Source organism: Dasypus novemcinctus, chromosome 1 (assembly GCF_030445035.2).
Source record: "Dasypus novemcinctus isolate mDasNov1 chromosome 1, mDasNov1.1.hap2, whole genome shotgun sequence".
NCBI classification, from domain to species: Eukaryota; Metazoa; Chordata; class Mammalia; order Cingulata; family Dasypodidae; genus Dasypus; species Dasypus novemcinctus.
This window is the reverse complement of record NC_080673.1, coordinates 15,290,102-15,434,280: the sequence shown is the minus strand read 5'-3', so window position 1 is coordinate 15,434,280 and position 144,179 is coordinate 15,290,102. Positions and strand designations below refer to the sequence as shown.

General features: G+C 36.3%; 2 protein-coding genes across 7 annotated transcripts; one reads left to right on the top strand and one right to left on the bottom strand.

Moving 5' to 3' along the window:
* Positions 1–26,548: 26,548 nt before the first annotated feature.
* On the bottom strand, positions 26,549–88,622 carry FBXO8 (F-box protein 8). 3 transcript variants are annotated; one of them, XM_004458666.4, is made up of 7 exons: positions 79,783–79,913; positions 59,955–60,291; positions 56,981–57,107; positions 37,170–37,288; positions 35,056–35,252; positions 32,584–32,654; positions 26,549–32,446 (listed from the first exon to the last, which is right to left on the bottom strand). In XM_004458666.4, exons 2-7 carry the CDS (start codon positions 60,281–60,283, stop codon positions 32,417–32,419), a joined length of 873 nt encoding a protein of 290 aa, XP_004458723.1. In that variant the 5' UTR covers positions 60,284–60,291; positions 79,783–79,913; the 3' UTR covers positions 26,549–32,416. The 3 variants fall into 3 exon arrangements, with proteins under 3 accessions (XP_004458723.1, XP_058163616.1, XP_004458721.1); XM_058307633.1 differs by lacking the exons at positions 32,584–32,654; positions 79,783–79,913 and adding an exon at positions 88,451–88,622; XM_004458664.4 differs by lacking the exon at positions 32,584–32,654.
* On the top strand, positions 80,071–125,352 carry CEP44 (centrosomal protein 44). Of its 4 annotated transcripts, none has more exons than XR_009188051.2 (11): positions 80,071–80,601; positions 100,899–101,037; positions 103,686–103,833; positions 105,021–105,167; positions 105,590–105,709; positions 111,901–112,071; positions 112,982–113,188; positions 113,947–114,022; positions 123,225–123,349; positions 123,545–123,645; positions 124,435–125,352. XR_009188051.2 is itself a non-coding variant. In XM_004458660.5 (11 exons), exons 2-11 carry the CDS (start codon positions 100,949–100,951, stop codon positions 124,475–124,477), a joined length of 1,164 nt encoding a protein of 387 aa, XP_004458717.1. In that variant the 5' UTR covers positions 80,071–80,601; positions 100,899–100,948; the 3' UTR covers positions 124,478–125,352. The 4 variants fall into 4 exon arrangements, 1 of the variants encoding a protein (XP_004458717.1); XM_004458660.5 differs by having other exon boundaries at positions 123,608–123,645; XR_009188057.2 differs by lacking the exon at positions 113,947–114,022 and having other exon boundaries at positions 123,608–123,645.
* The last annotated feature ends 18,827 nt before the right edge of the window (positions 125,353–144,179 follow it).

Here is a 144,179-nt window from a genome sequence, read left to right as displayed (position 1 = left end):
CTCTACCTAAAACCTTGTATTATGATTTTCTAGTGTACATTCCTCAGTATAGTAAGTGACATTATTAGATCCTTGGTTCAAGGAATATATAAAAGTAAACTCTTTCCAGCAATCATTGTTTATAAATATAGTTATGCATCTATGTATATAAGATCTAATAATTCCATACATATTACATATAAATATATCATTAATCTCATTCATGTTGCTTGATAATACTTCTACTTATTCAATTTCTCTCTACCTCCAACTGTTTCTTATGTCTATAATTATATCTGTGACTTCCACACTGACCTCATGAAAAGGAATTTTCGAACTGTACTTCCAAGAGCCCAGGGGGAAGTAGTGGGAAAGATGGAAAGGTTGGGTGCTGCTACCAGGGTGTTTTCAGGGTTATAAGTCCTTTAACCAGGGAAGCTGTCCTTTAAACAGCTTCTGTATTGTACTTCCAAGGAAAATTCCATCTGACGAGGGCTTCATTAATGAGTCGGAAGATAACAGCTCTCTACTAGAGGTGGCCTCAGGCCAGTTCGGTAGGTAGATAGCTTAAAGGTCCTTTATTAGCAACCCACCTCCCCCTCCAAAAAAATAACTACCCCTGTGGCAAAGCTACCTAAAATTTCCACTTTTAGGCTCACCTCTTCTTTCCAAGGCATTGAAAACATCATTCAGCAGTAAGGCAGGTATAATGGGTTCAGAGGGAGAATCCCTTAAGCCGTCTATTACCATCTCTATAGAAATAAATCTATCACCTATTGGGTTCCAATTGGTCCAGGAGAAAACTCTAAGTTTTGTAGGATAAGGGAATAAAGAAATGTTCTCTGGGTGATCAATCTGGTCATAAATTACTCTGGCTGGGGAGTAGAGCAGAAGGGACAGGAAGAGAAGTAATGAAACATTGAATGGTACATGCAGTGATTAAAACAAAACAAAACAAAACAAACAAAAAATTCTAGGCTCCTAGAACTGAGATTTGTGGGCCAATAGAGAGGAGACATGAAGTCCAGTAAAGGATGAGGTATGGGGGGTAGGGGGGACCCTTCATTTGATCCTCCTCTTTATCAGAAGAACTCATGCCATCCTTCTAATCATGTCAACTGTGGATATTGTTGTTTTAACTGAATTTTGCTTCGAAAGTCTTCAGTTGTCACCAATACCAGCAACAATAATACCTAACAAATATTCTAAGTTCTCTCTCATTCATAAAACAATTCCATTCTTCCCCCAAATTCAGGCAAGGAAGTTCTCACAATGACTTTTTGTGCCCTATTTCTGCATAAGAAGTTGCCAATAAAGGATCACCTGGGGTGTTAAGGTAAGATGTAATGTCGTGTTTTCCCTAATTATACTCTCCCTACAGCAAGGTATGGGCAAAGTATTTATCCAACTTCTACAACGTGGGAAGTGAAAAGAAGGAAAGAAACAAAAAGACTACTGGGTCTGATTTTGTCATTTCATTAATGCAATAAGTAATAGCTATGATTCACTAGGTGCAAATTCTTTATTACACACCTCCAGGCCTGCACTAAAGGAGGTTTCCTTTAAGCCTGCCCCTATATGCACAGCAATGTCGTGCTCCTGAAGTGAGGGTGACCCCTGGTTAATTCTACAGCCAAGTTTGCAGGCAGCTTATCCTTCCCAAAGGAAGAGAGCAACAAGACTCTTCTTTTAGGTTTCAGTAAATATCAACTTCAAGTAAGAGTGGGAGCTACAGGAGGAGCAGCAGAGAACCTTCAAAGAACAGAACTGGCATTCTAGCTGGTACTTTTCCGGTCAATTGTTCCTGCATTTATTTGTGGGATTCTCAGATACCCATCATCATACTGCTATCCAATTCTTTCCTGTTAGCAAAGTGCTTTCGCGTGCACGATCTCCTTTCCGCAGGCTGTGATCCCAGAACACACACAGACCTTCCCAGGGCTATCCAGGATGCTACTTGAGGCTGACCCTCCGGGTCCCAGCACTCTGCAGGCACTGCCAGCGTGGGAAGGGGCCCCACCGGCGTGCCCACCGCGCGCGCGTTAGAGCGCAAAGGGGTCTCCCGTCTGTAGCATGGTCAGGTCCACACGGGGAACAGCAGTAGCTACCTCCAGGTAAGCGACTTCCGCACCGTTCAGAAGCCACCCCCGCGTGCAAGCACCTTTCTCAAGTTCGCGGGACGTGGGTGGGCTGCGGACATCAGCTGCTTTGCTGAGTTAGCCATGCCTTCGACGATCACATACAGCGAGGCGCAGCGCCCGCTGTCAGCTGTGGGCGGTGGCGGCGGGGTCACCGCGGCGCAGGCGGTCAGTCACTCGCCGGCCTTCCCCGTTCCTGCGAAGGCACCGCGCTGGTCACCGGGGCCTCGTCCTGCGTGTTCTACGTCTTTTTTTTCTAAAGCCCTATTTATACAACTTACTTTCTTCTTCCTTTTATTAAATAAGCAGGATTTATTTTCTCTTCTCTATCAGCCATGCACGCCCTCAGTGCTGGAGACTCAAAGCTGAGTGTTCTTATTTATTTGTATTTCTGTTGGGGCAGGTTCAAATCAATCACCGAGGTAAGAAAATAATCAAACGGTTCGCAGCGGGCTTTGTTTGTATTCGAACTCGCCTGCGCGAATCGCTTTTCCTTCTCTTCCTCACTGAGGGCGATGAACTCAGTACCGTTCTGCGCGCAACGTCAATGAAAGCCGCAGCCCAGAGGCCGAGGCACTCCAGGCTTCGCCGGCGGGGGGTGTTAACTGGGCAACTTCGGGTCTCACTGAGGAGGGGGCTTTCATTTGAGGAGCTTGCAGCAACGCGAGTCAGTGCCGGGAAGGATTTGGGCAGGGCTGCTAGTTCTGCCCCAGGCAACCTCTTAAGTCTCCAGGAAGACACTGGAGGGGAGGCGAGCTCCGGTAGATAAAGGTTCCAAAGACTGTCTGTAAAGCGAAAAAATCCCCTCTCCGTGAATGCTCTAACCACCTTTTTGCTTTGAAGTTGCCCTGGTGTCACCGAATATCCATAAGGCCAAGATTCCTTACAGGACTCTAAAAATACTGACTGGCGGACGTTAAGGTTGAATAATGACCACCACTAGTTGAGGGTGAGATGGAGTACCCTTGCCCCATCCTGAAGATGAAAATGGACTCTGTGAGAGAAAAAAAAATAGCCAGAGGGTATAAAGTGCAAGTAAGTGCCTAAGGTACCCTGTAGAGAGGCTGCGGAAAGGAAGGCAGTGTGGTTAAAATTACCCATAATGAAGAAATCTAGGTAACAAGTAGAGAGGTGCAACCCTGTGGCTGGGACTGTGTCTTGTGCTTCTATTAAAACCTTTTATGTTCTCAGTGCCCAAAGCGGACCCCACTACTATCCTCGCCCTTCCCTCTAAAGCGGAGGTCCTGTGAGAGGCTTTGTGTTTTTGTTTTGTTTTGAACAGCTTGTCTCCAGTGCCTAGAACAATGGGTACTGAATAAATATTTGGTGACTGAATGTTAGAGCATCAGAAGCTCCCTCCTCATCCCCCCTTAAATAATGGGGTTTACACACCAGGGCAAGTGAAAGGAGACAGAGACTCAAGCATGCTCTCTAACCACAGCTTTAGATGGAGTCGGACACCCAGAGAAACACTGACCTTACTACATCTTCATTATCCTTTTTAATAAAGGCAAGCAAAATCCCACCCGACTGAGGGGAAGAGATGCTTCTCCAGATCCTTCCTTGGGCTTGGAGAGAAGAGATCCTGGGAACTGGAGGCTCATTTGGAAGGTGGCCTACCTATTAGCTTCCTAAAATTAAAAGTATAATGTCAGAATTGAAGAACTTTCCAACTACTGTTGAAACAAAGGAAGTCTATCCATTCAAAACGCAGCTACCTATTGAGTGGATTTTGACAAAGGCTCTAGTAGGAGGTTGGTGTTGGACCTTCGGGTTTAGACGCTTTCTCCGGCCTCTGGGTACTTAAGGAATGCCCCATGGTGAATGCCATCAGACCCTCCGTCTCTCACAGGCTAGGTAGGGCCCTGGTGCAGCACCAGCGCAGGGCCACCCGGTGTTCGGTTCCCGAGGCCCCCGCCCCGGCCCCGGCCCCACCCCTCTGTCACCATCAGCACACCCCCTGGCCCCGGCTACTGAGGAGGCCACGTGCAGCTGCTGTCCTGTGTATAAAAGAATCTCTCCCAGGCGCCGGGGTCTTCTGTTCTTGGAATGTTTTGACAGATCCCCCACGTTTTCCAGGACACTTGGGCGTCTGATCGTAACTTTTCTTTGTTTCATACTAGACTCCAAAGTGCCAGCTAGATCGTGCTCGCCCTTGCCAACGTCGACCTTTCTGGACTTCCTCCTTGAGAACTAGGGGGATCCAAACTGCCCCTGGGGTACGTGCTGGAAGCCTGGGGATGGGTCGCGCAACGTCAGGAGACGCTGCAGGGAACCGTGGGCCAGAGGTGGGAGTCCCGAGCGGCGTGCCCCGGCTCCGGGAGGCGCCGGCGCATCTTGGGCACCAGGGAAGGCGTCTCTGGAACTCACCCCTACAGGCCGTCGGGACAGGAGCGGGTGGGGCGGTGCTGAGGTGACAGTCGGGGGCCGTCGGGAGAGGAGCTGGAAAAGGGGGGCCCGGCGCCCGCTGACCTCGCGGTCCTCAGCCTTGATTTTCAGCGGCGTGGGAGTGGCGCGGCCTCGGCCCCCCGAGTCGCCGGCTCAGATTAATTTTGGAGCTGGTAACGGGTGTTAAACTGGTACGCGGGCGGGACAATTCCTTAAGCAAGAAATAGATGAGTTGTCTATTATCTATAAACATTCCAGCCGCAGCAACCAATCATAAAACCGCGGAAGGGCCTGTAAAGTAAAGCAGCAGCGAAGCCTCCACGGGAGCCGTGAGGTCGCAGCGACTGTCCCCGGGTGCTAAAGGCCCGATTAGAAAACGCGGGTGGGGTGGGGTGGGGGGGCAGTAAGAAAGCTATGTGTCGGGAAATAATTGCCTAGGCAGGGAATCACGCGTTCTCTAAATTGGACAGGATAGAAGAAAAACGGGGGTGAGTTGGAAGGGGGGTCAGAGAAGAGAGGAAATAAGGGGTGGAGGGCAGGAGTTGGGGTCATTATCGAAGCTGATGCCAGCAATAAAAGCTGTTGATTAAATGAGCAGAGCAATTTAGTCTTGGGTTTCTTTGTGAAATACTTAGTAACTAACCGTGAAAGTAGCCTAATAATATTTTATTGGGGAAAAAATGGTTTAAAACAGATATCTTTCTAGTCGTAGAAATTCACTTTTGAGTATGGCTTAGGTGCTTTTTTAAGATTCTCGTCTGTAGTAACACATTTTAAAACAGGCATTAGTCCCAAACAAAGCAATTCTTTAAAATATAAAGAGTGACTTTTTTTAAAAAAAATTGCCACTTTGTTTCTTTTTGTATTTCTTAAACAAGCTTTAAACTCTCATTACCTATTTGACATTTTAATAGAAACAATGATTCAGCATTTATTCTGGTGTCTGAAAAACTGATTCAAGTGAATTGTTTTCAATTTTATTCAGAAACTATTACTCAGAAATCAAGTTATTGGTAAGTTTCCTATATGCCATTTCGATAGATATATAATAAATATATTAGTTTAGAAATGTATTAAGAGTAAGCTTTTTAGAAGATACTGATCTATAGATGATAGATCAGAGCTTTTCTATTTCTCAGATTTAAAAGAAATTTAATTGGAGTGTAACAATACAAAAGGGGCATGAATCATAAGGGAATGCTTGATAAATTATAAAAAATAATACTACTCACCAAACTGCCTAGATAAAGAAAATGAACATTACTAGCATCTCAAAAATCCCCCTCACATGTTAGATTTTTTTTTTACAACACATTTGTTAGATTTTTGTTTGGAGGGTGATGTTATTTAAATAATTGTTCATCAAATGCACAGATTTCTTTTCAGTACCAATATTGTAAGATCTTTTTCCTCCAAGGATCATCTTATTGAAAATAAAACTAAAATGCATTCAGCTTTCCTGAGTTGAGAAGGGAACAAAAACAGCCTCCAAATCCATTTTTTCCCTCCCTCTGGCAACATCGCATCCCTTCCCCCAGCTTTCCTTATGCCATACTGAGAGACATAACAAACAAACGATTACATGTTGGAAAACACATCTGAAAACAGAAAGGTCACATTACTACCGAGTCCTGTGGAACATTAATCTAGTGTTTGGAAAACAGTTGACAGTTGAAGGCTGGGCTCTCTCTTTTCTACTCGTGCACAAAGAGAGAAAGATCATGGAATGAGAGTAAAAGGAAAAAGACCAATTTGTAGCTTTTCTGCTTCAGAAGTAAAATTATCTGGGAGCTACCAAATTACTAACTTCGAACCAAAAAGAAAAGAAAAGAAAGAAAGAAAGGGAGAGAGAAAGGAAGAAAGAAGAAAGAAAGAAAAAGAAAAGAAAAGAAAAGAAAAAGAAAAAGAAAACGACAGGGACTAAATGAAATGGCTGGAATTCACGTTGACCCAAAGCCTGGAAGTGTATGTGCGTGTGTGGTCCTAAAATAATTAATGTGAATAGCGTGAACTAATCACAGTAATGCCGAGCCATGAACGCCTGAGGGGAGAGTTTGCTGGAAGAAAACCAGTTCCTTTCCCAAAAGCATGTGAAGAGGTGAAAGTTGATTGCCTGACCAGTCGCCTCCCTACAACTTTTCTCTAAGCCGGCTTCCCCCACCCCCTCTCTCTCCCAGCTCCCAGGCTCTGCATAGGATTCCCTTCCCAGACTCCAGACTAGGTGAGGTGCCCCGGAACCCACTGCCCAGCAGCTGAAGCAGCTGGAGGTGAGCAGTGTATTTAACATCCAGATATCCCAGGCTTGATCGCCTGGGAGTCCTCTTATCTGAATTTGTGAGGTAGACTGTGCAAGGAAATCTACATTGCATTCCTGTGACGGCAACTGGAAATATGAAATTGAAAAGTACACCGATAAATTGCAATGACAGCAAGTAGTGCAGTTTTGTTTTGTTTTACAGGCATCTCTCATATTCTGATATCTCGAAAGCATGAATTTGCCAGGAGGGACGGCGGGGGAGGGAGCTCGGCAGAGGGAACGAAAATCAAGGGAGTTGGGATCGAGCAGCAGTTTTGCCCTAGCTTTATAGGACCTTGACGTGCGACCTTAGCTTTGACCGGCTTCAGTTTCCCCAAACACAAAATAAGGTCGGGTAAAGCGTTCTTGCATTCTCTGGTGACCCCTAATGAGGCCAAGGCGAGCAGACGCGCTCGGCGGCTAGAGCCCCTCCACCCCACCCCTCCCCGCACCCCAGCACCCCCTGCGTGTCTGCTGAAAGTACAAGCCCAGATTTGGGGCTCTCGAGGAGACTCGGGTGGAAAGGCCCTTGGCCAGCACTCCAGGACGCGCGATTGCACGCCGGGCCCTGGGCTGTTTCACGGCAAGTCGGAGAGCTCGGCACCTCGCCGCTGTCTAGGCTGACAGTGATTTATGCGCTGGTGACAGAAGTCGGCTGTAAACCTGGGTTGTGCCACGCTCTTGGCAGCTGGGGTGGAATTTACGCAAAACGGTTCTGCCCGGCCCGGCCCAGAGGACAGCTCCTCCGACCTAGAGCCTCCCCACTGGGTCCCACAGCTCTGGGGCGCAGGAAGGGCAGCTTTCCCTGCTTCGTTGGATTCATCCTCAAATCCCTCGAACTGAACAGCGTGGCTGCTCTGGTCCCGCCCGCAGGGATTCTGGGCGAGTCGCCTGCCAGTTCTGGCGCCCGCGTGCCCCGCAGAGCTTCGGACCCCAGGGCGCGGGGGATGTGCAGCCCCGGGACCCAGCCTCCCGGAGTTCAACCGGAATTGCCTAATTGGGGATGGGGTTGGGAGGAAAAGTAATTGCCCCGGGGGGTGGGAGGGCAGTATTTAATCTCTTTTCTTTTAAGAAGGGTACTCCTCCCCACCCAGCAGAGCTGGCGGCTGAAACCCCCTGCACCAGGCCAACGGCCAAATTGTGCTAAGAAATAGCCAGACTGCTAAATTTGCAAATACTCTTTTTTTTTTTAAAGCATCAGGTTCTGAAGCGCTTCTCTAGTCGCTCTCCCCAGGTGGCCCGCCTCATCGGACTTGGCGAAGCAGACACCTCCTCCCGGCAGGCTTCCGGTGGCGCTGCGCCAGGGGCGCGGATTCCTGCCTCGGAACCTCTAGTTGGGTGGGTGGAAGCTTGCCTGGAGCCTTTGAGGTTCTCTCCAGGTTCGTTTCTCACTTGAGCGGTTCAAAAATTCATTTGATAGCTCCCTCCAAACAAAAGCATTCGCCTAACAATGTCTGCAAAGAATTCAGCTGAAACCAGGCGTCCGAGCTTTGGAAAGGCTTTTCCCTTGAGACTGGGGATAAGGGACCCTCCTCCTTTCCAAATCACGGTATTTCTTCCACCTTGACTGGTGGTCGAGTATCTCTCCGCCAGCTCCAATTCCTGGTCCAGTTGGTACCAGACAGGGACGCGGCCTTGGCCTTGAAACAAAAGGGGGTGGGCCAGGCGGGCCCTCTCCCTCCCTCTAGGGTTCAATCCCCGATGACCCCCCACTCCCACCCCATTGCCCGAGGGCCGCGGAGGCAGAGGCTCTGCGCACCGGGCGGCGCAGTAGCGCAGCCGTGAGATAAAGGCTGCCCCGGGAAGGCTCTAAGTGCTCCGCGCAGATAAAGCCCGGAATCCCGCAGGAATTCGCCTGGCTGCGCGGCTTCAGCTCCTGCCTCCTGTTTATATCGCCCTGCCCCCACCTCCCCCGCACCCACTCACACATCTGCAGGGAGAGGGAAGCGGGGGGGGGGGGGGGGGAGCTGGAGAAGAGACTACAACCCCCCAACCCCACCCGCCAGCGGCCAGGATACCCCAGGCGCTGGATTTGCAGAGAAGATACACCCACCCCTCGGCGCTACCCAGCTCCGGACAGGGCCGACCCTTCCTTCCTGCTGAGAATTCCCCCGAATGTGTTAATGACTTCCGTGATTTTCCTTCTGTTTGGATTCCAGCACTACACTTAAGATACTAAAGGAAATCAGATAGCGTTTGTACTAGTCACGTGGCAAGACCCTATTACAGTGAAAGGTAAAAAAAAAAAAACTAGAGTTATAAAAAGGACACAAGATGGAAGACAACCGTATTCAAATTTCTCGCATAATTTTTATCAGAGCAGTTACAAGAAGAAATTAAATTGCGAATTTCATGACATTTAGTTCTCTTACTCGTTTGCAGTTTTTCTAAGTTGACGTTTGATTACAAAACCTTACTTAGCAGAAAAATACTGTCCTATCAAATAACATACATGGCAGCAAAAATATGACATCTAAATATACACATTGTTATTTTGAAACAAGATGTTTTTATCTACTTGGCAACACATATGAAAGAGTAAACAACACGGTTATATTTTGAAATTATCATAGAATAATCCCCTCTATGAAACCAGAATTCACTCCACTCAAATCAAACCAAATCACAACAAAAAACAACAAACTGGAGAGTGGATGTAGCTCAGTGGTTGAGTGCCTGCTTCCCATGTAGGAGTCCTGCGTTCTAATCCCCATACCTCCTTAACAAACAAAACAAAAACAACAGAACCCTCAACCCTTTGTGATAAGCATCCTTTTCTTCTTAATTGGCAGAGGTGGATTGAGAAATAAACACATATTTGCAAGAAACCATTAAAAATCGAGATGAAAATGCTGTGTAATCTTCCTGACAAAACATATCCTCCTTACATTCCAGATATACCATATGAAACTGAGTTATATTTCACACTTTTATAAAACAAAATTTACTTATGATATGTAGATTCTGTAGCAAAATGAAAGCCTTGTATTTAGTTTAAGCACATATTGTTATATTACTTACTGTGATTTAGTTTTTCCTTTTAAAAGCCACCAAATGATGGTAGCACAAGATTGTGAATGCAATTAATAGCACTGATATATATATATCTAAGTATGATTACAAGGGGGAAATGTTAGATTGTATATATGTTAACAGAATAAATTTTTTAAAAATCCATGGAACTGCACTACACGGTGAATCCTAAATTAAACCGTGGACGTTAATAGTGTAATTGTGAAAATGAGCTGTCATCCATTGTAACAAATGTTCCACACCAATGCAAGGTGATGTGGTGGGGTGGTACACGGGAATCCTGTTGCTGGAGAAAATGCTCTTACTGGGACATGGAGACTGATTGACCATAAGCAAAGAATGTATTTATTGAGAAACTTTTCCAATAGAGGGGGTCTGAAGAACAGACTTCAGTCCCCCCGCCAGCATGGTGGGGGTCTGAAGAGAGATTTCAGCCCACTCCTGGAAGGGGGGACTTGAATTTATACAGAACTTTCCTGGGGGGGGGGGGGGGGGATGAGAGTGGGAGGGGGGTTGGGGGTCCGAGTGAGGTAGTGGGAGGGGGTTGAGGGAGTTTATGATTTCTTGGAATGCTGCAGGAGCAGATGTTTCTTTTCATCTGTAGGGATTAAAGGATATGCGAATAGTGACGGTTTCCATCTCTGTTTCCCTCTGATATGCAGGTAGAGGTAGTAAAGATCTCCATCTCCCTCTATTCCTGTCTCTATGAGGTTTCTTTGTTTAACCTGTGGGGAAGGGCCATGCCCTCAGACACTGGGAGGGGGTTTGCCTTTTCCCAGTGCATTTCAGGGGAAACTGAGCTACAGCTTGTTAATTACTGCAAACCTCTAACACCGGTATTTTAGGCGGGATTGTTCTGTAAATGCACACCAACTTCTCTAATGAAGAAAAAAAAATGTTTTAAAGCCACCCCCAAAATCAGGAATCTTTCTGTTTAACAGCAAATTATATCTACATGTAAAATATGAAGAAATTAGATATTTGAACATCTTTTTTGGCAATTTTAGTGATTACATTCCTTGTTTTTTTTCCTCTCTCTCATTTCTATTACTTACCTGTGTAAATATTTGGGTGATCTCACTCTCTTTTTCCACACAAGCCAAGCATGTTGGGTAGGACAAAATAATTTTGAAACTTTTATTTAAAATGTTATCTGTCACTACTGTGAGGTGAGTAGACTAAATGTAGATTTTTTAAAAATCACAATGATAAAGCGAGTAAAAGTAGCACTTTATTGTTATTAATAGGCAAAACCTCTTAGCTTGTGAAAATCACCTACCTAGCTTCTCTTAAATTTTTTAATAACATATATGGAAATCTTTGGACAGAACTCTGTATTCTCAATTGTTTCATCGGAACTATTAGCACTGAGATTACAGAGCTAGCTTTATTCCAATTGGAGGAAAGAGAGTTTCTGAAAAACGCAAGCTTAAAAGGGAAAGGACACCTCCCCTACACAGTCCCACCCCCAACTTTTCACCCCCAGTGAGGCAGGAATAATCTTATTCCTTTAGGATGGTCACTAACCTTATTATAATAAAATAACGTTTTACTCTCTTACCTGAAGAAGTCGTGTCGATGTAACAGGACCTGAAATCCTGCCTGTGCCGCAGTGGATCTGTCACAGTACCGGGCTCTGTGCTGCACTGCCTTGGTGAAGGCTGAAGTACCAGCGAAGGACTCCTGCCGTGGGGACCCTTATGAAATCGAGATATGTATCTAGTTCAAATAAATGCTTTAGACCTTGACCTCTGTGGCAGAGTGGAGAAAAATAAATTATTTCACCTGCTGTACAAATGATTTAAGTGTTATTTTTAAATTGATTTCTTGTGTCAATTTGTATAGACATATTACTTGCTTACACAATCACACAAATATCTAAGATATGTATTGTATTTATAAAATTCTTACTTAAACCTCTTTTGGGGGAGGGGCAAAAATCACCCTAGAAAGTAATTGTATTGCAACTTTAACTTTCTAAGACTTTGAAATTTGAATATTTCCATTCATAACTTAGAAATTTTAGGCTCCCAAAAACTGGCATTTTGAATTTTTCTGATGTTTTGTAGGCTATGTAGGTAAGACTGCATTTTCCATTGGCACTGTCCAAATGAAGTCATTGTTCGCTTTGGGTTTAATTTTTGTTTGGATGTGTGTGCATATTTGTTTAAAACTATGAGCTCTGGAGAGAGGTTTAATTCTATGCAACATAAATTTTATATAATGAATATATAGTTTCAACTAATAAAAACAAGATTTGTGTATTATATTATTAAATGTGCTAGGATATTGTCAACATAAGATCAGCTTCAATTGAAAACTAAAAAAGAATAAGTTCCTTTAATAATTACTAGCCCACCCTTGTATTTGTACTCTTTTTTCTTTTTTTTTTTTTTGCTGATTTTAGAATAGAAAATAACATTCATGAAAAAGAAATTTGAGGTGGGTTATCTAATGAACTTTTCCAAACCTACATTTTAAGGTGCTAAAAATAACCGTGTGTATTTTTAAAATATTTTTAAATAGGAAGTGTCAAGAATCAAAAGGACGTTAGAGAAATACTCTATATTTTTAAAATATGATTATTTTACTTTTTTTATATCACCAGTCATTATTCTAGGAGAAACATGTGTGAGTTATTAACACCTTAGTCTCATCGAAGTAGACACATGAAATGTAATTTTGAAAGAGAAAGAAAAAATACTCATATAAATGCATACATTATTTTTAAAAAGAGGCTTAAATTGCTTTCATTTTTTTGGCAGAAAAAAAATAAAAGAAAGAGAGAAAGAGACAATAGCCAGCACCGCAGAAGAAAGCTATAAATTATATTTAGATTAAGAGGAAAGGGCATTTTCCAGGATAGATTTAGCTTTATGTGGGGCAGTGTGGGTACAGGTGGGGCAGGTTCTCAACTAACTAAATTATCTGGATTATCTGTCTTCACCGAACAATGATGATGGTATCTTCTCTTCATAATGAATCTATGTAGATACATCTCTAAGACCCCACCTATCTTTGAGATTCAGAATTTGTCATTTCAGTTAAGCAAACACATTTTGCCAACACCAGGTTGTGACTATATTTTCCATTTACATTCTCTACAACAGCAGCCTTTAAAATTTAAAGCTTAAGTGGAGTATATATACCACCAGTGTCCTTTCCTTGCTCACGTAACAACAATTTATTGGCTGGCTCCTAAGTGCTAGGCACTGTTCTGGGAGAATCAGTGACAAAATGAAAATAATACCTGCCCTAGGAGTAGTTCTGTCCTCAGAGTATGGAATTAATTATTATTAGCAAATTAAGAAGAAAAAAAAATCCTGTAGTTTTCAGGATATCCACAAGATGGCAAAGTGTACAAAATGGAGACCTAATGTGGAGCAAAATTTGGTGCAAAGAATAGCATAGTTCTATGAAATTTCTACCATGTTTTATTACAAATATCTCTTTTTGGATGTTAAGCTGATAGCTAATAGTTAGAATACACCTTGTGTGCAGTTTTACAAAGCATACCTTGCCAAGGACCCATCTCTTCAAGGAAAGAAAGAGAACCAGCTGCATTCCCCAAAAACTTATCTTAGGAAAATCTCTTTTCTTCCCCTTAATTCTGTGTCCCCAATTATGTGGATTATAGAAATCTGCCCAAGGGTCTGAACATTTGGCTTTGCACAAGGCCCCACAAAGTCTTGTGTCAGTTTTATTCAAATTTATCTACATAAGTTTAGGTATCACAGTAAGATTTGTTAATGATTTTGGTTATAGTTAAAAACATTAACATTTTTTTAAAGATTTATTTATTTATTTATCTCCGCTCCCCCTCATTTGTCTGTTCTCTGTGTTTATTTTCTGTCTCTTCTTCGTCCACTTCTGTTGTTGTCAGTGGCACAGGAATCTGTGTTTCTTTTTGTTGGGTCATGCTGCACTTTCTTTCCCCTTGGGGGCTTTCCTTACAGGGCACACTCCTTGTGCGTGGGGCTCCCCTACACGGGGGACACCCCTGCGTGGAACTGCACTCCTTGCGCGCATCAGCACTGCGCATGGGCCAGCTCCACTCTGGTCAAGGAGGCCCGGGGTTTGAACCGCGGACCTCCCATGTGGTAGACGAATGCCCTAACCACTGGGCCAAGCCCACTTCCCAACATTAACATTTTAAAATAACATCTAAGGTGCTGAGTAGTCAAACACAGATGCCAATATATACATACATGCAATCAGGCATATATTTTGTTTTCAGAGAACACTTAAGTGAGACCTGATACTTACATTCATAAATGAAATTACGGGAAACGGACTTGGCCCAGTGGTTAGGGCGTCCGTCTACCATATGGGAGGTCCGCGGTTCAAGCCCCGGGCCTCCTTGACCCGTGTGGAGCTGGCCCATGCGCAGTGCTGATGCGCGCAAGGAGTGCCCTGCCACGCAGGGGTGTCCCCCGCGTAGGGGAGCCCCACGCGCAAGGAGTGCGCCCGTGAGGAAAGCCGCCCAGCGCGAAAGAAAGTGCAGCCTGCCCAGGAATGGCGCTGCCCACACTTCCCGTGCGGCTGACGACAACAGAAGCGGACAAAGAAACAAGACGCAGCAAATAGACACAGAGAACAGACAACCGAGGGAGGGAAGGGAATTAAATAAATAAATAAAATCTTTAAAAAAAGTAAAAATAAATAAATGAAATTACTTCCTTTAACCAGACCTCTTCTTTGGAACTGTATAGAATATTATTCCCAAATGAAATTGGCACTTTATACATCTTTATATCTCCCAAAGAGATTTTAAAAAAGAACTTTCCTTCTTTGAAAAGTGGTTTATATAGGAAGTTGTATTTCTTTTAGACTTTACATGTAGAGTTTGAAATTTGGGGCACTCATCTACCATATGGAATCAGGATTCTTGTTTATAGATGTGAGTTCGTTAAATCTAAAAGTGAGATATTAGAGATAAATATTTCCCTATGCGAAGATGCTATTTTCAACAAGTCTGTGTCCTCCTTTTTTAAAGGCATAATTAATAGAATATTAACATTTTGATAAGTAGAAGTCTAATTGAAAATTTTCTCCATACATTTTCATTTTGGCCATCGTTATTCTCAATACATTTGAATGCATGGGTTACAGCAGAGTTTATCTGTTTGGCCAGGATGTTCAATATCAGTTGTGAAGGAAAGACTGTTTTATACATAAATTGGAAATGGAGTCAGTTTTCTGGTGACTATGGTTGTTTTAGAGTTAACTGAGGCCTAGGGTAAATATTGTTTGATGGAAAAAGAAAACATTTATATGAAGCTCAGTCTCTCTAAAACCCAATCAAGCACCAATTTATATCTGCTCTACCTAGCTTGAACCCTAAACCTAGTTGAATTGCAATAATTTTACTGATTAATAATGATAGTTTGTTTCATGGAGAAATCTTTTCTTTAAAAATTATTTGTAGATCTTAATGTAGTCAAGCCAAGGGTAGGGTAAATTATTAGTAGTGAAAAATCCATTTTAATAAGCTTTTAACTTAACCTTATTTACTTTACTTATACTTTAACTTAAAATTTACTTATACTTTGGCTGGACAAAAGAAGGGACAATTTAAAGGTGTTCAAGTATATAAAGAGCTCCTAAAGTGAAGATGGCAAATGGCTATTAACCATCCCTGAAGGAAAAATAAGAAGAAGCTTCAAAATGAAGCATGGGCAAGAGTTGGGGACTTTATGTTAGAAAAAAGGAAAGAATTTTTAAAGAAATTAAGATTATAAAATAATGGAATGGATTTTCATGGGAGCTCATGGAATATTCTCCTGAGGTCTTAAAAATAGAATTAAATATTAACATTCAGGATTTAACTTATTTATTTGTATTTTTGTTTCCTTTCTCCTTTCTTCCTTCTCTTCCTCTTCCCATTATATTCTGCTTTGGATTTCAGGACTGTATTAGTCAGCCAAAGGGGTGCTGATGCAAAATACCAGAAATCTGTTGACTTTTATAAAGGGTATTTATTTGTGGAAGGAGCTTACAGTTACTAGGCCATAAAGCTTGAGTTACTTCTCTGACCAGTCTACTGCCACGTTTTGGACCAAGATGGCTGCCAACATCTGCAAGGGTTCCGGCTTCCTCTTCCCCTTAATGCTCCATGGTCCCAGCTTCTTCAATATCAGCTGCAGGCTGGGAAAATCTCCTCTCTTTCCCAGGGCTCATTTCTCTCCAGGCTCAGCTGCTCTGGTCTCTCCACAAGGTCAGCTGTAGGCAATCTGGCTCTCCCTCTTTTAACAGGTTCCCTGCTGTGTCTATGGAGCTGTCTCTATTCCTCGTTGTTCTTCTCCTGTGTGTTTACTTCCCTGGCTCCAGGTCAAAACTCCAGCCATTTAGTTTTATCCGTGAGTTCCCACCAAGGGGGCAGGGACTCAACATCCCACTAACCAGGCTTAAACAAAGCTCTAATCACAACTCAATCAAGTGAAAATGAAACCTCTGAATCTAGTATAATCTAATATGCCCAGAGGAGCAGACCAGTTCATAACGTAAGCCAATATCTATTTTTGCAATTCATAAACAATCTCAAACTGCTACAAGGACCTGGGAATATAAATTTTACTAGTTTTAAAATAATTCTTACAAAATAATGTTAATTCTCTAATGAATTTATTATAATAAAATTCTATTCTCAATTGCAGTCATTTTGGGTTTTCCTCAGACATTATATTTTATTAAAATTTTATGTTTTATTTCACAAATAACATAGCAAGCAGAGAATTTTAAATTAGATATGTTTAAAACCATAAAATCCCAAATTCTCAATAAATCAGTTTTCATTTAACCATATTTTCTACTCATCCTTTTCAATATGCAAACATACTTTCATCATTATTGTATGCATCCAACTTAGCTTTTTTTTACTTAATGTTTTATAATAAAACAGCTCCCCTATTCAAAACTAGTTTTTGAATTTATCTTGATCAGTGACTTAACAACCTTGGATTTCTTCCCTACACATATTCCTGTGCAATGTTCCTCATCTCAGTAAATGACATCACCATCTACCCTTCTTTAAAGCCAAACATTAGGAGTAATCAATTCTCTGTATCTCTACTGCCATCACCCCTTTCCCAGTCTCCATAAGCTTTCATTAGAATAGATCCTAAAGCCTGCTAACTTGTTTCCCTCCTTTCTTTCATTCTTTTTTTTTTTTTTTTTTAGGTTCTGGGCTGGGGATTGAACGTAGGACTTTGTAAGTGGGAAGCTGACACTCTACCACAGAGCCACATGGGCTCTCCTGAGTCGGTTTTTTCATTTGTTTTCTTGCTGTTTGTCTTTGCTTTTAGGAGGCACCAAAACCAAAGCTAGGACCTCCCATGAAAGAAGCAGGCACTCAATCCTTGAGCCACATCCACTCCCTTCTTTCATTATTGTCCCAATCTATTGACCATTTTTCACACAGCAGCCAGAATAATTGTTTTTAAAATATAAATCATGTCTTTTTTTTTTTTTTTTAATTTAAGGAGGTATGTGGGATTAAACCCAGGACCTCATACATGGGAAGCAGGACTCAGCCACTGAGCCACATCAGCTCCTAACACTCCTCTTTTTAAAATCCTTCTAGAACTTTCCAGTGCACCTGAAATGGAATCCAAACTCCTTATTACCACATACCAGGCCCTACAAGGGTCTTCCTTTCCAAACCCATCTCTCTGTGGGTTCTTTCAGCCATTCATCTACTCATCAGATGGTTTACAAATTCCCTTGTTTTAGTAACTGTCTTAGGGGCTGAGAGTGGAGAAGTGAATAAAACCATGTCTTCCTTAATGAAGTTTACATTCTATTGTATGTGGGACAACCTTGCTTCTTCCTCATGGCCTTTTCATTTGCTGCTTCCTCTACATTGTAAGACTCTTGCTCAGTTCTTCTCATGGATGGAAGGCTCCTTCATGTTTTAGGACAAATGTCACCTCTTCAGAGAGTTTTTCCATAAGTTTCCTATACTTTCTTCACTCTTTTCCACATTGTTCTTATTTTCTCCACCATTCTATTTCGTATCTATCTATCTATCTATCTATCTATCTATCTATCTATCTATCTATCTATCTATTAGCTATACCTTATATATTAGTCAGCCAAAAGGGGTGTTGATGCAAAGTACCAGAAATGTGTTGGTTTTTATAAAGGGTATTTATTTGGGGGTAGAAATTGATAGTTACAAGTCCCTAAAGAGTCCAACTCAAGGTTACTTCCTTACCAAACTCTTGCCTTATTTGAAGCAAGATGGTGGGCAACATTTGCGAGGGTTCTGGCTTCCTCTCTCCTTTTAATGCTCTGGGGTCCAGATTCTTCTGATCTCAACTGTAGGCTGGCATAAGGCTCATCTCTCTTTCCAGGGCTCATTTTTTGGGGGCTTAGCTGCTCTGTTCTCTTCACAAGGTCAGCTGTAAACCATCAGGTAAATGGCTCCTCTCTCTTCCTGGGGCCTCTGCTGTGTCTATGGAGTTGTCTCTCTTCCTCTGTGTATCTTCTCTGTGAATCTACTTCCATGTTCTTGACTGAGCGTCCATTTATAGAGCCCACTAAGAGGGCGGGACTCAACTCTGAGTCACTCTAATGATCAACTCAAAGCCCTGATCGTGACATAATTTAACCAAAGACATCTCAGCTGAATCTAACAAAATCAAAAGGCATCACACCGGAGGAATAGATTAGTTTACGAACATAATCTGTCTTTTTGGAATTCAAAAATAATATCAAACTAGCCACACCTTATTCATTTATTTGTTTGCTTATTTATTATCCTACACTTAGCTTAATTCCTTGCTGATTCGAAAGTCATATTCACTTAATCTTTCATGAAACACCCTTTAACGTATCCCTAAAATGATCAGGTGCAAGTTACATTGCACTAAGTGAGTTAATCTGAGAGATTTATTTGATTTTTATGCTCTTTATAAGATAAGGAATTTGAATGCCTTTTCAAGAAATATTAATTTGTAAGTTCTGAGAAGATACAATGATGGCATTATTAAGAAAATTCTCATAACAGAAATCAAGACAGTGTTCTTGTTTTTTGAGTCCTAAAATAGAACAGATAATGAGTGGAGAACTTCTGGATTCTTTATATTTTTCTTTCATTTTGGTGCAATAAAATCAAACAAAATTTGTTTTGTTTTAGTAAGAGGTATTAAGAAGCAAAATATTTCTGATGTCACCATATTTTTTCTTGAAGATTTTCTTGAATTCCAAATCTGTATCTCCAAATTGCTTGTACCTTGTCATGACTGTGATAGTTGTCCCTGGAATTCAACCTGTCCAAAAGAATTCTCTGTTCCCATTCTACCACATTAATCTGTCTCCAGTCAGCCAAACATCTTTCTCTTTACTTATTTCCTTCTTCCTCTTTGTATCACTATTCTTTCAGTTAGCCAGGTTTGAATTTTTGAAGCTTAAATATACGTAAATATACTAGAGTCTTTTGGTAGACCTGGATCTGCTGGTTTCAAAAAAAAAAATCTAGCAATCCTATAAAACAAATCTCAATTCAAATGATTGAGATATCCATACTAACATTCTGTTACGGGCTTGGTCTTGGGCTTACTCATTTTTCAAGGTACGATTGATAACCTTTACCTCTTCTTTGCTGGAAGTAAAAGTCATCCCAACCATGAGCACTGGAATAATAGTAGACAATATGAAAGGGGTGGGTTATTCTAGTCTGAGAACATTTAAGATAAGTAATTTCTATTTAAATTACTTTTCTTTTCCCTATTGTTCTCCCTTTCCAAATATAGACACCCACATCTTCATATGTAGAGATAAACATATTTGTCTTAGTTTGCCAGGTCTGTCATGACTGGCTGGCTTAAACGACAGGAATGTCTTATCTCACCGTTTTGCAGGCTAGAAGTCCATTAACGGGGTGTTGTCAGGATCCTGTTCCTCTGAAGTCTGTAGCATTCTGGTGGCAGCTTGCCAGCAATCTATAACTCAGTCTCTGCCTTCATCACATGTTTACCATTCTGCCTATCTGTCTCCTCCTGTGCCCAAATTTCCTCTGCATAAGCATGGACTTCAGTTATATTGGATTAAGGCCCACACTGATTCAGTTTGGTCTCAACTTAACTATTAACATAATCAAAAAGCCTATTTACAAATGGTTTCCCGTTCACAGGACTGGGGCTTTGGACTTGAACACATCTGGGTGGGGGACATGAATCAATCCATAACAATATATATTACTATTGTCAGTATATCCAGGACTCACTAGCCTATGACCTCTAAATAAAGTTATGGGGAAGCGGACGTAGTTCAGGTGACTGGGCTCCCACCTACCACATGGGAGGTTGCTGGTTGGATACCCGTGCCACCCAAAGAAGACAGCGGGCTGGTGTGACAGGTGGGTGTGGCAAGCTGACACAACAAGAGACACAAGAAGAAAAAACATGATGAGAGACACAACAAAGCAGGGAAAGCAGAGAGCACAGGTTCCCAGTGCCTCCTAAAGAAGATAGCAAGCTAACATGACAGGCAGATGTGGTGAGCTAATGCAACAAATGACACAATAAGAGATGCGGGAAGAAAGGCATAATGAGAGTCAACAAAAGCAGGGAGTGGAAGTGGTTCAAGTGATCGGGTGCCTCCCTCCCACATCAGAGGTCCTGGGTTCAGTTCCTGGTGCCTCCTAAAGAAACAAAGAAGACGAACAGACACAGCAAGTGAAAAACTACAGGGGGGTGGGGGGAAATAAATAAAAATTAAATCTTAAAAAAAAAAGTTACGTATTTCTCCTCACAGTGTGGTTGTGAAAATTAAATGAGTTAAGGAATACAAAGCCCTTAGCAGAGTAAGCATAATAGAAGAATAAAACAAATGTAATTTAAAAATTCAATTTTATTATCCTTATCGCCAATTAAATATCTCCAAATCTTTCCAGAGATTTTTGAGACTCAGTTCCTTAAGTTGTTGACCAAAGTCTAAAGTGATCCCCTCGACAGGCATCCTGAGTTACAAAATGCATTTCCAAGATGACTAAAGATTATTTCCTTCTGGAGCTAGAACTCTGCTGTATAGCATGGAACAAATATCCTTAGCCTGACAGAATGGTTTTCATCATGGATGTCAATTGGAAAATAATGTTTTTGATTGGAAACAAATTTTGACCCTTGGTGCAGTACATTCAAAATGCTTCCACTGTAAAGTGTTTAAACTTTTATTATTGCATTTATCACATTGTATTATAGCCATGGGTAGGGTGACCACACATCCTAGTTTACGCCTGTTGTCCTGAAGGACCATCTGGTTTAACATTTTAGCACTCTCGGAGGTGTCCTGGTTGAGACAATAAACTCTACAGTCACGCACGTTATGAGGCAGGTGCCTGGCTGGAGAGGCTTAGGAACACTGGGGGTGGTCCTCTGCTGAGTGTGAGCCTGTGCGAGAGATTGGTGAGGCCGTCGTCCGTGATGTCTGGAGATCAGCAGCCAAAAAGGGGGTTGGGGGACACGTAGACATCAAGGGCCGAGGGCTGTTCCGGTGCATAAGGAGGGCCTCCAAGACTGTGGTTACGCCCTGTAAGGAAAGGGTTCCTCTCCCGATTTCTGCCAAGGACACATCATGTTCTAAGACAGGAAGAACTGAAGGGAACTGCATCGTTCTGGCTCTTTTTTGGGCTTCCTAATAAGTGTATTAGGAGACAGCAGTCTGGGGAAGAAATCAGGGCAGTGAGACACAACCCAGAAAAGGCTGTGCAAGCCTAACCTCAGTGACTCAGTGAGGTGCAGTTACACTGGAGTTTTTGATGACTCTGAGAAATATGTGGGAGTGGTGTCATTTGCGTGGATCTCTGTCATTGAGATAAAATTTAATTGGTTTAATACAATTTCAGTTTTGAGTATTCAAATTATAGGGTCAATTACAATCTAGGTATCAAAAAGAAAGTTTGATAATTAGAACACCTCATGTTCTGGTGAGGACTTGTACTGCAAAAAGGAAAATTTTCTGAATAGATGGTACCCTGGCTATTTAGTTTTAGAAGTTTTTGTGAAAGATTCTTTACATTGAAATATGATATCTTCTTATGTCCAATGCATGCTTTTAGAATACTTTGCAATTTTTGGAGATTTGGTTTGAGAGCACCATCAGCAACAATTTATGCATTCAGTAAATATTTATCTAGACCCTACTATTTGCCAGGCACTGTGCTAAATGCTCATGACTATACACACACACACACACATAGATTCATACTTATCAAACTTCCTTTTTTAATAGCTAGATTGTAATTGACATGTATACGACTTAGAACGTTCTAAGTCAATAAAAAAGGGAAACTGGTGAGAGAAAGGAATAAAACGTTGTTCTACTCTTTTCACAAGCCTTTCATGCTACTTTCCTGGAATTGTAGTTGGTGCTGGGGTTTAAGATATATCTAGGGGATTTGAATCTCTGGACTGACAATATGATAGCCAGGCCCTGAGCCTCAACAGACTTCAGCTCCTACACTCTGATTGGACTTACCCCACTCAGCTAACATGGAGTTGAATGTCAACCACCACACCATGGAGCCTAGAGTGCCTACAACTGAAAGCAGGAGGATTGCATCCAGTATCCATGTGGAATCTAAGCCCCCTCTTGACATAGATGTGGAATGGACACAACCAATCCAAGGTCCACAGGAAGGAGGAATACAGTAAGGATTAGAGTGGACTTAATGATATTCTATTCATGAACTATTGTGGTTAATAATCGAGAAAATGTGGCATTGGTGTGGAAAAAGTGGCCATGGTGGCTGCTGGGTGCAGGGAACGGAAGGAAGAGATGAGATGTGGAGGCATTTTCGGGACTTGGAGTTGTCCTGAGTGGTGCTGCAGGGACAATTGCCAGACATTGTATGTCCTCCCATGACCCACTGGATGGAACGTGGGAGAGTGTGGGCTATGGTGTGGACCACAGGCCATGGGGTGCAGCGATGCCCAGAGATGTACTCACCAGATGCAATGGATGTGTCATGATGATGGGGGAGAGTGTTACTGTGGGGGGAGTGGTGGGGTGGGGGCGGTGGGGGTGAATGGGGACCTCATATTTTTTGAATGTAATATTTTTTTAAAAATGAATAAATAAAATTAAAACAACAACAACAACAACAACAAACGTTCTGTTTAACAATATGGAATGAAGAGAATCTGGAAGCAAATGTTGCCTACACTGAGGGGAAAGTGACTTTAGCAGTTAAATGTAAAGGTGCAAAACCATCTCCATTGTGTGATAGACACATATGACTATTTCAGTACGATACAGATCATGAAGCATTTGATTCAAGTAACTTCCTTTGCTCTGATTTCATGTTCATCAATCAACTCTCTATTGGCCAGTAAAGAGAAAACAGTGATCACATTCAGTAAGTTATCATTGTAACATTTCCTTTAGTTATGAATTTAAAACTTAATCTCATGAAAAATACATTTTTGCTTGAAGCAAAACCATATTTCTGAGCCTTCAAGGCTGAGAACCAGTCCCAGGACCAATGCAAATCCATCATGGTCATAAATGCCACCTTATAAGAGCTGTTACAAGGTATTTACATCTGATCCAGTATGACCTCTGCCTCACTCAAGAGTTTTTATTTCTTTGGTTATAATTGAGAATGACCATGGTCTTTTATGGATGGCATTTTGGAAAATACTTTGTATTATTTTCTTGTCATGAGATTAATTAAGGGAAGAAGGGAGATTATATATTTAATTTATGCAGTAAAAACAAAAATCTCCAAAGTGAAATAAAATGATAAATGTGAATTCCTTCCTAAATGCAATTGTCTACATTGGATTTTGCAATCCATTTTTAGGGGGAAAAAATCTATGCAATACACCACCTAAATTGCAATAACACATCACACACATTGGAAAATGGATAAAAGCCAGTTTTAAATTTCTGAGAATTTTAGAAACATAATAAAAACTATTTGCTGACTTCAGGATTGAAAATGACATTTGTTCTGGAAGAAACTCTGTGCACGGCAATGTAATGGATAAGGATTGTGCTTGTATGATCACACAACCATTTCATTTTGTTCCCTTTTTTGCTCTCTTAATGAGAGCAGCAGTCTTGATATACTTTTCTAGGCATCTCCAATTTTCCGTGCCTTTCTCAGATTTTACTATAGGAACATGAACAGATATTCACCGGATGTCTGGCTGTGGCAGAATGTCTCTCTCTGCAGGGAGTGTACGTTCACATAGGTCAGAAGACACAACTATACAGTTTTATATAACATGAAAGCACTCTTTGTTCATTTTTTAATTAAAAAATGGCGAACATACATTGTTAATTTTTTACAAAGGTAGTCCTCAGATGTCATATCCTTAAGACCTTTCCAGTGATGCTTTTGATGGAAGAAATTCTTTGCCCTTACTCCTTTGGATAGGTCTTTTAAAAAGATGAAAAACATTGACACTGCTTTCTTCTGTGGTTAACTAAACACAGAAGCAAAAATATTTATCACATTTTCTACCTAATAACTAGCCATATTCAGTAATTTGGCTTTAGCAACTCATGTCATTATTTTTAAAAAGAAGTACACAAGTAAGTGAAAAAAGGGCATATCAGTCAAGTTGCAAACTTACAGTTTAACTTAAAAACTTGATTGTAAACTTAGGCCATGCCAGCAGCTAAAGATGTGTTTTTCAAAAGTGGAAACATGGTTTTACTTTTTTAAAACGCTTCACCATAATCCTTTAAGTAAAAAATAAAAAAAAGAAAAAAAATAATCTGAGATGTTAGAATTCTGTGTGCTTATTTTAATTTTTAAAAATAAATTAGGGAAAAGGAACATTAGTAAAAATTTTTCCTTGAAATAGTTTCCATTGGAAAATGTCAACAACTTAAATATTTTATAAGTGATTACTTGCAAAAGGATAGAAAGCAATATCTAAGGTATGTGTGTCCCCAAAACATACATATTTCTGATTCAGACTTTTAAACTGTCAATACCCAAGAGACAGTGCCATTGACATGTACCTGGCACTAGTCCTTCTAGTTAATTTTTTCCCCAGAGAGTGGTTTTGGGCGACAGAGCGGCGTCCGGGTTTCCCAGGTTGTTGCCCTGACAAACTGCAGTGGTGGTAAAGTCAAGCAGTCTGACAAAATCTCATTAATCATTTTAAATTAAATCCAACCTTCCTGCCCAGCCACGCCAAGAAGAAAGCCAATTTTTTTTTTTTAAACAAATGAAAATTTCCTCAGTAACGATTTAGTATCTTTCTCCTGTTGGGACAAAAATAAAATAAAACAATTCACTTCTTTAAACTTGAAAACAAAACATTTGTCCAGTTCTGATTTAACAGATTGACCGACTGTCTTAAAAATAAAAATAATTTGAATAAAAATATGTGGAAACATACTGAGAGGAAATTATACTAGTTAATTTAGGGACACCATTTATCATTATTTTCTGATTAGTTTGATAAATTTGTTTTCTTCCATCTAAAATATATGCTCTTTAATAATGTTTTAAAGGGCATGTAAGAAGAATAATTCCATTATCCATAATATTTTGGTATATTTTATTCCAGTCACTTTTTTATCCCATAGGTTTTTGCTTTATATAGAAATTGTAAATGTATTATATACACACACATATATACATTTGTATATACGTGTGCAATTTGAGATCCTTTTAATATTCATTATTATCATAAATGTTTTCCCATATTATTTATACGTAAATAGTTGCACATTATGAGGATTGTATCTTGGTCTACTTGACCAGTGCCTAGTGTAGTGTTTGGTATATAATACATATTCAAAATATTTGTTGGTTATTTGTTAGAACAGTCACAAGGTTTTGTTTTTTTTTTTTAATTTTTAAAATTAAGACAATGACATCATTAAGGGTGTATGTACAACCCTTTCCCTATTTTGGATTATTTTCTTAGGATGGCTTCCCAGATGGACATTCTTTTATGAAAGCTTGACAAGAAACTGTACGCAGTTGTGTTATTAATAGTGGTATTTAAGAAAAAGTTCGCTTTAAACACAGGAAGAGAGACTCTAATTAGAATAAACAGGTTATTTTCAGTATTAACGCCTATGAATAAGGTTACTTACATTGAGCTCCATATTAATATCATAAAAAACTTAAATATTAATTTAGAGATATAACAACATCACTGACAAACTCTTGAAGTAAAAAAAAAAGTAGACAAACTTAAAGTAACAATACTTTATCCAGAAGTATTGGAGAGATTAAAATACTTAAATCATAGGTTGACACTATTGTCAATAATATTTTTTGAAATTTAATTGTAATATATTCTGATTTGTCAACTGGGTATACCCCAAAAGTCTGGATGTACTTTTAAAAATGGATACAGTAAACCCATCTTTCTGTATGCCTGGAGAGGCACTGAATCAGAGCTAAAATAATTCAGTTATATTAATTGAGAAACTACTATGGGCCAAAGTCTGTATTAGGTACTGAAGGAACTGAAGAAGGAAAAAATTTCCACCTCTAAGAATTGGGAAAGTTGCCCTGGAGGGGAGAGAATCTGAGTGAACTCTGAAGGATAAATAACATTTCAACAGGTAACATGAGTGAGGGATTTAGAGTATTCCAGAAGAGAAAACAGAGCAAATGAATGAAAGGGAGAAAATATAAGGTGTATATATGAAATAGTGAGATTAGAGTGTTAGTTTTAATAGAATGTACTCAGGAAAAATTCTGTTCATGACAAATTTGGAGGGCTCAGAAAGGTTTAAGCAATTTTTTTCTTTTTATTTACAAAAAAACATGACTTTTATCTTAGAAAATATAACTGGTGACTGTGTATAGGAAGGACTCACTAGTAGGTAACCAGTTGGTATATTATGTTCTGGGCTTCAAACAGTGATTACTGGGGAAGAAAGTTGTAAACAGGCCTGAGTTGTAATGGGCCATAAATGCTATTGTGGGTTTTACCAGAGTTTGGATTTTGCAGAGTATGGGAATATGTGGCCAGAGACAACATTAGGCCATTTTCACTACTGTGCTATTTCTAGCCTCCAAAGAACTAGAAAAGTAGAAAAGGTAAACTCAGGAAGGCCTAAGGATAGACAGAAAAAAACCTGTGCTTACTTGGGCTTCAGCAAATGCAAAACTCAGCATGTTTAACTCCTTTTCAGCTCTTCAGGATGCCATTCTTCTCTGGTCCTTCTACAATTTTGAAGAACGTTCTTTTCTGACTTCTTTTTCTTTACCCAAACATAAAATGGTGTGTTTCCCAGTTATTTTTTTCACACAATATACTCCCCACGGGAGCAATCTTTTCCTATGATTCACTAAGTATAACATATTTGAAATACTAATATGATCTCCAAGCTTATATATCCAGCCCATGACTTAAAAAAAAAAACTCGTCCTATTCTCCAACTGTTCTCAATGAATGTTCTATTTACATTCTAAAATTCAAAATATCCAAAATTGGGATCATTAGCTTTTCAATTTCAAACCACCAATTGTTCTCATAGCAGTATCTTTGATAACAATATCAACATCTGCTCAGACTCTTACACTAGAAATCTTTCTCCAGTCACCATACCCTATTGATTTCCAGTGTTTGTTTGTTCCTTCCATCCCTTCCTTCCTTTCTTCCTTCTCCATTCCTCCTCTCTCAACCACCTGCCACTTCCCTGGTTCAGGCCTTTCAACAGAACCTAATAGGTTTGGAGCAATCCTTGACTTTAATATGATCACAATCTAACTAATGAGTTGGACATGCAGACAATTATGTATAAGAAAGATATATATAGATTGCTACAGTTCACAGGACGGAAAAATTAACACTAATGGTATCTATAATAGAGACAGTCTGAGAGCTTTGATGAAGAAATTACATTTGAGGTATGACTTAGATGATGAGTAGGGGACTTTAGATCTATAAGGGAGCAGGATATTATAGAAAGAGAGCAGCTTGGCATATATAAAAGAAAATTCAATAAGCCCCAACTTCAGGCACTTGGAAATATATGGGGATACTGTTTGTAAGTCACAATGACGGGGGGATGCTACTGGCATCTAGTAGGCAGTATCATGGCATGTTTATGTCTTATGCTGCATTGGATAGTCACCCATAATGAAGAATATCCTTCCCAAAATGCTGGTAGCACCCCCACCAGGAAATTCTGAATTGCCAATTTATTATATAAATGTTTACTATTAAGGTTTTACAGAGACAGAGCATTTTAAAAATTCTACTCATCTAGGTTTAAAAGTAACTAGGAGGAAGTAGATGTGGCTGAAGTGATTGGGCTTCCATCTACCATATAGGAGGTCCAGGGTTCAATTCCTAGGGCCTCCTGGTGAAGGCAAGCTGGCCTGAGCAGAGAGCTGGCTCAGCAGGACTACGCAACAAAAAGAGGCACAGAGGAGAGACAGTGGGAGATGCAGCAGACCAGGGAGCTGGAGACAGGGGATTGGGCACCTCTCTTCCACTCTGGAAGGTCCCAGGATCAGTTTCCAGTGCTGCCTAAAGAGAAGACAAGCAGACACAGAACACACAGCAAATGGACAGAGAGAGCAGACAATGGGGGGAGGGGGGAAATAAACACAGACATCTTAAAAAAATAAAGATAAAAGTAACAGGGAATAAATCCGTAATTAGTAAGCATAGGAAGTAGCAAAAAGAATATTGCCCAACTGGAGAGATTTCTACATCAAGTTGTGGCCAAGTTCTCCTTCAGACTGACTCCACAATGAAAACTACAAATCTGGACAAAATGTAAAAATTAACTCTGGAAAATACTTGAAAGCAATCAAAAGCAGATTGATACTACACGGGAGAGAACATTTGGAAGGAGAGAAAAGCACTGAATAAGTTTTCTATTTTTATGTTTTAAGCCTGAGCAGTCTCCAGTCTGCAGCATGTGGCACCTACAGTTTTACTGTCTATGAAGAACCACAGGACAGAGCTTGTGGCAATGGTAGCTGCTGGAAAATGCAACAGTGGTGGGGAGGGAGAGGGGAGGGGGGAATCCTGGCAAGGAGAACCAGAAAGGATTAGCCTCAAATTCTGTGTATAAAGTCTGCCTAAAACTTTAAATGGTCCCTGAAACACATGTGCACAGACAGACTCCAAAGAGGGCAGCCAGGCTAAAGCACTTAACTGAAATTTGAGCTGCCACCAACTACTGGGGAGCAAGAAATTGTATGTGGAGTTCAGTCAAGTTAATGGGCTACTTTAAAAAAAAAAACAGGTCTTCAGAGAACCATATCAGAATCCAGGTTTTCTATAACATTTTATTTATCATGTCCAGGACATAATCTAAATTACTCCACATATGAAGAAACAGGAAGATATGAGTCACTCTCAAAAGAAAAGACATTAAAAAGACTGACACTGAGATGATTCAGATATTGGAATTAGCACACAAAAATTTTAAAGCAGCTTTTATAATCATGTTCAAGAATGTAAAGGAAAATGTGCTCGTAGTGAATAAAAAGATAGGAAATCTTGGCACAGAAATATAAATAAAAACTAAATAGAAATTCTAGAACTAAGAAATACGATATTTGACAGAAGTTGTTTACTGAATGGGCTTAAAAGAAGAATGATTATGGAAGAGTCCATGAACTTAAATATAGATCAAGAGAAATGATCCAATATGAAGAAGAGACAAAAAAAAAAAGATTGAAAAAATACCAATGGAGCCTCACAGACCTGTGGGTAAATATAAAACATCTAGCATACATGTAACTGAAGCCTCAGAAGGAGTGGAAAGAAAAAAGGGACTGAAAAGATATTTGAAGAATACAGCATGGCATTGCTATATACAGGAGAACAACAATTTGCATTTCTACAAAATTTTCAGCAGAAATAATGGAGGACAGAAGACAGAGGAACTACATCTCTAAAGTGCCAAAAGAAAAAAATATTCTTCAAGAATGAAAACAAGACATTTCAGATAAAAAGAAAACTAAGATAATTAATTAATTGCCAGCAGACCTGAACTGTACTAGATGTTAAATTAAGTTCTTCAGTTGAAAGGAATGATACAAGTAAACTTGGATCTATAGGAAAGAATAGGAACATTAGAAATGATAGTGTGGGTAAATATAAAAAAATATGCTTTTTCTTGATTTATTTAAAATGCACATATCTGTTTAAAGAAAATTATAACATTATACTGTGGCGTTATAACATATGATATATGTAATACAGCATATGACAACTTGAAGATAAAGGGAGGTGGTAAATGGACCTATATCGTTTCAAGGTTTCCACTCTTTACATGAAGTGGTACAATATTAATGGTAAATATACTGTGTAAAGTTGTATAACTTGATAGTGGTTTGGTTTACACAGGTGCATACATTAGTGAGGGCTCATTGATTAGTACACTTAAGAGTTATGCATTTAATTGTATGTAAATTTTATCTAAATAATAAGACTTAAAAATATTGAACTCTTGTTAATGATATGCAAGATGAAATATCTGGGAATGAAGTGAACTAATGTTTGAAATTTATTTTGACCTATATCAAAACACTAAGATGTGTGGATAGAGAGATGGATAGATATGTGATAAAGTAAATATAGAAAAAAATTTAATTGTGGAATATAGGTGGTGAATATATGGGTATTCTATGTAAAATTTTTCAACTTTTCTATATGTTTGAAAATTTTCATAATGTTGGAATGAAAATTCTTGTAATGGCCTATATTTTGGAAAAAAGAATTTTGCCAATTCAAATTTATATAAATCAGGTTAGGATAGGGAAGGGAATATAGGAAAAGAAATTGGAAATGGAGGATATGAGAAAAACATAAATCAAAAAGAAGAGATGTAGAGAGTAAAACCAAAACAGAGAGGCAGAAAGAACCAGACAGAAGGGGAGAGATAAGAATAGTAAATAACAAAGAAGAAAAGGAAGAAGAAAGCAGACAGACAGAGAAGGCAAGGTACCATTTATTAGAAAACAGGAATAATATATCATTTTTTCAGGTCCCTTTATATTTTGAAACTTAATAAATTAGTTTCTAAAGTAAAAATTATAAATAATTCTTGTCATTGAGTTCAAAATTGTGTACATGTGAACACTATATAGGTACTTGCACTAGAATCCTAGAGATTTACTATCAGTCTAAAAATCCCTTTGACATTCAAAATTGTTTGATTATCTTATATTTTCTACTTCAAAACTCTGTACTACATTATGCCATTTGTAATATTACCAATTGATCTGGAAGGAAGCCAGGATGCCACATCTCTCTAGTAAGGAGTTTCTAGTTCCTCAATTCCCTCTCCCTAAGTTAGCAGCTATACCTATCACATACTGTACCATCCCAAAGCTGATGCTTTTTACTTAGAGATATTTCCAGGGAAGACCTTAATTACCATATAAATTGTTCCCTGTCATTGCAATGCTGTGCATTTTAATTGTTAAATAATTCTGAAGATATATTTTATATACTTGCTCTCCATTAAGCAGTATTTCCTCTCTCATTACCCAATCATTTAACATTTGTGAAGGCAGAATCCACAGTTCAGTATCACTAAGACCTAGCACAGTGCTTAGCTCATTGTAAGCCCTTAATAAAAAAAATTTGAATGAGTGCAAAAAGAGTGTTTACTATGATAACTCACAATATCCCTTTCTCAGTTGATTCTGAACAGAGATCATCAAGATCAGGACAAGAGTAAAGTTTGACTACTTACTTTAGATATTGGTAAGCAAAGTTTACTGATATTTTGTTCTTAAGTGTGTATAGCTTAGATTTTTAACATATTTTGATATCCTAAATGGTTTAAAGGACTTAGCACTTGGCTGAACCAGAAGTTTTAAAGACGAAAAGTCAAATGATAAATTTACAGTATTAAAAATAAGTACTGGTTTTGCATAGTAATATAGTAACAAATCAATACTCTTTTCCAAGGTCAAAGGAAATGGAAGTTGGTATTGGAGTCTTCTGAAGTTAGATCTTACTTTTACAATAATAATCTCAGATCAGAATCAAATAAATTCAGAACTCAGTTTAAGAGAAAAGGAAAAACTTTAGTTAAAGTCTTTACAATAAAATAATTATGATTATAAATCTCTTTATAGTTAAATATGTATACATTACATGGTATTTTATAAAAGAATGGTACTGGATAAAGTTTTTCAGGAAAATCTAATGCACAAATACACCATCTTTTAGAGTATGTCAGTTAAACATTCTTAAATAGCTGTGTCAGACAAAACGGCTCTGCTTTGTGCAAAACATGATAAGCAAAATTAAGAAAAACTGCAAAATTCTTTAGTTCCCCAAGGAAATTATCAAAAAAATAAAGAAAATAGTAAAAGAAATAAAGGTTGTACACTCAAGCTTGATTGTATACAGAGGCTAGAATGACCATTACTAATGTAACCCCCATATCTGCTAGAAATAAGTCCTTGGGTAGTTTTAGTTTGAAGTTAAAAGTTGGAAGTCCTAGCAATTGTGCTTTTATGCAGCCACATGGCCAATAAGGTAGATGTTGTCATAAAGGTGCCCTACAAAATCTTCACTAATATTTTGAGCAGCTCGGCGGGTATTTCGAATAAATTCTCTTTTTGACATTTTATTCTTCACATGTGGGCTAGTGAGGTCAATGGAAAGTAGAATCAAAGAGTAGCACAGTACATAGACCGCATCTAGAAGGAAAAAGAAATACTTCAGATTATTAGCTTGTTTTAAAAATATAATCCCAGTGAGATTATATAAGGCAAAAATGTTCATAATTTCAGGAGAGCAAGATTAGATCAAACTGAATATAGGGTGACTCACTTACCAGTCCCAGTTTGTCTAGGACTTTTCCAGTTTCAGCATTGAAAATCCTACATCTTGGAAAAGTCTTTAGTCCTGGGCAAACGGGAATGGTTGGTTATCCTAACTGAACACTGATTCAAGTGAGCAATTTCTTCAATTAAACAGAACTTTAGAATAGTTTAAGAGTTTATAGTGAAAACTCACTCTAGATGTAAATATTACTGAATTAACTTTATTCTCATATTTGCTTTTACATATGATATTCTCATTCAACTGTCCATAAAATACATTTATAATGTCAGTGTATTTATCTTTCCTTGTAAAAAAATAAGCCACATATTTATTGACTAGAATGCTTTTACAAAAACCTAACTAAATTTGAAAGTATCTTTAATAACAAGAACACGTTAACGTAGTACTAGAAAGTGAAATGTAAACAACTTGTAAGGTAATTAAATTAAGATTTTCATTTGAGACATGTATTTTAAAGGTCTATAGAATTTATACATTAATTTTTTAGGGTGTTAATTAGAAAATTTATTTCTGCTTCTTTTATACATCTTATTGTTCAGGAAACAATTTTTCAGACATATCTGAAATAATGTACTATCACACATGCTGTTTAAAGGCAAAGCACCATAAGTAAAGCTAACCAGCTGTCCAGGGTTCTCAAGTTACAGGATCTCACTTCCTGATTTTACATTAATTTCTGAAAATCAGAAATGCCATTTCCAAAAACTGTTAAGGAAGTTTTAAAAAACAAAATCACTTTATTCAATATTATAGTTGTAGAAATAGAGTATATTTCCTTCCAAAAACAAAAAAGTAAGAAGAAAATGCCACTTAACATCAATGGTATACCAGCATAGGTCAGCAGGAAAAAAATACTGTTATAAGATTGTCTCTCTGAAGAGACACCAAGAAGAAATTCTAGCCCAAGCTTTAATAAGCTTCCTTTGTTTTCAATGGATGTTTCTTCCTTTGCTGCTTTTCATCCTTTTCCACACTTCATATTAAAGGACTGGTACAGCCTTTAAAACTTCATTAACAGGAGCAAATCCAGAATCCAAGGATTTCTTCTCAAAAGGCACTCTAACCCAACAGATAGCCTGGTAGCTTCATTCTCATGAATACTCTAGCCATGAAAAAACTCAACAGGGCACAGACAAATCCAATGAATTGGAGAAATCTATTGAGTTTTGGAATACTTGGTGCATTGACATTGGTTGAGGATAAAGAATCTGAAACCTCCCATTGTAAACAGGAAGCTGGATGCAAATCCTCCCATAATATAGTAACCATTTACTCTGTAGGATACTGGTCTCTGATGTCCATGTTCATGAGTCAAACAGCCAATACTTGGAGGCTCAGCAAGTGTTCCTCCAGTGATGAGCGAGTGCATGTGCACCCAGGGTGCTTCCTCAGCTTCAGGTTGGGACATTCAAGCACTAAGAATGGGACTCGGTGCACAGTCTCCATGTTGATGGTGGCAGGGGCAGCTCTTTCTTTCAAGCTCCATGTGCCACCCAGAAACAGATACTACACATTATTTTAAAAAGTAAACCTTTGGGGAAAAGATTGCTATACCTGTGTACCCTGCACCAAAATATTTTTTTCTTTATATATGTTTAGTGTTTAACATTAAAATAGTATTATTAAAATTAAAAAATACATTAAAAAACATAATTAGGATATCCAAAAAATGAATAAGATGTGAACTTGAATACTGGGTCATAAATTTAATAAATATGTAATATAAAAAAAAAGTAGCATCAAACACCACTATATTTGCGATTACTATTTGCTATAATTACTTGATGCTTGCTACTACTATGATATAGTACAACTTGCTACTTGCTTTCACTATTCGTTGTTTATATTTTGGACTCCTGCAGTCTTAAGAAAGCTAAATTAAAATGTCTTGGAAAGCATGTTCAACAAATTTCAGAGGAAGGGTAAACATTTTGTAATCTCTGCTTAAGAGAAGCACAATAAGATTCTTGATATGAAGATATATGGGAAGCTAAAGCAAATGAAAAGATATATAGGAGACAGGCTATACACAAAACACATGCATATATTAAAAAAAATGAAAACTTTGTATTAAAGTAAAATTTTAGTGGAACTATTCTAAGTGTTACCAATGTAATATATGGATTATTAAAAGCTTTAAAATAAATTTTCAAGTTTTCAATTAAACTAGTAAAAATACCTAAAGTTAAACAAGAATAATTGTAAAGAATTTACATAAAGTCTGACTTTCTTCCTAAACACTATATTTACCCTATATAAAAAGATAGTGATGACAAATTAAGGTATTCCTTCTAAGCTCACATAAATGAGGTATTCCATAGAAATACTCAGTGTTACAGCCAATAAAACAAGAATCGTCATTACTGAAAGCATTTTTCCCCACAGTGAGAAAAATGTTTCATATACTATTGTCTTTACCTGGAAGGGGGTGGGGAGGAATTAGTTATCTGTATATTCTTACCAGGACTAAGGCCAAGTTCTCGCATTAAATCAGGGTTACAAGCACAGAACCTATGTGAGAACTTTGTTATAAGAGTTTCAAGATATTCCCCACGCTCTTCTGGGGCATGGATATGACGAAAAAATTCTCTCAGTGCATTTGGCAAGAACTGATTTCTAAAATTATGCAATGTTACAAGGTCATCCAAGACATCTCTCCTAGTAGAAAGAGAAAAAAATACAGCTTTAGTTAACTTTTCTCTATTTTAAAAAAAGTGATAAGAAACATAATCAACATTTTTTTGTATGAAATTCATTATTAACTACCACATCAGCTAATCCTGTAAATTTATATCTAATGCTAAAATTAAAAAAAAATGAAGCATGACTCATTATTTAAGTTTTTAATTGAAATTTAGGAATAGGTTATAACAAAACAAAACACACTAATGGCAATTTCTTTTCAATTACCTTCTTATCTAAATCCATACAGAACACAATTCTTTAACTTTTTCCTTACCAAGGTAATCAGTCTTCAACTTTCACACCAATCCATATCACCAGAGGTAACAACTGTTTATGTAGACTTCTTTTATGCCTACATACAATATACATATTGTTCTAAAATCTGTTTTTTCACATAGTATATTGTGACTAGCTTTCCATATCTGTACATCTACCTCATTCTTTTTAATGCCATATAGTATCCATCTACAGATGTAAAATATTTTTGATATAAATTTAGGTTATTTACAATTACATAAATATTTGTGTACATATGTGTATATAGTTACTTTTCATCAATAGCAGTTTAATAAAAAAGTTACCCTTTGTTACATTATCTTCAATTCTTATTGAACTATCATAATCTTCAACTTCTACCAACTGGTTTTTTGTTTTTGTAAATAAAGTTTTGGTAGAACATAACCACACTTATTCATTTATGTATTGTCTATGTCTGCTTTCATGATACAATGGCAGAGTTAAATAGCTGAGACAGAGATCATATGGTCTGCAAAACCTAAAATATTTAGAACAAAGTCTGGTTCTTTATAGAATGGGTTTACAAATCCCTGAGTACTTGGCATTTAAAGACAGAAAGAATTAATGACACCATCTAATGACAAATATGCTGGACTGTGAATACCACCAAGATAAGGATTATGTCTTAATCATCTGTGAACTCCTACTCTCTAGCAAAGTTCAAGGAATACAGTGAATGTTTTCCTCTTGTTCTTGAGTGTTTACAGAAAAAAAGTTGGATATGAGCATGGAAGTGACACTGCATCAATTTCTAAATCCAACACATTCTAATATTAAATATTTTCTAAGGAAATTTTCAACGTATATATCTCAATGATACCTAGGATGCTATAAAATATTATACTTCTGATTGTTAAGAATTGTAAAAGTAAATTAATCAATAAAAATGAGAAATAAGAAAGAGAATCAAATGAAAACCAAACATTTTTAGCCTTTCATTAGATTAGTATGAGATCTATGATTTTAAAATGGTAGTTCAATAATGTCACATCAGATTGTTGTCCAGTATTTTTACGTTCATTGACAGAGAACTAAAGAGAAATGAATGACTACCAAACTGGAATAGTATACCAGGTATCATCTCTATTTGTGTAAAATATATTAAATGTATGAAAAGAAGGAATATATATACTACCTAGTGTATTGTATTATGTATATTATCTATATGCTAATATACATATATCTTATATCACTAGGATTTGTGGATTTATAAGTACAACCTTTCTATTAGATTTTTATATGGACAAATTTTGTAATTCAGAGCTTCTAGTCCTCTAAACACTTGGGTTATATGACTACTTATTAAAAAAAATCTGGGCTACAACTTTCAAAAAATATTTGGCTTTTGTTTGCTATTACAAAAATCTTATTTCTCGGTAGGCTTTGGTTTTTCACTTCCATGATTGCAACTTCCTCATTTAGCAAGTTAAAGCTCACAAAAGAAATGATGTATAAGTAAAAGGAATCTTTTTCCCTGGATTTATTCAATTTTACAACTAGATGCTTACTATACAGTATAGTTTAAAAAGTAGAACTTAACATTAAAAGCATTACTTAACTTGTTCCTAATGAATACTTTAATCAAGGTTTTACCTTTCATCAAGATAGATTCTTAGTTTCTTCCAATTTAGTGTTCTTGTACAGAATATAAATTTTGCTATTTCCTTCGGTGAATCATCTAGGATACCCTTGGACATAAAGTAGCTCACTCCCTAAACAGAAAGACAGAGTGGCATAAGTAAAATCAGTCTTTATTTACAAACTTTAACAATTAAGCACAGTGGAACAATAGATATAAATTCTCTTTAGCATTATTACGTATTTTAAAGCTTTAACATGCAAAATAAAAGCTAGAACTTGAATTGAAACTATTATTTGTGGTTGATATTTTGCATGCAATGAAAAGTAGGAAATTCAAAGTTAAGGCTCCTAAAGAAATCCTATTCAATTTTCTAGCCCATGTCAGTTAAGACTAACTGTACAGAAATATGCCCTGAATGATGTGGGGAAGGGGGACCATTATATAGACTTCAAAATAAGTCTTTAACAAACAGTTCTCCTGTCTAACAGAACAGGTGAATTTTTAAGCTTAGATATATATTCTAGTATAGTTTTCAAGGAAATATCTTGAGAAAAAAAGATTCTCCAAATGAAAAGCTAACCTAATTTTATTCTGAAAAGTAATTATTAAACTTAAAGTAAAGTAGGCATGGCTCTAGGCCAGTTTATGAGTTGTACATAATTTGACTTTAAACATTGCTACATTCTGTAAAAAATTAGCTATAATACACACTGAGGCAAGACATAATCAGATAAACGAATTTAATTGTTTTTCCTAGGATTTATCTTTGAATTTCCTTTTCTCTGCATGCAATGTTTTGAGAGAAGCATTACCATAAGTCCATACCTACTGTAGAGTGAAATCAACAACAACAAAACATCAACAAAAAATCAAAAGCAGAAACCAGTGTTCTTGCACATATGGGGGTCACATTCAAATAGATGTCTTCTATAGATTTGAATGTGCAGTTATTGAAATAAAAAGCAGGTGTGTTTATTTCAACTCATAGTTATCCAGATACATGTATTCCCATGAAAACTTATGTCTGGATAATAGCACAATGTGAGCAGTTAATTGGTAGAGAAAATGACATATTATACACACGCAACATACTGTTTTCACACATAAATTCCTCAGCATTTCTTGACTTTACAAACCTTTACATAGTACTCAGAAATATTGCACACATTAAGAATTCAAAAGTTGGAAGAATTTTTATGACTCCTCAAAATAAAAACTATCTCATAAAATTTATATGAAATATTTTAAAAAGCAATTTGTAACCATGAGGTAATACTTTTGAAAGGTTATAAATATCTGTAAATTGTAATTCAGATATAAGGCTTTTTTATGTAAAATTAATTTTATGAGCCATGAGGATGATATCATAATAGCAATGGTATCAAATGCTTGTGTGAATTTTATTAGCATAAAAACAATGGTAAGGTACTGATTTTTAAAAAATGTATATAAAGAAGAGCATAGTGTGATAACATGAAACTTTCTTGTCAACTCAATCTTAAATCATATTTCAGACTGATTCCTGGATTCAGGGCTAGACAATGTAACATGATCAAGATGGAAAGCCCAAACATTTATTTGGAATGAGGGCTCAATAATTGTCTGAGGGGGCAGGAACTAGAGAAATATTATTGCTTGTTTCCATCCTTTCCTCCATTAGTTTGAATAATCGAGAGTTGACTGTATATTTAATTGATCTGCCTAGCAAAACTTAAGTCTGGTTTAATTGTTTCTAAAATTCCTTAGTTTAAAAAAATAACAATATTCCAGTGCTTAATTTTAATTCAAGTGATTTAAAGACAAAGGAATGTCAATGACATACTATTTAATAGATTATTCATACCTACCTGTAAATCAAACTTTTAAAATTTTACAAAATCAACAAACCCACTAATATGATCCATTAAATGGTTATATAATTCTCAAATTATATGATATATGCCATTTTAATATCAGTTGATGTTACTTAGTTTTAAATTAAAATTGGTATTTGCCTCATGTAAGTATCATAAAAACACAGTTGTCCATTTTTTTTTTATGGAATAAGTTCTGAGAATTTAATATCTGAGGTAACTTAAGTTCTCCAAAAACCAATAAAATAGTAGTAAGCATATAAATAATTATATAGTTTTAATCTAATGCTGGTAATTGGGAACACAGCTTGACGTTAGCCTATTCTGTTGATTTTATGGGGGAAAGGAGGCATCATTTTCAATCCTGGGAAAGGAAGATTACTTTAGAAGTGAATGGTAAAGAAAAAAAAAAGAAAAAGGCACGGGACCAGATTATAACTGTTTTCAATAAACAAGATGGCAATCATCTAAATTCTTATCTTTTTCTGTAAGCAATGAAATTAAAATAAAATACTACAGCATAATGTCTGTTGAATAAGTTAAAATTTGTTTAATAAGTGGTAAAAGTATTTTTATTTTTTTAAAATAAAGCTTTGGAAGAAGGGTATAAAGAGTCTGCTAGGCCACATGACATATTAATGGTTAATAGGATTAGAACCCTCAGCAGTTGTGTGTGTGTGTGTGTGCGCGCATGTGTATGTGTCGTCTCACAGGCAAAGGAAATCATGAGCATTACTAATTAGTTTTTATTAAGAGTTTCCAGAAAAAGAAAAGTTGTAACTTACTAGAGTCTACACAATTCGCTATAAAAATGTCCAGTTCTGGATGCCACATTTTATGGGGCATATTAGCAAACTAGAATTTATATGGATAAAGGGAATGAGGACCTGATGATGAGGTAGGTTAGTACAGTGAAAGGGGTAAGGCCTGACAGACAACATGACCGACAGACTGTGAGACCCCACCCAGAATCCTCCTGAGAAGGCTGCCAGAAATACACCGTGAGATCCTGGCCATGAGAGTCTCATTTGGAACCAGAGGGGAGGCCCCGGACATACTCAAAAGGCCCCACCACTGGCCCCCTGAGAAATGACAGGTGGGGCAACCAATCAGAACTGCAAGTAGACTTTAAAGAGACCTGACTTGTTTCAGGGGCAATCACCGGACATTGTAAATCCTCACAAGGGCCCACTGGATGGAATGGGGGAGAGTATGGGCCATGATGTGGACCACTGACCATGAGGTGCAGAGGTGCCCAAAGATGTACTTACCAAATGCAATGGATGTGTCATGATGATGGGAACGAGTGTTGCTGGGGGGGAGGAGAGGTGGGGTGGGGGGGTGGGATTGAATGGGACCTCATATATATATTTTTTATGTAATATTATTACAAAGTCAATAAAATAAAAAATAAATAAATAAATAAAGAGACCTGACTTAGGACATACACACAACTCACCCTGCAGTATGCTACTTTTCTTGTTTCCTTATTTCTTAATAAACTCTTTACTCCCTTGCCTACCCTATGACGTGTCCTTAAATTCTTTTATGGAACATAAGCCAAGAACCTAGGAGCCCAGAAACCAGAGCCATACAGTAACAACGAGATTATTAAAGAGTTTAGAATTCAAGTTTTGTAAGGAAGAACCAAAGCATATAAGGATATTAGGCCTAAAGAAGACAGTTATGAAAGAAGAAAAGATTCAGCAAGATGTTAAAGATCTGAAACGGTGCGTCGCAAGGGAAAAAGAATAGATCTATTTGTGTAGTTCTAGTGAAGATCTTAAGTTCTTTATCAGGTCACGGATTCTTTTGAGTATGATAAAAACTATAGAACTTCTTCCCAGAATAATGCAAATACATATATTTCTACATATAAATTAAATGCTTTCTAAAGCCTAGCCAAAGACTGCAGGGTAAGATTTCTATTCTAGATGAGTGATGTATCTTATTGAGTCTCAATTATAGGGAGTCTGGTTAGCGACACACAACGAAATTCTTGCAACTATAGTTTATCGAGTTGTTCAAAGGCCAGTAGTTTGTAATTGGCGCGATTCAGTTTTCTTTCTACTTAAAAAACAAACTTAAGCTTCAAACTTATTATTTTAATTTGACTGCTTAATCTTTATAAATTATAACTTCATTATGCAAACTCAACTCTGTTCTACTGTTAGAATTATTTTAATTTGTTGCCATCACAGTACGGCTGCTTCTCAGAACAAGTCATGAACCAGACTATAGGAATAATGTTGAATAGTTGATTTAGGATAAGAAGTTTATTCTTTATTCTATATGTAAAAGCCTCTGAAGACTCCTTAACTGGATAAAGTGATATAGTCTGCAATATGAATTTTTTTTTTTTTAGGTACTAGGGCTGGAGACTGAACCCAGGACCTCGAATGTGGAAAGCTGTTGTTCAACCTGCAATGTGAATTTGATAGTGATATAAAGTGAAATAATGGAAGAAAAATTAGAAAAGAGGCCACCACAACTGTCCAGGCTTTAACAGGTGGAAAGGCAGTAGAAATGAAAAGGGAAAATCTATCCTCAAAACATATGGAAAAACTCCCAAAACAAACCATATGCTAGATACATGAAATAAGGAGAGTACTTGGTAAATATGTTGGCTATCAAGCTACAAGAAGATACAAAGTAGAAAGAGAAAGACAACATGTGCTTACAGGAAGAGGGAAATGCCTGATAGAAAAAAAAAGACAGGTTATGGAGGGGCTTGGTTTGAAGAAATGGTGACGAATTAGGTCTTGGAAATTTTGAGTCTCAGGGAATGATAGGTATAATTAGAAAGATACAGTAAGCAGTTGTTAATTTAATGTTACATGAAGAAAAAGTCAAAGTTGAAGATATAGATGGGGGATTGTGAATAAGAAGAATCAGTAAGGGAGTAAGTAATGAAGAAGACAAAGACAGAATAATGTCCCAGAGGTCAAGGGCTTCTGAAGTTTAAAGAAGAAAAGGACATGCAATGCAATCTCATCTGTTCAAAGAGCAAATGTGAACAGATGCAGAACCAAATTTGCTACTTAATGGTTATATAAGCATAAACAATTTACTCAACCTTTCTAGGCCTCAGTTTCCTAATTAGTGAAAATCTCAGATAGCTATTGTGAAAGTACCTAACATGGAACCAGGTTAGGTTCCTTTTTCTTTTAGATAGCTTAAGGAGATGAACATGAAACAAGAAGCCACCGGGTTTTGTAATTAGAATTTTAAAAAGTAGTGGCTTTTAAGAAGTATATTTCCACATAGTAGTGGGGGTTAAGTCCAAGCACAGAAAGCTAAGCTGTGAGCTCAAGGTAAGAAAACTACGTATAGCCCAATCACCTGAAAACTTTTATAGGAGAGGAAAAAATAAAAGATAAAATTAAAGGAAAAAAAAAAAGAATTCTTTTCAACATAATTTTGACCTATGCATCAGGAGACAAAGGAAGAAGGAAATTCAATGGAGAGAGGAAAAGACTGAAGTACAGGAAAAAGAGGAGATAATTAAAACAGCATAGCAGGGAAAAAGAGAATCGGGGAAAGGACAAAAATACAGGGAGTTTATAATGTTTTCTAAGCCTAGAAAACAGGCCAGTAGTAACTGATTCAGAGACAAGTTTATTAAGAAAGTGATAAACAGAAAATAGTTTATGCTGGTCTTTGTCTTAGGGAGGACTAACCAGCTGGGGAGAGTTGGAAAAGAGGGTGCTGGTTTGGATACTTGAATAAAATGGTGAAGATTTCTATCAGCAATGGTATGGGAGTGCAACTGAGAATTCGCTAGGAATACATCAGAGTGCCAAGTAGCAATGGCACTCTCATGTTAAGATTTTCTATAATGAAAGACGGTTTTCAGTGATACAAGGGGGAACTTTTTTTTTAAATTGTAAAGCAGTTTCCATAGGGTATGCCAGTAAAATTTATTATGTAAATGATAGTAACAAGACTTATACAATCAATCAAATTAGAGTGATGAGCTCTTTTGTGTGTAATTTGTTTAGGTAGCAAAAAATAATTTAAGAGAACATTAACAAATTGCTTATGCCAATATTAAGAAGGAATTTTCAAAGAAAAATATGTATTGGAGTCTAGTCACAGATACAATGCATTTTTCCATTATTCTCATTCTTTAAGAATGGTATTTTACTTAATAACTCATGTTTTAAGATATATCTACTCTGTTCCTTTCCTTTTCTTGTTACATAAACTGTAACTGTAACTTCTCTCTTTTTTATAAAGTCTTATTTTTTAATCAAATCCTTATTATTCACAGTGAGCTCCAACAGCAAAATCTAAAATATATATGTTCAAAAGCAGAAAATATGTATTTGGGAACATAGTAAATTCCAGAAAACTAGTCATACAAAGCCAAATGAAAAAGTACTGACTGCTGGTACTCAACGTACTATTAGCATAGACACCTGGCAGAAACATCATTTAACAGATAGTATGCAGTAAAAGAAATTACTAATTAAATAAAACTGAGACATACTAGGACGTATCCCTAATTTGTTTTCCTAAGAAACAGCTTTAGTAAAGAAATTTAGAAAAAAAATTTGACTCAGCTAGTTCTGTTCAAGTTTGCCCTTCTATACAATGCAAAATCCAATACCACAGCTACTATTTTTCAGGTAATAAACCTTGTTCTTAGAGCACTGCATAAGAGAAAGCAAATTGTAGGCTGCCTTTAATTTTCTTTTTAAAAGGCCATTTTGAAGACTTTAAAAAATGATAATCTTTAAATTTTAGCAATAAATATTTATATCACAAAATAGTTCAATCTAGATTTCTAATTTTTCTTTCAATATGAGAACTGATATATTTATTTTCAAGTACACAATTTTAACCACAGTGAAATGAATAACTAAATTTAAACTGAAATGTTACACTTTCATATTTAAAGTAATGTAAGAATTAAGAGATATAAATATGTTATAAAAATACTTTCTGGATAGTAAAAAATAAACACATGAGAAGAGGCATTCTACAGGTAAAATGAGAGTACTACCATTGTCTTGTTTGAAACTAGATACTGTTGTTTTTTCTTTCCTATAGTGCTTTCAGACTGCCTAAGAGAAATTACCGAATTTATTTGGAAGGGAAAGTGCACCTGAATAGCCAAAAGCATTCTAAAAAAGAAGAGCAATGTAGGAGGAATTTCACTGCCTGACCTTAAAACATATTACAAAGCTACAGTGATCAAAACAGCATGATACTGGCATAAGGACAGACACATCGATCAGTGGAACGGAATTGAGAACCCAGAAATAAACCCTCACCTATCGAGTCAACTGGTTTTTGACAAATCTACCAAGTCAATGTTAATGGGACAAAATAGTCTTTTCAATAAATGGTGCTGAGACAATTGGATATCTATAACCAAAAGAATGAAAGAGGACCCCTATCTCATTCCCTATACAAGAATCAACTCAAAATGGATCAAAGACCTAAATATAAAAACAAGGACCATAAAACTACTAGAAGAAACTGTAGGGAAACATCTTCAAGACCTTGAAGTAGGTGGTGGTTTCTTGGACCTTACATCTAGAGTACATGCAACAAAAGGAAAAAATAGATAAATGGGAGCACCTCAAAAGGAAACACTTTTGCACCTCACAGGTCTTTGTGAAAAGGGTGAAAAGGCACTCCACTCAATGTGAGAAAATATTTGGAAATCACATGTCAGGTAAGGGTTTAATATCCATGATATATAAAGAGATGTTACAACTTGACAATAAAAAGACAAACGAATCTTAAAAAATGGGCAAAAGGGGAAGCGGATTTGCCTCACCTGATAGAGCATCTGCCGACTACATGGGGGGGTCCAGGGTTCAAACCCATGGCCTCCTGACCTGTGTGAAGCTGGCCCATGCACAGTGCTGATGTGTGCAAGGTGTGCCATACCACGCAGGGATGTGTCTCCTGCATAGGGGAGCCCCATGCGCAAGGAGTGCACCCCATAAGGAGAGCTGCCCTGAGCAAAAAAAGTGCAGCCTGCCCAGGAGTGTTGCAAGATGCCGCAACAACAAAAAAGAGATGCAGTTTTCCAGTGCCGCTAACAAGAATACAAGCGGACACAGAAGAACAAACAGTGAATGGACACAGAGAGCAGACAACTGATAGGGGTGGGGGGAAGGGGACAGAAATAAATAAAATAAATCTTAAAAAAAAATGAGCAAAAGACTTGAATAGACATTTTTCCAAAGAAGAAATACAAATGGCAAAAAAAAAAAACACACACACACACAACCAACCAAAAAACATGAAGAAATGCTCAACATCACTAATGATTAGGGAAATGCAAATCAAAATTACAATGAGATATCATTTCACACCTATCAGAATGGCCATTATTAAAAAGACAGAACTACAAGTGTTGGAGATGGTGTGCAGAGATAGGAACACTTATTCATTGTTGGTGGGAATGTAGAATGATACAGCCACTGTGAAGGACTGTTTGGCAGTTTCTAAAGAAGTTGAATATGGAGTTGCCATGAGACCTTGCAATACCATTACTGGGTTATACCCAGAAGAACTGAGAGCAGTGATATGAATAGACATCTGCACACTGATATTCATAGTGATATTATTCATGATTACCAAACGTTGGAAACAACCCAGGTGTCCATCAACTGAAGAATGAATAAGCAAACTGTGGTCTAGTCACATGGTGGAATATTATGCAACTGTAACAAGAAATGAAGTTGTAAAGCATATGACAACATGGATGAATCTGGAGGACATTATGTTCAGCAAAGAAAGCCAGACACAAAGGACAAATACCGTATGATTGCATTACTATGAACCAAATATATTGTGTAACATATTGTATGGTTCAAAAGAAAATTTATATGTATGCAGTACATTTAAATGAGAAATATATGTTTTTATTCAACTACTTTTCCTTTAGTTTTTAATTGTTTACATTTTTAATTGTTAAATGTACAAAATAAAGTTAAAAAAGAAAAAAAAATTGCTAAGAGAAATGTAAACTCTACTAATTTTTGTTCAGTTCATCAGTCCTCAGTCTTTTTAATCAGAGAACATGTCCTTTGCAGTTAAGGAGAAAGAAAATCCCACAGAATTTGAGAGTTGTGAGAGTAATTCTAGAGATACTTTTTCTGCACATAAGAAATTGACATCTTGCTTTTTGGTGGTAGTAAAATAAATTTAGTAGATTGCTGAATGACCAGAGTTTAAGACTAGGTATCCATGTTTTCTCCTGGAAAATTTCATTCTACCAATTTAATTTTGTAATAAATGTTTTCTCCCTTCTGCACACTTCCATGCTCCTCTACTATGTGCAACACTTTAGCACATATGTGAGAAAAGTCATATATTGCTTTTATTTATGCTAATTCCAACTGCTCATAATATTATAGGTATATTCCTAATCTACATGTTAGACTCAAAGACTAAAATAAAAACTTTGTTCAGGTGTTTAAAGTTGTCCTATGTAGAAGGATTATTTTATAAGAGTAATAAGAAATGCTTTCGTCTTGTTGAGGTACCCATGTCTAGGCTGTTCATAGGAGGCTCTGTGTTTATTTACAACTAAGAGGAAAGGCAATAAAGTAAATTGGAAAAGAAACATGAAGACAATTGAGATGAGTTTGAAATCTGAACTACAGACTTCAATTTCTTCACTTTGCAAGAACAGAGAAGTGACAGTTGTGAAGAGAAGAGAGTGCCTATCAAGACCCTGTAGCCAATTCCCTCTGATAGAGTCACTGAAATAATGGTTGGAACATCACATTTTATGTGGAGGATAAGGAAGAGTCACAATGTTCTGTTTTGAATATTGGAATTGGGGTGAAATCAGTTTGTTTATGGACCTTGTTGAACTGGCAAGGATTTCAGCTTCCAAGAACAATTTATAGAGTACTTTTCAGTACAATACAGTGCAGGATGCTGAAGAATTGCTAAGGCCAATCATGCAGACACCTTAAATTATTTGTAGTTTGATGCTGTCAACAGGAAAGCTCACATAAGCAAAGAATGTTTATAAGAAAATTGAAAGAAAAATGGAAAATTCCCTTCAGTGGAGTCCTGGAAAAAATAGAGGTGGGGTATAGGACAGATCTTTCTGCTTCTTTTTCTAGGGAGCAAACACAATGAAAGCAGATGAAATTACATGACCCTCATTATCGAAGGTTTTAAATAAATACTAACAAAAAGCCCCTATTGGTTAACACATCCGTGACTGGGATAGATCAATAAGATGATGAATAGGAAGGCACTTTCTAAATGGTAAATCACTACTAACAAGTTAATTGTAACAATTGTTAGTGTAATTATCATTGACAAAAGCTGCTGCTGGCTGAGGTAGGCTTACAAGAGAAGTCCCCCCACCCCCCCCCCCTTTTTTTCCCAATGGCTACCATTTTATTTATTTATTTATTTATTTTTTGCTTTAAATTTTTTAAAAAAGATACTTAGTTTACATAAGTGTTACTTAAAAAGTGTAGGGGATTCCCATATGCCCCACTCCCTCCCCTCCCACAGTTTCCCACATTAACACCCTTCATGAATGTGGTACATTTGTTACAATTGATGAGCACATTTTAGAGCATTGCCACTAAGTGTGGAGAGTTTAGATTCTCTCCCACACAATTTTGTAAGTTATGACAAGATATGTAATGGCCTTATCTGTCACTGCAACATCATTCAGGACAATTCCACTGTCCTGAAAATGCCCCCTTATTGCACATATTTTTCCCTTCTCCCTCCCCTCAGAACTTCTGGTGGCCACTGCCTTCACATCAATGACAAAAGTTCTTCCATTCCTGTATCTAAATTGGAAAAAGAAAACATTCTAATCAAATATAGAGATAAATCTTTTTGGTTAAGAGATGATTAATAAGAGTTCATATTAGTGAGAAAGTGACACATTTGAACTCGGATGTTTGCTAACTTATTATTCTTTATGAAAATTACACACAAATGTTATAGTTGTAATGTGCATATATACAACTATTCTAAATGAATAATTCTGCTTGTATAAATAGGTAAAAATTAGTTTTTTCATATTACCTAGATTCTAAGACGTACATTTACAAATATATTATAAAAACCCTGAAACAATTTTGAAATAAACATTAAACAAAATAATTTCACCGCCAGCACATGTGTATACTTAGTTATTCATGTAATGAAGGTATTTTTTTCATCTTACCATCATTTCAGCTCAGTTATTTAAATGGCACAGGGCACATGTTTTAAAACATGATTTTGGACTCTAATTATTGCTTAAAATGTCTTCAGATAATTGAACTAAGCAGTGCCATTGGAACAATAAAGCTATTGTTTTAGCAAAAGACTGCTTATCACATGTTAGGAAATGCAGTTAAAGACAAAGGGTATCACCAAAGCTAGGGGATGTTGGTGTGACAGATTCATATTTCACAAAGGACCATTACTCAAGTATCTAATACCTAGCTACTAGAATCGAAACAGTCCAGGAGAGGAAGAAGCCCAAGGGCTAGAACTCTTGTAATATAAGTTGTTGTAGTTGTACCTGTAAATATATATCCACATTTTGTCCAGCAATTAGATACCCTAGGCTTTTTAACAAATATTCTTTTATTTAGTCTTCACAACAACACTGTGATTGAGGTATTATTACTGTCTCCATTTTACAGATGGGAAAACTTAAGCACTGAGAGGTTAAATAACTTGTTCAAGGTCAAAACCACATAACCACTAAGTGGTAGATATTCTTAATAAATACTTGTTCAATGAAGGTCTGAATCTTTCTATACAAAACTTCCAGCTGCTTTTCAAGTGAAACTGTTAAATTTGAAAAATTTGAAGGACTATACAATTCAACTAAGGGAAAAGGTAAAATAATAGTAAAAAACTATGAATCCGATCAAATGAGAAATGCAGGAAAAAACCCTAGTGTACTTGGAAATGCCTCAAATTACAAACTCTCAAAGGTTGAAATCACCAGTTGAAATAATGAAAAGGAGCATGTTATTCTGATGCTATATTCACGCCAAGTGTTTCACGAAAATCTTTATAGACTTTTATTATGAAGAAGGCATATCTAAAAACTGTGATTATGATCAGAAAGAAGACAGTGTTATATAATCTTATGATGTACAAGGCAGTTGGTTTAAAAATTGCATTTAATGTGGTGCTACTTTCATACTCCTGTATTTCAAAAGCTGCAGATAAATTGATGATGCCTTATAATTGATGACATCCAAGAATTGAGGAAATATTGCCTTTTAGCTTTCTGATAAAACACTAATATTTTGGAATGAGATCTGTGACTTTGTTAGCAGCAGTTGCTAAATTCAGGAAAGACATGTAGGAAAGACATTTCCTTGGACATTACAGCTCAAAACCCATCTACAAAGTGATGTCAAGTTTCACTGAAACTGGACATATCAAGGTGGTTAGGTAAGGTATAATAGGAAATAACAAGCAAACAGAATTTTCTTTGAAATGTATGTAAAACACATTACCAAATCTCTGGGTACATTTATCTAAATTGTAACAAAAATAAAATTCAAACAAGAAAAAAAAATCTTGCTCTTTCTAGCATTTCACATTGTGGGGGTGGGGGGGCTAGTTTGGATAGTGGGTTGAAAAGATTGTGAAATATTCTTTATCTTTTTTTTTAGATTAAAATCCTAAATCAATATATTGTCCATTAATTTCAGTTTATTCTTACCCCAGACAATTCACACTAAATGAGAAATTAATGCCTCTTATTGCCCATTGAGGAAAAACAGAGCAAAATGCACCAGGTGGCTTGATCAAAGAATAATATAATGTAATGTTCTAGGCTTTGTATTTCTTTTTCATTTAGATTCAGAATAAAAGAGCTTCTGCGAAATGTTTCTCTTTGAACCTTCTAAAAGGCTTATGCAGATTTGGCTCAACAGATAGAGCATCCGCCTACCACATGGGAGGTCCAGGGTTCAAACCCAGGGCCTCCTGACCCATGTGATGAGCTGGCCCATGCGCAGTGCTGATGTGCACAGGGAGTGCTGTGCCACGCAAGGTGTGTGCCACAAAAGAGAGCCGCCCAGCATGAAAAAAGTGCAGCCTGTCTAGGAGTGGCGCTGCACACATGGAGAGCTGACGTAGCAAGATGACGCAACAAAAAGAGACACAGATTCCTGGTGCTACTGACAAGAATATAAGCGGACACAGAAGAACACACAACGAATGGACACAGAGAGCAGACAACTGGGGCGGGGAGGGAGAGAAGGCGGGGAAGGGGAGAGAAATAAATAAAAAAATAAATCTTAAAAAAAAAAAGGCTTATGCTGAGTCCACAAATCTCCTTCTGTGGACTGATTCTAAACCACGTGTTGAGTGACCTGGAGACAAGGGAGGGGGGAAAAGGGTCAGGTTATAGTATGGCCAGGGCAAGGAATAGAGTGAAGTTGACAGACACAGGATAAAGTTGCCTTCCTATATAAATGATGCATCAGATTTAAAAGATATACACACATACAAATACAGATAAACACACACATACAACATTGCCCTAAAAAAAGTGAATGGTTCAGTATAACTTGTTTGATACAACTGGACTGAAGGTATTAACTTATCCAGACAGAGAATGGTATTTAGTGTTTGAGAGACATAGTTTTGCTCTTGAACTCCAATGCTGATCAAGGAAGGTGATTTGCCAATGAACCGGAGCATTTTAACTCCTTTGGGTAAGCGGTCCTTAAAGAAGTAGATGAGGGGCTCCTCTCATTGTCAACCAGCTCTTTTTCCTCTGATTACATTCTCATCAGCAAATTTGGGGGTACAATTATTTGATTTGCTAATGAGAATTAGTGTTTAATTCTATAAAAAATAATTATATGCTTTATTAATATGTATCAATAACTTTGATTTGTTTAAAAATAATTTGTCAATGGCTAAGCAAAACAACTTGTGGTCAGGATAACATATCAAACTCCTATAAATCTGGATAATAACAACAACAACAACAACAACAACAACAAATTAGGATGCAAACCATAGAAATTCCAATTCAAAATAAAGGGATTTATTACCTTACATAAGAAGTTTCAAACCAATATGGCTCCAGAGTTGTTAGGCTCACAGATGGCACCATAGACCCAATACCTTCTTTCCACTCTGCTAGTCTCAGTGTGCAGCAACATCTTTCATGCTGCGAGATGGGTTCAGGTGTTCTGCCATTTCGTCCACACACAGCGAAGCCCAGAGTGGCATGCACCATACACAAAAGTACTACATCCCTTTTGTTAATGGGGGAAAGTGTGCAAGGGGGAGGGGGTGAGTTATATACAAATCCCCTATATTTTCGATGTAACATTTATGCAATCTAAACCTCCTTTAAAAATAAAGAAAAAAAAAAAAACCTATGGATCAATTTTGGCAAAACAGATATAACAGCAATATTGTCTTCTAATCCAGGAACAGAGTATAACTTTCTATTTATATGTATTCTTTGATTTCCGTTTTGTAGTTTTTAACAAAACCAATCTTACTCAAATTTTGTGAGAGTAATCCCTGTCTTTCATGTTTTTGATCCTATTATAAATGATACCAATCTTTAAACTGCAATTCCCAATTGTTCATTAGTGGTATATAAAAGTACAATGAATTCTTTACGTATTCATCTTGAATCTTGACAGTTTCCCAAACACACATACATGTTTTAGCATCATTTATGTGTATTTATGATTTTTAACACGGTCAATTATGTCATCTCCAAATAAAGATAATTTAGCTAATCACATTCCATTCTAAAAAACGAAGTACACATCCCTTTGTTCTTTGTAAAACCTAAAGATCCTTCTGTTCACACGTCTCCTCCCATCTCACACATCAGAACTGGATTACATGGAAGCCAAGGGGAATGGAAATTAACATAATTAGCTTTGAGTAATCTACATGAAATATTGGGGCAGGGAATAGACCAGCTTCTCAGTTGTTTGATGGTCTTTATCTACTAAGGAGTCTAAGTGGTAGAATCTAAGTCCTGCTCAAATAGGGCTGAGAACCAATTACTCTTACTATACCATATATTAGTATTAGAAAGGACTCTAAGGTAGCTCATGAGTTCTACCTATATCTATCCCTCCCATACTATATAGAATAATTATTTCCCTCTAGTAATTGTTATTGCCCCAACAATAGCATAAATACCTCCCCTCGTACTTTTTTTGTTTTCTTTTTCCTTTCGGTCTGTCTGCTAGTGGCAAGAAGACTTTAAATGACAAGAAGGTAGTCTCAATTCAAATTGATGCTGCCCTGGTGCCACTATTCCTCCTTTAGGTTCTAAGGCCTCAAAACCAGCAGAGCCCACAAAAAAGGGAAACAGTGTCACAAGTTTTCCAAGCAAGTCACTAGTTAAAATAGGGCGGCAGACATGAGGATGCCTACTCAAAAGTCATTCCTTTCTCTTCACTGCTTCTAGCATCTCAGCTGCAGCTGGTGAATCATGGTAAGTCTAAGCCAATCATGTCAACTTTTCTCTACTGGTCTAAGAGTGTTCATGTGATTCCATTCTAGCCAATAAGAAATAAGCAGGAATAACAAAGGCTTCCCTCTCAGTAAGGTAAGGAATATGAGAATTTATTTTCATCCCCTCACCCCTTATACAGGGGACACTGTCATGTAAGAATGTGTTACTTTGCGTTGTGGCACCCATCCTGTGATAGGGAGGGCAAAAGTCAATCCACTGAGGCTCCATGATGAGATCACTGAGTCATTAAAATAATGCTGGATACCCACCTCTGAGACTTTTTTTTTTTTTAGGAGGTACCATGGATTGAATGCAGGACCTCATACATGGGAAACAGGTGCTTAGCCACTGAGCTATATCCACTCCTGAATGAGGGTTGTGTTTTTTTTTTCTCATTTGTTCGTTTGTTTTGTTTTTAGGAGGTTCTGGGGATCAAACCAGGACTTTGCACGTGGGAAGCAGGCACTCAACCACTTGAGCTACATCTACTTCCCTAGGACACTTTTTAAGTAAATAATGTATATGGTTTAAGCCACTATTGGTTAGGTTGCTGCCTGTTCCTTGTAGCTAAAAACATCCACTATGATACTCTTGACATCATTTCTATAATGGGGAAATTCTACAAATTTCATGTTTATATTTTAGCTGGTTCAACAACAAAAAGAATATGGCATCTTGAAAATAAATTAAATTACAAAATATGTGTATAGGCCAAATTAAAAATATTTCTTATAATAGATTCTATCCAAGTGCTATCTAATAAAATGCATAAAATTGTATGCAGATGGGTCTTTATATATGAATAGAGGAAAAATGTGCTTATATAGCTTTAAAATAGTTTCTTTTATTTGACCCCAATGAGAACATTATTTAAAAAAATTTTAAAAGCATATTTTACACAAACAAAAAAAAGCCTGTAATGTATTAAACCATGTTCACTACCAATTTTTCAGAATTGAAATCTGAATTTAAAGATAACTATGTCAAAAGAATGTTTTACATGCTAAATGGAACACAAGGAGCATAGGATACTGGTTGGTAAGTAACTACTTTATTATAATACTGCTCATGGAATAAAAATGACTAACTTGTACATGCAGGGGGAAATAAGGTCTAATGTAAACAGACGGTTTTCAGCACATTCTTTTACTAGAATGTGGTCACCTGCCACAAAGTACACAAGCTCATGCACAAGATCAAGACGTTACATACAGCTGAGGTCACAACGTCATGCATTTAACAACAGCGTGCCAAATAATCATACCACAAACTGTGCAGATGTTCTCCCCCACCCCATGAGCCACTGTCAGCAGCTGCTGAGGAGTTTGGTTACCCACATCCGTGACATGAACGGTGTCCTTTGGAGAATCTTGTTCCCTGTGGCTGTAAGTATTCTTATTTTTATAATATTTTAATGATGCTTATCAAAATGTTAAGTACAGAATTATAAGTTATGGAAAAGTAGACTTTTTACAATATGGAACAATTTTATACATCTTATCTCAGGCACTTTCAATAAACATCAGTTATATTTAAACATATTGTCAAAACTAATTTACTTCTCAGGTTTAGATGAACCCAAAATAATATGCCTGATGACAGTGTTCCAGTGAGAATGAAAAAAAAAATCAATCTCTAAAAAGTAGTCCTTGATTTCTAATACTCAAAAAACTTGGCAAGAGCCATTCTAATGACCTGACTAAAGTACTACTCATACAGATTAGTTCTATATAACAACATTTATTAGGAAAACTCTTTTACTTACATCCTTCAATTTTGAACACTTGACTTGGTAAATCATTAGCCAAATTGACAATAATTATTTATATTAGTCAATGAAAGTATAGAATACAGTCATTAAAATGCTTTCCCTTATTTCTATGTACCTATCATTCCAATGCCTTTTTTTTTCCCTCTTTAGACCCTAAGTATATTCTAGCAAAGACAGAATTCTATTGTGATATTAGGTAACACCTGCTAAATTACTGACATTCATGAAATCACAGAATCAGAATTCTGACCACAGGACATTTAGAGTAGTTCAGCTCTATTGCCTCTCTGCAGCACTCTATGGTCCTATAGATTGGTGAATTCAACACTTCTGGATACTCCAAGATATCTTTAAATCAGGACAGGGAGTGAAGAAAAAGAAAATACAGCCAACTCTCAATAACAATGGGAGGTAGGATGGATAAGTAAAATCTAAAGATCTAAAAATCTTATTCTAATGAATAACTTCAATTCCCTCTCAGCAAATATTAGATTAAAATTTTTAAAAGCTTTTTAGTAGATAAAAAAGGACTTGAATTGTACCTCTTTTCTCTGCTCCTGCCTCCAACTCTAGAGGAGGTACTAACAAGAACTCTAGAGTCTGATATATTTCCACAAACATAGAAACATATTTTTACAAAGAGCTTTTCCAATTTAGGGTGTTAAAACTATACATATCATATTCTGTTATATGAGGGCCCACATATATTTTAATCTTTGCATAAAAAGAATGATTTTATAATTTGTATAAAAAACTGGTAATCCTTTAGCAAGGACTGGCTACTTACCATAATCACATCAGCAGTTAATATAATTTTTCTGACTGTAAATTTACAACCCAAACACTTACCAAGTCACATTTTCCTTAGAATGTAAGATTTGCAAGTTAACTGATATATTAACTGAAGACAACAGTTTTATTCACATCAGTATAATTTATCACGGAAGCCATTATCCTGTAACTCGCTAAAGGCTATGGCTTATGATGGCTGCCTCTCCTGACTCTTATGTACCTAAGGCACTGTTCTACTCAGTTGTTCTCCCATCACCATCTTATAATTTCTTCATGAGATTGCTGCAAATACACATCTTATTATTAAGCTCTTCATATACTCCATTATAATTAACAACAGCTATTGTCCAATTCTAATAGAGATTAAAGAATAATGAAGACTCTGAAACCATGTTATTTTTCAAATACTTGTACAGAACAGGTAAATGGCATGTTTATTGATGCTATATATTTACAAATAAGAATACTTAGGAATTCGACCAAGAACAAAATAAAAACAAGCATATTTTATAATAAAAGACATCAGAAAAAATTTTCAATAAAGGGACAAGTAACAAAACCTAAATTTATAAGTATATGGTTTATTTATTCACTTGCCTTGCTAAAGAATGATGATGAGATCCTAAAATGTAATATTGTATTGGTTAACATGTAATTTGAAAGTTAACTTCTAATAAATCACTTTACTTCCATTAAAAGTATCAGTCTTCTATTCATTGAAAGTAATATCTCTTTGAACAGTGGTGAAGGGAGTATCAGTATCTGACTATAAATATTATAATAGGCTTTATAATATATGGGTTGATTATATTTATGGGAGTAAGAGTGTGTAAACCTTTGTAATGGTGCTTCATTTTTACATATGTTCAAGAAAAATAGGGAAAAAATAGGGAAAATCAATTTGTCTTTTAAAATACAGTATCATTTGTATTATTATATGTTTATTTATAAAATCAGTATATGTGCTTAATATTAAAATATTTCACATGGGAGAAATACTTTCCTAATTATAACAAGGCAAAAAATATTTTTAGAAAAGATATGATTACATGATTTAAACAGTCCTTAATACCACTACAACAAGTAAAAAACATTGGTTTTAAAAAAATAAATAAGTCTATTAGTTAAATTTTTCTGCAGGAGAATAATGCACCTAGAAGTAGTAGTTCTGAGTGTTACATGATTTCTATTAGATCTAAGAATAAGTATAGCTGATATTTAAACATTTCTGAAAATAAGAACTTTTCCTGAATATATTAAAATGAGAATAGGAAAAAAATCAGTGAAAGAATTGTCTTATTATCATTCTATAGCACTTTAAGAATTAAATAATTGACAGTAAGGTATTCAATTTTATAACAGAATCCATAAGTAGTTTCTATGTCAACATGGAATTATATTTTAAAGGCATTATCAGAAACTAGAACAATATCCTCTGTGATTATATCTATACAAGCAACATTATCAATGGAATTATATTGCGAAAGGCATTATTTGGAGACAACATTTTATTGTGTCAGAAACTAGAAAAATGTCCTCTCTATTTCTGAGAAAAATAACATCATTATTAAAAAGAAACAATTAAAACAGGAAAAATGCTGCAGATGGAATTTAATGAACAAAACCTGTGTTCTCATTATCAAAATTTTGTGCTCTATAATTATAACATCCTAATATCTCAACTAGGTGCAGTAGAGGACTGCATACATTTCATGGAAGCTGCCATACGAAATGAGTGGGCAGAAAAACTGGAATGTGACGTGGTAAGGTAAAGAAAAATGACTACCTCATATAGCAGTAACTTCAAATACTGGGCTTCTCAGTGATTGAAAAAACACCTTCTGTGACTGGTTATTTTACCTGCAAATTTATTATATTGGAAAGTTGTAGCAAAAGAGTAATAAAGTTCAACTGTTACAAATATTAAAGTTCTTCACTTACCTCATCTGGGTTCGCATTGAAGGTGAGGCTGCCTTCATCTAGCTGCATATACAATTTTCTAAAAGAAAATCCTAGAGGTGGGTTCTTATTGTATATGGAACAGTGACCCCAAGTGGATTTGCACAGCCTGTAAAAATAAGAATAAATTAGACAATGAAACATTAGTGAATTTAATTTCCTGAGTTAAACAGGCATAAATACAGTAAAATAGTACCATTAAATAATATAAAATTAGGTTTTATAGCTCTAAAGTTTAAAATGTTTAATTTTATTTTTGCTTTTTTTAAAAAAGATTTTTATTTTTATTTCTCCCCCCTCCCTCCATTGTCTGCTCTCTGTGTCCATTTGCTGTGTTTTCTTCTGTGTCTGCTTGTATTCTCATTAGGCGGCTCCAGGAACTGATCCTGGGACCTTCCAAAGTGAGAGAGAGGCGATCATTCTCTTGCACCACCTCAGGTCCTTGGTCTGCTGTGTCTCCTATTGTCTTTCCTCCGTGTCTCTTTTTGTTGCATCATCTTCCTGCGTGTGCCAGCACTCCTGTGTAGGGCAGCACTCTTTGTGGGCCAGCACTCTGCATGGGCCAGCTCATCACACGGGCCAGGTTGCCTTCACCAGGAAGCCATGGGTATCGAACCCTGGACCTCTTATATGGTAGACAGGAGCCTAACCGCTTAAGCCTCATCTGCTTCTCTATTCTTGCTTTTTCATTTGTTTACCAGAGTATGATAGACCGACACTTTAAATTTAGCAATTCGATGGTGCTTAATAAATGAGTTACAAAGATTAATATGAGCACTAGTAATAACAATAATAAACATATTTACTGAGTGCTTAATAGATGCTAGGCACTATTTTAAGCACTTTAATTCTAATGACTTGCTTAATTCTCAAAACAATGCTATGATACAGGTGCTACAGAGATGATAAATAAGTTGCCCAAGGTCATATATGTGTAAAGACAGGATTTGAATTCAAAGCTTCCAATTTTAATCAATAAGCTAAAATGAAATTACTAAGTAATCTATGCATGCTATATTGTAAAGGACTTTCAAAATTGAATGGGAGGAAAAGACTGTTGGCTATTGGGAAAATCTGTCTGCCTTTTAAATAATATATATATTCGCAACAGCCATATTAAGCATTGAAACTGTTTTACTTTGTTTGTTTTGTTTTTTCTCCTTCAGGAGGTACTGGGGATTGAACCAAGGTGCTCAATGGGAAGCAGGTTCTCAATCACTGCGCTACATCCACTCCCCTGAAACTGTTTTTAATGCTACAAACTCAGGACATATATCAAAAGCAGTGGTGTTAAGCATAGCTGTTTTTAAGATACTGCTTCAAAACACTGATTATTTCCTATCACAGTGATATAGGGTTGCTTGAAAATTCAATATAACCTAAAATGTTAAGAGTTTATATCTTAAAATACTATTTTCTGCAGACAGGAATAGTTGTTTCCAACTCTGCATAGACCATTACTTGAAAGCTAAAGTCTTATCTTATTATAATGCCTGGAAATTCTGGATATATACCTTAGATGCTTAAGTGCATGACTCTGGAAACATGGAGAATACTAAAATTCTATCTCAATTCACTTTTAATGAGTCTTTGTGTCAAAATTCCCTGATATTTTGTGTTCTAAAATATCAGCTTTTTATAGAAAAACATTAAATTAGTTTTGCTATCTAATCTTTATTGATTTTTGCCTCAAATTTCCTTCTTTTCACACACTCAAAAAGTATAGGGAAACAAGAAAGCTATTGTCTCAGCCTATTATCTCATCAAAAATCTTGAGCTAAATGGGTAAAATACTTCATATAATATTAGAAATCCTCTTATAGGTTAATTTATGCCTTTGTTATTTTTGACAACCAAATGAAATCACTGATTCTAAAATTTTAAGTATAGTAACTTACTTAGAAAATTATCGATATTTTATCTTTAATCCCATAGTTTTGAGTTTTTTATTCAACTATGTGAAAGCAACAGGACCTACCAATATCAATAAGTATTCAACACATCCAAATTAAATAAAAAATTAAGCCAGACATTTTAAGTTTTAAGTTTGGCAGTTTAGATTAATTTTTAGGTATGTTCTACATCTTTATGAAGTTCCATTCTAAAATAATGAAACAAATAAACTTTGATAAAAGAATGTGAGAAAATCCAAGACCCAGTAATTCTTATATGATTGGTAATATTTTGAGGATCCAAAAAATTTAAAAAGAAATTTAAAGAGAAAATTTTATCTATAATTTTTATAGGTAAATGATGCTATTTAAGGAGTAACTTAGGTTCAATAAAACAGAATATATTCAGTCATACTTTTCTCAGATGTATAGTTTCAATTTAAACTGGTATAATAGCTGCTAAAATTTTTATATTAGTTAAGTTAATAAGCAAGTAGATTGTTTATTCCCTTGTTATTTAATATTTTCCTGCTTCACTGATGAAATGGTGATTAGAGAAAATAAAATGTAGATGGAACTTTCAGCAATGTGTTAGCATTTTTGATAAAAATATGTAAATAAGTAAACACACATAAAACTCCATTTGTAACCAATGAAAACAATCAGATTTTGGGGATATTTATTGATTTTTTAAAATATATTTATTTTTCATATGGGATGTATATGGGAAACAAACTACACCATGAATTTAAAGGGGAGTAAACACTCTAATTTTTGGAATAGAAATTCTCATTTCACAACTCTGTTGTATTTTTAGAATAAATGAACTTCTAACTATAAAATTATTATTCTATTTTCTTTCGTACTGTTCATTTTTTCTCTATCAGATTTGACTATGATGTTAACTGTCTATTTTTGTTTTAAGAAAGAGCAAATCAAAGTTTAACTCAAGTTAAAAATATGTAAATATTAAAATATATAAATATGTATCTATCCTAAAAAGAACATTTAAACATGATTATGTTTATAGATATTTGGATCAAATATTGGTGGGCTTAACTTACCCTTGCCAGAGAAGTTCATCATTAGCAAGATCCTGCCAAACACATGAAGCCAAGCAGAGGTCAGTTGCATTGAGATAGGACAAGATGGTAAAGCTCAGCTCTGGAGGCAACATTTCCAAATTAATGAATCCTTCCTGTTCTTTAGATTTCCTTGTCTTCAAAAGATGATATATATCAATGCCTCCTTGGACATGTTTACGATGACTGGTGCTAGAAATGTTGCTTGCAGCCATTCTCCTGCTCTGCTCTCTGGTGAGGTAGCCTGGCTCACTATAGCTTTCCTGTTGTAGCTGTTGGTTTCTGGCCACTCTCCACAGCCCCTGACCCATCTGCAAGCCTGGAAGAAAGACAAAATGTAATAGAAGGGTAACGTTAAAAAAGCAACCATCTTTCCTAGCAACATAACAAATCTGATAGGAAGTATTCATGTATCACAATTAAAATTCATTCATTTGGACAGAGAAAGTTGCAGAAATATTCAATTTGATCATCATCTTTACCCCAGTTTGCTAACTACTTTTAACATCCACAGGTGACATAATCATTTTTCAGAGTAAGATTTAAAAGTTACTGATGTTCTAAAGACTCTTACAAATTATAATTATGTGGACTTACGGGCCAGTATTAAATACAGCTCTGATCAGAGCACGGTACTTTAAAGGGCCTTTAGACCCTGCTTTTTATCACTACTCAGACTAAGCTAAGCTAGCCCCTTTTAACAAACCCCCATATATAACAGCTGTGAAACATGCTTTTAGTTTAACTCTGGCCTGTCTACACTTAGATTGTAGACTGTAATAAAATGTAACATAGGCCCTTAAGTCTAATTCAGGAACCTTATAAATTAGACATCTAGAACTCTGAAAAATAGCTCGTTTGGTTTTGTTGTTGCTTTAAATAAAAAAGCATACTTTAGATCATTTTCCCAAGTCTCCATATAGCCCTGTGGATTCCTCAGTACTTGGGAAAAGGCACAAGAAGGGAGGGTGTGCTCCAGATTCACCACTTCAACTTGACCTTCAATTAAAGCAGCTCTATGTTTAACTGCAACACATATTGGACTCCCCAGTATACAAATATTTAGAAAACAATCAGCCTAGACTTCCTATTTGGTATTCCCTTTTAAATGAGAACTCTTTTTCTGGGCAAATCATTAAGAAAGAGCTTTTAACTAATACAAATAATTACTTTCAAGTTCTCTTCTCCAAACAAAGAATTCTTGTTACATAAATCCAAGTTGATACTGACACAGGTGTGTATATGTATGTTTGTGAATATGCATGTATATTTGAAAATTTGGAAAAATTATTTATAGCATGACTACAACTTAAAACATGGTTTTAATTAGCTGCTTATGATAATAACAATAAAAAACCACTTGTCACTGCAAATTTTGAAAATTATTAGGAATAAGGGAAAAACTGAGTAGGATCTACAAGAATATTAAAGATATTATTTTCTTAAGATTGAAAAAAGGCATAATCCACTTAAACATTTACTGAATTATTGGATATTGTTTGGATAATGTCCACTAAAATAGGATACTTGCTGATCAAAACAAAAAAAATAGGTCAGGGTAAGTTTTAAGGCTTCTTACAAAGTACTTTGGAATTCCAGTGGTTTAAGCTATAAAGGGATGGAGAACACAAAGAGAAGGAACAAATGGATGATTTAAAATATGGGGAGATTTGTTTTTGCAAAGAAGCCACAAAAGATACCTTTTTTCCTCTTATGACAAATACCACAATAATGATATTAGTTCCAAAACTAGTGGTTGCGTTATAAAAATTAAAATCTTAAAAAATACATATATATAGGCAGCGGACTTGGCCCAGTGGTTAGGGCGTCCATTATCACATGGGAGGTCTGCCGTTCAAACCCCGGACCTCCTTGACCTGTGTGTAGCTGGCCCATGTACAGTGCTGATGTGAGCAAGGAGTGCCCTGCCATGCAGGGGTATCCCCCGCGTAGGGGAGCCCCACGCGCAAGGAGTACACCCCGTAAGGAGAGCCGCCCAGCATGAAAGAAAGTGCAGCCTGCCCAGGAATGGTGCCACACACACGGAGAGCAGACACAACAAGATGACGCAACAAAAAGAAGCACAGATTCCTGTGCCCCTGACAACAACAGAAGTGGACAAAGAAGACACAGCAAACAGACACAGAGAACAGACAACCGGGGTGGGGGGGGGGGGGAAGAAGGGGAGAGAAATAAATAAATCTTAAAAAAAATACATATATAAACAAAAGTATAGTTTTAAATGTGCTTCATGTTTAAATGTGACATGTCATATCACAACTTAAGTACAAATTAATTTAGACACAAATTTGACATTTTAAGGCTTCTAATCAAGAAGAGTATTTCATTATCACCATTGCTAATCCTGTTTAACACAGCAAGAAAATATGTAGAAATTGCTGTTACTGAGCTCATCTAGCATATCCTTGTCATTTTAAATGACGAAATTTATTTTTCTCTTTTTCCTTTAACTAAATCATACATAATCAAACATGGTAAATATAGTGTTTGAAGTCTTACGATTCAAGGTATTTAATATCGATTTCTGTGTATTTCCCTACAGCATCTTTCTAGTGGCATATGGTTAAACAGCTGTTGTTACTTGAAGACTGTTGCTAGGGAATCAAGAATCAGGATGATTTCCCTAGGCTCTGGATTTAATGGGGACCACTTAATTTGAGCACTGGATAATGTGATTCAGAAAGTATCCGGCAGGTAGAAGGAGGTAAAGCCAGCAGCTGTTTCTTTAAAAAAAAAAAAAAAGAGTTGCTGGGGAGGGTGGAAGGTTGAGTGAGGCTAATTCAGATAAAGAAAACCAGGCAAGGTTATATCTTAATTGCACAAAATTCAGATAAAGAAAACTACAAGATTATTTCTCATTTTCTATTTTACTGCTAAACAATACTGCAAGTTGTCCTTTGGGGACTTATTCTTCCTTTTAAAGCCGTCCTTGATACTAGGTAAGTACATAATCCGATGTCCCCCCAGGTCATAAATCATCCAGAGGAAGCTTAAAATCATAAATTTAACATTCGGAGAAAGGAAAGAGTGTTGTAGTGTCCCATTTCCACCCCAAATTTTCCTTAGAGTAATAGGGATTAGGAAAGTGGGTGTAACAGTCAGAAAAGTGATAAAATTCTCAAAACGACATGACATTCATTTTATAAATTGTAATGCAAGTCATGGAGGGAGTATAATATTTTGGCCTACGAAGTCAAAAAGACCTGAGTTTGAATCCTGGCTCCTCTAATTATTAATTACAAGAACTTGGAGAATCTACTTAACTACTCTAAGCTTTAGTTTCTTCATATGTAAAGTAGAAAATAATGCCCATAGCTCAAAAGTCTATTCAGATTAAATTAGATAATGCAAATAAAGTTCATTCCACAGCTAGCAATCAACCTATGTTAGATTTTACTTTTCTTTGATAAAATCATATGTTTATTATGAGAAATATAAGGGAAAATGATCAGCACTTTGGTAAAATTTACTAATGTTGCTTCAACTGTCCTGATGTTCTGCCTGCTAAATAAATTTATTTGTTCATGTTCATACTTGCACAGCTTTGTAGGGCTTAGTGCACACAATTCTTCAACTCCTTTAGTTATGTGATCTCAGCCATGGTTATTATTTTTCCCTTATTATCACAATTCTTTTGCATCAATGACCAAACAAGTAAAAAAAAAAAAAGTCTGTGCTATCTTCCACAAAAAAATTCAAAATATTCAGCCAGCATGTCTGATGCTAAGGCCAATATAGCAGTGGAATGAAACAGGTAGTTTTTTTAATTGATAATATATCTATCTCTGGCACTAAGAGAGATGTAAAATATGATGCAGTTTCATCTTGGGGTGCAGGTACTGTTACTTAGGTTACAGTGAAGAAATTATGGTAACAAAAAATGTCTAGAAGCTTTTAAAGTTGAAAATCTGCCACTCAAGAGAAGGAGGAAGAAAATCAAGGGAGATTAGGATATATTTTCTCTGGTCAGAATGGTCATAAAATTAATACTTACAACCAAAGATTTAGATGCTAAACTTAACTAAACTTAACTTTATACTTTCAGACAATAATTAGCACAAAATAAAATAAATCTCCGAATTACTTTTTAAATTGGATGAAGTATCATATAAAGCAATGACAAATTATCAGGCAAATTAACGTGATTTAGGATTTCTATTTTCCTGGAATTATGCAAACATGGCTCTCAGTTTAATTCATCTTGCCTGTTTTAATACAGGAGTCAAACAATGTTCCTTGTGTCTCAGAGCTATTATATATTGCTTTAAGGGCAAACTATTCATTTTCAATTCTGCATTGCTCTTGACTGCACTCATGTGGCATGGCAGTAGATAGGAGACGCAGAAGCTTTGCACCAATGACTGTTGAACAGGATTGGTAACCAAACTGAGAAATCCTGAACACTCAGCACTACTGTGAATAAATCTGTCACATCAGCTGAGAAACAGCTATTTACTAAATTAATCTCATATATAAGAATTTCATGTTTTGGTTGTTTATTATCAAATCTTACATTTCAAACTTAACTTGCTGTTCTTAAAACCCTATGCTAACAAATGTACCATCCCTGTATATAAAGGTTATTAGTACAGGAAGAGGGAAAAGGGGGAGGATGTTGGGTATATAGGAGTCCCCTATATTGTGTATGTGACTTTACTGTTACCTAAAACTTCTTTAAAGACAAAATGAAAAAAAGCAAGACATTGGAGAATAAATGTCCTGTACATATGGGACAACACATATTACAGTGGTGAAAGGCAAAACACCAAAAAAATTTTTTTAGTATCACAATTTTTTAACTTTTAGTTTCAGTTTTTCTAAATTATTATGTATTTTATTACCTATGTTTAAACCTATCATTATTATTTCATTTTCCTATTGTAGTTGGTTATAGTCTTGGCTTCATTTTTGAATAAGGTTTGGATCACAGAAGGGTTGTAACTATGACAGGAGAAGATCGTTTGTGTGGGGTGTCAGTGACGGGGAATATATGGGAGGAAGCCCACCCGGGCATACATATAAGGTATATAAATGTGTTCACATGTTCTTGGGGCATTGCCACAGTGGGCAGAGATTCACACAACAACCAAAAGAATATTGCACTCCCATCCTAGGGAGCTCTGCCACATTCTCTAATGGAACAGCAACAATCCCCCAAGTACAGGGGCAATGACCAGTGAAGAAGGATGGTCCATCGATGGGCCCTTGATATTTTTTCCCCCTCCCTGCTGTTTGTTTTTGCTGTGTGATCTTCTGTATCTATTTCTCTTTTTGTTTTCTCTTCTTGTCGTCTTTCTCCTCTAGGATTCACCAGAATTCGATCTTGGGGACCTCTGATGTGGAGAGAGGTTCCTTGTCAATTACACAACCTTATTTCTGGTCTCTGTTGCACTTCACCTTGACTCTCCCCTTTGTCTCTCTTTTGTTGCGTCATCACCTTGGTGCATGATTCACTTGCTTGGACACTGGCTCACCACGTAGGCACTCAACTCACTGTGTGGGCACTTGGCTCACCACATGGGCACTCGTGTGGGCACTCGGCTCATCGCATGGACACTTGGCTCACCATATGGGCACTCAGTTTGCCATGCAGGCACACTTTCTCTTCTTTTTCAGCAGGAGGCCCCAGGGATGGAACCCAGGTCCTCCCATATGGTAAACAGAGGCCTTATCATTTGAAGTACATCTGCTTCCTAGGCCCTTGATACTGATGAATAGGCTTATGAGCCTTTGCTCTTGAAATTGCAACTTAGCCTAGCATTGTAGGGTGCCTAAGAGTTAATGCCTGAGAGCCTCCATGTTGCTCAAATGTAACTTCTTTCTAAGCCAAACTCAGCATATAAATACATTATCTTCCCCCAGCATGGGACATGACTCCCGGGAATAAGCATCCCTGACACTGAGGGATTACTAGCAAGCACTGGCTGGTGATGCAACTGGAAAAAGACTTTGAATAAAAAGGGGAAAATATAAAGACAAATGAGTTTATATGGCTAAGAGACTTCAAAGTGAATTGGGAGGTCATCAGAGAAGTAATGCTTATCATGTCTCAGCAGGATCTCATAGACTGCCGTGGTAGATACTACCCCAAATAGTGAGGCTCCTGATGGCTCTGGAGACACCCAGGTTCTATGTTTATGGTAGATAGCTCCAGAGTTTGGAGCCTTGCCAGTGGGCCCTACTTTGGAGTTTGCACTCCTGAGTGTGACAGAGTTGGACTCAGATGGGACTTCTCTACACATGCCTCTTCTATCCCTTTTATTTGAACCTATAGTTGGTGCTAGAGTTGGCAGGTATACATCCAAGGACTTGAATATCTGGGCTGTCCATGTGCCAGCTGGGCACTTAGCCTCAGCGGAGTTGCAACACCTACTTTCCAGTTCACTGGACTCACTCGGGACAACAAACAAGGAAGTGAGGATGGACAACCACAACACCAAGGAACTCAGAGAGTCTACAACTACAAGCAAGAGCGTCCCATCCAATCGCCTTATGGAACTGAAGCCCCCTCCCAATTACAGGTGGACCGGGCATCACCATCGCAGAATACTCAAGATTTGGGAATAAAATATGGACTAGAGTGGACTCACTGGTATTCTACTACAGACTTTTTGTGATTCTAGCAATGGAAAAAATTATGTCATCGATGTGGAGACAGTGCCCACTGGAGGTGCTGAAATCAGGGAGAGGGATAAAGAAGTGTAATATGGGGGCATTTTCCAGACTTGGAATTGATCTGAATGACATTGCAATTACAGAGACAGGCCACTGTATATCCTGCCATAACCTACTGAATTGAGTGAAAGAGAGTATAAACTACAATGTAAACTATAAACCATGCTTAGTGGCAATGCTCCAAATGTGTTCATCAATTGCAATGAAGGTACCACACAAATGAAAGAAGTTGTTAATGTGGGGAAAAATGGGAAGTGTGGGGAGTGGGGCATATGGGAATCCCTTACATATTTTTATGTAACATTTTATGTAATCTAAGTATTTTTAAAAAATAAATAAAAAATGTATTTACAAGAAGTCCCATGCTGCTATGCACAGTTGCTGGAATAACATAATGGAAATTACATGACTTTAGAAAGACTACAGCATTATTTTAAAAAAACACATCTTTTTAACTGTTCTGCACAAGTTAATCCTCAGATATGTATTAATCTTTGGAAATGAATAGAAAAGGTAAAGCACAACATAATGTTTGTAAGTAGCAGTATTATAAAGTGGGTATGAAAGTGGTTTAAAGGGAAAGTCTAAGGTCATGTATATTACTAAAAGGAAAGATAAAGAATGTAATATGAAACTATATAGCATAGTAAAACTGCACAGGAAATGAATATGGGTAAAATTGCATATATAAGACTACTTTTTTTTGAAGCTGAAAAAAACATAATACTACAAAACGTTAATATCAGACAAAAAACCATTATGCTAAGTGAAAGAAACTAGATGCAAAGTACAACATATTGCAAGATTTCATTTATATAAAATGTAAATATAAATCAGTTTAAAAAGGTGAAACTAGATTAGTGGTTATATAGGGCTGAGGAAGGAATGCTAAGGAGTGTGGAGTTTTTCTTTTTTGGAGTAATGATATTGTTCTAAAAATTTTTGTGGTGATGAATGTACAACATTGTGATTATACTAAAAGCTATTGATTATACACTTTGTATAGATCATATGGTATGCAAATATACCTCAATAATACTACTTAATAAATAATTGTGCAATAGCCAGAAATAGCAGCTATGTACAGCAGAAAAACACAGAGAGATTGAGAGGTGAAGAATTTTCTTGTTTGCTTCTCTGTTTAATGTTTATTGCTATTGAAATAATAAAAATGCTCTAACAATGATTGAAGTGATGAATGTGTAACTATGTAATTATACCAAATAGCACTGATTGTATACTTTGGATGAAATGTATGTTTTATTAATATGTATCAATAAAATTGATTTGTTTAAAAAAATAAAGTCTTTGAAAATTATTTACCTAAAAGAGAGCATAAAGCCTCTTGCTTAGCTAAAGATCCATGTATGGACTAACAAGCCAATATTATCTGTAAATGATGTTGTTACCTGTTCCTGACATTTTAGCCATGCTACATTTAAGATTCTTATGTATATGATGGTGCTCTTACTTCCAGAAAAGTTCATTTGGTATTACATAGCTTAATTTTAATGTTCTAAACTCTAAAATTATTTCTATAAATACTACAATGGTTTAAGACTAGGTTTTAAGCCAGTATCAGGGTAAGTGTAAATGTTTGATTCATTTTGAAAACAATCTCACAGTCAACTCTTAGATTCTTGCTAAGACTGAACACGTAGTTGTTTTTTTTTTCTTTTGAGGAGGTACTGGGGATTAAACTCAGGACCTCATACATGGGAAGTAGGTACTCAACCACTGAGATACATCTACTCCCTGATGAGAATAGGTTTTTTCATTTGTTTTTGCTTTGTTGTGTGTTTTTAGATGATACCAGGGATCAAATCCAGTACCTTGTCCGTGGGATGCAGGTCCTCAACTACCTGAGCTACATCCACTCCCCTCTCCTTCATTTTGAATGACAATTTTGCTGGATTCAGAATTCTTGGATGGCATTTTTTTTTTCCTTTCAGCATGTTATACTATGTCATTCCACTGCCATTTCACTTCCATGATTTCAGATGAAAAATCAGCATTTAATCTTACTGAGCTTCCTTATATGTGATAGATCTTCTTTTCTCTTGATGCTTTCAGGATTCCGTCTTTGTCTTGAGCCTTTCACAATCTGATAAGTATGTGTCTTGGGGTAGGTCTGTTAGTATCTATTGTGCTTGGAATATGCTGAACTTCCTGGACATATATATTCATGTCACTCATAAAAGTTGGGAAATTTTCAGACATTATTTCCTCAAACACTCCTATGCCCTCTTTTTCTCTTCTCCCTCTGGAATGCCCATAATGTGCATGTATGTATGTTTCGTGTTGTCATTCAATCCTCTAAGTCCCTGCTGAATATATATTTTTCTTTTCTTTTCTTTTTTTGGTCTATCTGTACTATCAGTGCAATTTCTGATGTCCTATCTTTGATATTGCTAATTCTTTCCTCTGTCTGTTCAAATGCTTTTATGTGCCTACAGTGTATTTTTAATTTCTTGTATCATGTCTTTCATCACCATAAGCTCTGTTATCTTTTTATGTGTGTTTATATTTCTTTTCTATGTTCCCCCAGTGTTTTCATGATATCTTTTATCTCTTCCTTCATTTCACTGAGTAGTGTAAGGATATTTGTTTGGATATCCTAGATTAGTTGTTCTACATTGTGTCTCCTCTTGTTTTGTAGGTTTTTTCAAATTAGACTGGGCCATGACTTCCTATTTCTTAGTAAGGCTTATAATTTTTTCCCTAATGTCTAGGCATCTGTTTATCTTGATGGATTTATTCAGTTGGTTAGTTTCTCTTTCTAGTATAGGGTTTTATTTTGTTTGGTTTTATGTTAGAAGTCCTCTTTATCACTTGGTTCCACTTATTCTATATCCTTTTAGTTGCCTGTGTACAATGGAAAAAATATTAGATCCACAAAAAAGGAAAGAATCTTGAAGAAAAAAAGAAAAAGAAAAAAAATGATTTATTAAATAGATTGAGCACATATATTTATCACCTTTCCCTCTAATTAAAATGATAGAAAAGGAATAAAAAAAAGGTAGAAAATCAACCTAGAAGAGAATGAAAACACTATGTTCAGTGGATATTAGATTATAAGAGATTTCTCTATCATTAAAAGTTAAAGGAGGATAGTTATTGATGAAGCTGTGCAGAGAAACGATTGTTTGAAATATTGGAGAGAGGGAAGCAGAAGCTTCCCTACCCTGTAGAACTCTCAAGAGACTTGGGACATTAAAACACAGAAATGGAGAAATCCAATGTGAAACAAGGAAAAATCAGGAATTATCATGCCTGGGCCACTGTTTCCTTACCTACACAATGAAGCTATCTCCCTCTTATGATTTTTGTGGATGATGCAAATATATGGAACAATAAATCACAACCTCTCCTCCCCAGGCGTCTACCCTTCTCTCACCCAGGCAAAATGAAGAAGTATTTTCTCCAATGAAAACGAATGCCCCTAGAGATAGACAATCCTACCCCAACCCCATAATTATAACACTTCCAAGTAGCCCAGAATAATGGGCAGCATAATGTCACTCCAAAGCAAGAGCCACCAGTCCTATACATGCGCACACACCTATGAATTAACTTTTTAGTGCCTCATAGATCCAATGTTCAATCATTTAAGTGTGACTGAAACATTCGCTTTAAAATTAAAGTGATGAAACAATTAATTTAAAATTACTCTATTTTTCCTTGAGTTCCAATTGACTAAATCTGCAACCAACTGGGGCATCAAAATAAAAATAAGGACAGTAATGGATTATAATCCACCATATAAAATAAGACTCTATGAGTCAATACTGATTGTTAATAAAGCAAAAAGAAGGGAAAGATCTTCCTTACAGTAGAACATCCACTAAAAAGATAGAAGGAATAATGGGATTAGAAAATCACCATTTTGCAACCATCACAGAAAAAATACAGGCAAGAATTATCAATGGAAACTGAATCTGGAGTCTGACAAGAAATGGGAGATTTACTAAGTCTCAAAGTATCTTACATACAAAACTCATTTATTATAAAAAGAAAATATTAATCATGAAATTAAGAAACTGGACAATACCTTAACCAAATGATCAAAATTAACATTTACTGAGTAAGAGGTACATGGACACCATGCCTCTGGACATGATACTCTGAGAAGGATACAACATCAGTTAAATGCAAAACATCAGTCCAAAATGCAAAAACTGACTCTAGTTATGAGGAGTATCAGAGAAACCCAAGTGGAATCTGTAAAAGAACTCAATTTTTCCTTCTAAAAAGCCAATGTCATGAAAGCCAAAGAAAAGTTGAGGAATAGTTCAATAGTTTCATAAAGAAGACAAAAAGCACATGATACCTAAATACAATATGTGGGTTGGCTCTTCTACTAGGAAAAAAATTTGCTATACAGCACATTATTGGGAAAATTGAGAAAATGGACATATGGGCTATGATTGGATTTAAAAATGTATCAATGTTAAATTTCCTGAATTTGATAACTATACAGTAGCTATGGAAGAGTATATTCTTGTTCTTAGAAAAAACACACTGATGTGTTAAGGAATAAATTGACATGATATATGCAACCTACTCTCAAATGGTTCAGAAAAAAGTAACATCTATGTTTATATATACAGCATGATAAAGCAATGTGGCAAAATGTTAAAAATTGGTGAATCTGCATTAAGGGTATAAATGAGTTATTTTCATTAATCTTACAAAGTTTCTGTAACCAGAAATTTGATTGTGGAATTCAGGTATGTGACTCTGAGAAAGCTCTTTATTTCAGTTTGATATACAGTTAGTTTAAAAATTACTGTCCTAGGGCTCAGTATAACATTGCTAGTGAGATAAATTCTTATTTTATAGTATAAGAGTATAGGAGACCTCTTGTCAAGAAAAACATCAAGATACTCAGTAAGAACTTTTACTTTTGCCCTTTTTGATGGAAATTTTAATTAAGAGGATAGGGAAAATTTTTTAAAGAACTGATTTTTGTTTGTTTTTTGATTTAAGCCTTGAAATTCCTAGCTGTTCTCTTTTTGCACCAAAAAATAGGTAGAAAGACTGTCATTAATTTTATTGCTTGTTTTTTTCCTGCTAGAAACCGCTTTTACTACTTACTCTGTGCCAAATATCATATTAAATCTTTTACACATTATCTCATTTTAACTTTTATAATAACCCTAATAGATAGGTATTATTACCCTAATTTTATGGCTGAGGAAATAGTGCACCAGAGAGGTTAAGCAACTTTGCCCAACTTCCCATGGAGGCCTGAGCCCAAAACTTCTATTCTCAGCCATCAAACTATATGCCCAGGGCTGATAGAGATGGGGAAGGCAAACTAGACTCTGTTTCTTCATCATGGGCTCTCATCTCTTTTACCTTTGACATCGCTTATTACCCCCATTGTTGCTCCCAGCAACAGCTGCTCTTTCAGGCTACTGTTTCTGTAGAAAGCACAGAGGTTTTGATGTGACAAAGACCTTGGTTCAAACCCCAACACAGAATATAATTAGCCTTCATTTTCCTCATCAGTAAAATTATGGATAATAATTCTTATTCCCTGAAATTAAAGGAGATAACATTTAGAAAACCTCACCCTAAGGAGGTAGCCTATAATACGAGGTAGTTTTCTATTCACCCCACCCCCATCCCCACTGTATTAGTCAGCCAAAGGGGTGCTGATGTAAAATACCAGAAACCTGTTGGCTTTTATAAGGGGTATTTATTTAGGGTTAGAGCTTACAGTTACCAGGCCATAAAGCATAAGTTACTTCCCTCACCAAAGTCTATTTTCACGTGTTGGAGCAAGATGGCTGTAGCCAAGGTTCAGGCTTCCTGGGTTCCTCTGGGCTCAGCATCTCTGTTTTCTCCACAAGGTCAGTTGCAGACTATCAGGTGAATGGCTCTGTCTCTCTCCCTGGGGTTTCTACTGTGTCTAAGGAGCCATCTCTATTCCTCTGTGTTCTTCTCCTGGCTCAGGTCCTCTCTTGCTGGGGCTGGCTTCTCTTTCTTCTGCATGCTTACTTCCTGGGGCTCAAGCTTAAGATTTCAGCATGAAACTCCAACATCAAAACTCCAACATCAGAAACCCTCAACTCTGTCCTTTGTCATGTCTTTTATCTGTGAGTCCCCATCCACCAAGGGGTGGGGACTCAATGCCCTAATGATGTGGCCCAATCAAAAGCCCTAATCATAACTTAATCATGCCCAGGTACAGACCAGATTACAAACATAATCCAATATCTATTTTTAGAATTCATAACCATATCAAACTGCTACACCCACCCACTTCATTTATTTATTAATTAAAGATTTATTTTCTAAATTTATTTCTCTCCCTTTCTCCCCCTCCCAGTTGTCTGCTCTCTGTGCCCATTCACTGTGTGTTCTTCTGTGACCACTTCTATCCTTATCAGTTTCCTTTAAAATGGGGGAAGTAACTCCTACCTATATTATGGGGTTGCTATGAGCCTCAACTAGCATAATGTATATGAGAGCATCTTTAATTGCTAAACCGGTATGTAGTCCCTGGCTCAATTTCTTTTTTTTTCAATTTAAAAATCTGAAAGTAATTTTGTATCAAAGTACAGCTGACTCTTCACGTGATTTGGGATGGAGATTTTGTATTTTTTAAAAAGAAGTAAAGTTTATCTAACCAAACTGTTATAACATGGCATAATGGAACTTCCATCTAGAATGTAGCATAAATAACTTTTATTTATACTACCAATATTTGTAGTTACTAATAACTACATAGTTACTAATAGCTAAGTTATTTGTAGTTACTGACAACCATATCAGTTATTATTAAAGTTTATTTAATCAAATTTATTAAAGTTTATAAAATCAAAAAGTTTTCTATGCTGTTGACTTCCAGTAGATGGTTATGCTTCAAAAAAAAGGTGATATTTTTATTGTATTTGTAACATTTTGTTCTCTTTTCAAAATAGTGTGTATTTCCACAAATGAAGACACTATTTTATTAACAGCTGTTGGTATGTCTAATATTAGCCAATGTGTATAATATTAAGCAGCTTTAAGCAAAATATGGCTGTGCAACAAGGTGAACATCAAATATAGTAGTATTCATATAGGAAAAGGGTAATTGTTCTTAATGCTTTTACTCATTTCATGATTCTAAACATAAAAGTGATCATGCTGTGGAGACAACTATGACCAATGAAGAGTGGTATATATATATATATATATATATATATATATATATATATATATATATATATACCAGTTAGGTAGAGAAAACAAACTGTAGGATGGGAAGATTAAAAATTAGACTGGAGGTCTCAAGAAAATATTGTTCTAAATACTCTTGTTTGAAGCAAACCATTTCCATAAAATTTTTCCTGAGGAAAAGGGCTAAATCACTGGTATGTGATGATACTCATATGAATAGTAATTATAGTTGTTTGTTTTCTTCCTTATTTCTTAAGAAATGAAATAGTGAGATTTATAAATAACAAATTCCTATCTCAGATAAACACTGGAAATATGCACTAAAAAAGTAACTTTTAAAATGCAAATTCTGGGAAGCAGACTTGGCCCAGTGGTTAGGGTGTCCGTGTCCACATGGGAGGTCCGCAGTTCAAACCCCGGGCCTCCTTGACCCGTGTGGAGCTGGCCCATGAGCAGTGCTGATGCGTGCAAGGGTGCTGTGCCACGCAGGGGTGTCCCTGCATAGGGGAGCCCCACGCACAAGGAGTGCGCCCCGTAAGGAGAGCCGCCCAGTGTGAAAGAAAGTGCAGCCTGCCCAGGAACGGTGCCGCACAAACGGAGAGTTGACACAACAAGATGATGCAACAAAAAGAAACACAGATTCCAGTGCAGCTGACAACAAAAGAAGCGGACAAAGAAAAAGATGCAGCAAATGGACACAGAGAACAGACAACCAGGGTGGGGGGAGAGAAATAAATAAATAAATAAATCTTTAAAAAAAAATTAAATTGGCAATGTAGCATTTACTTGTACACTTCTAAAAGAAGAGACCTCCAAAGTAGTTTAGAACATTTGGGGTAAAAATTTTTTAAAAACCTGATACCACTCACATCCTAAAAGTTTAAAGGGAACAAATGTAGAGAAATGAAGCTGAATAGTCTAAAGGAGGTCTGTCTAAGGGAAAAAAAAGAAATAGCTAACTAAGTACCAAGAGGTCATAAGGTACACTAAACACATAAAAAGAAAACCCACTTTTAAACTTAAAGATCTAGTCCTGCAAGAGCAGTTTTTGTTACTAAAAGGCATACAATTTGTAGTTTATTATTATTCAAAAATATTTACAAAATTACTTTGTTTTCCTGTTTCTTAATTTCACTCTATAATGTTACTAAAATGGCATTTAACAAATGTAAAAATTAAGACATTTCACTTAAATGTTATGAAAAGCCGGGAATTTCGGATTTACTTATGTCTTCAGTTTGTTTTGCAAGAAAAGTTGCATTGTCTGTTTTAACTCCTAAATAAGTTAAATTGTCCTACTCCTCACTAGCATTATTTTTATTTGTACTGGTTTTTACTTAACTGTGCTACTATTCACTCAGTCAGCATGACTGCAATCATCAGCAGCTGTAACAGCATATCCCAAACCACCTCCTCAGAGCACACCACACTCCATACCCACTGACCAAATGGCCATTCCTATGAATGTTGTGGAATTAAAAAACGAAACAGTGTGAGGAAAATGGGGTGGGGTATAGGGGAATCCCTTATATTTTTGGTATAACATTTATATACTCTAAAGCTTTTTAAAAAATAAACAAAACAACAAAACAAAACAAAAAACAAACACCATAATTCTCATTGAATTGCTTTTACTGAAATAAAACAAGGTATTAAAGGAAAAATAGGGCAGCCAGTGTGGTAGTTTGAGATTATTTATGAATCCCAAAAAGAGAAAGCTTATTTTGTAAACTAACTTATTCTTCTGGGTGACACCTTTTGATTGTATTCAATTAAAAGGTTTTAAGTTTACTTGATAAAATCAATGTAGAGCCTTTGATTCAATAATGGCAATAGGGTGTGACTCAGGCTGAGTCCTGGCCACCTTGGTGGGCTGATTAAATGGACACTCACTCAAGAAGACACACAGGAAGAGAGAGAGCTCTGTCATATTTGATCTTGGTGCCCCTAGATAGGTGAGCCATTCACTGGATGGTTTGCAACAGAAGAGAACAGAACAGCTGAGAAGACCTGGAAAGAAATAAGCACTATGCCAGACTGATATAGGAAACCCTGAGAGACCAGGCAGAGATGGCCACCGGTCATCTTGCTTCAACACATGGCAGCTGACTTTGGTGAGAAAGTACCTCTTATGGTACCTTGAGTTGGGCTTTCCACAGTCTTGGGACTGTAAGGTTTTACTGAAATAAATACCCGTTATAAAAGCCAAAAGATTTCTGGTACTTTGCACCCACATCCTTTTGGCAGACTAATATAGTGAGAAATAAGAGGAAAGTCAGAAATGAGATGAAAAAGCATCCAGTAATGAAGAGACTGATGGAAAACATGGATCTGATGCAGTCTCCTTCTTTAGTTAGTTTAGTTAATATTGGGCAAGTTACTTAACTTTAGAAGTTTCAGCTTCCTTACCTGTAAACCAAGGGGTTTAAATTTGATCCCCAAAGTCTCCTTTAGGTATAAAACTATATGATTCTACAAAAATAAAATGGAGAGGTGATGGATATGTGTGTGTGTGCTTGCATGCATATTTAGCATTTGTCCTTTCCATTTCTTTTTTCTCCCATATTGATGACTTCAACAAAGTCAGTGTAAACAGATAGGGTCTTTCTAAACTTGGTTCACTTGGCTCACAGCTTATAAAATCCTACTCATCTATTCTTGAAGAACACACAAACTGCTGATAAGAGAGCTAAACTCTTGATGGCTAAACCTCCTTATCTATCTATCATTAAAATACTTGCCTCAGATATGATGTAAACTTACTCGAGTCAACCAAGGATGTCTTAGTGTCTTTGGTTTATTGTAAAATCTATGCCAAGATATTTGTTGGAAAAATAAAAGCAATAAAAAAAAGAAACACAGAATATATCTAGAAGATATATTTCATTCCAATTGCTCAAAAATATTACTTAAGTAAAATAATTCAGTGAAAAAGCAACATGAGTTAGACATAAATTTCACAAACTTTAGTATTAATGGTTTTGATGAATTATCATAGGTGAGCCAATGGAATAGCCTCAGTTTCTAAATATGAATCAACATATAGAATGAAAAAATAGGTGTATATTAGCAGTTGGTTAAGTAATAATTTAAAAACTTATAAACTTGAAGGACTAATTTCAATGTACTATGACCAGAGGAAAGTGCAATCTGTTGGTAATTAAGTATTTTTATATTGTAAAATAGGGGAAATGATTATTTTTTTAACCTACACGAAAGCCCGGTGTAGAGAGAAATATTCCCCATTACACTTATCATATATATTAAATTATAACACAAGTTTCAATTTTTCTAGAAGTTACTATCATATGATACTTTATGGAGAGAAGTAGTTAAACTGTGTTATTTTCTCAAACATATATTTAAAATTTTGCAGAAGTCTAGGGGCCCAAAACTGTATTAATTAATTGGCTGTAACCTACTATAAATGAAGTGTGTTCCCTGAGAGAATGTCCCAATTTAAAAGCTAAATTTACAATTTGAGAATTGCCACATTCAGTCTGGGTGTTAAACATATGAGGTATCTGAGACAAAACTGAACAATACTTTACTAACAGATAAAGATTTACAATATCTTTCAAATAGTGAAGAAACACAGGCAATTTTAAATTGGATCACAGCCAAAAAAAGTAAAGATGAACCCTGAAGCTTGTACCTTTTATTTCCAATAGGCTTATATGGTTCACTGACAAAAGCTGTGCTGGGAATGTGCAACCAGGTAACTCAGAAAGAGGTGATACCTACCACCTAATAATGTTTAAAAAGGGACATCCAAGACACATTTCTAATCTCAGACCCTCTTCCCCATCCCTATTCACAACATAAAGGCTGCACTGACCTGCATTCTTCAACACTTATCTCTAGCTCTTTCCTAACTTCTTTTCTAATTAAAAGCGACATTTGCTCATGTTTATTTTGAACCATATTCAACTATATAAAATGGCAGTGAGTAGGGAATGCACATTCTCCAATTGCAATATGCTCTGCTCATGTAGACCCTAAAAACACACACATTCCTCTCAATCATCTCTCAAGCAAAGTTTCCTAAGAAAAATAAGAAATATGCCTCTCTTCAGGTAAGTAAATGGAAAAAAAAAAAAAGATAAAAGTCCTTTTTCCAAAAGAAATAATGTTTGTGCAAATTTATCTTATTTATTTCCTTACTATTTGGCATTTCTCCTTGTCTGACTGCATTTCTTTTGGACACATTTTTGCTAAGTTAATCCTACCTATTAACTCTTAAAAATGATCAATCAGAGAATCCATGTTAGGTAGCCTCTAAGATGGCTCCCAAAGATACCTGCCTCTTTGAATTCACATCCTTGTGTATTCTCCTTTCCTTGATTTTGGGTTGGATTTATTGACTTGTTTCTAACACAATAGGGCAGCAGTGATGGGCGACCACTTAGGATTGTGTAAAAAATGACTGTGGCTTCTGTATTGGTCGTTCTTTTCCTGGATAGCCTGCCTGAGGGGAAGCCAGTTGCTATATTGTGAGGCAGCCCCCTGAAGAGACTGCCCATGTAAGAAGGGACCAAGACTTATGTACAATCACATGAGTGACTCGTAAGTGAATGTTCTTACCCCTCAATGGAACCTTCAAATGAGATCACAATTCCTGCCTATAGTTTGAAAACAACTTCACAAGAGAGCTTGAATCAGAGATAATTTGCTAAGTTGTGCCCGCATTTCAGACCCACAGGAAGTGTGAGATAATAAATGTTTGCTCTTTTAAGCTGCTGTATTTTGAGTAATTTGTTACTCAGCAATAACTATACAGTATCCCATTGACAAATTCTCAAATGGATAAAAATGGGAGGTTTCCTACTAACCTGACAAATGAAATAAAATGAATTCTTCATTCCGAGACCTGCTTTTATCATAAAGCATTTTCTTTGGTAAAAGAACAATAACAACAACAATAAGCCTCCTATCTCATGAAAACAAGAAGGAAAGCTGAAATAAAAAACATAAACTGACTTCACTTTGCTGTAATAAAAGTCATGATACATTGGTTTGGATCCATGAATACAAATATTTCACTTGTGCAGATGTGGCTTAAGCAGTTGAGCACCCACCTCCTACAAGGGAGGTCCTAGGTTGGATTCCCGGTGTTTTCTGAAGAAAACAGAAACATAACAAGCAAAACAAGTGATGAAACCAACTCAGGGAAGAAAATGTGACTCAGTGGTTGAGCTCCAGCTTCCCACACAGAGGTCCCAGGTTAAATCCCTGGCCTCCAGTACCTCAAAAAAAAAACAACAACAACAAAAAAAAACAACTTGTAAAACAAGTAGACTCAATCAATGAGTTGCTAAATACATGAGAAAACCTAAAAATGAAACAAAAAAAATTAAATGATTGAGGAATAGGATTCATCTTTGTAATTTCGCCCAGTGAATAATATTGTAATATGTAAGAGTCACAGTGTAGCAAATAAGACAAATAAGCGTCCAAGATTTTTTAACAAAAGTTTGACAGCTGAAGCAACGGGCAATCTCGTTATGACCCTAACTGTATTTGTTTTCATTCATAGGTACTGGAAAGTATGTAAAGAACCAAAAAAAAAAAAAAGTACTTAGGCACCAAAATAACATTCTAACCACCTGAAAAGTAACACTTCAGTCGGAGGACAGTCCTTGGCATCTCTGGGCTCTATTTCAGAATGACGCTTGGTCACCACCTGGGGTCCCAAGCTGACCTTACACACCAATGGCCTAGAAACAAGGCACACACCCCACTCCCGCCTCCTAGCAGTGAAGTCTCACTTTAATAAGCCATCACTGCTGTCACTCAAGATGCTTTGCACTGTCATTGGTCCTAAATTCTTACTGGTCGACAAGTTTCTGCCATCTGGCAAACACCGGTTGTCTTTATCTCCGAGAAGAGTGTACGGGGAAAAGAAGAAAGAGACTTGAAATATCTAGGCTGAGCCTTGTACCTGAGTGACCTGCGATCCCCACCGCCGCCGCGACGAATCGGCCTCTGGGCGGGGGCTATTAGCCAGAAGGAAAATGGCTCAGCCGGGTACTGGTGTCCAGGCCATGGAGAAGCCGGTTCAAGCTTTACTTGCTCACGCCGATGGAGGCGACGGCTACGAGAAAACCAAAAAACAGCACTAGCTCCCTCCGAACTCAGGGCTCCACAACTTGCAGCAGCCAGAGCTGCCCACTGTCGGAGTTTTGACGTTTTCTATTGTTGCCGGAAGTGACGTTACGCTCTGGGCCTGAAAGAAGAAGCATTTTTATCCCCGCTATCTACGATTCGCTATAGATTCCTTGCTTCTCACTTCGGAGCCCGAGCTACACTGACCATCAAAAAACTATACAAACTTCGAATCTGCACCTTGGAAACGGAACAGTCTTTGAGAATGCTCTCGGCCGAGTCATTCTCTTGAGGGGTATGGACGAACGAGATGTGGAATCTGCGGCGAGGAATCCTGGAGTGCTGAGTAGCCGGCAGCTTGGAAGGTCTAGCCGCGGAGCGTGGCGCGCTTAAACCCGCGGATCCAAATAGAAACGGTCGGCGCGAGTAGCGTGCGTGAGCGCTGGCGCTGCGCACCGGGGACTCGGTGCTTGGGGCTGCGCTCGCGTTTCGTCTCTGGTTCCGTATGCTCACTTCCTCACTCTCTGTATGGTGCAGAGCCAGAGGCCATCGAAGCCCGCTTGCGTGCTCGCGGCTCTTGGGTGAGCCCCGGCTGGACTAAGGTCTCCTTATTTCGCTGCCCTCACCGAGGCTCCAGGCGGGGACGAATGACCAGGTCTGCCTTTTTATCCTTTTAAATAAAGTACAGGGGAGCCCTAGAGAGGCCTTGCTCCTGCAAAAACAAAGCGGGAAGAATCGTGCGCGCGAATCCTCTCGGCTTACGCTGTGATTGAGGGCTGGGAAGTTAGGGACTGACCCCTTCCTCCTATCGGATTATCTGAGCTGGGGCGCGATCCGGCTTCTCGCAAATACCGTGCAGAAGGAAAAGAAGAGAGTCGCTTTTCTTTCTTGCATTTCCCGGTGTTTCGAATATTTCTCCACCTTCTAGAGGACAGTACATTTTCCCCTCGCTATGGAAATTTACTCTTGGCGACTTATCCTTTTTAAAATTCTGGAATTAGGGTATAGTATGTTATTTTTCTAAAATAGGCCACAAAACTTTTAAAGTTTTATTTGGGAACATAACTGCTTCCCTGAGCTCTATACTCGTCCCTTCCTCCCTTTGTTTCTTTCCCTTTTTCTCAAATGTGTTCTTTCTCCCTCTTTGAACAATATTTCCCTAACATTTTAAGAAGAGTTTCATAAGCATAATTTTTCCTCATCTCTACCCTTGCATTTTTCCCATTTTTTTAAATTAGAGAAGTTGCAAGTTTACAGAAAATGGTGCGGTTCTCTTATACACCTCCTCCCCCTTGTTAACAGTCCATTACTGTTGGTATCGTTACAAGTGGCAAAAGAATATTATAACTGTAGTATTAACTACGGTTAATAGTTCATAGTTTACATTAGGGCTCACTGATTGTGTTGTATGTCCTACCCCTCAATTTTTTATACCTTTTTAAAAGCTTTTATCTAGACTTATGAGTTTGTCACATATCTTAGTTACATTGTAGTGGTTTCATTCTGGGGGAAAAAAAAGAGTACAGTGTTAAAATGTGCATTAGCAGAAGATTGGCTTCTTTTAATCTTAATTTTGATGTTTTTTCAGTTGTATAGTAAATTTAGTCAAGCCATTCATGATACGTAGACCAGTAGCTGTAATTGCACTTGGAGAACTCTTTCTCGTCCCATGCCCCATAATGCTCAGGTATTTTTAATCCTTTTCTATTTTCTATCCTGTTTTATCACTTATCTTCTTTACCTGAAGATCGAAGCTGTACTTGTATTTTACTCTTCCTCAAAATATTTATTCTGCTGTTAATGAAGAGGATATGTTCCAGGGAAAGACTTTGTTGTCAGAAATTCCATTATCAGAGGTAGACATAATATTCAAGGCATTTAAGTGTGCTCCAGGACATCAGAAAAAGGAAATATGAAAAGATACCATAAAATGTTAAACATAATTACATGTATTGGGAAGATGGTCCTCTATATCTGAACAGATACAAGGAAGTCTGTGGGAAAAGATACAATTTATTTTCAAGTTAAAGTACAGGGTTTCTTAACCAGGGGTCCACAGACGCTCAAGGGGTTTGTGGAAAGATTTCTTGGGGTTCATGAGCTTGAATTGAAAAAAAAATCAACTTATCTTTATTTTCTCTGACCTCTAACTGAAATCTAGCATTTCCTTCACTTATGAATGTGTGAAATGAATTACAGTAGTATTCATTTCATATCACATTACAGTGTTGCATATCTTGAAAAAATCACTTATGCTCATCTGTACTTTGAAATTATGGTAGTTGTTTGATCCAACCCGAGTTCAGTGTCATAAAATTATCTGCCACACATTCTGAGAAGGGGTCCGTGGTTTTCACCTGACTGGCAAAGGGTCCATGGAACAAAAAGTTTAAGAATCTCTGTTATAGAATGTCTTAGGGGAAGAAAGAGCCCTTAGAAGAACCAGGATTTGAATTAGGATTTGAAACGTAATATAAGCTCAAAATTACTGTATCTGTCTATGGCAACACTAATCAGCTTCTAGAAGCTATAACCAGGTTAGCTTCCACTTCATCTTTCCCAGGAAAGTAAAGGCTGGTCTTGGGTAGCCATCTGATTGTCCATTAACCTCAGTCTTACTAAAAGATGTTAAATAAAGTTTACCTTCTTTACTCGTATATTAGTCAGCCAAAGGCGTGCTGATGCAAAATGCCAGAAATGGGTTGGTTTTTATAAAGGGTGTTTATTTGGGGTAGAAGCTTATGGTTACTAGGCCATAAAGTGCAAGTTACCTCCCTCACTAGTCTCTTGCCTTGTGTTGCAGGAAGATGGCTGCTCACATCTGTAATGTTTCAGGCTTTCTGGGTTCCTCTCTTCCCAGGGTTTATTTCTCTCTGCGTTCAGCTGCTCTGTTATTTTTACAAAGCCAGCTATAGACTATTAGGTGAATGGCTTACTTCTATCCCCAAGGCCTTTTCTCTTTCCTCATGACCAAGGTCCTCTGTGTGCTTACTTCTGGGGCTCCAGCTCAAGACTCCAACCTCCCATCTCTATGGTGCAGTTTCTCTGTGAGTCCTCACCCACCAAGGGGACTGGGACTCAGTGTCCTACTGACGTGGCCCAATCAAAGCTTTAATCATTACTTAATCAAATAAACCTCTGAATCTAATGCACTTTAATATGCCCAGAGGAAAAGACCAGTTTACAAACATTATCCAGTATCTATTTTTGGAATACATAAATAATTCCAAACTGCTACAGCCAGTATTTTGTATTAGTGTGAGTACAGGATCAGAAACTTCTTTGTTTAGTTATCTCCCATTTGACTGTACCTGACATTCCTATGCCTAATATTGTGAAAATTAAACTCATAAAATATAAGTGTTTACTTGAGGTAACTGATTGAATGCATAGGTTTATATGCTCAAGTGTATAGAAGTATATTAAATAACCTATTTTTGCTGTTTTGCTAAGGAAGAGGAAACTAGGAACAGAAGATATACTGCATTCCTAAAAAGAGAGCAATCATTCTACCATGGGGGGAAGGGGCTGTACATGGGAGACAAGGGGCTTAAAACAAAATTTATTAAATTTAGGATTATGCAAATTAATAGCCTTATTATTTCTATTAATATATAGATACAGAGAAATGTAAGAAAATGATTTCTATATTGGGCAACTGCTTGAATGCTGGGTAGGGGGAAATGATCATACAAACTACTTAACCTGATTTAGGAATTTTTCTATTTTATTTTGTTTTTGATGTCATTGACTTCATTTTTTTTAACAAGGTACCGGTGATTGACCCTGGGACTTATACATGCAGAGCAGGCACTCAAGCAATGAGCTACACCTTCCTCTGCGTGACTTCATTTAAAAAATTTATTTTTTATTTTTTTAAATTTATTAAAATATCACTCATACATAAACATAAACAATAAATGTATAATAGTTGTAAACTTACAAAACAAACATATATAGCATCAAATAAACATATATAACATCTCACCCTACCACCAATAACTTGCATTGTTTTTAAACCTTTTTAACTAATGATTAAAGAGTGTTGTCAAAATATTACTACTAAACAAAGTATTTTTCCCTAACCAATCCAACTATTATTATCTTTATATCATTTATATATGAACATACATAAACAATTAAGTGTATAGTAAAAGTTGTGAACTTCAAAAGCAAACATGCACAATGTCATACAGGGGACCCATACATCAACCTTCTACCTACACCTTGCATTGTCATGAGACATTTGTTACAAACTATGAAAGAGCACTGTCAAAATCTTACTAATCATAGTTGTTATCTTATATTTGGTATGTTTTCCCCCTAACCCACCCTATTATTATTTTTAAAATATATTTTTGTGACAGAAGTTGTAAACTTAAAAAACAATTATGCACATGTGCAGAATTCCCAAACAACACCCCTCCATCAACACACCACAATGTGGTGTGTCATTTGCTACAGATAAAATAATATCATCTGATTATTGCCATGTCCATAGCGTACATTTGGCTCACATTTTCCATATTGCCTCAGTATCAATACAGTATATCTTTTGCATAGATGCAAGAATATTATTACTACTAACCACAGTCCATAGGTCACTCCAGCTGTATTTTTCCCATGCTTCTCCACATTCCCAACACCCTGCAGTAGTGATGTACATTTGTTCTAGCTAGTAAAGGACACTCTTGCATCTACCCTCAACCACAGTTCTCACCCACCTCTTGGTTTACTGTGCTATCCAGGTCCTAGATTATTCTCAAGCATTCTGTCAATTGGCATTTATATAACTAGACTACCATTTTCAGTCACATTCCCATTTATAAGCTAGCTGTGTGTTACTCACTGTATGTTACCATCCACTCTGTACATTTCCATACTTTTTTAAAGATAATTAGAACTTCTACATACATTAAACATCAACAATCCACTCATTCCTTCTCTTATGTCCTTTAAGAATACACCACCTACCATCAGGTCTTGAAGATATTTTCCAATAATTCTTCTAGAAGTTTTATGGTTCTTGCTTTTATTTTTAGTTTTTTGATCCATTTTGAAATAGTTTTTGGATAAGGTGTAAGATAGGGGTCCTTTTTCCTTCTTTCAGCTATGGATGTCCATTTCTTTCAGCACCATTTGTTGAATGGATTGTTCTGCCCGAGCTGTGTGAGTTTGACAGGCTAGTCAAAAATCACTTGACCATACCTGTTAGGGTCTGTTTCTGAACCATAAATTCGGTTCCATTGGTCTATTGTGTCTGTCTTTAGGCCAATACCATGTTGTTTTTACCACTATTGGTAGATATTATGATTTAAAGTCTAGAGATGAGGATTCACTTTTTCTTTTTATGATGTTTCTGGCAATTCAGGACTTCTTACCCTTCCAAATGAATTTAGTGATCATGTTTTCAATTTTTTCTTTAATGCTGGTGGAATTTTTATCAGGATTGCTTTAAATCTATATATCAGTTTGAGTAGAATTGACACCTTAATGATATTTAGCCTTCCAATCCATGAGCATGAAATGTTCTTCCAGTTCTTTATGGCTTTTTTGATATGTTTTAACATTGAGTTGCAGTTTTCTGAATACAAGTGCTTTACATCATTGGTTAAGTTTATTCCTGACTACTTGAGTTTTATATGTCATATTTTATTTTCACCACTCTTTTGATACTTTTAGTTACTTTTATTGATATAACCTTCATTTCTAGACTCTTTCAAGCACCTCTCTCCTGTCTTTTCTTTTTTTTTTTTTTAAATATTTATTTATTATTATTTTTTAAAATTACATTAAAAAAAATATATGAGGTCCCATTCAACCCCACCGCCCCCGCCCCCCACTCCCCCCACAGCAACACTCTCTCCCATCATCGTGATACATCCATTGCACCTGGTAAGTTCATCTCTGAGCATCACTGCACCCCATAGTCAATGGTCCACATCATAGCCCAGACTCTCTCACGTTCCATCCAGTTCTCCTGTCTTTTCTTTTCAGACTCTGACACACTGTTTAGTATTTCCTGAAATTCTGGTCTCTTGCTTAAAAATTCTCTCAGTTTCTGTTTATCTGTGACTATTCTAATTTCACCCTCATTTTTTTTTTTTAAGATTTTATTTTTTATTTATTTCTCTCCTCTGCCCCCCCCCCCAGTTGTCTGCTCTCTGTGTCATTTCGCTGTGTATTCTGTGACTGCTTCTATCCCTATCAGTGGCACCGGGAATCTGTGTTTCTTTTTGTTGCGTCATCTTGTTGTGTCAGCTCTCCATGTGTGCGGCGTCATTCTTGGGCATGCTGCACTTTCTTTCGCACTGGGCAGCTTTCCTTATGGGACTCACTCCTTGTGTGTGGGGCTCCCCTACACGGGGGACACCCCTGCGTGGCACGGCACTCCTTGCGCGCATCAGCACTGCGCGTGGGCTAGCACCACACAGGTCAAGGAGGCCGGGGGTTTGAACTGCAGACCTCCCATGTGGTAGGTAGACGCCCTATCCATTGGGACAAGTTTGCTTCCCACCCTCATTTTTGAAAGACAGTCTTGCTGGATATAAGATTCTTGGCTGGAAGTTTTTCTCTTGTATCTTAAATATGTCAGACCACTGTCTTCTTGCCTCCATGGTTTCTGGTGAGAAATCAGCATTTAATCTTATTGGATATCCCTTATATGTTATGCATTACTTTTCTCTTGCTACTCTCAGAATTCTCTCTTTGTCTTTGGCGTTTGACATTCTGATGAGTATGTGTCTTGGAGTTGGTCTATTTGGATTTTTTTCAGGTGGGAGTATGTTGTGCTTCTTGGACAGGGATATCTATGTCTTTCAGTAGGGTTGGGAAATGTTCTACCATTATTTCTTTAAATATTCCTTCTGCCCCTTTTCCCTTCTCTTCTCCTTCTGGGACACCCATGATACATAAGTTTGCATGCCTTCTGCTGTCATTTAGTTCCCTGAGACCTTGTTCAATTTTTTCCATTCTTTTCTTCATCTCTTCTTTTGTATGTTCACTTTCAGAGGCCATTTCTTCAAGCTCACCAATTCTTTCTTCTGCCTCCCCAAATCCGCTATTATATGATTTCAGTGTTTTTTAAATTTCATTGATTGCACCTCTCATTCCCATAAGATTTGCTATTTTTCTATGTATGCTTTCAAATTCTTCTTTGTGCTCATCCAGTGTCTTCTTAATATCCTTACTCTCTTTAGCCATCTCATTGAATTTATTAAGGAGATTTGTTTGAACATCTATAATTAGTTGTCTCAACTCTTTTACGTCATCTGGAGGCTTATCTTGTTCCTTTAACTGGGCCATAGCTTCCTGTTTATTGGTGTGGATTGTAATTTTTTGTTGGTGTCTTCGCATCTGGCTTACTAGAGTATTTTTTTCTGGGTGCAGTTTTTCTCTCTAGTTTAGGGCTTCCTATCATTTCTCCCTTGACGGTTATGCAGTAGGAGCCAAACATGTATTTGGTGCTGTCAGCTGTGGAGACTCAAGCTGCCCTCATTGCACCAAAGACCAATGAAGCTTCTTTCAACTTTCTCCTTTGCCAGGGACAGGGACAGAGTCCCAGCTATCTGGAATAATCCGCGTGCAGGCCTAGACTGTAGTTGCCCAGACAGACTGATAAAGCTTCACATCCCTTTCTCCCCTGCCTGTGGCAGGGATGGAGCTCCAGGTGTGGGCAGCAATCTATGCAGACTTCTGCTTTTCAGTTGATGCCAGCCAAAGTTTCCTGCAGTTACCTGTATAGGCTGGTGCAGGGCTCCTCAGCCTCCTCCCCACCAGAGGCGGGGCTGAATCCTAGGCGGGCTGCAGGCTGATCTGCGTGAAAGAAACTGTCGGCCCAGCTTCCCCTCAGGCTGGGGCGGAGTCAGAATGGTGGCCACTGGCCTCTTGGTGACTTGGGCTGATTCACACCCCAGCTGTTCCCAGGGTTATCTCTTAGCCAGCCAAGTCTCCCATTCAGTAGCTGAAATCTGCAGCCAACTGTCTCCTCCTCCCCTGTTTTCAGGAAATCGAGCTTCCAGTTTCTGTCGCAGAACAGCTCCTGGGGCAGCTTTTGCTGCTGGAGTAGGATAATCACTGGCCTCCGCGGTTTGGCCATAATTTCTGGGAGAGGCTGGCGCAAGTCCCCACAGCCTCCTTCCTGCTAGAGGTGGCACTGGGGCCTAGGCTAGATCTTTAATATGATCTGGATGGGAAGAAGCCAGTCCCCACCAGCACTGGGATTCTCAGTCTGCCCCGCTTCCCCTTGGGCCAGGTGTGGAGATAAGGTGGCTGCTCCCGGCCTCTTTCTGACCTGGATGGGCTCAAACCTCAGCTGTTCTCAGGATCGTACTGTAGCCCACTGAATTTCCTCATCATAGCTGAAATTGGTCCCCAACCGTCTCTTCCTCCCCTGTTTTTGGGAAGTGGAGCTTTCAGTTCCAGCCGTGGAACAGCTCCTGAGGCGTCTTGTGCCTCCAGTGGAGGATGGGCACCAGCCTCCTGGGCGTGGAGCCTCTACTTACGGGTCTTCTCTGCAGATGGGCAGTCTCCTCCTTCTACTCCTTCAAGGATGTTACAGGATGCTCTTCTGGCCTCCTGGAGCCCCCAAACAGGTGCTTCATCTAGCTCTAGAGAGCTCTGGGTGTTTGCTAACTGCCCTGTAGCAGGAGCTGACTCTGGGAGCTCCTTACTCTGCCGCCATTTTGCTGGTTCTTGCTTGACTTCATTCTAAAGGAGCTTCATTCCAGAGGATTCATTACTCAAGGTATTGTTATGTATCATTTTCCTTCTCTGAAGTGTCCATGGGCAGTTAGAAATAGATATTTTAAAGTGTGTTATTGAGCTTTGCCTTATTGGTTTTAGTTAAATAGACTTTAATTTCAGAAGCCCTTTTATCATCTTCTTTTGAAGGTTTTTAACCATTTATGCATTTTACAGCTCTATTTTTGGGAATAACCTCCTTTGAGAATCTAATTATATCATGAATGTGTGCTGACTTTTATCATAAGCCTTTTTGCCTGTATTGAGATGGTTATACTGTTTTCTCCTTTCTTTTATTAATGTGTTGGAAGTATACTAATTCTTTTTTTGTTTTTTTATACTCTTGGTTATGATACAGCACTACTTTATTTTCTTGCTCAGATTTTTCCATCTTTAGCCATTGGAGGCTCTTTCAGTCTGCTCTTTTCTCCCTTTTAACATTCTTCCATTAATGTGGGTTTGTTTATTTGTTGAGTATTTTATTACTTTCTGCCATTACCAGATGTTCCATGTTTGTCTTATGTATTTCTTGCCCCAATTCTAGAATCAGCTGTTTCTCCAAGGAGCCCAGATTCCTTTTGTTGCAGAATGGTATTATTAGGAAAACATGATCTTGGTGGTAGGTGTGGTTGTTGCTACTAGTAAGTCATTGTTTTTAGTCCCTGTCAGCCAACAGAGTAAGTATATATCTGTGTATATTACATTTACATTCCCACCAGCAATGAATAAGAGTTCCTGGTTGCTTCACATCCTCCTCAGCATTTGTACTGTCAGTTTTGTTTTCTTCCATTTGAGCCATTCTGATCAGTGTTGTGCTATCTCGTTGTTGTTGTTTTAGAATAATAAAGTATTTTACTGAAACATGTGATTTGCAGAAGTTTCCAGACAAGCCATACAAAACGGTTACAAGCTTTTTTTGGAAGGGAAGACTCTACACTTGACAGCAAAGTCACAGTGTTATTAGTGAGGTGTGATGTTTGTTTAATGTTCTCATTTTGGTTCAAATGATCAAACTTGTCTATTTTCATCATCTAAAGTGAGGTTTGGCTAGAGGATATATTCTAAAGAACAACTAGTTAGCTGCTTTTAACCAGTGCATTTAATTAGATCACCATAAGAAGAGGGAAAGCAGCTTATAAAATTAAAATAAAACTACCACTTTCCTCAAAAATAAAAATAAAGAAAAACACCCACACTTCTGAAGCTAACCTTGACAACTACGACCGTTCACAGTGCTTTATACTTAAATCATGATAGGGCAGGTGAATAAAAGTAGGTGAGGGACCACTGCTCTTAAATGTCGTGCAACAATCTAGATGATACTTGATGCTCATGCTTTACAACATTGAGTCAGGACAAGACAGATTGCTAACATGCATTTAATCACCAAAAATCAGCAAAGGGTTGAAGATGTCAGAGGTTTTATTCTGTAATGTTTCTAAGACTGTGTCCATTAAATGCGAACAAAAGAAGTCTTTGCAGAATAGGAAAAGTGATATACACTTAATGATCAGATTGAAACTTTTCGTGGCATAAAGCCTAATCCATGTTCTAGCTGTTTCTATGGCTTGGACTTCATTGGTCTTACACTGCACTGCCACTTCATTTGCTTGTGAATTGTCTGGATTCGGAGCATTTAACAAAGCGTTTACCCATAGCAGAACCGGTGCAGATCTGCAGTGCTGAGGACCACTTATCTTTCAAAATATCTACACATATTCTTCCCAACTTATCTACATTAGGGTGATAAATTTTGGTTCTAAAATGTACTTTAGGGGCGCCATTGGGTATTCTTCTGGAAGGAATAGTTCAAGTTTAAACTCCCTCCCTCAAAAGGAAATCTCGGGGGCCAGCAGTGACCACATGAAAATAACGGGTGTTGCTTTCCTCTGGGTCTGCTTTAATACTGGGAACTGGTTCTGCCAACAAATGCTGCATTTCCTTGATAATCCTGCGGGGCAGCTCAGCCATCTTGTCAGATCCTGAGTTCAGCCTCTGGTTTTGTCTCAGGCTCTTCATTGTTGTTTCTTATTTTGTTTTGTTTTTGAAGTACTGGGGGCCAGGGATTAAATTCTGGACCTTGTATGTGGGAAGCGGGTGATTAACCACTGAGCCACATGGCGTCCCTGAATTGTTTTGTTTTTTTTTTTTTGCTTATTATTTGTTTTTCAGGAGTTGTCAGAAACTGAACCCGAGACACCTCTCATGTGGGAGGTGGGAGCTCAACTGCTTGAGCCATATCCAGTGTCCTCATTGTTGTTTTAATATGCAATTCCCTCATGTCAAATGATGTTGAGCATCTTTTCGTGTCTTTATTTGTGATCTCTATATCATTGGTGAGATGTCTCAGATTCCGCATTTTTAAATTGGATTGTTTTTTTCTTGGTGAATGTAAGAGTTCTTTCCTAATTTCGGATACAGGTTCTTTATCAGATATATATTTTGCAAATATTTTTCCCAGTCTGTCCCATCTTTTCATTCTCTTAACAGTGTCTTTTGTAGAATAGAAGTGTTTAAATTTAATAAAGTCCAACTTACCAAATTTTTCTTTCATGGATCTTATTTTGATGTTATCTAAAAACTCATCACTGAACCCAAGGTCACCTGTATTTTCTTCTAGAAGCTTTATAAATTTGCAGTTTTCATTTAGGTCTATGATCCATTTGAGATAAAATGTAAACGCTATAAGGTTTACATTATAGCATATAATACATATATGTGTACATAGCATATACGTATATATGCTAGATTCATTTTTTTTCTTTTTTGCATATACTCATCCAATTGTTTTAGCACCATTTCTTGAAAAGACTATATGATTTCTCCATTGAATTGTCTTTGCTCCTTTGTCAAAGATCTGTTGATTATAATTATATATGTGTGGGTCGATTTCTAGGCTCTCCATTATGATCCACTGATCTGTGATCTATGTGTCTATTCATTTACCAATACCACACTTTTTTTAAAACTTTATTTTGAACATTTAATATTTGAAAATATAAATAATAATTAAAAATAAGAAAATACAGTTAATAAAATATACATTTTTCAATTAAATATACTGGATACATCTAAATTTTTTTTATATCATATAATATGTTACACAGTATAATTTGGTGCATAGTAACACAGTGATACAGTATGTGTCCTTTTGTGTCGGTCTTACTTTGCTCAACGTAATGTCCTCCAGGCTCATCTGTGTTTTCATATGCTTTATGACTTCATTTCTTCTTACAGATACATAATATTCCATCATGTGACTAGGTCACAGTTTGTTTATACATTCACCAGTTGATTGACACCTGGATTGTTTCCAACTTTTAGCAATCGTGAATAATGCTGCTATGAACAGCAGATTTCTGTGTGTGTCACTGCTCTCAGTTCTAATGAGTATATACCCAGTTATTGCAGGGTCTTGTGGCAAGTCTATATTCAACTTCTTTAGGAACTGCCAAGCAGTCCTTCACAGTGGATGTACCATTCAGCATTCCCACTAACAGTGAATAAGTGATCCTATCTCTCCACATCCTCTCCAATACTTGTAGTTCTCTATCTTTTTAATAGTGGCCATTCTGGTAGTTGTGAAATATCTCACTGCAGTTTTGATTTGCATTTCCTTACTCATTAGTTATATCGACCATTTTTTCCTGTGTTTTTTTGCCATTTGTATTTCTTCTTTGGATGATGTCTGTTCAAGTCTTTTACCCATTTTTAAATTGGGTCTTTTGTCTTTTTATTGTTGAGTTGTAACATCTCTGTATGTATCATAGATATTAAATCCATCAGATGTGTGATTTCCAAATATTTTCTTCCATTGAGTTGGCTGCCTTTTCACCCTTTGACAAAGTCCTGTGAGGTGAAAAAGTGTTTAATTTTGAGAAGGTCCCATTTATCTATTTTTACTTTTGTTGCATGCGCATTGGGTGTAAGGTCCAAGAAACCACCACCAACTACAAGGTCTTGAAAATGTTTCCCTACATTTTCTTTTAGAAATTTTATGGTCCTGGCTTCTATATTTAGGTCTTTGATCCATTTTGAGTTGAATCTTATATAGGGAGTGAGATAGGGATCCTCCTTCATTATTTTGGTTATAGATACCCAGTTCTCCCAGCACCATTTGTTGAAGAGACAGTTTCATCCTGTTAACGTTGACTTGGTAGGTTTCTCAAAAACCAGTTGACTGTGTAGGTGAGGGTTTATTTTTTGGATTCTCAATTCTTTTTCACTGTCTTTATGCCAGTACCATGCTGTTTTGACCACTGTAGCTTTGTAATATGTTTCAAGGTCAGGCAGGGAAATTCCTCTCATTTTGCTTTTCTTTTTTAGAATGCATTTCGTTCTCTTCCAAAGGAATTTGGTAATTACCTTTCTAATTCTATAAGGTAAGCTGTTGGAATTTTGATTGGTATTGCATTAAATCTATAAATCAGTTTGGATAAGATTGACATCTTCACAATATTTATTCTTCTAATCCATGGACGTGGAATGTCGTTCCATTTATTTAGGTTTTTTTTTTTTTTTTTCCACATTGTTTTGTAGTTTTCAGCATGTAGATCCTGTACTTCTTTGGCTAAGATAATTTCTAGGTATTTGAGTCTTTTTGTTGCTATTGTAAATGGAATTTTCCCCCTGATTTCCTCCTCAGATTGTTCAGTACTAGTGTACAAAAGCATTACTGATTTTTGCATGTTGATCTAGTATCCTACCACTTTGCTGAACTCACTTCGTAGCTCAAGTAGCTTTGCTTACTTTCAAAAGTTTTGAGGTACAGAATCATGTCATCCACAAACAGTGAGAGATTTACTTCCTCTTTTCCTATTTGGATGCCTTTAATTTTTTAAATTGCCCTAGTTAAAACTTCCAGACCATTATTAAATAACAGTGGTGACAGTGGCCATCCTTGCCTTGTTCCTGATCTTAGAGGGAAAGCTTTCAACCTTACCCTGTTGAGTATAATGTTGGCTGTGGGTTTTTTGTATATGCCTTTTATCATATTGAGGAATTTTCCTTTTTTTCCTATCTTTTGAAGTGTTTTTATCAAAAAAGGATGCTGGATTTTGTTGAATGCATTTTCTGCATCGATTGAGATAATCATGTGTTTTTTTCCCCTTCAATTTGTTAATGTGTTACATTACATTGATTTTCTTATGTTGAACCAGCCTTACATACCAGGGATAAATCACACTTGATCATGAAGTATAAGTCTTTTGATATGTTGTTAGATTTGATTTGCAAGTGTTTTTCTGAGAATTTTTGCATCTATGTTCATTAGAGAGATTTGTCTTTAATTTTGTTTTCTTGTAGTGTCTTTAACTGGTTTTGTTATTAGGGTGATGTTGGCTTCATGAAATGTACTGGGTAATTTTCCTTCCTCTTTAATTTTTTGGAAGAGTTTAAACAGGATTGGTGTAATTCTTTTTGAAATGCTTGTTGGAATTCATCTGTGAAGCACCCTGGTCCTGGTCTTTTCTTTGCTGGGAGATTTTTGATGACAGATTCAATTGCTTTAAGTGTGATTGGTTTGTTAAGTTCTTGTATTTCTTGCAGCATCAGTTTAGGTTGCTTGTGCAGTTCTAGGATTTGTCCGTTTCATCTAGGTTGTCTAGTTTGTTGCCATACAGTTTCTCATCATATGCTCTTATCCTATTATTTCTGTGGGGTCATTTGTAATATCTTCCCTTTCATGTCTGATTATGTTTACTTGCATCGTCTCTCTTTTTTTCTTTGTTAGTGTAGCCAAGGGTTTGCCAGTTTTATTGATCTTCTTAAAGAACCAGATTTTGGCTTTGTTGATTTTCTCTATTTTTTTTTTGGTTCTTCATTTCTTTTGTTTGTGCTCTAATTTTTATTATTTCTTTCCTTCTGCTTGCTTTGGGATTGGGCTGCTGTTCTTTTTCTAGTTTCTCTAGTTGTTCAGTTAAATCTTTTGAGTTTAGCTCTTTCTTCTTTTTTAATATAGGCATTTAGGGCTATAAATTTTCCGCTCAAGACTGCCTTTGCTGTATCCCATAATTTTTGATAAGTCGTGTGTTCGTTTTTATTTGTCTCAATATAGTTCCTGATTTCACTTGCAATTTCTTTTTTGACCCACTGATTATTTTGGAGTGTGTTGTTCAGCCTCCACACATTTGCACATTTAATTTTTTCTTGTCTATTATTGATGTCCACTTTCATAACTATTATGATCTGAGAAGGTGCTTTGTATAATTTCAGTCTTTTTACATTTGTTGAGAGCTACATTGTGTCCTAACATGTATCCACATCCTGGAGAAAGATCCATGGGTATACAAAAGAATGTATAGCCAGCTGAGTTTAGATGCAGTGTTCTGTATATATCTGTTAGTTCTAACTCATTTATCATATTTTTAAGTTCTCTGTTTCCTTATTGATCTTGTCTAGTTGTTTTATCTAATGATATGAGTGTGGTGTTGAAGTCTCCAGTACTTATTTTTGAGATGTCTATTTCTCCCTTCAGTTTTGCCAGAGTTTGTCTCATGTATTTTGGGGCACCCTGGTTAGGTGCATAGATATTTATTACCATTATATCTTCCTGGTAGGTTGTCCCTTTTAATAATATATACTGGCTTTCCATATCTCTTATAACTTTTTTTTTGCATTTAAAGTCTGTATTGTCTGATATTAGTATAGCTACCCTATCTCTTTTTTTTTGTTTACTATTTGCATAGACTATCTTTTTTTCCAGTCTTCTACTTTCAACCAGTTTGTATCCCTGGGCTTAAGGTGAGTTTCCTGTAAGCAGCATATGAATGGCTTATGATTTTTTATCCATTCTGTCAGTCTGTAACTTTTGATTGGGGAGTTTAATCCGTTCATATTCAGTGATCTACTCTAAATGCATCATTAACTTCCATCATTTTTTTCTTTGGTTTTTATAATTATATCATTTCTGTCTTTTTACTCTTTTGGTTATCCTTTCTGCTATTTTTTCTTCTATACTTTCTTCCAGACCCCTCTCCTATCTTTTTCTTTTAGGTTCTAAGATCTCCTTTATTATTTCCTACAAAGGTGGATTCTTTTTTATGAACTTTCTTATTTCTGTTTGCTTGTGAATATTTTATACTCACCTTCATATTTGAAGGACAGTTTTGCTAGATAAAGAATTCTTGGCTGGCAGTTTTTCTCTTTCAGTGTCCTATTTATATTATACCACTGTCTTCTTACCACATGGTTTCTGAAGAGAAGTCTGTGCTAAGTCTTACTGGGCATCCCTTGTATGTGATGGTTTGCTTCTCCCTTGCTGCTCTGAGAATTTTCTCTTCATCTTTGACATTTGATATTCTGAGTACTATATGTTTTGTTGTAGGTCTGTTTGGATTTATTCTGATTGTGGTATTGTGTTTTTCTTGGCCATGTAAGTTCATTTCTTTTTGAGAGTTGGGAAATTTTTGGCTGTTATTTCGCAAATACTCTTTCTTCCCCTTTTTCCTTCTCTCCTTCTGGAACTCCCATGACACGTATGCTATTGTGTTTCACATTGTCATTCCACTCTCTGATCCTCTACTCAATATTTTCCATTCTTTTCTCTCTTCAATTTCAGCTCTTCTGTCTTCTGTATCACTTATCCTTTCTTCTATCATTTTGAGTCTGCTATTGTGTGCCACTAATGTGTCTTTCATTCTCATGAGCTCTCTTACTTTTCTGTTCAGAATTTCATATTCTTCTTTGCACTTGCTCAATGTCTTCTTGATGTCATTTATCTCCTGAGCCATAGTGTCTTTCAACTCATTGATTTGATTTTGGAAATTCTGTGCAACTCAGTAATTAGTTCTCTAAAATCCTGTTTCTCTTCTGGGGCTTTCATATATTCCTTTTCTTGGGCCATGTCTTCCATTTTTTTTAGTATGGTTCTTAATTTTTTGCTGATGTCTAGGAATCTGTTTAGGTTATAGCTTACTCAGATGCTCAATTTCTTTCTCTTCTGTAGGAATTTAGTAGCAGGAGGCTGTGAGTTACCACTGCTCTTTGATTCTTGGCTCAATCTGGGTTGTTAGGGTTGTCCCTACTATCTGCTCAAAACTGGGCTCTGGACCTAGTAAATGGCTTCAGACCTGCTTCCTGGGGCCTTGGGAAGGAAAGCTATAAAGGCCAGAAAAAACCTCTCTTTTTAATTTTCTCACATGCACTTCTTGGTCTTCCAGCAGATGTACTTCTTGGCAGCTCTCAGTTCAGTCCTGGTGGGAGTGTATTTGTTGTTAACACAGGCCAGATCTATGTGAAAATGCTTTCAGCCTGGAGGCTGAAATCCTTGTAATTTAACCTTTCTCGGTGACAATTCTCCAGCCTTCTCTGGAAGCCCTTTCCATTTTCCTAGATGGAAATATTTCCACTTCCCTCTGAGTCCTCAACAATCAGTCCTGGTTAGTAGAGAAGTTGATTGGGAGGGTCGTATATCTTTAGCCCCTTCTGGGCTCCCAAGACCAACAATGGTGCCACCCCACCTGGCCTGGAGGGCTCCTGGGGCACAGCAGACCAAGTTTCTGAGTAAAAAGCTGAGTTAGCCTTAGGCTATGTCCCTCTTTCTCCCCTTTCTTGGGGAGGTGCTTCCTCAACAATCAATCCCAGCTAGAAGAGAGAGAGATCGAGAGGGTTGGGTTTTTCCAATGTTGTGCCGGCTGTAGTGCAAACTACCTTGTGGTGCCACCTGGCCTGGAAAGGCTCCTGGGACACAGCAGACCAAATTTGTGGATCAGAAACTGAGTCAGCTTTAGGCTGTATCCCTCTCTCTCCCCTTTCCTGGGGTGGTGGATCCCTGCAGCCCCCTTTGTCTGCAGCCACAGGCCCAGAGGCCTGATAATTCTAAAGTGTCTGTAGTGTTTGTGGGGAGGGAGCCAGCAGCAGCAGCCACTGGCTTCAAGTCACAGTTCTGTCGTCACGATTCCCCTCCTTTGTCCCTCTCTCCTCTGGGTGGTGTCCTGAACCCTAGAAAATATTTTTCCAGGCTGTTTCAGCCTGCCCTCTAGCTATTTTTCTGGAGGAGAAGAGAATCCCCTGTATTTCTAGTCTGCCATCTTCCTGGAAGTCCACACTGTCTTGATTATTGTTTATAGTAAGACTCGAAGTCAGGTAGTATGAGTTCTCCAACTTTGTTCTTCATTATTGTGCTGGCTATTTGAGGTCAGAGTTGGAAAAACTTGACAACAACATAGAATATTCCAATCCATACAGAATATTTCTCCATTTATTAGATCTTCTTTTATTTCTTTCATCAGAGTTTTATACTTTGCCATAAATATATTCTGCATTTTGTTAGATTTACACCTAAGGTGGGGTTTTTTTGTTTTGTTTTGTTTTGTTTTGTTTGTTTTTTGGTGTTCTTATAATGGTATTTTATTTTTAATTTCAAATTCCAATTTTTCATTTCTGGTATACAGGAAAGCAATTAATTTCTGTATATTATCCTTATATCCTGTAACCTTGCTTCACTTGCATAATAGTTCCAGGAGAATTTTGTAAATTCTTTGAAATTTTCTACATAGATAGCCATGTCACCTGCAAACACAAATAGTTTTATTTCTTCCTTCCTAATCTGTATGCCTTTTATTTCCTTTCATGTCTTGTTGCACTAGCAAGAACTTCCATTACAGTGTTTAATGTGAGTAGTGAGAGAGGACATCCTTGTCTTACTCACAATCGTATGGAGAAAGGGTCCAGTTTCTTTCCATTAAGTAAGTTAGCTGTATATCTTTTTTAGATGTTCTTTATTCACTTGAGGAAATTCCCCTCTATTCCTAGTGGTGAGAGTTTTTATCATAAATGACTGCTAGATTTTGTTAGTACTTCATCTGCAAACATTGGTACTATATAATTTTTTTGTTCTTTAGCTTATTGTTCTGGTGGATCATATTGATTATTGAATGTTGAACCAACCTTGCAACCTGGAATAAATCCCACTTGGTCATGTTGTTTAATAGTTTGGCTGAGAATAGAATTTGAGATAGAAATAAGTTACTCAGAATTTTTACAATAATCTTTCTTTATTTTCTAGCTTCCAATATTGCAGTTTAAAAGTTTTGTGCCATTGTGATATACAGTTCTTTGTATGTGGCCTATTATTTTCTTCCTTAGGATGTTTTTACTTATTTATAATAGCACAGTAAACTTTTTAAAAAAAGATTTATTTTATTTATTTATTCTCACCCCCTTGTGTTTGCTGTTTGCTCTCTGTGTCTATTCGCTGTGTGCACTTGACTTCTCTTTAGGAGGCACCGGAAACCAAACCTAGGAACCTCCCATGTGGGAGAGAGACATTCAATTACTTGAGTCACCTTAGCTCCCTGCTTTGTTGTGTCTCTCATTGTCTTTCCTTTTGTGACTCCTTGTTGCATCATTTTGTTGTGCCAGCTCACCACACCTCCCTGTCATGCTAGCTCGCTGTCTTGCTTGTCTTCTCCAGGAGGCACCAGAAATCGAACCCGGGACCTCCCATATGGTAGCTGGGATCCCATTTGCTTGAGCCACAGCGAATGAATGTTTGAAAGTCATGATGTTCAGTTTTGAGAGATGTTTATGTATTATTTCATAATTTCTCCCTAAATTTTCCAATCTTTTTTGGAATTCCTATTTATCAGCTTTTTATTTAGTCCTCTAATAGTCTTATACTCTCACATTTTTCTGAATTTCCATCCTTTTATTGTGCATCTGAAATAGTTCTTCAAATTTGTCTTCTAAATTTTATTGAGATTTTTATTTCTACTATCAATTTAAAATCTTTATTTGTTATAGCTTCCTATCTTAATTACATGTTGTAATTCTCTAATCTCATTGAGAATATTATACTGTTTATTATTGAAAATTTTGTTTGCTTTCTACATTGTCTTTATTTTTACCAAATTTTTCTGTATTTTATATTTGTTTCTGTCTTTCTTCCAGTAGCTTTTGACCCTTGAGTTTGTATTCAGGCTCTTGAAAAGGTGATTGGCAGTTCTTTGTGCAAAGCTCAGGGCTTGTCAGTGAGTGAATTTTGCAGCAGGCTTATTGGGTGAGGCCCTAGCTTTTTAAATCGGGGGAGGGGTCAACCTCAAATGTCACCATCTTCTGGATATTTCTCTCTAGTCCCTCTACTTTCTTTAAAGTAGCATTTGCCAGTATGCTGGCATGGAGTATATAAGTCTGCCTCCTTTAATCTGCACCATAGGAGGAAGCTGTACTAATTTAAAATGTCGATTTTCATTTACTATTTTTTTTACTTCCAACTATTGTTCTATAATTTTTGCCTTGCCTAATGTTTCTGAGTTTGGTGCCTCTTTGATTGTTTTTCTTTGGAGTGTAAAACTATTTACTTCTTCCAGGGAAGTAGAGTTTTTTGCCATGCTGAGCATGTTAGGTGTGTACGGGGATGTGGGAGTAGGCAAAAATCGGGAGTTTAGCTAGCTTCTTATATAGATTTTCAAATAGTTGTCCTATTTTCAGCCCCTTCTCCCCTTTCAGAAGAATCAGGTGCCCTCATTTCTGAATTGATCTTGCTTCCCTTGGTTTCCTCCTAAACAGTCAGGTGGCATTGGCCTGTCTCTGCTCTTAGGTCAGTCATCACTCTTTCATCTACTTACTATCTTCCACAGTTTTGCTGATATTACTTTGGTCCTGTGGAATCCCCTCTTAGTTCTTCTTACCTGTTAGGGATATATGATTTTTAATCATTTACTTTCTTATTAATGGTGTTTAGAAGGAAACAATGGGTAACATGCATTTAATCTGCTATATTTAGCCAGGTGAACCCTGTATTTTTAATTCACTTTTTTTTTTAAACAAAAGCATCTGATTGGCAGCTATATGAGGTGAGAGCCCAGGAAATAATGACTAAATCTTTTACAGATTTTATTTTGTAGCTTCTGTAAGTACTAATGCAAATTATTTCAGGTTGATGCATTTTCCCAAATGGTACTTTTTTGTCCAGAATAAGGTTTTTGGGAGAGTGTCCTATGGTATGAAACGTATTGTAAGAGCATGAATGGAAGGCAAACTCATTTATTCCTAAGGAAAAAAAAAATTTAGGGAAAAATGCTCCACTTTACTTTAGGCATCTATAATAGATACAAGGTGGTACTAGAGCAGTAGGAAAGATAAAGTAGGGGAAAAGTAGTTGGTTTATGATAAATGTAGTAAGTTTCAATAGATAGCAACAAAATAAAATAGAGGAACTTCAAAAAAATGCAGACTTAAAATCCATGTTTCATAAATTTTTATTTTTAGGTGGAAATTTTAATTATTTCAAAAGTTGGAAGTGAATTGAATGTTAAATAATGGCAACAGGTGACTTGAAAAGAAGCTTACGGAATCTAGAACAAGTGCTTCGCTTGTTGAATTATCCTAAAGAAGTGGATTGTGTAGGGTAAGTTATAATATCAAACTTACTTATTTTATTTTTGGTAGTGTTTTGAAATAGTATTATACATGGGAGGAGTATCTATAAAAGAAACAAATTTTATATGGCTCCTATTTAATTTACTTTGAGATGATTAAAAAACTAATTTAGAAAGCATTGAATTATAGAATTTTGTTTCTAGGTAAGTATGAATTAATGAAAAATTCCAACCCAAGAAATTAAAAATACCTTTAAGCAGCATAGTCTATTTCAGTATATTATGGATTTCATTAAATATGTTATCTGCTATCCTCTAATATTCAGTTGGATGATAATTCTTATTTTTAAATATATCCGTAATGAACCAGAGATTGCAGTCATTTCTTGTCAGTCTAACTTTATACATGTCAGCCTTTTTTTTTTCTTCTATTGACATTTAAGGTTCTAGTCAATAGATTTCTTGTGGTAACTTATACCATGCTTGAAGACCCCGCTTTTCACTTCAGGTTCCACTTTCCAAATATGAATTACCTGCTTTTGTGGAATATAGCAATATGTATTTCTTCTATATACATGTTCATATAAAGCACTACACCTGTCATTCTCTATCCCTTAATCCCCCTTTTTCTTCATAGCACTTATCATTACCTGGTTATTATTTATTGATTTAATATTTTCCCCTCTGGAATGTAAACTGATATCTGGGACTTTGTTTAGCTCACTGCTGTTATCTCCATATCTAGAATTTTCATTGGCATATACCAGGAGTTAATTAGATATTTATTGAATGAATAAGTGTCGAGGTAAGTCCAAGTTTGGCATATGTTCAAGTACTAGAGTGAAACTTGGTTAAACCACATAAGACATAAAATCCCCGAGTGATAGGCTTCATGTTATGTACTAGGGAAAGCTAACACCATTAAAAAGGTACATAGCCCAAGAGAAGGCCATGAAATGAAATGACAGGATAGTAAGGAAAAAGTTTAGCTCTAATACTATAATACAGGTATAAAACAAATGTAATTCATAGTATATACCTCAAACATAGGAAAATCTCAACTATCTAGAATTTTACAGAGATTTAACCAGTTTAAATAGCTAAGTTTTCTGCTAACCACTTAAAGCATCAACATTTTTAAAAGGAATTTTGGATAGGAATAATTCTAAAATACACTGATTTTTCTTCATTTCTGAGTTAGAATGTGAGCATTAAATTTTTTTATTGATCTGAGGGCATCATTAAGAATAATAATTTTTAGATATTTCCATAACATAGTAATCTATAGATTCTTTTGATAGGTAAGGCTACTTGCTTCCACCACAAAGAGTCTTGGATTGTTCCTCCCCACCAAAAAACACACGTGCATGCACACACAGATACAAACACAAAATATGTGTTTCAGGTTTTTTTTTCACATTTTTTTTCTTTTTTGTTGCCATCAACTGTTTTATTTTCACAGTCAGTAGACCAGTTTATAATTCTTTTCTTACTGTTTCTAATCTGCTAAATCCTTAAAAATCAGATAACCAAGCTTTCTAAGAGGTAGTTAATGTAGGCTTAGCTATCTTCTATTCATAATGTGCATAAGTGGGACATCTACTTGGCTGCTTAAAGGTACTTTTCCATTGCCTGGCTTTTTACTGTATTCCAAAGAGACAGTGTCATCAGAGTAGTTCTAGTTGGGTGAAATATTATTGTATCCATAAAGAAACATTAAAGAGAAACAGTGTATTTCGATCCTGAAAAGTAAAATACAACATTATCATATATTCTCTGCCTTATTAAAAAAATTTGAGAGGGGATGGGGAGAATTATTTACATGTCTTGAATATGTTTTATCTAAGTACAATATTACTGCAATTAAACACATTTACTGGCTAATTGAACTAATGCTTCTTGGACTTTGTTGTGGAGAATCAGTGATAGTACTTCACACTGAGAAAATATTTGTATATGTAGAAAACTAGAAAACAGTAGAACACGGAAAATGAAGTAACAGACACTGAATACCTTAGGAGTCATTCTGGGAAAGATCATTATGGGTCAGAAAGTTGAGGGTGGTTTCATTGGAAAGCTTGATTTTTGACAAATGATTCCTAAAGAATGAGTAACAGATAGATAGGCAAAGAAGAGTGGGATAACCTTCTAGACAGGAATAATCAACATAAATAAAGGTACAGTTTAGATTGAGCCTGATATAGGTGGAAGATAGTTGACTGATCAGCCTGGTCATGGTATACACTTTTTCCTTATCTTCGATGTCTTAATATTTATCTTTGCAGGTTTGTGGCGAAGAGCAAATGAGGTAATGTAAACAGTGTTTGCCAAACCATAAAGTGTACTTGCTACTGTAAGGTTGCATATTTGGTTAACAGGAGAAAACAGACTAAGTTGAGTGAAACCAAGCTTTGGAAAATCAATAAATAGACCATTGGTAGTGGAGAGCTATTGTAAACTTTTTAACTGATTAGTGATAGTATCACTAATAGCTATAATAGTATCACTATTAATTATCTGGCTAAACTGGTTTAGAGTGGGAGATGGAATCTGGAGGGTCTTGTGTGTGAACTATTTTGGCTATAGTTTTAAGTTTTAATTATTGACAGGATTTCTAAAATTACCCTGATCTTTGTACGTTTATGCTCACTAAAAGCCTTTTTTTTTTCCTTAACAGTTTGATAAAGGGAGAGACAGCAGCATCGTTGCCCATCATCAGCTATTCTCTTACATTGTATTCGCCATATGTAGCAGAACTTTTGATGGAATCCAATGTAGAGCTCATAGCAAAGAATGACTTGCGCTTTATAGATGCTGTCTATAAGGTATTTTGGGTTTATGAAACTATTTTAGAAGCTACTGATTGATTTTTTAATAATGTTTTTGTAATCCTTAAATATAAGCAGCATGTAGAATTGATATATTATTTACATATGCATTTATCTAATTTAAGTGCAGTCCCTATTGAAATCAATTTGTAATTCAAGTTTGCTTTGTGGATTTTAATAGTCTAATATATATGGCAACTGGTAAACATTAAGCATTTGTCATTGACTATCATTTGCCCTTTTTATCATCTTTTAGTAAAATTTGGTACATTGACAGAGGTTAGAGCAATGTGATTTTATTGAATAAAGTTAGTGGTTCATAGAGTTTGAGTTTACTTAATTGTTTACACTAAGGAAATAAAACTGACTGCGATTGTGTTCCTTGAAGCCTGACCTACATTGTTACTACCCTGATATATACTCTATACTATATGTAGTGAAAGAACAGTCTCATACGTGGTTTTTTTAAAAACCATACTTTTTAATAATTACATTTTACTCAAGTATTATGGTTTATTAAAACTTTTTTTTCCTTAATGGAAAATCCCATTTATCAAGTAAAATCGTTTAAAAATATGTGGAGTTGCACTGGATGAAATGGGAGCTTTTATATGTAGAGTCTGTGTTTAATCTTTCCTTTTTTAGACTCTAGTCCCCAGAAATCTTCCATGGTAGCCTGAGAGGCACTTCTGAGAAATCCTAAGGTTCCACAGAGTATTTTGAAAACTAATGGTATAGTCTTGTTCTCTCATACAAGGAGGAACCGCCTCTCCGATGCCAACTGATTTGTCTAAAATAATGTAGAACAATTATAACCAAATAGAATTATGGTTTTATGACATCTGGTATGGTATTTCTTCTATAGTGAGCTAAGTAGTTATTCTAATACCAATGAGGTACTAAAACTTTTTGGTGGTAGACTGTATTTTACTGTCTCTGGATAGCTGTCTGTTCTCCAGCAGATCTCTAGCTATCTGTTTTCTATCTGCATACCTCTTCTATCTTGTTGTTAGGCATACACTTCTATGAAACTCTTTAGTACCCTTTAGTTAATGGCTTGCTCCTTCTTGTTCTTGTCTTCTCAACAGTGGCCGTTATACCCCTGACCAGAGGGCAATTTATCATTTTGAATTTTGGAAAAAACTTACTCCTAATTATTATGCCTATCTTCTCCCTTTTTATAGCTTCTTCGTGATCAATTTAATTACAAACCAATTTTGACAAAAAAGCAGTTTCTCCAAAGTGGGTTTGCAGAATGGAAAATTCAAATTATTTGTGATATTTTGAATTGTGTAATGAAAAAACACAAGGAGTTGAGTGGTCTTGAAAAGGTAATTTTATGAATATATTTTAATTTTGAATAATGCTGAGTTCCCAGTATTATCTTAGTTTATAAAATTAATGCCCTAGTCAGAAAATTAATGCAAAACACAATTACTGCATTATTCACAGATTTGATATAACCTTTCACAATTTGGTGTTTGTTTTAAATACTAATCATTTGTTTTTACACATCTTTTGACTTGGAACTGCTAGTCCTAAACTATTCAAACATATTTTCATCAATTCTTAATTTTTAAAAGTAAATTCATTAGAGTCTCATTATTTGATAGTTATATTTCAATACAAACACATGGTGGAAGAGTATAAATGTAAATGATACTTTCACACAAGATTCCTTAGCATTTCTAATAGTTTGCCATTCATTTATTTATTTATTTATTTATTTATTTATTTATTTATTTATTTAAAGACTTCATCCCAACAAAGAAAGAAAATCAGTTCTAGTAAGTCAGAGCCCTTGGATAATGAGAAAACGTCCACTGAACCAGTTGGCATTGATATCACTGGCAGGTTTATGACATCAGGAAAGGTATGAAAATACTAAGGAAATATGTTATTACAGATTAAGACTTATCTATCTAATTGATCCAATACCTAAGACTCACTTTTTTGTTGTCTGGTAAAAGATTCTAGGTAGATATTGGAGTGTAGAGATTTTTAAAGATGTCTACCATATATTTATCTGGAGGACATTCCTTAAATTTGTAAGAAGAGGATGAAAATGTAAAATTTAACCAGCTTTCCCTATGTGTTTCCAAGTCCTAAGGTTATACAGTCATTTATATTTACTCTTTATTATATAGCTATTCTTGCTAATAGAGGGGAACATATGAACACCGTCAGTAATGGTGATATGTTATGATAATTGCTTTATGTGCCTTCATATTTCTATAATCAGGTGGTGGTTTGAAGCTGTATATACCCCAGAAAAACAGGTTGTTAAATTAATTCATTCCTTTGGGTGTAAACTCATTGTAAGTGGATCTTTTAATGAGGTTACTTCAGTTAAGGTGTGCCTCACCTCAATCAGAATAGGTATTATTCCTATTATTGGAGTCCGTTATAAGAGGATGAAATTCAAACAAAGAGAGAAAGCCACGGAGGGAACAGCCCTTTATGGAGGGAGAAGCTGAAATCAAAGAAATTGGGAAGAGAAAGGGGAGATGGGAAGATGCTGCCATGTGCCTCGCCTTGTAACAAGCTAGGGATCACTGACATCCAATCCCAGAAGGCCACAGTCTTGGGAAGAAAGAATTGCCCGGATGATTCCTTGATTTGGATATTTTTGCAGCCTCAAAACCATGAGTGAATAAATTCCCATTTTTTAACCCAACCCATTTCATGGTATTTGCTTTGAGCAGTGTAGGAAACTAAAACACCAGGAGTATGAATTATGTGATAATTGAGGTGCCTAAACCTGTAATACTGTTTTGAGTATTTTCTCTTTTGTTGAGAGATACCTTATATGTTTTGAGCATCTGTGCCTGAATGCATTTAGTGATATAGTTTTTCTATCTCCATAGGAAATTAAAACTAAAATTTATTTTGTAATGATTAATATACTTTCAGCTGTCTTCCAGCTGTGACAAAACTTTTCTGTGACTGAATTTTAGGACCAGATGAATAATCAATGTGTAATAATTAAGAGAAAAGAAGTGAATAGTTTCTGGTTAAAATAAAGTGTAGAAAATTATTTCTGCTCAAGTCCAAAATACATGAATTACACACTTAGTAAATATGAGTTGATATAACGAAATGTACTTTTTCCCCATCTTTATAAAATGATTTATATTTACATTTTATATAAATGAAATCATGCAATATGTAGTACTTCGTGTCTGGTTTCTTTTACTTAGTGTAATTTTGTTTTTGATTTTACTTTTCAATCTTCTAATTCAGTATTGGAGTTGGAGATTGGTCCTAATTGTCCTAACAGAGGAAGATTGAAATGTCAAGTAATTAGACCTGTTTTTCTCCTTTTAAGACAAAAGTTTTCTTTGTTATCTAATACTATAATCATTTATCTCGTAGTTCTGAATAAGTAATAAAAATTTTCAGATTAAGAAGATTCTTTGTTACAGGCAAAAGTTGAGGCAATACTAAAGCTGCCTCCCTTCCCAGTGCCTTCTGTAAAATGCTTTTCATGACTTTTGTATCATGTATGTTAAGATTTTATAATGCATATGTAGACTATTTGTGGAAAAGGAAGTATACAAATTTAACTAAGGATATATAGAATTTACATGCAGAAAACTTCAAAGCATTGCTAAAAGAAATTAAAGAAGACTTAATTGTTCATGGATTGAAAAACTAAATATTATTAAAATTTCATTTCTACCCAAAGCAGTTTATAGGTTCAATGCAATCCCAGTTGAGATTCCAATAACCTTATTTGGAGACGTGAAAAAGCCAATCATCAAATTCATATGGAATGATAAGAAACCCCGAATAGCCAAAATTATCTTGAAAAGGAAACAAAGTGGGAAGACTCATACTTCCTGATTCAAAAACTTATTATGAATCTACAGTAAGCGAAACATTGTGATATTGGCACAAGAACAGAAATATAGACCAGTGAAATAGAATTGAGAGTTCAAAAATAAACCCTCACATCTATGGCTAGTTGATTTTTGACAAGACCACTTAATGGGGAAAGAATAGTCTCTTCAACAGTGGTGCTGTGAAAATAGGGTATCCCTAAGCTGAAGAATCAGGGTGGAACCCTGTCTTACACCATGTACCAAAATGGATCAGAGTTTTAAATATAAGTACAAAAACTATAAAACTCCTAGAAGAAAACAAAGGGAAACATCTTCAAGACCTTATGTTAGTTAAAGTGTATACCAAAAGCACAGAAACAACAAAGAAAAGGTAAAGGAGACCTAAACAAAATTAAAACCTTTCTGTGGATCAAAGGACATTATCAAAAAAGTGCAAAGACAACCTACAGAATGGGAGGAAATATTAGGAAACCATTTATGTATACTAAGTGTTTAATATCCAGAATATATAAAGAACTCCCACAACTCAACAACAAAAGGAAAAACAACCTGATTACAAATGGGCAAAGGACTTGAATAGACTTTTCTCCAAAGAAGATATACAAGTGGTCTAAGCACATGAAAAGATGCTCAGCAGAATTAGCCATAGGGAAATGCAGATCAAAACCACAATGAGAGGGGAGCGGATGTGGCTCAAGCAGTTCAGCACCTGCTTCACACATGGGAAGTTCCAGATTTGGTCTCCAGTGCCTCCTAAAAACAAAAAAAAATCCAACTCAGGGGAGCCTACATGGCTTAGTGGTTGAGTGCCGCCAGCTTCTTCCCATATACCAAGTCCCAGGTTCAATTCCTGACCCCTGGTACCTCAGAAAAACAAAACAAAAAACACAGAGAGGAAACAATTTCACACCCACTGGAATGGCTACTATTTAAAAACCAAAAAATTGCAAGCTTTAGCAAAGATACAGAGAAAAAGGAATACTTATTCATTGCTGGTGGCAATATAAAATGGTGTAGCTACTGTGCAAGACAGTTTGGCTGCTCCTCAGAAAGTTAACTATGGAATTATCACATGACTTGGCAATCCCACTTCCAGGTATATATACCCCAAAGAAATGAAAGCAAAGAATGAGATATTTGCACACTGATGTTCATAGCAGCATTATTTACAATAGGTAAAAGTTAGAAGCAATTCAAGTGTCCATTAACCAATAAATGGATAAACAAAATGTGATAAAAATAATCTGTGAAATATTGATCAACCATTAAAAGGAACGATGTTCTGATTCATGAGGCAACATGGATAAACATCATGTTAAGTGAAATAAGCCAGACACAAAAGGATAAGTATTGTGTGGTGGTCTTATTGATATGAAATAATTGGAGTAGAATAAGCAAACTCAAAGAGTCAGAAATTAGAATACAGTTTATCAGGGGCAGTGGTTGGAATGGGGAATGGGGAGTTAACCCATGGTACAGAGTTACTGTGTGGAATGTAAAAAAGTTTTTGTAATGGCTGGTGTTGATGGTAATACATTGTAAATGTATTTAATACTGCTGAATTGCATACTTGAAAGTGCTTAAAATGGGAAATTTTAGGTTATATATATATTACCAAAGTAAAAAATTTTTAATGCATAGAATTTTGCCTCCCGGTGAACCCTAATGTAAACTATGGACTGTAGTTAATAGTACAATTATAATATTTTTCATCAGATGTAACAAAGGTACCACACTAATGCAAAGTGTTATAATAATAGGGAACACTGTGTGTGAGTGTGTGGGGGTAGTATATGGAAACTCTCTATTTTCTGCATGAATTTTTCTAAATGTATAATTTCCCTAATTTTAAAAAAAAGGTGCAAAACAACAAAAAGGAGGTAGGCAGAAGAGTCCCATGCAAAGGTATGCTTTGACATAATGCCTCTACTGTCAGGACTTTCCCTCTGTCATTAATTTGAATAGTTAGCTGGAGGTGTAATATTTATTCTTTGTTTAATAACAAATTTTAATGTCTTTAATGTCTTACATAGCCAGTTCTTGATTATTTCTATGTGGATTATTTGGTACGCTTTTTTTCCTCTAGCTTTTTATTATGAACAGTTTCAAACATTTGCAAAAGTACCCATTACCCAGTTTCAACAATTATCAATTCTTCCTTAATCATAATTTGTCTTTACTCTAACCACTTTTTCCTTTCAGGCAGCAGCACTCCCTTTAGTATCGCTTGTAATTCTGGTCTTTTGGTAACATAGTCTGTCAGTTTTTGTTAGTCTGTAAAGACTTTGAACTCACCCTTATTTTTGAGAGACAGTTTTACTGGATACAGAATTCTTGGCTGGCAGTTTTCTCTTTCAGTACCTTGAATACATAATACCATTTTCTTCTCACCTCTATGGTTTCTGATGAGAGACACTTAATCTAACTGAGATTCCCTTGTATGTGATGCTTTGCTTTTCTCTTGCTGCTTTCAAAATCCTCTCTTTATCTCTGATATTTGTCATTATGAATTGCAGGTGTCTTGGGGTAGGTCTATTCAGAATTATTCTGTTTGGGATTTGTTGTCCTTGGATATTTATATTTATGTCTTTCATAAGGGTTGGGATGTTTTCTGTCATTATTTCCTCAAATATTATCTCTGCCCCATTTCCATGCTCTTCTTCTGGGACACCGATAATGCAAATGTTTATGTGTTTCATGTTGTCATTCAGTTCCCTAAGACTCTGTTCCATTTATTCCATTCTCTTCTCTTTCTGTTCTCCTGTCTTTTCCAGTTCAGATGTTCTGTCTTCTAAATCACTAATTCTGTCTTCAAGCAGTTCATATCTGCTCTTAAGTGCCTCTAATGTATTTTGTTGTTTCTAATGTACTTTTAATCTCATATTTTTCATTCCCATAAAGTCTGTTACTTTTCTTTGCAGGCTTTCAAATAGTTTTTTCTTTAAAAAAAGATTTATTTATTTATTTATTTATCCCCTCCCCTGCCCCAGTTATCTGTTCTCTGTGTCCATTTGCTGTGTGTTCTTGTTTTTGTCCGCTTCTGTTGTTGTCAGCGGCACGGGAATCTGTTTCATTTTGTTGCGTAATCTTGTTGTGTCAGCTCTCCGTGTGGGTGGCGCCATTCCTGGGCAGGCTGCACTTTCTTGCGCGCAGGGCGGCTCTCCTTACGGGGCACACTCCTTATGCGTGGGGCTCTCCTACGCGGGGGACACCCATGTGTGGCAGGGGGCTCCCCTACGCGGGGTCACCCCTGTGTGGCAGGGTACTCCTTGCGCGCATGAGCACTGTGCATGGGCCAGCTCCACATAGGTTAAGGAGGCCCGGGGTTTGAACCGCGGACCTCCCATGTGGTAGACGGACGCCCTAATCACTGGACCAAGTCCGCTTCCCTCAAATAGTTATTTATGCTCACCCAGTGTCATCTTAATATCCTTTATTACTTTAGTCATATTTACTTTAAATTCTTTGAAATGATATAGGAGAGTTGTATGATTATCACCGATCGTCTTAAATCCTCTCTCTCCTCAGGATATTTGGTTTGTTTTTTTTTGGCTGGGCCATCTCTTCCTGTTTCCTAGTATGGCTTGTAATTTTTTGCTAATGTCTAGGTATCTGAATTTACTCTGATGGCCAATTCTCTCTCTTGTCCCCCGCCCCCCCAGCTCTTCTTTGATATTTAGTTCAACTTATTCTAAGTCTATAAAATTGTCCAGATTAAGTTCTCACAAAATTGGTCTGGGGACTTACTAATGGAGCGCAGATTTTCTCCTAGAGGTTAGGCTACAGAGAGAACCGAAAATAGTTTTTGTCCATGAAGTTTCCAGACTGGCTCGCAAATGGCATTCATCGGTGCATCCCTCCATGGAGTTGTTTAAGTCTTGGCTTTCCTGTATTCCTGTATTCTAGCCACTTTTTTCAACACCACCCTCCCTATCAAACTAATATTTTAAAACAAATCCCATACATCTTTGGATAAATTTCAGCATTTTTTTTCTAAATTATGGAAATACTTTTTTAAAGCTTAAGACGAGTTTCATCATTGCATGTAAAACATTAATAGATTAATAATGACTTTAATCTTTTGATATATATGTGGTAATTTAAACTTTTATAAATCTCATAAAGAAGATAGGATGTTTCTTTTACAAAGTTACTATGGATATTTAAAATAATTGTGTGAGAAAAAACATTGAGGTAACTCATATATTTTCCTCTGCAGAAGAAAGCTGTGGTGATCCGTCACCTGTATGAAGAAGACAATGTTGACATTCCTGAAGATAATTTAAGTACAGGAACAGATGTTAATGAAGCAGTTGATGTCTCTGGTTTAAAGGCTACCGAAGTAAAGATTCCTGAAGTTAAGGTCCCCGAAACCAAGTCTGTGCAACAAGTAAGAATTTTGGAATTCTTTAACAAATGTGAATATTTTTCCTTTGGTGTCTTTGATTACAGTATCTAAACTGTAGAATATTTCTAGCCTTCTGAATTATTTCTTATGATGCGTTGCCTATGGTACTGTTATTTAATAATACATCTTACTGACTATAATTCAGCAGTTATTAGTTGCTGCTTTTGTTTAAGGAACTGGGCTAGGTGTTGGGGTAATACCAAGATGAGTAAGACATGATATATGACTTCAAGGGATTTACAACCTTTACTACCTGTGATAATGGAAAAGAACGATATATAATTGCCTTTTCTTTTTCCTGTTTGAGGCCTTACTGTCCTTTTCTGTCTTAGAAGACCATTACAATGAATCTTATTGCCATAAATCCCATTATAGTCTCTAACTTCTACTACTTCTGTTAACAGATCTTTTTCTATCCTTCTATGTCTTGGAACTTCTATACATCTTAGTATATAGTTGCTACTTATTAAAATTACCTGATGGCCATTAATATGGTAAACTGAGCCAAATCAATTCATTGTGTTGCGTGTTGTGCTCTCTTTGTGGTAGGTATCCTTATAAGAAGCTAGTTAGTGTTTTATTGTACTACTGCTCAATATTGTTTTAAGAGCTTTATGCAAATTACTCATTTAATCCTGAGAAGAACCAGATAAAGTAGGGACTACTGTTTTCTCTATTGGTAGATAAGAAAACTGAGGCATCAAGGGCATAAGTTTTGATTAGCTGGTTTAAGCACTCAAGCTTTCTACCTCCAGAAATAGCATACTTATCTATCATGTTTTATTATTGTCCTTTGTAACTATAGAAAGAACTTGATGGAAATGGGAATATGTTGATTTTAAAGGAATTTCAGTTTGTGTAATATTATTTTTAATCTTTCTAATCATTTTAGGATATAAAGGTTAATACTGAGATTATTACGCTACAGACTATGCTTGCCGAATGCCAAGAAAAGCTTAAGAAGCTGACTTGGATAGAGAGTAGGTTAGACTGTTTAGAAGAAAAAATGAAAGGAAAAGTGATGGTAAATGAAAAGACCTGGACTAATCTTCTAAGTCGTGTCACTCTTCTTGAAACAGAGATGCTTTTGTATAAAAAGGTATTTATTTTCTTTCCTTAAAATTTAGAGAATACCTCAGATTCTATGAAGTATTTCTTTTCTTCAAGGCTGTATGTGTATTCTTTTGGAAATGCTAAATAAGAGAATATTTAAGTATTGGGAAAACATTTCATCGAAATGAAGTCCTCATTATATGTAGCCTGGTTTGTTGTTGTGGCTATTGTTTCTCTTCCATCAAATAAGATAATGTGGCAAACCTGTAAATTGAGCTTTTTGAGCTGTAAATAAGACTTGAAGTATTTTATGCAAAGTAAGACAATGTTTGACTTCGTTTATAAAAAGCTTAAATTGTTTTATGACCTTCAACAGTACAAGTGGCCTGTTTTCAGAAGATGGGGAAAAATTGGTAGAAGAAAATGTAAAATTGTAACTTATTTCCTTTTCTTCATTTACTTCAATAACAGTTGAATTTCATTATAAAGTTTCTGAATTTGGCATTGCCTTATAAAATCTGAGAAACACGTTTCTTGATTTACTTAGGATTTTGATTTTGGATCTACCTGTCCTTTTTAGAAAGTGAAGTTAACATTAACAGATTAAAAAAATTTCCTATCTGCTTCCACATTTAAAAGATCATTTCTTATACATAGTATTTATGTATTACTTATAAATAAAATCGTTAAAAGCAGTTCAACATTTATCATGCCGTCTTTATACTTTATGCTTTTCAATAAGAATATAAAATAAGAAAATTTTTCTAATCATTTCATTCTCAATACTAAACTGTATTTTTCCAGAATGATGGATATATAGAGTTTAGTGAAATGAGTGAAGACTATTCTTCTAGTAGAGATATGGATCCTCTGAATCCTGGTAAGTTCTTACAGTATTGGTTTGATGAGGAGTTTGCAAAGAAGTTATTTTTTTTTTATGGTTTTATTTATTTATTTTTTTAAAATGAGGTCCCCATATATCCCCCGCCCCCCTCAATCCACTCCTCCCACATCAACAGCCTCTTTCTCATCATCATGGCACATTTGGTGAATACGTTTTGGAGCACTGCTGTACCGCATGGATAATGGTTTACATTGTAGTTTACACTCTCCCTCAGTTCACCCAGTAGGCCATGACAGGATGTACAATGTCCAGCATCTGTCCCTGCAGTACTACCCAGGACAATTCCAAGTCCTGAAAATGCCCCCACATCATATCTCTTCTTTCCTCTCCCTACCCTCAGCAGCTACCGTGGCCACTTTCTCCACATCAATGTTACAGTTTCTTCTATTACTAATCATAATAGTTCCATAGTAGAATATCAGTAAGTCCACTCTAATCCATACTCTATTCCTCCATCCTGTGGACCCTGGGATGGTTATGTCCATTCTACCTCTATATCAAGAGGGGGTTTAGATTCCACATGGATGATGGATGCAATTCTTCTGCTTGCAATTGTAGGCACTCTTGGCTCCCTGGTGTAGTAGTTGACCTTCTTCACCTCCCTGTTAGCTGGCCAGGGTAAATCCAATAAACCAGAGGGTAGGAGTTGCAAGTCTGCTGAGGCTCAGGGCCTGGCTGTCACATGGACAGTCCAGAGATTCAGGTGTCCTGAGTATACCCCAACCCCAGCGCCAACCACAGGTCCAGTAAAAGTGACAGAAGAGGCATATGTAGAAAGGTCACATCTGAGTCCAGCTCCATCACACTCAGGAACACAAACTCCAAAGTAGGGCCAACTGACATGGCACTGAACTCCAGAGTCATCTGCCATGACCATAGAACCTGTGGGTCTCTGTAGCCTTCAAGAGAACCAGTACCTGGGCTTATATCTACTTTGGCTATCTCTGGGACCCTGCTGAGGTGTGTATAAGCGCAACCCCTCTGATGACCTCCTGACTCTTTCTTGGAGACGCATTGTCGTATAAACTCATGTGTCCTTTCCATTTCCCCCTTTTATTCAAAAAGCAGTTTTTAATACCTGGTATTACATGTAGGCTGAGATATTCTGCTGGTCTGAGTTGACCCTTTTATTCAAGGTCTTTTTCTAGTTATATCATCAGCTGGTGCTTGGTAGTAATCCCTCGGTGCCAGGGAGGCTCATCCCCGGGAGTCATGTCCCATACTGGGGGGAAGGTAATGGATTTACATGCTGAGTTTGGCTTAGAGAGTGGCCACATTTGAGCAACATAGAGGCTCTCAGGAGGTTACTCTTAGGCATTCTGCAGCTCTAGGCCTAATATTTCAGGTGCACAGGCTCATAAGCATAGTCATCAGTATCAAAGGTTCATTGTTGGATCATCCTTCTTTATTGGTCTTTGCCATTGTACTTGGAGGATTGTTGCTGCTCCATTGAGAAATGTGAAAGAGCATCCCTGGCTAGGAACTCAGCATTCCTCAGTTGTCATTTTTAACTGAAACCACTATGAAAATATCCAAACATTTTTATGTACCCTGTATACATGGCCTGGAGAGCTCCCTCCCATCCATGTGCCCCCTATCAATAATACCCCACACCAGTGTTCCTCCCCTGCCATAGTTGAACCTCTCTGTGGTCCAAAGCTTCTTCAAAAATGAAGCCTAATATATTGCCAGGTTCCATTAAGAGCAAAATGGAATATAGTGATGGGTTTAAAGGTTGGATATAGAATACATACTGATTTAGAAAGATTAAGTAAAGTAAAAACAAATTGAGGTTTCAACAAATGAAAAAATGAAAAAGCTTTGTTTTTGATGTTTTTCCTTTCACCACTGCTATAGATGTTGCCCTGTATGTACACTGGCAAAGCAGTTTCTTCCATTTCTTCCTCAATGTCTACATCCTGTCTTTTTTTTTTTTCTTTCTATTTATTAAGTTTGTCATCACAAAAGTTTTAGATCATAGTAATTCACATATACAATATACGGTACTCCCATATATCCAACATCAAACACTTTGTCCCTTCCCCAGCAATGATCTTTTTACATATTCTTATTATATTTGCTGCAGCTGATGTACAGATATTGAAACAATAGCTTTCAAACATGGTTCCATTTGGGTTTACATAATGGTTTATATTTTAGAATATACAATTTTCTGAATTTTTAGTTACCTTATGTTTTACATTATGGTTTACATTTTAGTCTATAGATTTTTATACATTTTTGGTGTGATTTAACATGTCCTATATCCATCATTGCATGATCTTGTGGAACACTTCCATTGCCCCACAGTTACACTGATTCCATCTATTCAAAGCTCTTTCACCCTCCCCTCAGGGCCCACAGTGACAATCAGTCTTCATTACTTGAAGACCATATTCAGAGATACTTGCAACAATGTTGAGGGCTTGGCATACTCCACTGCCCAACCCATTGGGAGCCACCAGTTCTCTCAAGAGATACAGTTCCCTCTGTTTGAGAGCATCAGTCCTCCCCAGGATGTAGGTATACTTTCACTCTCATTGTATGGGTCTCTACCCAATGATATAACCTACTATCACAAAATGAGCGCTCACACCTGTGTCAGATGCACCCCTTTAAGTATCTTAAACAGGTAATCTTCCTTATTATATATTCTAAAGAGTTTTCTCAACATTATAGTTTCAGCCACATTCCTGACAATCTCCTATGTTCAAATGTTCCCCCCACCTTCCCCCAATTTCTTTGGCCATCTGACCCATCCTCTCATCCCTAGCACCCCTCAAGCCCACAAAGCCCCACCCAAAGGTATCCCTATGCCCCCATTTTATCCCTTCCCTGTGCAAATACTTATTGCAGAGAAATGATTTTGATGACTACTTGGTAATTTTAAAATTCTGAAGTCTTAACATTTTGTGGGAATTGCAAAACCCCCAGAAATAAAGAAAATAATGAACCTACAGACTACTAAAGCCAAGAAGAGCTTAAGATGCCAGCTTATATAGAGGGCCTGAAAAAATTCCAGTGTACAAAACTGAGAGCATTTAGAGATTTTTTTTGCAGGGGAGGGCAAGGGGAGAAGCAGGCACTCCGCCACAGAGCTACATCAACTCCCCAGTGAGAGTTGGTTTTTTTCATTTGTTTTGTTTGGGATTGAACCTGGGTCGTAGTACATAGGAAGCAGGTGCTCACCCAGTTGAGCTACATCCATTCCCCATTTACTCTTTTAATGAAAATGCACTAGAATAAAAACAATCATCCAGAGTTTCTAATTTAAACTTAAGTTGTAGCTTTCTCCTATGTAAATATTAGATGTAAGAAAAGAAACCACATTTGTTAATACCTTTAATATTGCAAACACCTTTCATTTATTCAATTCACTGATGATTGTAAAGTGAGAGGGACCTGAAATTAGGCTAGGTCTTCTCCATGTCACTTCACTATGCTACGGATAATTTCAATGTGATTTGAGAAGCAAGGATAAAAATTTCTGGCCTTTTTTTTAATGACAGCTTTTATTTTTTATTTTTTTTGTAAATTAGTAATTCCGTAATGTCTGAGTTCTGTCTTGTGTTTGTGATTAAATCATATTTGTAGAAGAGATATTTTGTCCAGTTCAGGATTCTTAGTGAAATTAAATTTTAAATCTGTGGATGTTTATCAGATCTTTCAGCCACTGCGTATGTGACAATTTAAAAACAGCAGAAACAGCAATACATTATTGTGCTAAATATGTGCTGGCACTGTTCTAAGTCTTATACTAAGTCATTTAACTTTCAAGGCAACCCTGCAAAATAAGTACTATTTTTATCCATATTTTCCAGATGAGGAAACTGAGGTACAGAAAGGTTAAGTAGCTATGCCAGAGATCACACTGCTATTGGGATGGTGAAGGAGATTTGGAGTTTTCTCTTAACCACTACATATTTCATGCACGTGCCAGTTTCTTTGCACAGAGAACAATTTCAGTGATTATGCTGTTAAATATAATTATTTAAGAGGTAATTTTAGGTGGTAAATTTAATATAGATCACAAAATTCAGATTTGGTAAAATATTTGTTTTCCCCTATTGGTCTTTCATTTATTTATTCATCTTATTTATTTATCTTAAACCCTAAGATCCTTGAAAGCAAGAAATTTATCTCATGGACTATCTGTCTAGCAGGATGAAAGTTTATCTGTGTTTCTCTTTATCTCCAGTATCAACATACAGTCGAGCTCAAATTTTTATGCACTGAAGGAATGTTGAGTGCATGCTATAAATCTAGGTTTGGTTCCACATGTTTTAGGCTTAGTTTTAAAAAATAACTTTATTAGCATGCTTTTAGTGAACACATAAACAAGTTTAAGCCGCTGTGCTAGAACTTAAAAGTAATGAACTGAAATGGACTACTGATTATGAATAAAATGAATACCTGGTCTCAAAGAATTTATATCTTACCTAGATAAGTTGGAAGAATCAAATTTCCAAAGCCTCACACATTATGCCTTATATATACACTCTTGGAGACAGAAGGTTTGATTTTTGTGGAGACGCAAAGAGCAATAATTTACCACTCTGATTTTAGGATTAGGTTAAATTGGGAAGGGTTTTTGTGAAGTTGCAGATTCATTTTCCCTTCATCAGAAATACATTGTTCTATGGGGAACTGTAAGGCATCTCAGTGTCCCAGTAAGTGTGAGTGAAGGCTTTTAATATAATGATTGGACTATGCTGGGTGATTTTGTGGAGAACTTAAGAAAGTGAGGGTTCCTCTGGTTTGGGTGCTGTCAAGAAGTAGGAGCAATATGATGATGAGTGAAATGGGGATGAAATTTTCATTAGAAAAGAAATAATAGTCACTCATGTCTGATCTTTTTTGTGGTTGCATGGTCCTTGTTTTGTCTGTTCAGACATAATTACAGAGTGATCTTGTTTTTCTGTTTCCTCAATGTTGTGAAGTCACCTCAAAGGGTGTCGATTTTCTGTGAAATGATTTATGTTCAGTAGGCAATACAATGGACCTGGGCATTGCACATTTATCTTATTTAATCCTTGAAAACAAACTGAATTGATTCTCCATTGTTTAGAAAGGTGAATAAGTGAGCACAGATGGGTTAAATGACATGACCAAAGTGTCAGGACTGACTTTGCTTATTTGTTTGTTTTTTGTTTTTTGTGTTTTTATTGTTTTGTGCTTTTTTCCCCCGGAAGAAAGGATATTATTAATAAGGATATGGAGACACAAGAGAGTATGACTTGTTCCAGTAGGGCTCTAAGGAAGGGTATATGTGAGGACAGGAAAGAAGTTGAAGCCGAGGAACAGAAAGACCGAATCATGAAGTTTATCCCAAAGCCATTAAAGGCTTTTTACCTAGGCTAATAGGATCAGATTTGTGTTTCAGAAAAGTCATCATAAAAGCTGTGATTGATTAAAGAAAAGGAAGACAGGCAAGGACTGTACATTGAAGCATATTTTGGCCTCTTCTAAGAGATGAAGAGAAAGAAGTGATTTTATTTTGCAGATATTTAGAAGTTAGATTTGATAGGCCTTGTACACTGATAGATGTAGAAGAGGTGAAGGAGAGAGAAAGAAAGTCAAGACTGACTGTTTTGGCTCATGTGATTGGGTAGATAGTTGTTATTCTTTAATGAAATAGGGATATCGGGAGGAGGAAAAGTGTGGGGAAGAGATAATGGGTGTACCTTTAGATATATTAAATTATGTGAAACACAAAGACAAAATATCCAGAAATTAATTGTTTCCCTATAGGGAAAAATCTAGCCCCAGAATTCAGGACTGAGAATTGTGCCTTCTTCCCACATTCTAAGGTCTGTCTTCCCAGTCCCAGTTTCCTGTCTTAGGACCCACTTCTTTATGGTCTTTATGGAATGATATAAGAAATAGTACTTTCAGAAGATACCCATCCGTTCCTATGGAAAATAATTCAAGATTTAAGGCATAGTAGATATGGTTCCTCCCTGGTTTCAAAATTATTCCTTCAAATTACCTGCTCCCCACAGCCCCTGCTAAAACAGCTGGCTGGGTCTAGCTTGTGTTCCAAGTTTTACCATGTCATCTTGGTCCCAGGTTCACTAAATGACTCAAGAATGGACCCAAGGGGAAGCGGATGTGGCTAAAGCAGTTGGGTGCCTGCCTACTACACAGGAGGCCCCACATTCAGTTCCTGGTGCCTTCTATTGAAAATGAGCAAGACAGCATGCTGGCGTGGTAGGCTGGCACAGCAAGCTGATGAGACAAGGTGACACAAGATGTTGCAATGAGGTGATGCAATGAGACACAGTGAATGACAACAACAAGCAGGGAGCAGGGGTGGTTCAAGCAATGGGGTGCCTCCCTCCCACATAGGAGGTCCCAGATTTGGTTCCCAGTGCCTCCTAAGAAAAGAAGATGAGCAGACACAGTGAGCACATAACAGACAGACACAGAGAGCAGACTGAGCATAAACAATGAGGGTGGGGGGAGAAGTAAATATTTAAAATATATTTTTAAAAAATAAGAAAAAAGTAAACACCTAATCCAGGGACTGCCAATCCAAAACATGTTGAGCCAAATCGTATTCTCTTGTGTATTTGGAATTAGGACACCAAGAGTGAGTCAGCCAAATGATTGGAATTAAGCCTGAGCTAAGAGGCCATTTTGTGATAGTCCATGCTTTTGAGTAAGGAGAAAAAGCCATTCTACAGAGAAAGCAGAGGGATGTAGCAAATGGTCAAGAGTTAGAAAAAAAGACTGTGGGGCTTCATGAGAGATGAGTCTTTCTAGTTTCAGCCCTCCTTTGGTAATCTTTTATTTCCTGATTGAGTTGACTATGTAGGCTTTCAATAAAATCGCATTTAAGCCAGTTTAAATGAATGTCCTTTTTTTTTTTTGCCCTAATTTAGCAGTCAGATATCTGATTAATACCTAGGGTTTGCAGGATTCATTAAACAGAAGTATGAATTGGTGAGGGAAATAAGGATGCTCCTTAAGCTGAATAGTGAAAGAACTAAAGCTATGAGAGGATTATTGGTTTGGGATAGGTGAGTGGGTGGATGTGTGAAATGATTAAAGATTTGCTTGAGATTGAACAAAAGTAGTGGGAGTAAGAAAAGATCTTTGTTTGAAGGCTTTGTAGATGATTGTAGGGATTTGGAAGTTTGAAATTTTAAAAGAAATTTGGACAAACAAGGTCCACGTGTGGCTATGGATGAAGTGAGGTGGAGATGAAAATAAAAAGAGAGCCAAGAAATAGAGCCTAGATTTGAATGGGTTGGTGGATATTGAAATTTTTATATTTGATTATCTTAGTGGAATTGGAGTAGATGAACTTTGGATCGTTTAACTGAAAAGCAATACTTTTGTAAATATATGTAAGCATGTATATTTGTTTTGGCTAGGACTTTTGATAAACCAGAAAATACTGAAAATTCGGTGGAGCAAAGTTTCAGTCATAATACTGAATATAAAGATATTTATTCCTTTAGTTTTCTTAATATTAAAATTCAGATACTGATCCCAAGATACTGTCCTTCTCCCCCCCAATCACAGCTATCTGATCTTCCTCAATGAGCTTTTTCCCTTTTAAAACTATAGCATATATATGTTTGAATTATTCTCATTCAGCTTCTATGTAAAAATATTCAAATATTACAGTAGTCTTGAAAGTAAAAAGGGAAGGTTCAACCAAGAACAATAGAAAAGTTACAAGACTCACCTTGCCATTATATAATGCTTTGGAGTGATAAGAATGAACAGCAAATAATTCTTGGGGTCTGCAACCATTGTGATAATTTGACCTAGTCAAATAACCCATGTACTAATAACCCTTTTCAGATTTATTTTACACTGTCTTAGAAAACGAAGGTATAAGAGGCAGTAAGCTTTCTAGTAGTTAATTAGTTTTCTACTTAATTATATTTTATAGAGAAGGATCATTTTTAAAAAGATAGAAGCATTGCCCCAGATCCTTCCTCAGATCCTTGGCAGGTCTGAGACTATTACTTTATTGGCAAAATAATTTCACAGAAAATTTTCAGAAAATTTTTTTGGAGTGTATATTTATGGTTTTGCTCAATTGAACTTTAAGAAAATTATTAATAATGAAGCATATGTGGAATAACAAATCAGCAGTTAATAATACTAAACTAATGTTTATGGAGTATTTACTATGTGCCAACCCGTTAACTAAGTAATTTATAGGCTAAATTCTATTATCTCCACTTGACAGATGAGCAAACTGAAGTTTATTTCCCCAAGTCACACAGCTAGTAAATAACTGTTTGTGCTTTTGTTCTGTAACAACTTAAGAACAGAAATCTTTAATATTGTTAAATGTCCTTAAAGAAGTCTTGAATGGCAGTTTAGGACAAAGAATAATATAAGTTTGAAATCCATCATATTAAAAGCAGTGTTTTGACACTGTATTGCTCTTTGTATTTTCTTGTTGATTAATATGGCCGACCAACTATTATAAATGTACTTTTGCACATTTTTCAATTACATGATGCAATAGAATTGTCAGATGGTGAATCTGATATTGTTAGAATTTGAAACTTTAGTATTTTTGTAGGAAACATGAATACCTAGTGATCTTACTAGGCTTAAAATTAAGCACATTGTCTTAACAGTAATGGACTGTAATTGATTCAGCTGTGGGAAGAATTTGCTATAATTTTGATGAATAAATAATATTAGTACACTGGATATGGAAAGTTGTTCAATTCTTTAGAAAAAAATCTGTGACTCTTGAATTCTGAGGATTACTTTTTACATATATATGTTTTCACCTGCCACAGAACAATAGTAAAACCTTTGTGAAATGCTTAGGCATTGCTGGATAAAAAACATCATGATAGATTCATTGATATTCATTATTTAATATAAAAACTATCATTTTAAGAAAATGAGTCAGCATATTTTTTAAAATAAATTATTAACTTGTCTATAATATTTGAATTGATTGCTATCATGTTAAAGAGAATTTTACTCTTGGTAATTTGTATTGGCCAATTTTCATATCTAAATCTCACTTGTAGGCCATTATCCTAAAAGAATATTTACAACTCATCTTGTGTCTATACCAGTAGCCATTTTATATAAAAATAATGTTTCTTTTTCTTCCATCTCTACTTCACATTTTTATATGTTATAGCCAACTGTGAAAGGAAAAAGCAACTAAACATTAATTTCCCCACAGATAAAAAAAGCAAAGAGGAGAGGCCAGCAAGTCTTACTCTGTCCTCTGGGTATAATACATTATCATCAGATTCAACTTCCAGAACCTCAACTATTAATTACTGTGGTTTGAAAGAGTTTTCAGAGGTAAGGAAAACTGGCAACTGCTTAGATGATTTCCTCTCCAAGGTCAGGAGAATAAGCAAGCATTAGTTTTAATTGTATATACTACTGGCAAGAAAAATAGTGAAACTGTGTAAATCTTAATCTCTCATAAAAATTCTTTCTGATAAGTAAGCAGTACTAAATGCAGTGTTTTAGACTGTGTTTTATATGTTCAAGGTCCATTTTTGACGGTGGTTTACTTTGAGAAATTGCCTAAATTTGTTGCTTTTTAAATTAAAGGAAACAACAATCCAGAAAATGGAAAGGATGAAAAAAATGTAAGTAACAGAAAAGGGCAACAGAAATTCATTTCTCTATAGGGAATTGTGCTAGATTACAGTATATATAGAATGTGCATATGTGTTTCAAACCTTAAAGGTCTCTCAGTCAGGTGTGGAATTTCCTTCAGGACTCCAGTGGATAATAAATCCACCTACAGTTATGTGTTTGTGAGATGAGTCACTGTTTTGGTTCTAACAAGTGATGTAAAACATTGTTAATGGAATTAACTAGGGATTAAAGGGCGAAGAGATTTGTTGTTGTTGTTAATAGTTAATCAAGAGGGTACCTATTAATAAAATAACTAGTTTATTAAAATATTAAATAATATATGTGGTCAGATAGTTTGGAAACATTCTGAGTATTGCTAAAATACTACTAGTCTTTTTCAGCAAGATGTTGGTAAGTTATTACTAAAAATACTCTTATTTAGTACAGATGAAATTATGCTTATTTGAAGAGTAGTTTATATACTGAAATTGAATATATAGCATTATGCATCCTACCATTTAACATAAAACTATAATATTCTTTTGAAATTTAAAAAATACTGAAATAATTTATGCTCCAGAAATTAAAAACTTGTAACTATCCCTACCTTACCCTACCTTACCCTGGCCATACTACTTAGCTCATTAAGTACAATAGTAAAGTAAATATAACTGTACCTATAGTTATGAAAAATATTCAAATTTATTTTAGGCTCAAAAGCATAATTTCAACAACTTAAATCATATGCTTTATTTTGAATTGTTTATTTACTTAGTATATTATTTATTATATTTCAGGTTTGAAGAAACTGCAGAGTTATTGAAATGTTCAAGTCACTAATTGTAAGATTTTTCTACATGAACTTCTCTAGGACTTTGGCTCTGTATATCTTGTATATTTTTAAAATTCTCTGTACAATTTAAATATCTGTAATATTTTTGTTAAGAATTCGAGTTTCATTTAATATGGTTTTTTTTCATCAATATTGAATAAATCAATTTTTTTTTGAGCCATGGTTATACTGCTTTACTGTGTCTTACTTTTCTTAGGGAAAACTTCTGTTCTAGTACATTTCTTTTACATTGTGAAGTCATTACAGAACTGTAGTTTTGTGTTGACATTTGTTGGCAGTGTGCTAAGTAATATGTTTTTTAAAGTATAGGTTTGTGGACCGTGGTTTACATCCTGTTGGAAACATTCCAACTGGGACTTGCATATTGTACCCAGGAGGCTCTCTTACATACCATCTTGCCATCTGTACTGTAGAATAACTTGTAATGAAATGTTAAATACGCTCATTGAAAATTAAATAAAACAAAAATTACATCTAATTCATCCTTAGTCAAAAAAGCTGGAACATATTTTCACTTAACACTGAGAAAGTAAGAGTATGCTTCTCCTTTTATATTTGGAATTAGACCTGAAAGTTCACTGTGAGAAATGTATGAAGTATTTTATGTGTTCTATTCTGTAACATATTTTAAGACTAGCAGCACAGACACAGATGGTGGCTGTCCAGTGTTACAAGATACATAGTATTTTTGCAGTGATGGGAAGTTATAAATTTTTTTGGAAAGAGATGTTTTTAAAAATCTTAGATGTTTTAACTTTATTTTTAGAGAAGTTTTAAATTTACATTTATGGAAAAATTACACGAGAAGTATTTTTAACTTTGTAAATTGAAAAATAAAATATGATGCCATTTGGAAGAAAAAGGAGAGTAATTTTCTTTATTAAGTAGATCATCTGATTATATTTGATTTCTTCATCTGTTTATATTACATATATGTATAACTGATTATTTTACTGTAAATATAAAGCATTGTTAAAATTCTAAGTAAAAATAACTTTTAAGTATTAAAGTATTTTTAGTATTCTGTATGTTTTGTCATTAGACTTTGAAATTATCAACTTGGAAGTTAACATACAGAAGGATACAACCTGATATTTAATAGTTTCAGTAAATATTTTTGGAGTGAATGGATCCTGTTAATTTTTTTTACCAATTTTAAAAACAGTGCATTAAAAAACTCAGATTACTGTTATAAGAAGGAAAAAACATATCAATTAACTTGTAAAATATCAGGACCAGCATGAAATGATAGTACCACCTTGTAATAAAACAGGTGATTTCCCATAAAATATAGGAACATATTTTCCCTTTCGTAAAACTAGATTCTGATTTTAATCAAAAACATTCTTGAAGTTTTGTTGTGGAAAACAGAAGGAAAAGTATTTTTTTATACCTTTCCTGTCCTTTTTTCTTAATGTAGAGCACACACAATTAAATGATTTTGAAATGTTTGTAGTCTCCTAATTTTTATATAGTGTACAAAATATAAATATTGAAAATACAGTAAATTATACTTTTTTGTTATCAAGTAGAAATGTGGAACCTAAATATTCTTACATTCTTTTAAAACAAATCTTTTGCCTAACAACTTCAATAGGATGTGATACATACTACTTAGAGTGATATAACACATTTATAGTTAAATAGAATCTCACTATCGTATTCTGAAACACATAGCCTTTGGAAAAATAAGGCAAATTTGACTTTGTTAAGGTTATTGAAGGTATAGCCAAGTTATTTGTTATTCTGATTCTTTTGGAAATAGAAAAATTTAAATTGTCTTTCTTTTGCAATTTGGTAATGCCTTGTAATCATGAACCAGCCCCTTTTACTCTTGAGACGGTGAGGCAGGAAACTCGTGAAGATATTATCTGGAGCTACAAAATTGATCCTTTATTTAATTGGAATTTTCAATAGCTCCATTTTCTTAATCCCCTCAAAAACTGGATGAAAAATAATTAACTATACTACCAACAAAGGCAGCAGCTTTTGCTGCACTATCCGTATTACATTCTGTGACTAGGTCTACATAGAGATCATATAGAAATAGGAAAAGTGTTTAAAATACAAGTCAGAAAGGGTTAAAAAGAAGTAACCATGCCTTATGATCAACCAGGAAGACAGTATGAGATACCGTGGTGTTCCGTTATTTCACGGACTATTTGAAAAACTAGCAAAAGCTGGGAGAGTCATCTCCCTCAGAGCTCCAGAAAATATTAAAGGATTGCAGTAATTGGGCAAGTGCAGAATCAAATAAAAGGCAACAGAAAAATGATCAGAAAAGATTGTGGCATCTTTGCTGGCCCTACCCCCACCCATCTGAGCTTGGTGTGGAGTAAGCCTGTACTTTCAGTGTGGGTGCTTGTCCAGAAGGAGCAGAGTAAATGCTTTGTGCATACTGGGATGGATGTATATCTGTGCCAGTCTATCTGATGGCAGCGTGAAGAATAACCCAACAATCTGGCTCACATCCCAAAACTTGCCTTACATGCAGATGCAGCTTGCAGACAACTAAATCAGGATAAGAAACAAACAGTGGCCAGAAGCCAAGGATTACCAGATGTAGGGTAAGTTCCCAATGACTATTTCATAGGGAGAAGAGGGGGCATTCCTAAGGCCTGGAGCACACGCCCAGAATAAGATACATGCTCCGAAAAGATCAGAAAGGACCTGGCCTTTTACCTCAGGCAGAGCTTCAGGTTCTTTGGCTAAGTTCTGAAGGAGAGTACCAGCCAACACACAGCTAATTTGCAAAGACTGTGAAAGATATTTTTTTGCATTGGATTATTTGGTTTTGTTAGTCCTGGAACTTAAGGAAGTCTCTCTTATATTAGTAGCTAGATGTAAACTTAAAGAACAGACAACTCAGGTTCTAAATCCCAGAGTTAAGATGTTAAAATACTAAAATGTACAGTGTGTAACAAAAGATAACAAAGCAAACAGGAAGTGATGGCCCATCCAATGAAACAACTGAAAACAACAGAGACCATTAAGATTACTAGATTTTGGGTGTGCCATAAAAATACTTCAAAAATAAAATGGTCTTCATTATGTTCAAAATGCCAAGGGAAAACATGGAAAAAGAACTGAAAAATATCAAGAAAATAATGTGTGAACAATATGAGAATCTCTAAAAAGTTATCAAACATATACCGGAATGAAGACCATAATAACATAAAATTTTCTATGGAGGGTTTCAACAGCAGATTGTAGCTGGCAAAGGAAAGAATTAGTGAACTCTTAGATAAGATAACTGAAATAATTCAGGCTAATGAGCAGAGAGAAAAAAAAGATTGAAGAAAAACAAATAGCCTAAGACACCTTTGGGACACCATCAAGTGTACCAGTAGGCATTATGGGAGTCCCAGAAGAGGAAGAAAGAGAGAAAGAGGCAGAAGAAATTACTGCAGAAACCTTCTGAGTTTAACATAAGACATGAATTTACACAATCAGGAAGCCCAGTAAATGCCAAACAGGATAAACTAAAAGAGATTCATGCCCAGATACATTACAATAAAATAGTTGAATACCAGAGATAAAATCCTAAACACTGCAAGAGAGAAGCAACATGTCATATAAAAGGGAGCCCCAATAAAATTCTGCCAATCTCTCATCTGAAACCATGGAGGCAAGAAGGCAATGGGATGAAGTATTTAATTGCTGGGAGAAAACAATTGCCAATCAAGAAGTTCAGACCTGGTGAAACTTTTTGAAAAATAGTGGGAGATCTGTGATTATACTGAAAGCCATTAATTGTACACTTTGAATGGATTGTATGGTGTGTGAATAAAGCTACTTAAAAAAAAAAATGAGTGTGAGATTAAGACATTCCCAGATAAGCAAAAGCTGAAGGAGATTATCACCCACAAGCAACGTTAAAGGGAGTTCTTTAGGCTGAAATGAAAGGACACAAGATAGTGGATTGAAGTGAGATAAAGAAATAGGGAAGTGGATGAGGCTCAAGTGATTAGGCTGCTGTCTATCATAGGAGGTCCATGGTTTGATCCCGGGGCTTCCTGGTGAAGGCAAGCTGGCCCGCACAACAAGCTGGCCTAAGTTAAGAGCTTGCCCACATGGAGTGCTGGCCTGTGCAGGAGTGTTGACCTGCATGGAGAGCTGGCGCAGCAAGATGATGCAACAAAAAGAGACACAGAGGAGAGACCATTAGAGATGCAGCAGACCAGGGAGCTGAGGTGGCACAAGGGATTGAGTGCCTTTCTCCCACTCTGGAAGGTCCCAGGATTAATTCCTGGTACTGCCTAAAGAGAAGACAAGCAGACATAGAGGAACACACAACGATTGGACACAGAAAGCAGACAGAAAGCACAAAAATAACAAAGGGGGCTGGGATAAATAAACCTTTAAAAAATGAAAGACCTCTAATAAACGTAGCCATATAGGTGATTGTAATTGCCACTGCAATAGTAGTGTATTTTTTTTTTTTTTTGTATGTAGTTCCACTTTTTACTTCTAAAATGCAAATACATAAAATAATGATAAATCTGTGGTTCTGGACACAGTGTATAAAGATATAATGTGTGACAAGAACAACAAAAAGGGGGTTAGAGGGGTATAGGAACATAGTTTGTATATGCTACTGAAGTTAAGTTGGTATGGAATCAAACAAGATTGTTAGATATTTAGATTGTTAAAACCCCACAAAGAAAATATGTGAAAAATATATGCAGAAGGAAATGAGAAAAGACCCAAAATGGTATACTAAACAAAAAAAATCAAATAAGAAAATAGGGAATAATGGATGAATGGACTTACAAAAAGCCAAGTAGCAAAATGGAAGAAGAAAGTCCTGTATAATCAGTGGTTACTTTAAATGTAAATGGATTAAACTCTTCATCATAACAATTATAAATATAATGCACCTAGGGGCAGAACCCAAAATACATGAAGCAAATATTAATAGATTTGTAGGAAGAAATAGATGGTTCTACATTAATAATATGTGACTTTTCAATACCCTACCTTCAATAAGTGATAGAACATTCCTTCAGTAAGAAAGTAGAAGACTTTAGAGATACTATGAATCAACTAGTCCTAGTAGACATACAGAATATCACCAAGAGCAGAATACATATTCTTCTCTAGGGCACTCATAGAGATTATCTCTATGGATAATCTTTAGGATAGACTACATGTTATGTAACAAAACCATATCTCAATAAATTTTAAAACATTTAAGTCATAAATTTATCTTCTCTGTCCATAGCAGAATGAAGCTAGCAATCAGTACAAAGGGAGAAACAAGATTTAAAAATAGGTGGAAATAAATACACTCAACCAATAAGTCAAGAAATCACAAGGGAAATTAGGAAATATCTTAAGGTAAATAAAAACAAAAACGCAATGTACCAAACTATGAGATCCTTAAAAGGTAGTATTAAGAAGGAAACATATAGCTCTAAATGCTTACATTAAAAAAGATATACCTCACATTAGAAACCTAATCTCACAACTGGAGAATCTAGAAAAAGAAGAGCAAATTAAAGCCAAAGTAGGCAGAATGAAGGAAATAAAGATTAGAGTGGAGATAAAGAAATATAGAATTAAAAAATAGAATTGGGGAGGATGTATAGCTCAGTGGTTGAGTTCCTGCTTCCCATGCAGGAGGTCCTGAGTTCAATCCATGGTGCCTCCTAAAAAAAAAAAAAAAGAATAAAACTAAATATTGGTTCTATGCAAAGATCAATAAAATTGATAAACCATTATACTGGCAAAGAAAAAAGAGGATGCAAAAAACTAAAATCAGAAATGAAAGGGAGAGGCATTACTAATAGAAATGAAAATGATTATAAGAGGATAGTTGAACAATTGTATGCCAGCAAATTAGATAACCAAGATGAAATGGACAAATTCCTAGAAACAAAGTTACTTAAAATGACTCAAGATATCTAAGCATCTGCACACCAATGCTCATGGCAACATTACTCACAGTTGCCAAAAGATGGAAACAACCCAGGGGTCCATCAACTGAAGAATGGATAAACAAACTGTGGAATTAATATATATACACATATTGGAATATTATTAATATTTAGCCATATGAAGAAATGAAGTTGTGAAGCATATGTTAATGGATGAACCTGGAGGACCCTGTTAAGTGAAGCAAGCCAGGTACAAAAGGACAGATAGTATGATTTTGCTATTATGAACTAAATATAATGAGCAAACTCATGAAGTTAATAGCTAGAACATAAATCAGAGAAGAGAATAGGCTGGAGAATGGAAAGCTGAGAATCTGCAGAACTGGTGAAAAGTTGTACTTTTGGAAATGAATAGAAATAGTGAAAGCACATCATAGGATATGTAATTAGTAATGCTAATATATGGGTATGACGGTGTTTTTTTGTTTTTGTTTTTGCATAATAATGAAAATGCTCTAATATAGATCAAAGTGAGGAATATGCAACTTGGTGGTGATACCAAATGCCTTTGTACACTAAATTATGTGATTTATGAACAAAGCAATCATAGGGTCGGCTGGAGGAAAATAACACTAAATATAAGGTATGGACTATAGTTAGTAGTAATACTTAGACAGTACTTCAACAATACTCTTACATAATTTTTTACAAATGTTTCACAGCAATGCAAGATATTTGTGGTGAGGTGATGTATGGGAGCCTGCATGATGTTATACATGTTTGTTTTATAAGTTCACAACTTTTACTATATGCTTACTGCTTATGTATGTTTATGCATGAATGATATACTTCAATAAATTGTTTTTAAAATGAAGAAGATATCAGAGATCTCAGCAGACTACTAATAAGAAGTAAAGAGATTGATGCAGTAATCAAAAACCTCCCCACACAATTCCCTATGCTTTCAATGTAATTTTTCTGTAACCAAAATTCTCTAAAATAAAGTTTATTTTATTAAAAAAATGATTGAGAACAGCAAAGAGCTTTTATTTAGATGAGTTTTATCTATTAATAGTTAAATAATTAAAAATGAAATTTTAAAAAATATTTTAATATATTTTAAGGTAGCAGTAATACACTGAATGTTACTATAAATAGCATTTTATATAAAATAACTATATTTTCCAAAACAAAAATAATTGGTGAGTGGAGTGCATATGTTACATTTTTGCAAGTATATTTGTCAGCCCTACAGACAGCTGGATTCTTTTATCTAGATCTGCCTTCAATCAGTTGCAATACGCTGTTTTGGTTAAAGTATGAAAAGAAAATCCAGTCTCACAGAGATATGATTTGGAAAAGGGAAGAGTATTTTAATAGCCTTTTCAGATCGTTTTAGATATTTTTATTTGCTACAACACCAGTACTTGACAAATATATCTTAAAGGTTAATTGCAATGTTTAGAATATTAAAGCATATCAATAAACTTTTTTGTACTCTGTTACTTTAAAAATTCATTGGTCTAGCTTGGATTTTGAATAGGTCTTAAAAAAAAAAAAAATCTCCCCACAAAGAAAGCTCCAGGACCAGATGGCTTTTCTGCTGAATTTTTCCATACTTTCAAAGAAGAATCAACACCAATCTTGCTTAAGCTCTTCTAAAAAACTGAAGAGAAGGGAACACTCCCTAACTCATTCTTTAAGGCCAATGTCATCATCAAAGCAAAGCCAGATAAAGATACTGCAAGAAAAGAAAATTTCAGAACAATATCATAATTTTATGAGTATAGATGCAAAAAATCTTTAAAAAAACAAAACAAAACAACAACTACCATGATTAGGTGGAATTTATCCCAGGAATGCAAGGGTGGTTTAACATAAGAAAATTAATGTAATACAACTCCTTAATAGAATGAAGAAAACACAAAATCACATGATCATCTCAATTGATGCAGAAATGGCATTTGATTGAACTATCAGCCCCCTTCTTGGTAAAAACACTCAGAAAACCAGGAATAGAAGTTTCCTCAACATGGTAACGGCTATAAGAAAAATGCACAGCTAACATCATACCCAATGCTGAAAGATCTGATAGCTCCACCCCCCCCCAAAATATCAAAGAAGACCAGGATGCCACTGTCACCAATGTTATTAAACATACTGGAAGTTCTTACCAGAGCAATTAGGCAAGTAAAATAAAAGGCATCCAAATTGGAAAAGCTAGAGTAAGACTGTCCCTACTTGTAGTTAATTTGTTAATTTGATCCTACATATACAACAACCCTAAATATCCACAACAAAGCCAGAGCTAATAATAAAGTGGCAAGCAACAAGATCAACATGCAGAAATCATTCGTAATGAACAATCTGAAGGAAAAATCAAGAAAAAATATTCCATTTGCAATAGCAACTAAAATATCTAGAATAAATTTTCAAAATATTGAAAGAAATTAAGGAAGACATAAGTAAGTGGAACAACATTGTGTGTTCTTAGATTTGAAAACCAAATATTATTAAGATGTCAATTCTACCCTAAACGATTTACAAATGCAACACAACTTCAAAATTCCAAACAGCCTTTTGAGATATGGAAAAACCCATCATCAAATTTATATGTAAGTGTAATGGGCCCCAAATAGCCAAAACCATCTTGAGAAAGAGGAGAGAATAGTTAGATGACACACTTCCCAATTGCAAAAATGTAGTACAGAGCTATAGTAATCAGAAGAGTGTGCTACTGGCACAAGGACAGAATTATAGACAAATGGAATCTACTTAGGGGTTCAGAAATAAACATTCATATCTATGGCCAATTGATTTGATGATGGGTGACAAATCCACCCAGTGGAGAAGGAATTATCAACATTTTCAACAAATGGTGCTGGGAAAACCAGGTATCCACACACAAAAAGTAGGAGGGTGGACCCCTACTTTACACCACATACAAAAATTAATACAATATGGATTATAGACCTCAATATACAAGCCCAAACTATAAAACTACAAGAAAACATAAACACCTTCAGGACCTTGTGTTAGGTCATTAGTTTCTTAGCATATTCTTCTAAAGCATGAGCAACAAAAGAAAAATAATTTTAAAATGTAAAAAAAAATAAGTATCATCAATTATATTAAAACTCTAGGCAAAGCTAAGGACTAATAAGTCAGAAAAAGTAGTTCTATTATGTTATTTTGGTTTAGCCCAACATTTTTAATGTAATGTTTTAACAGGTAAAATATTCCCTAAACTATTAAACTTTTAAGTGTTTAATGCCATTCAGTGCTCACAGCTTTATATAATTGACTGGTATCTGGGGAAGTTTTAAAAAGTAAAAGAATCTTGTCAATTTTACAAACTACAACATCTCTTTGAGCTCAAGTAACATTATAGCCCTAATTTTTATTTGTTTTTACCATTCCCAAGTGTGTGTCTCCTTTCTTTGAAGCTGAAGGATATAGGAAGGTAGAGGTGGTATGGAAATATCAAATTAAACTACAAATTAAAACTTTAATTGTTATGTCATTTCAGCCTTAAGAATGTTTCTAGTGGAAATGACAGCTTTCTTATACTAAAAGAGTGAAGAAGCTGGAAAACAAATGCTGATAGCAGTAGCAAAGCTGAGAACATGCAAATATATTTTAAAATATATATTCATTTATTGTCATTTATGTTTATTTCTAATACTTGTACCAGGAATGGAGGATAAGTAGTGTTTCTTTTCTCTGAAGTCTACTAACAAAAAACTCTATTTGATTTTGTGTTTTGTGTTTTAAATGTAAAATGGTCACAACATTTTAAAAGTAAAAAGAGTGGACTTATTCAATAAATATCCCAAATGCATAAAATATTGGAATTTGGTATTAAGTAAAAAGGAGGAGAAAATCCACAAAATTACCTAGGAAAGTTGATCATTCTGAGAATTAGAGTGATAGGAAAACGATATTGTAGAATGAGTACTAATTTGAAGGTTCAGTCCTTCAGTTCACTTAGGTTCTAGTGTTTTCAGCAAAAGTCATTGGGTGTACCACTTCAAATCATTCGGTGTTGAAATCCTGAGAGAATATTGGGAAATCATTAGAATTGTCCTAAACCTGTTCCTTAAGTCTTTTATTGGCCGGAAGTATTAGACCATAAGCTCCCTTATCAACTGCCAGCCCTTAATTTTCACTGTTGCTGTTTTCTAGTAAAATTTAGCCAGATTAGTTCCATTCTTTCTGTATTCTAGGAGATGGTGTTCCCACTTTTTTGCCTTACCTTACTTACTGTCTCTGAAATTTCAGAGATTGTCTTTGGATCTCTGCTCTGTATTATGAAAATAAAAAGGTTTAAAAATAAGCTTTGGAATAGTTACTGGTCTTTAGAAATGTAAAATTTTATTAATTTGCATTACAGTGGAGCTGCTGTGTAAATCATTTGTAGATACACATTACTAGCTCATTTTTCCTTTTCATTTTTTCCTTTCTCCACTTTAATGAGGAAATATTACTTCTTTAAGTCCTTGCGGGTTGTTTGTTTTAGTGCCCTTTGCTATAAAGAATAGAGCACAGAATCTCACTTAGCCAGAGATGAATGCTACTAGTGATACCCTCTGCCAACCTAAATACTAACATCTAAGCCTTATAATTTTACAGTTTTACCCATTCATCTCTTCCTATTGCTATTACATTATCTCCAAATTTTCTCATTCTTTGCTTGCACTGTTTACTGGTCTCCATAGTCTTGCCTCCTTCAATCTATCCATTCTGCTACCAGAGTGTGTTTTTTTGAAATGTTTTGTGCAATTATGCAATTTATCTGCTTAAAGTATATCTTTAAGCTTCTTTTATTCCTAGTCAGCAAAGTCCAAGCTTCTTTCATAATCTGTTGTTTGGACTACAAAGACTTTTTCTTTGAATTTCATGTCTACCTTTCTAGCGTCATCTACAATTTCTTTAGAGTTTGTTTACACAGTGTTTTCTTAATCTTTGTGCCTTTTACTTTTTTTTTTTTTTTTTTTGCTTAGAATGACTTTCCCATGTTTACACCTGACAAATTTCTGTTTATCTTCAAAAACACCATACCTTCCTTGGAAGTATTTTCTCAACTACAGAGACCAAATCAAATGTCTCTTTATTGCCTTAGCGCCTTGTTTATACTTTGATTTTGATGAATAATTCATAGCTATTATTTACTGATATGACTTTAATTTCCAGCTGAAGGATAGGACTTTTTCCAGTGTTTATTTCCCTTATTGGCTACAATTCATTTATTTCCTTTTTTATTATTTACAACCTATGTAAACAACAACAAATAACAAAATATTTTATTACAATCAGAGTTCCCACTAATTATCAAGGTAAAGCTGGGACGTAATCAGTCATGCTGTATCCTATCTATGAAAGGAATGTATTGAGAGAAGAAAGATCTCATTACATTAGATTACATTCCAAAAAAGGGTCACCCAACAATGAATAACTAGTCAATAGTTCACGAACGCGTTTGGAATGAAAGTAGATTAAAGTGTCGACTATGTGCCAGTCAGTGTACCAGGTACTGGACGGAGGCAAAGAACAAGATAGACATGGTTTCTGTTTTCACTGAGCTAACTGCTGAGCAGTTGAAAAACACTAATGATGTGTAGTAAGTGCTGTGATAGGAGAAGTACAGTGGGGTGGAGGGAAAGCGTCTAAGAAGTGATGTTAATCTGGGTCCTAAAGTTTGAATGGGATAGGGTTGGACATGGTTAGAGGTCAGTTTACACAGGTTCCAGGAGCAATTTTGTACTTTACTGAAAAACTTAAGTAGCAGAATGACATAACTAAGCTTGAAAATTTTTCGACTATTTGTCCAGGGAGAAATTTGAGAACAGGGACTATATATACTTTTCTTTGTAACCTGGTACCTGGTACATAGAAAGAACTAAATAAAATTTTAAATTAAGTAAAAGAGCATCTCAATATTCTATTTATCCTTTTCTCAATTTTACAACATTTTTTGATCTCTGTGTTTTTTTGTTACCTTCCCTCTACATATATGTGGTATTTCAGTTTGTAAATGTGCGGGTTGGCTTAAACAGTGGGAATTTATTGGCTTACAGTTCTGAGGCTAGGAGAAATCCAAAATCAAGGTGTCATCAAAAGCAATGCTTTCTCCCAGAAGACTGATATTCTGAGGTTGACTGCCTGCAATCCTCGGTCCTTGTTTTTCCTGTCATGTGGCAATGCACATGGTAGCATTTCCTGGCTGCTTCTTTCTCTTCCAATTCCATTGACTTTCAGCTTCTTGCTGCTCTCCCTGGCTTTTTTCTTTTTCTTTTTTTGGTCTGACTTACACTCTGCTTATAAAGGACTCCAGTAATCCAGATTAAATTCCTACCGGATTTGTTTGGGCTATACCATAAATGAAGTAACCTCATCAAAAGGCCCTTACTTACAATGAATTCTCACCCACAGGAATGGATTAATTTAAGAAAGTGTCTTTCTGGGGCACATAACTGCAAACCACCACAGTATAAATACTGTTCTGTCTACCTGAAATGTTCCTTATTCACCATTCTTCATTTCTTATCTGTTGTACTACATCATCCGGCTAACTCCTACTCATCCTCCAGGTTTTAGATTAAACATAACTTCCTCCAGGTAACTTCCTGAGTCCCTAGAATAGGTTAGACTCTTGAATACTAGTAAAGCACCCTGTGATGTTCCTTCATTTCAGTTTCTATATATACTTATTATTTGCAATAGTTGCAGAAGGTCTGTCTTACCTGTTAAATTGTAAGCTTGATGCAAGAAAGAAAGCCTGAGTTTTGTTTGCTGCTCTGTCTTTTACGATTAGCAGAATGCCTGAGGTGAAGGATATTCTCAATTCATTTTGTAATTTGATAAATAAACATTTCAGACCCTCCCAACCCCCTACTTGCACATATTACTATATACCTCGAATTCTGTAGGCAACTGTTTTATTGGTTTCCAAATTGTCTTACGTGAATTTCAATGTAATTTAATGTCATTATTTATTTAGATTTTGTATTACATTTCTGTATATGATAATTTTTAAATTTTTGGCATATAGTACGCAGCATTAATTACTTAGCTGGGACTTTAATATCTCCATACTCTAAGCATTAATATTTCTGAGAATTAAGACTGAGTTTTTTCCCCAAAAATGATGAGGAAATTTTATGAACTACCATATTTTTTAAAATTTGCTTACAAAAGTACCCAGGTTCCACTTAAAGCACTAAAAGGTGAATTTTAAGAGAAAAACAAAACACAGAACCCCTCCTTCAACAAATCGTGAAATATTCTAGAGGAAATCCAGTAAACATTCTTTCAGATTTACTATAGATATCACAAGACATTAAAAGAAATCCCTAAGGGTTATAAAAGAAGAGGAGGCAGGTATTCAGGGCATTAAGCTTGTCATTTGCTACGGTTAGGAACGTAAGGCCTTGAGGGGTTTTCCCCTAATGTTTTCTTTTGTTTTTTCATCTGCTTTACTGATGTATAAGTTACATACAATAAAATTCACCAAAGTTATAATTCGATGAGTTTGGACAAACATACTTCCATGAACTACGGCCGCAGTCAGGATGGAGAACTCGTCCTTGCCACTCAGTTTGCTTTTCCATCCTTGGCCCCTAGCAACCATCAACTGACATTGTCACTTTAATTTCCCCATTTCCAGAATTTCATATAAATGTCATAGAGTATTTAGTCTTTTGAATCTGACTTCTTTCATTTGGCATGATGCTTTTGAGATTCATTCATCTTGTTGTATGTATCGGTTGTTTATTCCTTTATACTGCTGAGTAGTATACCATTGTGTGAATATACCACAATTTCTTTATTGATTCAGCAGTTGATGGGCATTTGGGTTGTTTCCAGTTTGGGGTTACTGTGAATAAAGCTGCTATGAACCTTAGCATACAAGTCTTTGTGTGGACATTTTTTACTTCCCATATAAATACCTAGGAGTAGGATGACCGGTAAAAGTTATGTCTTGCTTTATCAGAAAACTGTCTTCCAAAGTGGCAATACTGTTTTGCTTATCCCATCAGCAGTATCTTAGAGTTCCAGCTGCTTCAGAACTGGAATAATTGGGATTACTATAATTGGAACTATAGAAATGTATTATTCAAAGTGAAGTCTGAATTGCATCATGGATATCATCTAGAAGCTAAATCTGCATTTTAAATATCTTTTCAAGTGATTATATGCATATTAAGGTTTGAGAAGCATTGGTAAAGATTATCTTTATGGCATTGGGGTGAGGAAACAGTTCTTAAAACACAAAATGTGCAAACCAAAGGAAAAGTTGGGTGGATTTCTAGAGGACTGGTTGTTAACAGAGGGTAGTCCTGCGAGTATGTCATGGCTAGAAGGTTCTTTGAGATAATTCTCAGGCTCTTGCACCCATTGCACAAACAGGTGACAGAAAGCTCGTTTTAAACTGGCTTAAGAAGGAAAGGGAATTTTTGGGCAAATATGGCAGAGCCCAGGAATCTCACCTAGTAGGACAAGAAGGAGCAAAGAGCTAAATTGTAGCCCTGTGGCATCCTGACTCTAAGGAGTAGAAAATTGGAAATTGGGTCCTGGGGATAAGGTCAGTGCTATCATCTATGATGAAGGTGAAGTGAATGTGGCTAGGGTTCATGACTTCCCTCTGTTCTACTGGACATCTGTCCACAAAGTTCAGGTGTATGTGCTGAGGATCGACTTCCTGAACCTGTCCAGGAAACCTTGCCAAAGTGAGAGTGATTTAACAGCTCCAAAACCAACATCCTTACTTTTTGTTGGAAGATAATTGAGATGGCTGTACAGACTGAACACAGGATCAAAAAGAGGCAGTGTGTTTGCTGTGGTCATGGCCTGGCTGTCAGGCCTTCCTTTTGACCCCTGAGAGCTGTTGAGCTGCCTTATATGCACTGGAGATGATCTCCTGCTTCACCTTCAACCTGGAAAGCCTTGTCAGCCTCAACTGGCAAAAGAGCAAACTGCCAGTCATGGAGAATGGCTAGACCACCACACTCCCATATGTTTTGCATACTGTCCTTATCTATACCTTTACTTATGTACACAATAGAACCAAGGAGACCAGAAGGTGAGCTAATAATATGGATGCCAAGGGCACATGGTCCAGTATGAGGTGACACTGGCTGGGGTCCTCAGTCTGCATGCTGGAGGCCCACATTGCTGGAGTGGACTTGCTGGAGTGGACTTGCTGGGGGAAGAGGAAAAGTCCTCTGAGGTTGAGGCCAGGATCTGAGCCACCCTGCCACTCCAGTACACTTCCCAACCTCTTCTTTCCTGTTCATAGTAGTAGAGGAGGGGTTCACCACCAAGGGTTCTGGTTTAAGCAGCTCAACTTCTCTAGGCCTTGGTTTCTCCGCCTGTACAGGAAAATTTGGACCAGGGCATCAGTTCTCAAATTGAACTTATAGAGGTTCCAGAAATTGCTGGAGGTCTCTGGAAGGAACTCTGGAGACTCCAGGAGGACCCCAGCAGATCTGAGCACTCACCCCCCCATGATTCACAGTCCATATCCCACTCTCAGTTTGTCAGTTCAATTTTTGTGAATTCCCTGTGTGATTTCACTGCTGAAGTAAAATTTTGAGAATTCCTTTTTTTAAAAATATGTCTGTCAAGAGAAAATGTGAGATGATAAACCAGAAATGAATTTTTTTCAACATAACCAACTAAAGGTTAGTATCCAGAATACAAAGGACATCTATAAATAAATAAGAAAGGGACAATCCAATAGAAAAGTATACAAGAAGACAATATGAATTCTCAGAAAAGGAATCCCAAATGCCAAATATACACATGAAATTATACTCAGATGAGATACCCACCAGATCTACAAAATGTAAAAGTCCAAGCAGAAGGGAGCAGATGTAGCTCATTGGTTGAGCACCTGCTTCCCATATATGAGGTCCATGGTTCAATCCACGGTACCTCCTTATATATATGGTGTATATATATAGCTTTGTTAATGCTGTCAAGAGGAAGTCTTCTGTATTTCTGGTGGAAGTGCAATCAGTACAACCATTTTCCCAAATAGTTTGGCAACATTAGTAAAGCCAAAGATGTGCATACCATAAGAACCAACAATACCGCCCCCTGACATGTAACATAGAAAATTCTCTCATTAATATTTAAGAATATACAGGAATATTCATATTCTATTGTGTGAAATTGCCAAAAATTGGTAGTAACCAGTGGTGAGAATTCAGACCGGAGAGGTATAATCTTATATATCATCCCAAGGAACTTGGACTTTATGTCATGAGACAATGGAGAACCATGGGGACCAAAATTTAATTTTTGAGAGATTACTCTGGTGGCATTTTGGAAGGAGAATTAGAAGGCAAAGCTAAAGTCAATATCACCAGTGAAGGAACCAATGCAATGTGGGGTCGGGGGATGACAAAGTAAGGAAATGGCTATGGAGGTAAAGAGGAAGAGACAGAAAAGGAAAATGCTGAGGAAATAGAATCAAGGAATTGTTTGCTGGCAGGATAAGAAAAGGAAAAGAAAGGAAGTTTCTGTCTTGGACTGATGATAGTTACTGAGAAATGTTGACAGTGGTCCTATATCAAGTCAGCTTTGAAAAGTTGTGTCCTAATGGCCACTAGTTGAATCATCTCCTATCTATAACTCCAGGTAATTAAATAAATGCATTCACTTGTTGGATAGGTTTATTTGCATGAGACTGATATGGATTTAGCACAGTGTCTGTCCCCAAACAATGATGATTTAGTTTCTGCATAGTTAATCATAATTTTCTCATAATAGATTCAGAAAATTCTACCAGGAGACTCAAACAAAACTTTTTTTTTTTTTTGTAATACTACATAAGATAGTAACTGCGATAGAAGGAGACCATCCTGCCTTCTCTGTTCTCTTAATGATATTAAAATGCAGGCTTTGTAGAATCATCAATAATCTGGGATCTATTTTCAGGTGAAAAAGCCTATCACATTTTTCACTTGGAGACCATAGAATTAGTTAATTGGAGACCATAGAATTAGTTAATTGATTTTTGGCTGTTTTCACTGAAACATGAGTAAGAAAAACAATTATTAACATAGACTAGCCTATATAATTGTGTTGCATATAGTGAATACTTATTTGCTGTTCAGCTTTCACTTCCCTTCTTTTGGGGAATTTACCCAAATTTCCTGTGAGGGAAATGGTTTCCCTTGCTGAGTTTATGCAGTTTAGTCAAATTGATGCCCACCTTCTGGAGTGGGCCCATTCTCCTTGTAACTCATTCTACTTATACCCAGACAATGATAGAGAAGCAGATAACACAACTGTAGGCAAGGAGCTTTGGCTGTGTCTTCTGAGAAAGAGACACTTTCTTTTCCACAGTAGTTATCTGAAAAGATTTTTCCCTACACCATACATCGTAGTATGAGGATGTTAGTCTAGAATTGATACTGCTATTTATGCTTGAGTGAAAATCTGCCACATGAATAAAGCCAATATCTTAAAAGATGTGGTCATGAAAGAGGGAAAAACTGTCCTTGATGGCACTCTTTGAGCTGCTTCATCCAAAGTCAGGCCTAGCTATAGACTTTTCAGTTCCATGGGTCAATATGTTGCCGTTATTATTAGGGGCTTTATGGAATAGCCAGAAATTGTGTGATTTTTAAGTAAAACTCAAACATATTTCTTAATTCTTTTCTCATTGAAAAAAACTGTTGAAGGGAAGAGGCAGATTAGAAAGTCATAGGACTCTTTCCTCACACATGCACAAAAAATAACTAGAAGACAGGCAGTAATTAGGACACTAAGGGAAGGCTGGACACCACTCAGACAAGAGAGGCACAGAAAGAAACCGCAACATGAAGACCATGAGTAGGCTGCAGGTAGAGCTGCCAGTTCCCCTCCCTCCATCCACAAGGAAAAACCCTGAATTCTCCAACCTTGGGTCTGTGGCTATAGCCAAAGGGGTTCACAGGGAGCCAACCCCACAGGAAACTGGAGGAAGAGGGACACAGCCTAAAGCTGATTCAGCTTTTGACTCACAAATTTGGTCTGTCCTGTCCTTCCAAGCTGGGTGGGGTTGTGCCATTGCTTGCCTCAGGAGCTGGAACTAGACTAAAGAAATCAAACGCTCTCAAATGCCCTCCATACTGACCAGGACTGGTTGTTGAAGACACAGAGGGGAGTGGAATTATTTCCTACCCAGGAAAAAAGAGGGGACTGCTAGCAAAGGCTGGAGAACTGTCTCTGAGAACATTTGATTTGTGGGATTCCTAGCCTCCAGGAAGGAACTTATGTCACATTGATTTCTGTTGCATGAAACACCATCCAATCAGGCATTGAACTAATAGAACTGCTGAAGAGCACCATCTTTTGACCAACCAAGGAAGTGCATGTGGGAGAATTAGAAATAATAAAGAGGCTTTTATGGCATTTACAGCCTCCCTCCTCAAGGCCCTTGGACGTGGATCTATAAGACATTACTGGGTCCAGGGCCTAGATTTGAGCAACTAAAAGGGACAATCCTAAAGACCTAAAACAAGTTGAACCAAGAATCAAAGAATGGCAATAATGCAGTCTCCCACCATTAAATCCATACAAAAGAGAGAAATTGAGCATCTGAGTAATCTATCATAATCAGATGCCTAGACATAGCAAAAAATTGCATACTCAGAAAATGGAATAAATAACCCAAGAAAAAGAAAATATCAAAGCCTCAGAAGAGATACAGGATTTGAGACAATCAATGAGATGCACACAAATTTCCAAAATCAAATTAATGAATTGGAAGGCAATATGGCTAAAGAGGTAAAGGGCATAAGAAGACACTGAGCAAGCACAAAGAATTTGAAAACTTGAATATAAAAGTAACAGAGCTCATGGGAATGAAAGATGCATTAGTGGTACACAATAGCAGACTCAAAATGATAGAAGAAAGAATAAGTGATACAGAACACAGCAGCTGAAATTGAAGAGAGAAAAGAATGGAAAAAATTAAGCAAGGACTCAGAGATTTGAATGATGACATGATACACAACAACATATGTGTCAAGGAGTTCAAGAAGGAGAAGAAAAGGAAAAATGGGCAGAAAGAATATTTCAAGAAATAATGGGTGAAAATTTCCTGATACTTATGAAAGAAATGAACTTATATATCCAGGAAGCACAGCATATTCCAATCAAAATAAATCTGAGTAGACCTACTCTAAGACACATACTACTCAGAATGTCAAACACCAAAGATAAAGAAAATTCTGAGAGCAGCAGGGCAAAGCAAACCATCACACACAAGGGATTCCCCGTAAGACTTAGTGTGATATCTCATCAGAAACAAACTATGGAGGTAAAAAGACAGTGGTATGATACAATTAGGTTATTCAAAGAGAAAAATTGCTGGCTGAGAATTCTTTATCTGGCAAAAGTGTCCTTCATATATGAAGGTGACTTGAAAATATTCACAAATGAACATAAACTAGGAGAGTTCATAAAAAAGAATCTGCACTTGCAGGGATTATTAAAGGGAGTCTTACAGCCCAAAAGAAAGATAAGAGAGAGAGGCTTGGAAGAGAGTGTAGAAGATAAAAAAAGCAGAAAGGATAGCCAAAAGAATAAAAAGATGAAAATAAGATATGATTTATGAAAAACAAAGAATAAAATGGTGGAAGTAAATAATACATTTACAGTAATATCAAGCTACCCAATCAAAATATATAGGCTGACAGAATGGATAAAAAACAATAAGCCACTCATATGCTGGCTACAAAAGACTCACCTTTGAACTAGGGATACAAACTGACTGAAAGTGAATGGTTGGAAAAAGAAACTCCATACAAAAAGT

What these genes read in the sequence shown, in the direction of transcription:
- FBXO8 (XM_058307633.1), bottom strand. Translation starts at nt 60,283, where the DNA reads ATGGGTCAGGGGCTGTGGAGAGTGGCCAGAAACCAACAGCTACAACAG. An exon ending in TCAATGCGAACCCAGATGAG is followed by an intron (nt 37,289 to 56,980) that starts GTAAGTGAAGAA and finishes CTTTCTGTTTAG; the next exon opens with GGAGTGAGCTACTTTATGTC. An exon ending in AGAACTTGGCCTTAGTCCTG is followed by an intron (nt 32,447 to 35,055) that starts GTAAGAATATAC and finishes TTTTCCTTCTAG; the next exon opens with ATGCGGTCTATGTACTGTGC.
- CEP44 (XM_004458660.5), top strand. Translation starts at nt 100,949, where the DNA reads ATGGCAACAGGTGACTTGAAAAGAAGCTTACGGAATCTAGAACAAGTG. An exon ending in AGTTGAGTGGTCTTGAAAAG is followed by an intron (nt 105,168 to 105,589) that starts GTAATTTTATGA and finishes ATTTATTTAAAG; the next exon opens with ACTTCATCCCAACAAAGAAA. An exon ending in ATGGAAAGGATGAAAAAAAT is followed by an intron (nt 123,646 to 124,434) that starts GTAAGTAACAGA and finishes ATTATATTTCAG; the next exon opens with GTTTGAAGAAACTGCAGAGT.